Source organism: Selaginella moellendorffii, unplaced genomic scaffold (assembly GCF_000143415.4).
Source record: "Selaginella moellendorffii unplaced genomic scaffold, v1.0 SELMOscaffold_74, whole genome shotgun sequence".
Classification (NCBI taxonomy): Eukaryota; Viridiplantae; Streptophyta; class Lycopodiopsida; order Selaginellales; family Selaginellaceae; genus Selaginella; species Selaginella moellendorffii.
Genome location: NW_003314335.1, coordinates 443318 through 577061, shown reverse-complemented (window position 1 = coordinate 577061; position 133744 = coordinate 443318). Strand labels below are relative to the sequence as shown.

The following is a 133744-nucleotide window of genomic DNA, read 5'->3' as shown; positions in this document are numbered from 1 at the left end:
AACCCTAACCCTAAACATGTGGCAAATGCTGCGTGAAGAAAGATGCCCTTTCTGGGCAAATGCTGTAAGAGGCAGATTCCGAGCAGATGTATCTCAGGCCAGCGAAGGGGACAAACGAAAGCTAGCTATAAACATGACGGGATGCAAATAGATTACTAGGCTGGTCCTGCGAAAATCAAAAACCATAATTGAAAACATTGAAAATGCAAAAAGAAAGGTTTATAATATTTTTGAATTTTAAGCAACCAAATGAATGTAAGTAGGGCATGTGTTTGTAAGTTTAAAAATGCCTCAACCACTTAAATTCCCAAGTAAATAAAGCTGTTTCTATTTTTGGTACAGGTAAACTTTATAGTGTGTGGGCTCATGCAATTTTGAACCCAAAAATGCACCAAAAAATGCTCGACTAGCATTATTCTTTGAATGGCGTGTGGCCTTATATTGCCATAAATGGACGTACACACACAACATAATTATTCCTTTACACGGCGAATAATCTTGGCGCGGATCGCTGACATGGCATGGCAAAGTTCGAATCACTGACATGGCACAGCTGGATCGAGGCAAGGACATGATGTGACAAAGTTCAACCTCCGACAGCAAAGTCTAGAAGCTACTCAGTTTGAAATTTGTCAGAGGAATCATAAGATCTGGTTTGTTAGAGGATTTAATTTGACGTTTAAGCGTGTGTTATTTTTGAATTCTCGAACTCATTCCTAGGTCTATCATTTTTGTGCGCCGTGTTCTTGGTTCCGCTGAGCGCAGTGAGCGCTGCTTGTGTAAGCGGCGTTGTGAACTGTGGTTTATGTGTCTACAAGCGGTTGCGGTATTGCGAGCGCCATTGCGAGCGGCAGTTTATGCGAGTGGCAGTTTGTGCGAGCGGCGCTACGAGCAGTTGCGGTGTTGCGAGCGGCGCTATGAGTTGTTGCGGTGTTGCGAGCGGCACTGTCTTTGGTGTGGCTACCGCTTCCTCTTGATATTCGGCACTTGTGCTTCCTGGTATGTTCACCATGGAATGGTTTAGGACCACATTTAGAAATGGCATGAGGCCACATGCCATCTTGGGCCCTTGCAATTTCATGGCTAGCGTATTGTCATGTATGTTTTTACTTGCCTGCAGCTGTGTGTATATCAAGATGGCATGAGGCCTCATGCCAATTTTGTGAATGCGAAATTTCACGTGGGTGTCAATAGCATGTTTGAATAATGGCATGTGGCCTCATGCTATTTGGTATGTTATGATTTAGGCCATTCTCCAATCATTTTTTGTATGGTCTTAACTTCTTTTCTGCACTTTCAGAATGGCCTTCAGGGTTGGGGAAAAGGTTTACATTTTGAATGGTGGGAAGAGAGTTGCAAAAGGGACCCTTGTGTCTATGGATCGGAACTTTGTTATACACTGTCAAAGGCTTAGGGAAGGCAATGCTGCTGTATCAGTAGAGACTGTCTTCGATGGGAATGTGGTCGCTATTGAACGAGGAGAGATGGTCGTCGGGGTAAATGTTGTTGTTGCCTTGAAAAATCTGCAGAAGAAAGCAGATGTTGGGGACAGCGCAAGTGCGACGCATGTTCCCTCCGTGGATCTTAAGAACCGTGCTACATGGATTCAAGCAAAGGTGTTTCTAAACAACCCCGAGGGGGAGGTGGTAGCTGAGGGCTTAGCCACAGTTGTCGATCCAAGAGATGCGGTTGCTAATCAAGAATTGGGCTGGGATGATATTGGAGTTGCGATTTTAGAGGTTGTTGACACAGAAGAAAACAGTCTGACTATTGGAAGCATTGTGCGGTGGAAATTGAGGCATTTAGTGTTTGAGAATGTGAAGGATTCACAATCAAACACCACTACAACTGATGACAGAACATCTCTTCATGGGAAAAGAAAGTACACCTTCCTACAGCACAGCCAAAGGGATCTGAGCAATGAACCGAAAAGGCAGAAAATGGCGATGGAGGTTCGAATGGTCTCGACAGTTGCTTGTTGCAAGAGGAGGTGCTGTCAACATGCTGATTGGGATGCTATTGAAGAGGAGAGAGCAAGATACAAGACATTGTCCTGGAAGGCAGCTCGCAATTTTGTGTATGAGGCATTACGGTCATCTGTTGATGCTTCAGAACATCAGGTGGGGGGCATGGTCTTCCAGAGGGGTTTGGTCTGCATGAAGGCATGGAGAATCATTTATGGAGTCCCTCGAAGCACATTCTACAGAATCAAAACTGAGTTCGAGGAACAAAGGGTTCAACAGGCAGTCCATGGGAACGACGGTACGCACAAAACCAGGGGTCATGTTGTATATGGAGAGGCAATCTTCAAGAGGTTTGTCGAGACATGTAGCGAGCAGCAACCACATAAAACCCGCCTCTTGGAAGATGGAACACGAGACACCCAACGAGTTCTCCCTTCCATGTATACCAAGGGGGCCATATTGGAAGATGTGAATCAGGAACTGCAGAGTAATGGCTACAGGAAGCTGAGCCAATCTAGATTTAGTAGATTGTGGAGCAACAGGTTCAGGGATGTGAGTATAGGAAAGTACTCCAGCTTTTCAAAGTGTGACGAGTGCACTGCTATCAAAATGGCTTTGTCGAAGAATTCTTGCAGCGCTCAAGAGCGAGAGACGTTGGTTAGAAGGCGGCTCGACCACAACATCGAGCAGAGAAGCTGCAGGACTGCATATTATCATAACAGGATTCTCTCCATGGAGAGACCTGACTCTTACCTCTGCATCATCCACGACAAAATGGACCAGAAAAAGACGTGCTTACCTCGACTCAATCCTGCCCCCAAGGCAATCTCTTCATCCATGCAGCTGCCTGTGTCTCTGTTTGGCATAATCGCTCATGGGCATGGTGCCCAGAACTATGGGAACTTCTTTGTACCTCTATGGGGTGGCGGGGGTGCAAACATGATGATTGCGTCCCTAGCAAAACACTTAAGGTCTCTGCAAAGTGCGCAGACTGAGCTGAACAGCCAACCCTTGCATAAGGCCCTTGTCGATCGAACCCCATACAGGGTTCAGCTGGAGGAGGAGCAAAGGCTTGCAGTATCGCGTGGGGCCCCATGCCATCCCAGTGAATATGTTGGCCGTCAGATTGTAGGGTTATCACGTGAGGCCTCATGCCATTCCGACGAGGCTGGTCGCCCGGTGAATGCACAGCCTCATCCAAACGAAGCAGAATCTCAAGGAAGTTCTTGCGGCCGATGTGGCCTTCCACCCCATCTTCTACTCCAAACAGACAATGCTGGCAGTGAGAACAAAAACATGTATGTCTTCGCGTACTTGGCGATGCTTGTTGCCAAAGGCATATTTGAAACGGTTACACTTGGCTTTCTCATGGTTGGGCACACTCATGAAGACGTCGATGCCATGTTCAGTCACCTGGCAGAGTCCCTCCGGCGATCCAATGTCCTCACCCTCCCACAACTCTACGATGAATTCCAAAATTGCATCAAAGGCACTGTTGAAGCTGCACTTGTGACAGAGGTTCCAGACTTTAAGGGGTTTGTAAGAGGCTACATCAGGGATGGATCCGAAACGCTGATTGGCCACTCCAAGCCTCTTCAGTTTCATTTCAGCATGCGTGACGGTGCTCCAGTGATGAGGTACAAGATGAGAGAATGGGACACAGTGTGGCTGCCAGTGGATGGCATTGAACTCTTCAAGAGAGATCCCATAACTGGGGAACCTATGATTCCTCAGGGTTCCCCACGGCCGATGCACCCGGATGGACTCAAAGACCAGGAAAGTATAGTGGCTGGGATTAGACAGCATATTGCCTTCTGGAAGAGGGGGTTGGTGTTTGGTGGAGAATCCTATTTTAAGAGGTGCAAGCCTTTGCTCGAATACTGGGAGAAGATTATATCTGCTATCCAAAATGGGCCGGTTGTATATGAAGAATTGGAAGAGTCCTTTTGGCCAGAACCCAGAGCACTAGATAGTAGCGGAACAATGTCCTCTAGAAATGCAGTGACAGATAACGATGTTGAGGGTCACTATTGTGGGCCGAGGAACAAGAAGCTGGATTCAGCATTCAATCCAGTACAGGTCTGCAAAGGAATGGTCGTGCTTGTCAGACCCAGTAATAAAAAACAAATGATATGGGTGGGGCGCTGCATCACTGATGCAGAGGAGGACGCGGAAACTAACTCCTTCAATGTAACTGTGGAGTGGTTCAAGCCAAGTTCCGAATATACGAAGGATTGCCTAGAAAAGAGATGGGTGCTGAATCCAAGGGATCCCAGCATGAGCATATCGGTGGATAATGTTGTGCATGGTTGGATGCGGAAGCAGAGTGCCACCATCACCTTGCCAGACCATGCAAGAGATGCAGCAAGAGCATTCATAACCCAGGTTCAAGGTGAGATTCATTAATATTCCTTTACTAAGTTTCTAATGTATTTTATTTCAAGGTGAACAATCCGAATCTGAATCAGAGGAGGCGTGATGGCATGTGGCCCTTTGCACTAGTATATCTTAATACCGGTCTGAGAAATAGAATGGCATGTGCTCTCAGGCCTTTTACTAAATCACCTTTGAAAGAAATGCAAGCCTCTATGTCGTAAAAAAAAGGTACTAGAGAAATTCCTTAATAATATGAATGTTATTTAGTTTCATGAAAATACACTAAGGGTCAAATGAGTTAAATGACTTCTCCAGACTAGCAATGCCTCTTGCTACACCTTCACAATTAGATTCGTTAGAAAAAGATAACATTGAATAATATCTAAATGTTCTCACCATTAAGTTATATGTCTGGCTAATAGGAATGACATTCATCTTGGAAAGCTCACCACACGCTCAATGAACAAACAAATAGTGTGTGCGCGCATGCCATCGCTCTTCTTTAGCTTCAGATTCGGCTTGTTCACCTTGACAATGAGATTTATTATACAACCAGATGGACTCAGTCTGGACACAAAGTCACCGCGCTAGTCACCATGCCCCAGATATGTCTAGCCCCTGGACAAAAAACATATAATTTCACGTCATTTTCAAATACTTGAAAATTTGTACCTAGTCCCATTTTACTGAATAAATCCCACTTTAACGAAATAGAGCTTTTAGTAAGTCATCCGGCCATCATAACATAGTTCATGCATAAGCGTGAAAGTCCTTAATCATCGACTTTCATTCAAAGACCTCTCTTTGAACACTCGGGATCTACTTCCTTAACCTTGATAGCCTTGCCTCCTGGCAAGCTTCAAGACCATGCTTTTGCTGCGCCACTTTAGTTTCGCGCGTTCTGTGAACCATTTACACTTTGGCCTTTCTAGGTACTAAGCTACCTAGAATTGTCTTTGGGAACCTTGAAGGGACTCTATCCCTTAGCTTGCCTAGGCCTCCCTTTTCGCAAGCTTTTTAGTTGCCATATAGTTTAACATGGACAATTCCATATTTTAGACTCTCCATGGCATCAAGGTTGCTAGCAACAACATCCTCGAGCCCCCATTTGATTCTCCACTCCCAGCTAGCATAACTAACCTTGGTCATGCCCTTCGATTCCTACGGTTCGGTTTTATCCCCTTACTACTTGCTTTTTGGCTTCACACCTTTCCTTTGGTCATTTTCCTCCAGACTAGGAGGATAGCTTCGCACTTTCTATCATGCCTTAGCAAGTATTCTTAGGGATGAACCTACCTAATAGCCTAGGGAGTGGTTCCTCAATCCAAGTATGCTCACCTTATAATCCCATACACCGGGATTAACGTTGTTGCTCATGGGCCTTCACTAGCCTTGCCAAAGTTCCATTTTTGGCTTTGTCCAATTCGGGTAGACAGTCTTCTCCCGTCTCTGCAACCTTGGACATTTGGATAGCACTTTTTATCCATCACTTGTTAAGGACTTAGTCCCTTGGGCCTTATCTATTGCCCTCGCGACACTAAACACCACCTCTTGGTGTTCCAGAGTGTTTGGGTATCCCAATGATGGTCTCCTTGACAATGAGCATTTCCTTTTACGACATTGACTCATTATATTGTAACATAAGCAATTTATCCCCTGTAAGGGTATATCTAACTTCCTTATGCCATTAAGAAGTCTTGGGTATCTACCTTCTACCCATTTAACCAATTATCTTTGCACCTCTTATTTAGTTGCCCCATAGTTGTCAAGTTCTACAACTTATTGCTTGGTGCTTCCACACCTCTATAATTATCTGGGTCACCACACTCCAATCGCATGCATTCCAGCTTAGGCTATGCCATTCCCATTTCCGTTGGGATTCCCTTGGCAAGGGGTTCTTATGAACCCACCAACAACCTCAAGATATCACACCTTAGCACATTTGGTGTTTCCACACCATTGGCCCCATGAGCATATCCTTATGACACTACTTATTAGTGTCTAGGTCTTTGCCAAGACCAATATAATTGTTCCTCATGCTAACTATCAGTTAGCATCGCACCATAGTGTTTGCACCCAAGTCTGGGCCAAAGTTGCTTTCTTCTGGGAACATCTTTCCCACAACTTCAGTATGGCACATTCTGCCATCATTGAGATACCTATTATTCTCATACTTGGATCTTATGATCCTCCCCATACCTCATGGGGTACCATACACCTCAGTCCAAATGCTTCAACCAATCCCTTAGGACCATTCCATGACTCCACTTGAGTCATCTAGCATTTTGGACTTTGTAAATCCAACAACCTGCAAGGTCTTAGTCTTTGAGGTGCCAACTCGCTGGAATACAACTTCTTGTATTTATGTCCTACTCACAAGGACCATTTTTGCAAGTGTTACTCCAACACTTGATGATTTTCTTGGGGCTAACCTTTGCCCCTTAGGACTACTTGTCCATGTGATGAGAATAACAACTCATCTTTAAGTACACCCTCAACTCCTTGGGTTGTTCCAGCATTTATTAAAGGTAGCCCCAACCACCATTTCAAAGACTCGTGTCCTCATCCATATTTCACCTTTCACGGTCATTAATTTTGGACTCAATTTCATGAGCACCAGCCTCACTATATGAAGTTAATCTTGTGACTCCTTTATTGTTTTGGAGTTTGCATCTTTCCCGTGATCCCAACTATAGTTGTTTACCACAACTATGTTAGCCCGTTTGCTGCATCAAACGCTCATCTGGATCACATCCTCACTCAATAAGGAAAGCCTTACACTGTTTCTAAGATCCCAAAGTCGTTCCATCATTGGCCCTTTTCTATCCACCACCTTGCTTACAAGTTCACACGTGAACTATAGTGGAGAGCCATGTCTTCCCGACTTGCTACTCCTCAAGGGACAAGCCCACTCCTAGGACCTTCCAATGCCAACACTAGTGGTGATATACTTTAGCACCAATAAAAGTCGGACTAAGGAACAGCTCTGATACCAAATTGTAAGCGACTAAATTTTCCATTCTACTTTAGTCACTTAACCACACCTCTGACCACTTGGAGGAGTCTCATTCACAACCTCCTTGAGTCCAATTCAGGACTTGGGACTTGCTAGTCCCAAGAGTGGCATCCATGCCACTCATCCCTTACACTTGGTCCAAGTGCTCCACATGTCCAATCCCAAGACCGACACCCAAAGGTACCATTGACATATTGGTCTGTTACGCTAAGGCCATGCCCATTCACCTTTGCCGCACTAGTGGTCCAATACCACTTGCATCACAATCCCGTCTCTCCAAGACCGGGCCGTCCATCCACGAGTAGTCATCCCAGATCCACTCCTTAGCATCCTTAGGATGCCCACAAACATGGGGAATAGCCTTCCCCAACATGCCTTTGTCAGTTCCTACCAAGTCCCTTTTTCGTCCATGGCCATGTTCACCAACATTGCCCCTAGATTAAGGCCCGCAGGCCAGGCCATTAAGTCCTATTGTCCTCTGGGACTTCCTCACTATATGACCATATCCGTAGTCACTACACTAGAGGATTGCTCCTCCTCCTTTCCCCCATTTGGGACTTTGGGACAACATTTCGGAACACCGTGGCCCTACACGAGCCCCATAGGTACTCTCCCCACCTTCCGCCTTTAGGTGCTCTAGCCATGGGCTTAGAGCGAGGTTCCGTTGAGCCACACCAGGTATCCAAGTAAGTAGTGCCACCCACACTTGGACTGGGAGCATTAGCCAGTCAATCTCCTGGGGGAATTAGAGCCGTCTCTTGAACACTTCACTAAGTTACCCCATTTGTCGGTCCATATTCACTCTAGTTTTGGACTTCCCAGTGGTTAGTTCATCACCCAACACTAGATCTGACCTTCTTGGGCCAAATTGGACTTTCCTGGCTAAATTGGCTCCACTGCAGTCCTCCCCCTTACTATACTTTTGGAGCTCACCAAACCCCTCAGAGTCTGGGAGACGAACGCTTTGGGCTTTCACCCTCTCAGACTCGAACTCGGATTCGAACTCAGACTCAGACTCGGATTCGGACTCGGACTCGGACTTGGACTTGGGCTTGGTCTCAGCCTCGGCCTTGGTCTCGGTCTCGGTCTCGGTCTCAGTCTCGGTCCTGGTCTCAGTCTCTATTTCGGTCTCGACTTCAGACTCCATCTCGGGTCCATCTCAGACTCCACCTCGGGTCCATCTCAGACTCCATCTCGGGTCCATCTCGGACTCCATCTCAGTCCATCTCAGACTCCATCTCGGGTCCATCTCGGACTCCATCTCGGGTCCATCTCGGACTCCATCTCGGACTCCACCTCGGGTCCATCTCGGACTCCATCTTGGGTCCATCTCGGACTCCATCTCGGTCCATCTCGGACTCCATCTTAGTTCCATCTCGGACTCCATCTCGGAGTCCACCTCGGGTCCATCTCGGACTCCATCTTGGTTCCATCTCGGACTCCATCTCGGAGTCCACCTCGGGTCCATCTCAGACTCCATCTCGAGTCCATCTCGGACTCCTCCATGTGTCATATGTTGGTCCTTTTTGGGTCCCTTTTTGGAGCCTTGCTTATTAGTTGCCTTGTGCTCGCTCCTCGAGCACTTTGTTGGGAGTTCCACTCCCGCTCTCGACCTTCCAAGTCGGAGCTTTTAGTCCAAACGTGTTATGCTCGTTTGGCTTTCGCTTCGGCCACTACCACGTGGCACCTTTTCCGGCTCCACTTTGGGGCCTAGGGATTTTGTGTCTCACAATGGACTCATATCGGTACACAACCTCCTCTTAGATAAAGCTATAGTATGGGTACCAACACCTCAAACTTAAACAACTAAGTTAGACATCACCATCCTTAGCCAAGGCATAGGGCCACGAAGACCAAGTCAAGATTAGTAAGAGTTCACCACTCTCATAGAGTCTAACAAAATGCAAGGTGCAAATTACCACCAAGCACAACGCTATAAAAGAAAGGCATAAGGGTCACCTTTTTTAGAAAAGCGCAATGGCCACTTTTTTACATGAACTCCAGACTCTATCCAACTCAACTGCCTTAGCCCCAAAAGTCAGCATCCCTTTCGGGTTGCATCATACAAACTATATACTAAGGTCTAAGCTAACTGAACTCAACTCTAACCCTTTCATTAGTTTGTACTGGCTTACGAAAATAGAATGGTTTTCAAGCAAAGTGATCAAATTGGAAAAGCCTAAGAAAATTTATGGAAAATTTCCATCCTAGAGAAAAAAATGACTCTCAGTCCAAGAATGCAAACTTTCAAGACTCAACCAACTTCCTTCTACCAACAACTTCACAAAAGTTCACCTCAACTCCAATTCTCATGACCCAATAGTATGCTTAAGCATCAAACATCTTTGCCCATACTTCCAACATCTAACACCAATATCTGGAAAATGCAAAATGAACATCCAAGGCTTAATCACAAAGACCACATCTTAGGATATCCACATTGTACTAACACTTTTCTTCAATCACCTTCAAGATCCAATGTGATGCCAAAACACTAACAAGAAAAATAACATGGAAAATAAAGGTCTAAGGAGAACTCCTCATCACTCGAAATAACAATGCCACTTTCACTAACACAAGTGCTAGTGATGTCAATGCCTCAATTACACATCTTCTCCATCCAACAATTTACTCCAAGTGCTAACGGATCAACCAACAAGCCATAGCAAGTGAATGCTATAACCTTTTCCAACTCCTTAATGGGCAAACTCTCACGGAACAAGGTATCAACATAAGCTTAGCATAATGGACCACCATCGAGAATCCAGTCAAAGCTACTACAATGCTACTATATGTAAATAGACTAGCTTCACTATCAACCACTTTGGGGTTGATCATCATTTAACCAAACAACTTCGTAAATACATTGCTCACTATCACATGAACATGATATAAGAATCACAATGACTTGATCATCAATTGAGAAACACTACGAGCAATGCCTATGTCATTACTTCAAAGGTTTATGTAGTATCAAGTGTCAATTTGATTCGACAAAATGTAACATAAATGCCACACTCTACTAATAGAGATTTACAACACCCAACACCACTAACTTTTGTTCACAACACAGATAAACTCATGCCATTCTCTTTCCGACCAAACTCAAAACTAATCCAACACCAAGCTACTCAAAGAGCAATAGCAAGATTCCTCGGAAAAGAATTGAACATTATAATCCAAGTCTTCCAATAGCAAGCCTACATAAAATGATTTAGCACTTCACCACTATCCATTCCATAACTCACCATTTGTAAGACCATCATAACCAATATGCATCAAGATAAGTACTCTTGATTGCATAATGTGAATACGAGCAATGAGTCACAGCTCATTGCAAATCATCTCTCAAAGAAGAGTAAGATGATTTACGTGTTTGATCCTTCGTCCCTGACGACTCTTTTTTCGGTCTCATCTTTGACCAAACCTCAAGCTTGCATTCGCACTGTCTTCAGTACAACCCAAGAAAAGTTTATGAGAGAGCATGGCAATAATTACTTGAACCAATAGACCAATCCTCATAGTCTTGATTGATTCACCCATAATCATGCCTAGGAAGGATCCACTAGTGCAGTGCTAAATAGTTACGGACCAACCTATATGCCACTCATAGCAAACCTAGGGAGGTTTGCTTTCACCCACGGTACATGGAACAACTCATGAAACCACCAATAGGCTAACATTAATCCTGCCAACTCAAAATGTAACCTCAAGTTGCTAATGTGCCCCACTCACGAGCCCAAGCAAACACTTGTACAAACAGAACAACTCAATCCTTCTTGTGAGCCCTAGAGCAAACTCACATTATTACGGTACAAAAAGGTAACCAAATCCATACCCAAGGGACCATTACAAAGCCTTTGCACCCAAATGTGTACCCACTCGGATCATCGTTTTCATCTCTACGTATGCAACGAGACTAGTTGCCCAATCTCATTGAATAGTATTCGCCAAGACTCATGCTTTGATACCAAATGTAGCGCACGTGGTTTTAACCCTTTATTCTATGGGGATTTACCATAGGATAACACCACGAAGCGGAACCTAAACCCTTCATGTGCCATGTGACAGATGCCATGTGACAGATGCCATGTGTCATATGCCATGTGTCCAAAGGAACGTGGTGTGGAACCCGAGGTTCAAGGCCTTGGGCCACTGAACGAAGAAACAATGCCAAACTCCCAAGTATGGAGCCAAGGAGTGATGGAACCGGACCACGGAGCAACTCCCGAGCATACACCCCAAAGAGTGAAGGGATAGGAGGCCGGAGTGATTTGAAACAGTCCTAGAGTATCTAGCATCCTAATGCCAGGACCAGCACGCAAAACGGAGCCAAACGGAGTCTAGTGCTATTTCGGCATACTAGTGGCCTAACGTGAGGACATGGGTACTCCACCAACTAGCATGGAATGGAACTTAGGCTTAGACCCAAGCCGGACGCAGAACAAGGACAAGCACGCAAGCGAGAGCTAAACTATGCCTCAGGTTGGTCAGCCATACCCAACTTACCACTATCCCTACTATACTTTTGGACCCCCCCCGGCCCCCCCCAGTCTAGTCGAGAGTCAATCCGATATGTGGATCACCCCCCCCCCCATCCCCCCCCCCCCTCGGAAGAACACACGCTTTGGGCTTTCACCCCAAGCCTCCTTTAGTATCAGGAGTTAGTCTCTAGGACAAGCTCGAAACTTACTAAATATGGAATGGTGCTAGATTGCGAATTTGGATACGGGACGAACACCATTGTGTTCAAGCCGATCTTTACATTCCGTAGATATGCCAAATGAGCAAATTTGGACACCTTCCATAAATAGCATTTGGGACCGAAATGAGACTAACACAAAAAGCATGATAGTGAGGGTGTTTGGCAGACACGGTAAGCTATCATCTAGCGAATATTGAGGGACCAAGCTCAATATCGCAGGGGTTCCCAACACTAGCAAGTGTAAGTCAACAAATGAGTTTTTCTGACCAAGACTAATAGCACTTAGGAATTTCATCCTTATGCCCATTTGGTCAAGTGCACACGCGAAGACCAGTTTCTCAACTAGCTCAGGTGGAGACTAATAACGGGTCCAGCAATACTGACCTCCTGGCATCGTGGCAGTAAGGAAAGAGTGTCCATAGGGATTAGCCGACAAGTAACTTTTGATACCCGAAGTCACATTCGCGACAATGTTGATCTTCCCTAAAAGGGGGAGAGTGTCATGAATGTGACTACGGGTATCAAAAGTTATCTATTGGTTAGTCTTTTCGAATATTCTTTCGAATTTATAAGGTTCTCTTGTGGATAGGCCAGGATCTAGAGGAACATCAGGAGGAAGCATCAATGGATCTGTAGGTGGTGCTAATTGTTTCTAATCCCTTTGTACAAAATATTTCAGCTACTGTACATGCACAATTTATAGAAGATCAGCTTACTAAATGTCATGCCAAACCTTATAAACTTGTGGTCCAACTTGCCTCAACACCTAATATAGACCATTCCACTGAGCAAGGAGCCTCTTAGATAAACCACGTATCGTAAGATAGGAAAACTAACTAACACCAAATCATCCCATTTTATACTCTGTAGGTGGATGATGATGGGAGTTGAAGTGCTATTGTTGTCCCACTTGTACATGGCCCAAGTTTTCGGCAAACTCTACTTGGACAAGTGGAAGAATGTTCATCAAATACTAATCCCATGACCTAGTATCGGCAACCTGTGGCAATCATGAAGGTAAACCCAACTACATTGACAGTATTGGATCATGACCATATAGGAGTTTATATGGTGAAGCACCAACAGAACTCTGCACCCTTGTGACATACGCATACCAAAGAGACAACAAATAACCATCCTAATCCAAATGTTGAAAGTTCACATACTTCGTGATCATCCCTTTGAAGGTCTAAATGAATCATTCCACCAAACCATCTGACTATAGATGATAAGCACTTGTGAAAGTGTGACATATCCCTAATCGAGACATTAAACGTGAAATGCCTTAGCCATAAATGTAGGACCATTATCCGAAAGAATCCACTCCGGATATGAATACTAAAACATTACTTGATTGAGGAAGAAGTATCCAACAACTTTTGCAGACACGCTACAAAGAGCACCGACTTCCACCTAGCATCAAGTAGTCACAAAAATAATGACATACTCATTGCCAACCAATACTCATACTCATTGTCGATGGTGGAAAAGGTTCTATCAAATTTAACTCAAATAGACAATAAATTGCAATTGACTCTAACCGTCCTTCCATAGCACGAGGGGGAGTATTATAAGTTTGGCACCAAATGCAACTATGCACATATCAGATAATATCACATTGCATCCCTGGCCAATAAAAAAACCTATGCAACTTCTCTGTCATATGACGATGTCTTATATACCCACCTAAAATAAGAGAATCATGGTAGACGTGGAAAAAGTGTGGAATAAAGATTGAAGGCACCACCAACTGTAAATAATCATCAAGATATATCCCCAGAAAATAAAAAAGACTGTCCTTAAGGTGATATTGAGAATATAAAAGTTGAAATGGCAAATCATTAACAAATGATGTAAGATTCTCATACCCATCACGAAGTCTTCAAATCCACAGTTTAATCATTTGAGCCTCACGAACCTCATCAAAAGAAGGTAAATTTTTCTTTACACCTTATAGACACTAAACGTCAAATACAACAACTCCTTATAATACGGAATCCTCTTCCAAAAAATCCACAGATGTAAGAACAACAAATTTGCTAGAAATATGATAAGAGAGTGAAGAAGGAAGAACAACTCAAGAAAGAGCATCAACATCAACCATAAAACTCCCTAGACAATGAACAATATCAAAATTATATATCTTAAGCTTCAAAACCCACCGAGCAGTATAACCAACCAAGTTCTTCCATTTCAATAATGAAGTAACTGTAGCATGATCACCTTCTAATAACATCCGAAAACCATGTAAATATGCATGAAGTTTCTTGAAACCCCAAACTACTGCTAAACACTCCTTATCTATCGTGGAGTAGTTCACCTCTTTTGGTTGTAATGTATAGTTGATATATGCAATGGGATAGTATTGACCAGGTGTAAGCCACAAATTTTTCCTTTCCAATTTGCCAGCTTATCTCGTTTATCCGACCAACACTACCTTGGCTTTTGCTAAGTTCCCTTGCCAAGGTTCCCACCTATTGTACCAGCTCCTACTTGGTCCTACTTGGTTTCAGCTACTCACTGCACAAGCAATGGAGCGTTAGCCATCCATCCACGGATTCCCAAATCTCTCCCAATCCCCCTCCCCAGGTTAGACTGGACTTAAGGTTTGGCTACACTCCCCGCAGGCACAACCAGCCAAGCACACCAAGCCTCCAGGTTCTTAACAACCCTTGGTACAACAATACTTGATCATGGGACCTTATAAATCCCAAGCCTTGGGTGCAACACTTGCTTCGGGACACAGTGGCAAAACACCATGGCCTAACAGCCCGGTATGGGTACCTCTACCCCTCCCACCTCCATCCCAAAGGGAAGGCACAAGCCCCTAGGAAAGGTGAGGACCAATGAGCCACAAGGTACTCAAGTGGGGCACCACTCCACAAGAGCCGAGAGCACCGCAGTCAGTTTCTTTTTCGGGAGTGGGAGCTGCTCTTGAGCACTTCCTTGGGTGGCCCCTCCGGCACCACCCGAGTCCATGCTCACTCCCACCCAAAGCCCCTCGGCCCCAGTTTCAACCTCAAGTCAGTTTGGAAGCACCACTAGAGAGTTCTTTCAAGACTAGTTCCTAGACCTCACTATCCCTACTCGGACTCGGTCTCGGACCCGATTCGGATCTCAGACTCTGTCTTGAACTCGGTCTCCAATTCGGCCTTGGACTCGATCCCGGACTCTATCTCGAACTCGGTCTCAGAGTCGGTCTTGGACTCGATCTCCGACTTAGTCCCATCCAATGAACTCTTTGTCATTTTGGTCAAGCTTTCGGGGATCCTTTAGCCTACGACACCTCGAGGAGTTGGTTCCTTACAACTCCACCACCCATAGAAAAAGTTCGATGCCCACATCGAACGTCTCATTTTATCCTACGACTTGTTGATCATGTCTCCAGAGGCATCCCCCCGCCTAAGTTAGCCTCCCTAACCAAGAGCCCATGACAATGGAATATAGGTGTCTTTATACCCCTCACCCCACCATGCCCTAGTATGGGGTTGGGACTTGAACCCAGCCTTGCTTTACTAGGGGGTTGGGACTTGAACCCAACCTCCGTAGAATACGTTTACGGATTTGACATCCCTATGGGGAGTTGGCCGTAGTTCTCTACGCCTGGTCGACCTAGCTAACCCATGCTAATTAGCTTACCTTCGGCGCGCCTTCGGGTCCCAACATATGCCATTGCTCAACTTCACAAATTGATATTTTAATTGAACTTTGCATAAGTACATAGAGTTATGCCTTGCAGAAATTCCTCCACTAGATCTTGTGCGTTCGCTAGGTTCTCCTCCGGTTCCCATGTTGCTTTGCAGTGTGGAAATCCTTTCCACTTCACATGGAATTCTCTCACCTCACATCCTTGTCACTTGCTCTTGCGCGCATTGAGGATGGCCTCGACTTTGTATTCCTCTTCCCCTTGGATAACCTCAGGTAAAGGTCTTACGTGGTCCTTGTGAAGCGGATCCTCAAAGTACGGCTTGAGTAAGTTCACGTGGAACACTAGGTGCATCTTCTCCATCTCTCGAGGAAGTCAGAGACAGTAAGCCACTTTACCGATTCGTGCCTCAATCTCGTAAGGCCCCACGAACCTGCTTAAGGAACTCAAGATCAATTCATTTACAAGAATACATGCATTTTTACCTTTGGGTCAACTTTCGGCTGATCCCACTTGGTAGCCTGAAGTTTTTGGTGTTCAGCCACACCTTCTCCCCAGCTTGGAACTCTACATCCCGACGCTTCTAGTTCACGTACTTGGTTTGCCTTTGTTGAGCCCGTTCCAAGGAATCCCTCACTAGATTCCAGATATTGAGTTTTTCCACCGTGAATGCCTCCACTGCGGGTAACTCTCCATGATACTCGGCCACGCCGAGTTCCACAAGAGCTTCAATAGCTCGCCCATTGATGATTTCCTATAGACTCACCCTGATACTCGAATGTGGTAAGTTGTTATAACACATTTCCGCAAGTCTGAAATGACTTACCCAATCAGTCTGGTCTCCCGAGACAGAGCATCACAAATAATCCTTAAGCTGCCTATGCACCCTTTCCGTTTGTCTGTCTATCAAAAATTGTTAATGCCATCAAACTTGACTTCATACCCAATACCTGTCTATGGGTGATAAACACTGAGAGTAAGCACAAAAATGCTGCCTTGGTCCCTTTCGTGAGTTGTCCTCTCATGGACACTAGGTTTAAGCAGGAATCTTTGGCCTTGTATTGCCCTACCTTTTGTGAGACACAAAATCCCTAGGCCCCAAAGTGGAGCTAGAAGGGTGCCATGTGGTAGTGGCCGAAGTGAAAACCAAATGAGCGTAACATGTTTGGACTAAAAGCTCCGACTTGAAAAGTCAAGGGCGGAAGTGGAACTCCCAATGAAGTGCTCCAAGAACAAGCATGAAGCAAGCAATAAGTGAGTCTCTAGAAAAGGGACACAAGAGGACCAACACATGACACGTGGTAGAGTCCGAAATGGACCCAAGATGGAGTCCGAAATGGACCCGAGATGGAGTCCAAGATGGAGTCCAAGATGGACCAAGACGGAGTCCGAGATGAACCCGAGATGGAGTCCGAGATGGACCCGAGATGGAGTCTGAGATGGACCTGAGATGGAGTCCGAGATGGACCCAAGATGGAGTCCGAGATGGACCGAGATGGAGTCTGAGATGGAGTCCGAAAAGGACCCGAGATGGAGTCCGAGGTCGAGACCAAGACTGGGACCGAGACCGAGACCGAGGCTGAGGCCGAGACCAAGCCCGAGCCCGAGTCCGAGTCCGAGTCCGAGTCCGAGTCCAAGTCTAAGTCCGAGTCCGAGTTCGAGTCTGAGAAGGTGAAAGCCCAAAGCGTTCGTCTCCCAAACCCTGGGGGGTTTGGTAAGCTCCAAAAGTATAGTAAGAGGGAGGACTGCAGTGGAGCCAGTTTGGCCAGGAAAGGCCAATTTGGCCCAGGAAGGCCAGACCCAGTGTTGGGTGATAAACTAACCACTGGGAAGTCCAAAACTAGAGTGAATACGGACTAACAAGCGGGGTAGCTTGGTTGAGTATTCAAGAGCCGGCTATAGTTCCCCCAGGAGATCGACTGACCGATGCTCCTAGTCCAAGTGTGGGTGGCACTACCTACTTGGATATCTAGTGTGGCTCAACAGAACCTCGCTCTAAGCCCATGGCTAGAGCACCTAAAGGCGGAAGGTGGGGAGAGTACCCACGAGGCTCGCGTAGGGCCACGATGTTCTGAAATGTTGTCCCAAAGTCCCAAATGAGGGAAAGGAGGAGGAGCAGTCCTCTAATGTAATGACTATGGATACAGTCACATGGTGAGGAAGTCCTAGAGGACAATGGGACTTAGTGGCCGGGCTTATGTGTAAGCCACAAATTTTTCCTTTCCAATTTGCCAGCTTACCTCGTCTATGTAAACAACCAAAGAGAACGACTTGAGAGACGGTCCATGAGGTTCAAATATAGAGGGAAAGGGCCCATGCATAAGAGTGCACCCCCTTTTCCAATCGATTAAGGGTCTTGGGATAGTTGGAGTTAAGCGTCCTTGGGTTTGAGTAGTATTGGGCTGGGTGACCTCCCAGGAAGTCCAAACTCAGGAGCTTACATTTGGTATCAAAGGGGTCTCAGGTCCGACTTTGTTGCTTGGCTAGGGGAATCACACCACATGTTGATTGACATCTGGCTGGTCCAGTTTGCTCCTGCTGGGCTCGACTCGAGGGGTAGGGTGTCAAGAGAGCGAGGCTCTCGGGAGAGCTGCGGCTCTCAACTTCCATTCACGAGGGCGTGAACTTGCAGGGAAGCGTGGTGGATTGTAAACAACCAAAAAGAACGACTTGAGAGACAGTCCATGGGGTTCAAATATAGAGGGAAAGGGCCCATGAATAAGAGTGCACCCCTTTTTCCAATCGGTTAAGGGTCTTGGGATATTTGGGGTTAAGCGTCCTTGGGTTTGAAAGATTTAAGGTTCGGCTACACTCCCCACAGGCACAAGCAGCCAAGCACACCAAGCCTCCAGGTTCTTAACACCCCTTGGTACAACAAGACTTAATCATGGGACCCTCTAAATCCCAAGCCTTGGGTGCAACACTTGCTTCGGGACATCGGGGCGAAACACCGTGGCCTAACGGCCCGGTATAGGTACCTCTACCCCCCACTTCCATCCCGAAGGGAAGGCCCAAGCCCCTAGGAAGGGCGAGGACCAATGAGCCACATGGTACTCAAGTGGGGCACCACTCCACATAAGCCGGGAGCACCGCAGTCGGTTTCCCTTTCGGGAGTGGGAGCTGCTCTTGAGCACTTCCCTGGGTGGCCCCTCCGGCACCACCCAAGCCCATGCTCACTCCCACCCAAGGCCCCTCGGCCCCAGTCTCAACCTCAAGTCAGTTTGGAAGCACCACTGGAGAATTCCTTCAAGACTAGTTCCTGAACCTCGCTATCCCTACTATACTTTTGGAACCCCCTGCACCCCCCCCCCCCCCCCGCCAGAGGATGCACGCTTTGGGCTTTCACCCCTTGACCCGTATTAGTATTTGGACTTAGTCTAGAATTCAATCTCGGACTCGATCTCGGACTCGACTTCGGACTCGGTCTCGGACTCAATCTCGGACCCAATCTCGGACTTGACTTTGGACTCGACCTCGGACTCGGTCTCGGACCCGATTTGGATCTCGGACTCTATCTCGAACTCGGTCTCGAACTCGGTCTCCGATTTGGCCTCGGACTCGATCCCGAACTCTACCTCGGACTCGGTCTCAGAGTCGGTCTTGGACTCGATCTTCGACTCAGTCCCATCCGATGAACTCTTTGTCATTTCGGTCATGCTTTCGGGGATCCTTTAGCCTACGACACCTCGAGAAGTCGGTTCCTTACACTATGGGACTTAGTGGCCAAGCCTATGGGCCTTGATCTAGTGGCAGTGTTGGGGAACATGGCCATGGACGGAAAAAGGACTTGGTAGGAACTGACAAAGGGATGTTGGGAAGGCTATTCCCCATATCTGTGGGCATCCTAAGGATGCTAAAGAGTGGATCTGGGATGACCACTCGTGGACGGACAGCCTAGTCTTGGAGAGACGGGATTGTGATGCAAGTAGTATTGGACCACCAGTGCGGCAAAGGTGAATGGGCATGGCCTTAGCATAATGGGCCGACTAAATTTTCCATTCTACTTTAGTCACTTAACCACACCTCTGACCACTTGGAGGAGTCTCATTTGCAACCTCCATAAGTCCAATCTAGGACTTGGGACTTGCTAGCCCCAAGAATGGCATCCCTGCCACTCAACATTTGCACTTGGTCCAAGTGCTCCACGTGTCCGATCCCGTGACCGACACTCAAAGGTACCACCGACATAGCAACCCGTTACTCTAAGGCCATGCCCAATCACCTTTGCTACACTGGTAGTCCAATACCACTTGCATCACCGTCTTGGCTCTCCAAGACTAGGCAAACCTTCCGTGAGTGGTCATCTCAGATCCACTCCTTAGCATCCTTAGGATGCCCACCGACAAGGGGAATAGCCTTCCCCAATATCCCTCTGTCAGTCCCCACTAAGTCCCTTTCTGCCCCTGGCCGTGTTTGCCAACACTGCCACTGGATCGAGACCCACAGGCCCGACCACTAAGTCCCACAATCCTCTGGGACTTCCTCACCACACAACTGTGTCCTTGGTCACTACCCCAGAGGACTGCTCCTCTTCCTTTCCACAGTCTGGGCCTTTGGGACAACATTTCGGAACACCGTGGCCTTACGCGAGCCACCTGGGTACTCTCCTTGCCTTCTGCCCTTGGGTGCTCTAGCCATGGGCTTAGAGCGGGTTCCGTTGAGCCACACCAGGTATCCAAGTAGGTAGTGCCACCCACACTTGGACTGGGAGCATCGGCCAGTCGATCTCCTGGGGGAACTAGAGCCGGCTCTTGAACACTTCACCAAGCTACCCCGCTTGTCGGTCTGTGTTCACTCTAGTCTTGGACTTCCCAGTGGGCAGCTCATCACCCAACACTAGGTCCGGCCTTCCTGGGCCAAATTGGCCTTTCCTGGCCAAACTGGCTCCACTGCAGTCCTCCCCCTACTATACTTTTGGAGCTCACCAAACCCCCCAGGGTCTGGGAGACGAACGCTTTGGGCTTTCACCCTCTCAGACTCAAACTCGGACTCGGACTCGGACTCGGGCTCGGGCTCGGTCTCGGCCTCGGCCTCGGTCTCGTTCTCGGTCCCGATCTCGATCTCGGTCTGGGTCTCGGTCCCGGTCTCGGTCTCAACTTCGGACTCCATCTCGGACTCCATCTCGGACTCCATCTCGGACTCCATCTCGGGTCCATCTCAGACTCCATCTCAGGTCCATCTCGGACTCCATCTCGGACTCCATTTCGGGTCCATCTCGGGTCCACCTCGGACTCCATTTCGGGTCCATCTCGGGTCCACCTCGGACTCCATTTCGGGTCCATCTCGGACTCCATCTCAGGTCCATCTCGGACTCCATCTCGGCCTCCATTTTGGGTCCATCTCGGGTCCACCTCGGACTCCATCTCGGACTCCATTTCGGGTCCATCTCGGGTCCACCTCGGACTCCATCTCGGGTCCATCTCGGACTCCACTTTGGACTCCAACTCGGGTCCATCTCGGACTCCAACTTGAGTCCATCTCGGACTCCACTTCAGACTCCAACTCGAGTCCATCTCGGACACTTCCACGTGTCATGTGTTGGTCCTTTTGGGTCCCTTTTTGGAGCCTCGCTTTTTGCTCGCTTCGTGCTCGTTCCTCAAGCACGTCTTTGGGAGTTCCACTCCCGCTCTTGACTTTTCAAGTCAGAGCTTTTGGTCCAAACGTGTTACGCTCGTTTGGCTCTCGCTTCAGCCACTACCACATGGCACCCTTTCCGGCTCCACTTTGGGGCCTAGGGATTTTGTGTCTCACAACTCCACCACCCATAGACGAAGTTTGATGTCTTCATCGAACAGTAAACCATTTTGTAAAGTAACACTCGCATGTGTTACCATTTCCATCCTTGGCACCTAGCCAATATTTGTCAATGGTTTGACATTGAAGGCTCACCATGCCTTTTGCATATGCCTCAATGGTTTGACACCAAAGGCTCACCATGCCTTGCCTATCCTCTAAGGAGGGTAGTCTCTCCAACTTAGAGACTGATTGGACCACATGTAGTGGTTCTCTCCTTTTATTGGTTTAGTTCTCACTAAACCTCTTAGAGATCCTTCTCTAAGTCAATCCCACTACTCCTTCTCGAGTAGTCTCAATTTCCATCTATTGAATGTTTGCACCTTGGAACTTTTACTCTTTTGACTTTTGGAAGTCAATTTCCTAGGTGTCTCCAACACCTTGCATTGCACAGATTGTGCAACTCCACTTCTCTATCCTAGGAAGTTCATTACTTGAGGGCACCATCATCCTCTCTTCTATTTCGTGCCACCTTGGGCACTAAGTTCCATTTATCACACTTTGTGCTAGGGTTGTCCATCACCCTATCATTTGGCTACCTTACCGCTCCCTCCCTTGGAGCTTCCACTTTCGCCAAATCGGAGCAATTCGGAATCCATCCTTGGAAACACACTTCCTTTCCCGCAATTTGTTAGCGTCCAACACATTAGTGTTCCTCGCCTAACTTTGTCACTTGGATTCCTTCCCAGGGATTCCACGGCCCTATCTTGGCCACTCATCTTTTGCTCCTATTCGTTGATTGTTGCACCAAGCAACATCGAATCTCTACCTCCCTCCTTGAGGTTTTCTTTTGATTCCATAGCAAAGGCTCTGCTTTGCCAAGACTAGGGTGTTCACCCCTAGTAAGTCTCTTTTAGCATCTTCTGCTGTGGGCTCTATCCTCGGCCCAACTTTGTGACCCTCTCATGGGTCTCTTTAGAGACTACTTTCCTTGGACACACTATGCCATCGCAATGACATAGCTCATTTCCCTAAGGTTCTTTTCCCACTTGGTCACCTTGACCAAGCCACACCATCATCAATAGTCCAAATCAACACTTTGAACTAGGAACCTTATTCCTTAACCCAAACAAGGACCTTGTCCTTATTTAGCCACAAGATCACCTAGTGATCTCACCTCGGCACCTTAACAGGTTTGCCAATAGGTACTAGGTCTTCCAGACCTTTAACTTGTTAACTACGACCCCGGGGGCATCCCCCACACTTGGCGGTGCGCCCAAGCCAGCCCTTCCGGCCAAGGGTCCATAGCAACTGAGATTAGGTGTCCCCATCTCACTCACCACGTCCTTGGTGCCACTTGCATCAAAGCGTTCAAGTTAGATATGCCGAGCTTTCACACTAAGCAATCTAACTGTGCATCACGACTCCGAGGCATCCCTCGCTTGGTGGTGTGCCCAAACCAGTCTCCCCACTGAGAGTCCATGACCACCGAAATATGAGTGTCCTCATATTCCAAACCATCACCACGCCCTAGTGATTTGGGACTCGAACCCAAGCACTAGAGGGTCGGGACTCGAACCCAACCTCCGTATATGCATCTATGGACGGCATCACACAAGATGCCTGGCGTGACTCCCCACGCCGGTGCACCAACTTATTTTTAAAGCGCGCTACAGATCACAGCTTAGGAACCTAGTTCCTCCACACTGCCAAGTCCTCTCACTTGACATGTCTGTGATCATGCATGGACTCCTCCATGCTATGAGACACAAAATCCCTAGGCCCCAAAGTGGAGCCGGAAGGGCGCCACAATGGTAGTGGCCGAAGCGAGAGCCAAACGAGCGTAACACGTTTGGACCAAAAGCTCCGACTTGAAAAGTCAAGAGCGGGAGTGGAACTCCCAACGAAGTGCTCGAGGAACGAGCACGAAGCGAGCAAAAGGTGAGGCTCCAAAAAGGGACCCAAAAGGACCAACACATGACACGTGGGAGTGTCCGAGATGGACTCTAGTTGGAGTCCGAAATGGAGTCCGAGATGGACCCGAGATGGAGTCCGAGATGGAGTCCGAAGTGGAGTCCGAGGTGGACCCGAGATGGACCCGAGTTGGAGTCCGAAGTGGAGTCCGAGATGGACCCGAGATGGAGTCCGAGATGGAGTCCGAGATGGAGTCCGAGGTGGACCCGAGATGGACCCGAGTTGGAGTTCGAAGTGGAGTCCGAGATGGAGTCCGAGATGGAGTCCGAGGTGGACCCGAGATGGACCCGAGATGGAGTCCGAGATGGACCCGAGATGGACCCGAGATGGAGTCCGAGATGGACGCCGAGATGGACCCGAGCTGGAGTCCGAGATGGAGTCCGAGATGGAGTCCGAGATGGACCCGAGATGGAGTCCGAGATGGAGTCCGAGATGGAGTCCGAGATGGAGTCCGAAGTCGAGACCGAGACCGGGACCGAGACCGGGACCGAGACCGAGACCGAGACCGAGATCGGGACCGAGACCGAGACTGAGGCCGAGGCCGAGACCGAGCCCGAGCCCGAGTCCGAGTCCGAATCCGAGTCCGAGTCCGAGTCCGAGTCCGAGTCCGGAGCCTGAGAGGGTGAAAGCCCAAAGCGTTCGTCTCCCAGACCCTGGGGGGTTTGGTGAGCTCCAAAAGTATAGTAGGGGGAGGACTGCAGTGGAGCCAGTTTGGCCAGGAAAGGCCAGTTTGGCCCAGGAAGGCCAAACCCAGTGTTGGGTGATGAGCTGCCCACTGGGAAGTCCAAGACTAGAGTGAACACAGACCGACAAGCGGGGTAGCTTGGTGAAGTGTTCAAGAGCCGGCTCTAGTTCCCCCGGGAGATCAACTAGCCGATGCTCCCAGTCCAAGTGTGGGTGGCACTACCTACTTGGATACCTGGTGTGGCTCAATGGAACCCGCTCTAAGCCCATGGCTAGAGCACCCAAGGGCAGAAGGCGAGGAGAGTACCCAGGTGGCTCGCGTAAGGCCACGGTGTTCCGAAATGTTGTCCCAAAGGCCCAGACTGTGGAAAGGAAGAGGAGCAGTCCTCTGCGGTAGTGACCAAGGACACAGTCGTGTGGTGAGGAAGTCCCAGAGGACCGTGGGACTTGGTGGTCGGGCCTGTGGGTCTCGATCCAGTGGCAGTGTTGGCAAACACGGCCAGGGGCAGAAAGGGACTTAGTGGGGACTGACAGAGGGATATTGGGGAAGGCTATTCCCCTTGTCGGTGGGCATCCTAAGGATGCTAAGGAGTGGATCTGAGATGACCACTCACGGATGGTTTGCCTAGTCTTGGAGGGCCAAGACGGTGATGCAAGTGGTGTTGGACCACCAGTGTGACCAAGGTAAATGGGCATGGCCTTAGCGTAACGGGCCGGTACGTCGGTGATACCTTGGGGTGTCGATCATGGGATCGGACACGTGGAGCACTTGGACCAAGTGCTAAGGTTGAGTGGCATGGATGCCATTCTCGAGGCTAGCAAGCCCCAAGTCCTGAGTTGGACTTATGGAGGTTGTCAATGAGACTCCTCCAAGTGGTCAGAGGTGTGGTTAAGTGACTAAAGTAAAACAGAAAATTTAGTCGCTTACACATGCTCGGCCCCATGGCCTACCCTTTTTGAAGTTATCACCTTCAACTAGGGTATTTGTTCCCCCCACGTGCCAATCTCGCTTGGCAAGTCCTCCAACCACTGTAACATGGTTCCTGCATAAGCGTGAAAGTCCTTGACCATCGACTTTCGTTCAAAGCCCTCTCTTTGAACACTCGGGAACTACTTCCCTAACCTTGATACCCTTGCCTCATGGCAAGCTTCAAGACCACGCTTCTGCTGCGCCACTCTGATTTCGTGCGTTCCATGAACCATTTACACTTGGCCTTTCTAGGTACTAAGCTACCTAGAATCGTCTTTGGGAACCTTGAAGGAACTCTGTCCCTCAGCTTGCTAAGGCCTCCTTTTTTGCAAGCCTTCAAAATGCCACATAGTCTAACATAGACAATTCCATATTTTAGACTCTCCATGGCATCACAGTTGCTAGCGGCAACACCCTCGAGCCCCCACTTGATTCTCCACTCCCAGCTGGCATAACCAACCTTGGTTATGCCCTTTGAGTCCTATGGTTCGATTCTATCCCCTTACTTTTTGCTTTTTGGCTTCACACCTTTCCTTTGGTCATTCTCCTCCAGACGAGGAGGATAGCTTTGCACTTTCTGTCACGCTTTAGCAAGTATTCTTAGGGATGAACCTACCCAATAGCCTAGGGAGTGGTTCCTCAATCCGGGTATGCTCACCTTATAATCCCACACACTGGGATTACATTGTTGCTTATGGGCCTTTACATGCCCATCACTAGCCTTGCCAAAATTCCATTTTTGGCTTTGTCCAACTCGGGTAGACAGTCCTCTCCTGTCTCTGCAACCTTGGACATTTGGATAGCACCTTCTATCCATCATTCGCTAGGGACTTAGTCCCTTGGGCTTTATCCATTGCCCTCGCGACATCAAACACCACCTTCTGGTGTTCTAAAGTGTCCGGATGTCCCAATGATGGCTTTCTTGACAATGAGTATTTCCTTTTATGACATTGACTTACTATATCACAACACAAGCAACTTATCCCCCGTAAGGGTATATCCAACTTCCTTATGCTATTAAGAAGTCTTGGGTAGCTACCTTCTACCCGTTTAACCAGTTATTTTGCATCTCTTGCTTAGTTGCCTCATAGTTGTCAAGTCCTACAACTCATTGCTTGGTGCTTTCACACCTCCATCATTATCTGGGTCACCACACTCCAACTGCATACTCTGCAGCTTAGGCTATGCCATTCCCATTTCCATTGGGATTCCTTTGGCAAGGGGTTCTCATGAACCCACCAACATAGCCTCAAGGTATCACACCTTGGCACATTTGGTGTCTCCACACCATCGGCTCCACGAGCCTACCTCTATGACATTTCCCTTTCGTGTCTAAGTCTTTGCCAAGACCAACACCGCTCTTTCTCATGCTAACCATCCGTTAGCACTGCCCCATAGAGGTCATACACAACTTCATGTCAAAGTTTTTTCCTTCTGGGAACACCTTTCCCATAACTTTAGCATGGCACATTTTGCCATCGATGAGATACCCTTTGTTCTCATCCTTGGATCCTATGATCCCCCCCCATCCTTTGTGGGTACAACCCACCTTAGTCCAAATGCTTCCATCAGTCCTTTTAGGACCATCCCTTGACTCTACTTGAGTCATCCAGCAGTTTTGGACTTGGTTAATCCACAGTCCCGTAAGGTCCTACTTGTGAGGCACTAGCTCACTGGAATACACTTCTTGCATTCCTGTCCTACTCAAAAGGACTATTTTCACAAGTGTTACTCCGACACTTGATTTTGTTCTCTGGGGGCAACTTTTGCCACTTAGGACTACTTGTCCATGTGATGAGAATACCACTCATCTCTAAGTACACCCCCCAACTCCTTGGGTTGTTCCAGCATTTATTAAAGGTAGCCCCGGCTACCATTTCAAGGACTTGAGTCCTCTTCCGTATTTGACCTTCCACGGTCATTACCTTTAGTCTCACATTCATGAGCACCAACCTCAACTATATGAGGATAATCTTGTGACTCCTTTATTGTTTTGGAGTCTCTATCTTTCTCGTGATCCCAACTTTAGTTGTTTACCACAACAACCTTAGCCAATTTGCTGAGACAAATGCTCATCTGGATCACATCCTCAACTCAATGAGGAAAACCTTGCACTATTCCCAAGATCCCAAAGTCGTTCCATTATTGGCCCTTTTCTATCCACCACCTCGTCTACAAGTTCACACATGAACTGTAATGGAGAGCCATGTCTTCCCGACTTGCTACTCCTCAAGGATAGGCCCACTCCTCGGACCTTTCGATGCCAACACTAGTGGTGATATACTTGAGCACCAATAAAAGTCGGACTAAGGAACAGCTCCGATACCAAATTGTAAGCGACTAAATTTTCCATTCTACTTTAGTCACTTAACCACACCTCTGACCACTTGGAGGAGTCTCATTTGCAACCTCCATAAGTCCAATCTAGGACTTGGGACTTGCTAGCCCCAAGAATGGCATCCCTGCCACTCAACATTTGCACTTGGTCCAAGTGCTCCACGTGTCCGATCCCGTGACCGACACTCAAAGGTACCACCGACATAGCAGCCCGTTACGCTAAGGCCATGCCCAATCACCTTTGCTACACTGGTAGTCCAATACCACTTGCATCACCGTCTTGGCTCTCCAAGACTAGGCAAACCTTCCGTGAGTGGTCATCTCAGATCCACTCCTTAGCATCCTTAGGATGCCCACCGACAAGGGGAATAGCCTTCCCCAATATCCCTCTGTCAGTCCCCACTAAGTCCCTTTCTGCCCCTGGCCGTGTTTGCCAACACTGCCACTGGATCGAGACCCACAGGCCCGACCACTAAGTCCCACAATCCTCTGGGACTTCCTCACCACACAACTGTGTCCTTGGTCACTACCCCAGAGGACTGCTCCTCTTCCTTTCCACAGTCTGGGCCTTTGGGACAACATTTCGGAACACCGTGGCCTTACGCGAGCCACCTGGGTACTCTCCTCGCCTTCTGCCCTTGGGTGCTCTAGCCATGGGCTTAGAGCGGGTTCCGTTGAGCCACACCAGGTATCCAAGTAGGTAGTGCCACCCACACTTGGACTGGGAGCATCGGCCAGTCGATCTCCTGGGGGAACTAGAGCCGGCTCTTGAACACTTCACCAAGCTACCCCGCTTGTCGGTCTGTGTTCACTCTAGTCTTGGACTTCCCAGTGGGCAGCTCATCACCCAACACTGGGTCCGGCCTTCCTGGGCCAAATTGGCCTTTCCTAGCCAAACTGGCTCCACTGCAGTCCTCCCCCTACTATACTTTTGGAGCTCACCAAACCCCCTAGGGTCTGGGAGACGAACGCTTTGGGCTTTCACCCTCTCAGACTCGAACTCGGACTCGGACTCGGACTCGGACTCAGATTCGGACTCGGACTCGGGCTCGGGCTCGGTCTCGGCCTCGGTCTCGTTCTCGGACCCGATCTCGGGCTTGGTCTCAGTCTCGGTCTCGGTCTCGGTCTCAACTTCGGACTCCATCTCGGACTCCATCTCGGACTCCATCTCAGGTCCATCTCGGACTCCATCTCGGGTCCATCTCGGACTCCATCTCGGGTCCATCTCGGACTCCATCTCGGACTCCATTTCGGGTCCATCTCGGGTCCACCTCGGACTCCATTTCGGGTCCATCTCGGACTCCATCTCGGGTCCATCTCGGACTCCATCTCGGCCTCCATTTTGGGTCCATCTCGGGTCCACCTCGGACTCCATCTCGGATTCCATTTCGGGTCCATCTCGGGTCCACCTTGGACTCCATCTCGGGTCCATCTCGGACTCCACTTTGGACTCCAACTCGGGTCCATCTCGGACTCCACTTCGAACTCCAACTCGAGTCCATCTCGGACTCCACTTCAGACTCCAACTCGAGTCCATCTCGGACACTTCCACGTGTCATGTGTTGGTCCTTTTGGGTCCCTTTTTGGAGCCTCGCTTTTTGCTCGCTTCGTGCTCGTTCCTCAAGCACGTCTTTGGGAGTTCCACTCCCGCTCTTGACTTTTCAAGTTGGAGCTTTTGGTCCAAACGTGTTACGCTCGTTTGGCTCTCGCTTCAGCCACTACCACGTGGCACCCTTTCCGGCTCCACTTTGGGGCCTAGGGATTTTGTGTCTCACAGCATGATCACAGACTTGTCAAGTGAGAGGACTTGGCAATGTGGAGGAACTAGGTTCCTAAGCTGTGATCTATAGCGCGCTTTGAGTATAAGTTGGTGCACCGGCGTGGGGAGTCACGCCAGGCATCCTGGGTGATGCCGTCCGTAGATGCATATACGGAGGTTGGGTTCGAGTCCCGACCCTCTAGTGCTTGGGTTCGAGTCCCAAATCGCTAGGGCGTGGTGATGGTTTGGAATATGAGGACACTCATATTTCGGTGGTCATGGACTCTCAATGAGGAGATTGGCTTGGGCACACCGCCAAGCGGGGGATGCCCCGGAGTCGTGATGCACAGTTAGATTGCTTAGAGTGAAAGCTCGGCATATTTAACTTGAACACTTTGGTGCAAAAGGCACCAAGGACGTGGTGAATGAGATGGGGACACCCAGTCTCAGTTGCTATGGATCCTTGGCCGGAAGGGCTAGCTTGGGCGCACCGCCAAGTGTGGGGGATGCCCCCGGGGTCATAGTCAACAACTTAGTAAGGTCTGGAAGACCTAATTCCTATTAGTAAACCTATTAAGGGGTCAAAATGAGATCACTAGGTGATCTTATGGCTAAACAAGGACAAGGTCTTTGTTTGAGTTAAGGAATATGATTCTTAGTTCAAAGTGTTGATTTGAACTATTGATAAAGGTGTGGCTTGGTCAAGGTGACTAAATGGGAAAGACACCTAAGGGAAATGAACTACTACAATACAATGGTATTATGAGTTCAAGAAAATAGTCTCCAGAGACAGGCCCATGGGTGGGTCACAAGGTTGGGCTAGGAAGAGAACCTAGAACAGTTGGGGAGACTTACTAGGGGTGAACACCCTAGTCTGGGCAAAACAGATCCTTTGCTATGGAACCAAAAGAATACCTCAAGGAGGGAGGTAATGATCCTATGTTGCTTGGTGCAACAATCCAAGGATAGGAGCAAAAGACGAGTGCCCAAGATAGGGCCATGGAATCCATTGGAAAGAATCCAAGTGGCAAAGTTAGCCAAAGAACACTAATGTGGTTGATGCTAACGGATTGCGGAAAAAGAAGTGGACTTCCAAGGATGGATTCCCAAGTGCTCCAATTTGGCAAAGGAAAGGCTCCAAGTGAGGGAGCAACTAAGTAGCCAAAAGATAGGGCCGTGGACAACCCTAGCACAAATAATGATAAATGGAACGTAATGCCAATGGGGGCACAAAAATGGAAAAGAGGATGAGGGTGCCCTCGAGTAGAGAACTTCCTAGGAGGGGAAGTGGAGTTGCACAAAATGTGCAAGGCAAGGTGTCAGAGACACCTAGGAAATTGACTCCAAAAAGTCAAGAGTGAACGTTCCAAAGTGCAAAGGTAGATCAATGGAATCTGTGACTACTCAAGAATGAGTGGTGGAATTGAGTTAGAGAGGGTGTCTCTAACGGGTTTAGCGAGAACTGAACCAATAAAAAGGAGCAAACCACCCTAGGTGGTCAAGTGAGTCTCTAAGTTGGAGAGACTATCCTCCTTAGAGGATGGGCAAGGCATGGTGAGCCTTTGGTGTCAAACCATTGACGAATATGGAGAAGGCATGGTGAGCCTTCAATGTCAAACCATTGACAAATATTGGCTAGGTGGATGTTACCAAGGATGGAAATGGTAACACATGTGGGTGTTACTTTATAAAATGGTTTACCGTTCAATGAGGACATCGAACTTCGTCTATGGGTGGTGGAGTTGTGAGACACAAAATCCCTAGTCCCCAAAGTGGAGCTGGAAAGGGTGCCACGTGGTAGCGGCCGAAGCGAAAGCCAAACAAGCGTAACACGTTTGGACTAAAAGCTCCGACTTGGAAGGTCGAGAGCGAGAGTGGAACTCCCAACAAAGTGCTCGAGGAACAAGCACGAAGCGAGCAATAGGTGAGCCTCCAAAAAGGGACCCAAAAAGGACCAACACATGACACGTGGAAGTGTCCGAGATGGAGTCCGAGACGGACCCTAGTTGGAGTCCGAGATGGACCCAAAGTGGAGTCCGATATGGAGTCCGAAGTGGAGTCCGAGATGGAGTCCGATATGGAGCCCGAGATGGACCCGAAGTGGAGTCCGAGGTGGACAAAGATGGAGTCCGAGATGGACCCAAGATGGAGTCCGAGATGGACCCGAGATGGAGTACGAGATGGAGTCCGAGGTGGACCGAGACGGAGTCCGAGATGGACCCGAGATGGAGTCCGAGTTGGAGTCCGAGATGGACCCAAGATGGAGTCCGAGGTGGAGTCCGAGGTGGACCGAGACGGAGTCCGAGATGGACCCGAGATGGAGTCCGAGATGGAGTCCGAGATGGACCCGAGATGGAGTCCGAGGTGGAGTCCGAGGTGGACCGAGACGGAGTCCGAGATGGACTCGAGATGGAGTCCGAGATGGACCGAGACGGAGTCCGAGATGGAGTCCGAGATGGAGTCCGAGAAGGACCCGAGATGGAGTCCGAGGTCGAGACCGAGACTGGGACCGAGACCGGGACCGAGACCGGGACCGAGACCGGGACCGAGACCGAGACCGGGACCAAGACCGGGACCGAGACCGAGACCGAGGCCAAGGCTAAGACCGAGCCCGAGCCCGAGTCCGAGTCCGAGTCCGAGTCCGAGTCTGAGTCCGAGTCCGAGTTCGAGTCTGAGAGGGTGAAAGCCCAAAGCGTTCATCTCCCAGACCCTAGGGGGTTTGGTGAGCTCCAAAAGTATAGTAAGGGGGAGGACTGCAGTGGAGCCAGTTTGGTTAGGAAAGGCTAGTTTGGCCCAGGAAGGCTAGACCCAGTGTTGGGTGATGAACTGACCACTGGGAAGTCCAAGACTAGAGTGAATACGGACCGACAAGCGGGGTAGCTTGGTGAAGTGTTCAAGAGCCGGCTCTAGTTCCCTCGGGAGATCGACTGGCCGATGCTCCCAGTCCAAGTGTGGGTGGCACTACCTACTTGGATACCAGGCGTGGCTCAACGGAACCCGCTCTAAGCCCATGGCTAGAGCACCTAAAGGCGAAAGGCGGGGAGAGTACCCAGGTGGCTCGCGTAAGTCCACGGTGTTCCGAAATGTTGTCCCAAAGGCCCAGACTGTGGAAAGGAAGAGGAGCAGTCCTCTGGGGTAGTGACCAAGGACACAGTCGTGTGGTGAGGAAGTCCTAGAGGACCATGGGACTTAGTGGTCGGGCCTATGGGCCTTGATCCAGTGGCAGTGTTGGCAAATACGGCCAGGGGCAGAAAGGGACTTGGTAGGAACTGACAAAGGGACTTTGGGGAAGGTGATTCCCTAGGTCTGTGGGCATCCTAAGGATGCTAAGGAGTGGATCTAAGATGACCACTCATGGACAGATGGCCCAGTCTTGGAGAGACGGGATGGTGATGCAAGTGGTATTGGACCACTAGTGCAGCAAAGGTGAATGGGCATGGCCTTAGTGTAACAGGCCGAGATGTCAGTGGTACCTTTGGGTGTCGGTCTTGGGACCGGACACGTGGAGCACTTGGACTAGGTGCAAGTGTTGAGTGGCATGGATGCCATTCTTGGGGCTAGCAAGTCCTAAGTCTTGAATTGGACTGATGGAGGTTGCGAATGAGACTCCTCCAAGTGGTCGGAGGTGTGGTTAATTGACTAAAGTAGAATGGAAAATTTAATCGCTTACATCCGACTTTTATTGGTGCTGAAATATATCACCACTAGTGTTGGCATCGGAAGGTCCTAGAAGTGGGCCTATCCTTAAGGAGCAGCAAGTCGGGAAGACATGGCTCTCCACTACAGTCCAGGTGTGAACTTGTAGGTGAGATAATGGATAGAAAGGGGCCAATAATGGAACGACTTTGGGATCTTGGGAACAGTATAAGGTTTTCCTCGGAGAGTTGAGGATGTGATCCAAATGAGCATTTGATTTAGTAAACTGGCTAATATAGTTGTGATAAACAACTATAGTTGGGATCACGGAAAAGATAGAGACTCCAAAAACAATAAAAGAGTCACAAGATTAACCTCATATAGTGAAGCTAGTGCTCATGAAATTGAGACAAGAATTAATGATCATGAAGGTCAAATACGAATGAAGACACGTATCCTTGAAATGGCGGCTGGGGCTACCTTTAATAAATGCTGGAACAGCCCAAGGAGTTAGGGGTGTACTTAAAGATGAGTTGTTATTCTCATCACATGGACACGTAGTCATAAGGGGCAAAAGTTAGCCCTAAGAAAATCATCAAGTGTCGGAATAACACTTGCAAAGATGGTCCTTGTGAGTAGGACATGAATACAAGAAGTTGTATTCCAACGAGTTGGCACCTTGAAGACTAAGACTTCGTAGGTTGTTAAATTAGCAAAGTCCAAAATGCTAGATGACTCAAGTGGAGTCAAGGAATGGTCCTAAGGGATTGGTTGAAGCATTTGGACTGAGGTGTATGATGCCCTATGAGGTATGGGGAGGATCATAAAATTCAAGTATGAGAACAATAAGTATTTCATTGATGGTAGAATGTGCCATACTAAAGTTGTGGGAAAGATGTTCCCAGAAGAAAGCAACTTTGGCTCAGAGTTGGGTGCAAACACTATGGTGCGGTGCTAACGGATACTTAGCATGAGGAACAACTATATTGGTCTTGGCAAAGACATAAACACTAATAAATAATGTCATAAGGATAGGCTCATGGGGCCAATGGTGTGGAGACACCAAATGTGCTAAGGTGTGATATCTTGAGGTTATGTTGGTGGGTTCATAAAAACCCCTTGCCAAGGGAATCCCAACAAAAATGGGAATGACATAACCTAAGCTAGAAGGCATGTGGTAGAGTGTGGTGACCAAAACAATGATGAAGGTGTGGAAGCACCAGTAATGAGTTGTAGGACTTGACAACTATAAGGCAACTAAGCAAAAGGTGCAAGATAATTGGTTAAACTGGTAGAAGGTAGCTACCCAAGACTTCTTAATGCATAAGGAAGTTAGATATACCCTTATAGGGGATAAATTGCTTATGTTGCGATATAATAAATCAATGTCATAAAAGGAAATGCTCATTGTCAAAGAGGCCATCATTTAGGACACCCAAACACTCTAGAACACTAGGAGGTGGTGTTTAATATTGCAAGGGCAATAGATAAGGCCCAAGGGACTAAGTCCCTAGTGAATGATGGATAGAAGGTGCTATCCAAATGTCCAAGGTTGCGGAGACAGAAAAAGACTGTTTACCCGAATTGGACAAAGCCAAAAATGAAATTTTGGCAAGGCTAGTGATGGGCATGTAAGGGCCCATAAGCAACAACGTTAATCCCAGTGTGTGGGATTATAAAATGAGTATACCTGGACTAAGGAACCACTCCCTATGCTATCAGGTCGGTTCACCCCTAAGAATACTTGCTAAGGCATGATAGAAAGTGCAAAGCTATCCTCCTAATCTAGAAGAAAATGACCGAAGGAAAGTTGTGAAGCCAAAAGCAAGTAGTAAGGGGATAGAACCAAACCATAGGAATCGAAGGGCATAACCAACGGTGGTTATACAAGTTGGGAGTGGAGAATCAAGAGAGTGCTCAAGGATGTTATTACTAGGAACTGCGATGCCATAGAGAGTCTAAAATGTGGAATCGTCAATGTTAGACCATATGGTGAGTAGGGAGTTTGCAAAGAACAAGCATGAAGCAAGCAATAAGTGAGTCTCTAGAAAAGGGACACAAAAGGACCAACACATGACACGTGGCAGAGTCTGAGATGGACCCGAGATGGAGTCCAAGATGGACCGAGATGAAGTCCAAGATGGACCCGAGATGGAGTCCGAGATGGACCCGAGATGGAGTCCAAGATGGACCCAAGATGGAGTCCAAGATGGACCGAGACGGAGTCCGAGATGGACCGAGACGGAGTCCGAGATGGAGTCCAAAAAGGACCCGAGATGGAGTCCGAGGTCGAGACCGAGACCGAGACTGAGACCGAGGCCGAGGCCGAGACCGAGCCCGAGCCCGAGCCCGAGTCCGAGTCCAAGTCCGGGTCCGAGTCTGGGTCCGCGTCCGAGTCCAAGTTTGAGTCCAAGTCCGAGTCCGAGTTCGAGTTCAAGTCTGAGAGGGTGAAAGCCCAAAGCATTCGTCTCCCAAACCCTAGGGGGTTTGGTGAGCTCCAAAAGTATAGTAAGGGGGAGGACTGTAGTAGAGCCAGTTTGGCCAAGAAAGGCTAGTTTGGCCTAGGAAGACCAGACCCAGTGTTGGGTGATGAATTGACCACTGGGAAGTCCAAGACTAGAGTGAATACAGACCGACAAGCGAGGTAACTTGGTGAAGTGTTCAAGAGCCGGCTCTAGTTCCCCCGAGAGATCGATTGGCCGATACTCCCAGTCCAAGTGTGGGTGGCACTACCTACTTGGATACCTGGTGTGGCTCAACAGAACCTCGCTCTAAGCCCATGGCTAGAGCACCTAAAGGTGGAAGGTGGGGAGAGTACCCACGGGGCTCGCGTAGGGCCACGGTGTTCTGAAATGTTGTCCCGAAGTCCCAAATGGGGGAAAGGAGGAGGAGCAATCCTCTAGTGTAGTGACTATGGATATGGTCATATGGTGAGGAAGTCCCAGAGGACAATGGGAATTAGTGGCCGGACTTGTGGGCCTTGATCTAGTGGCAATGTTGGGGAATATGGCCATGGACGAAAAAGGGACTTGGTAGGAACTAATAAAGGGATGTTGGGGAAGGCTATTCCCCATGTCTGTGGGCATCCTAAGGATGCTAAGGAGTGGATCTGGGATGACCATTTGTGGACGGATGGCCTAGTCTTGGAGAGACGGGATTGTGATGCAAGTGGTATTGGACCACTAGTGCAGCAAAGGTGAATGGGCATGGCCTTAGCATAATGGGCCGATATGTCAGTAGTACCTTTGGGTGTCGGTCTTGGGACTGGACACGTGAAGCACTTGGACCAAGTGTAAGGGATGAGTGGCATGGATGCCATTCTCGGGACTAGCAAGTCCTAAGTCCTGAATTGGACTTAAGGAGGTTGTGAATGAGACTCCTCCAAGTTGTCAAAGGTGTGGTTAAATGACTAAAGTAGAATAGAAAATCTAGTCATTTACACCTTTAAATCCTAGGCCTCCACCCTAGATCTCCTTCCTTAGGCATTCATTAGTACCACAAGGTTCTTACCTTGTCCATGCAGGGCTACCATGAACTGATTGAACCAATCCATCCCAAAGATCACATCAAATCCTGCCATATCCAACACAGTGAAATCCATATCTACCTTCCATGTCCCTACTTCAACTCTCGCTTGTCAAAGTACCTCATCCGTGCTTTGGCTGCCTTAAAAAAACTCTATAGTCCTTGGTTCGCCCAGCCGCTGCACCGTTAGTCCGGCTTGCCGGACTATGTCTGCAACCATAAAATTATCCGAAGCACCCGTATTAATAAGGATTTTAACAAAGCTACCTCCGAGCTTCCGTCGAAGGGCTAATAGATATCGTGAATGACTCTCTACCAAAGTCGCTCGTGTAATAAGTAAATTTGAGCTAGGGACTGGATCACATACCTCAGTTTGGATTTCACCCGACTTAATGGCCATATTGGCTCTGGCCTTCTTCGGGTAAGGACATTCCCTCGAAAAGTGTCCCATTTCACCGCAGTTGTAGCATATGTTGTTTCCCACGCTGCTAAACGACTTGATATTTTTATCCATGGGTTTGTCTCTGTTTGCTTGACTCCCCCATGTACTCGCTCGCTAGCCACTGGATCTGCCTTTCTAAAACCCCGATGACTCATTCTTAGAGAAACTCTTCTTGAATTTCCCTTTGCTATATGTTCCTTTTGGTTTGGCCCCTTTGCTAAATGTGGACCCCAACCCCGTCATGTTCCCCTTTCGTAAGTTATCGTTGAAATGCACCTTGATAGCCACATCTAACACTTCTTTGTAATTAGTCAGGTTCCAATGCATCATCTCACCACGAGCCCAGGTTTGCAAGCCTGATATGAAGGCATGGAATGCATCCATATCACCCATATCCGTGACTAGTATCTTTTTTGCCATAAATCCATTCACATACTCTTGAATGGTTCCAATCTGCTTCAGCCTACTCAACTCATCCCTTAGGTGTAGAGTAGCATTCGAAGGAACATATGTTGCGCGGATCCTCGCCTTCATCATTTCCCAAGTGGCCACTAGTCCTTTGTTGGCCTCCGTCGTTCTCCACCAAGACTTGGCATTATCTACCAAGTATGGTTTTGCACATGGGACCTTCTCCGAGCTTGGTAACCGCAACGCTCGGAAGTAGTCCTCCATATCATAAAACCAATCCTCCACCACCTTATAGTCATTCGCTCCCTTGAACACTGGTGGGGGCTTTGGTTTGTACTTGAAAACTGCCTGAGGGGTTGATTCCACTTCGGTCTATTCGACTTTGTTTGGTTCTGCCTCAATCCCTACCGAAGGGTCTGCACCTTCTGCACTACCAGCATCTGCAGTCTTTCGCTTTTTCTTCTACTTCTCGTCACGCTTTAGCTTGCGTACGAGAGTCTCCAGCAGGGCATTGGTCTGTCCCAATTATCCATCTAGAACGTCCAATCGAGCCTTGGACAACTGAACCTCACCACCAGACTCTTGTTTGGAAGTTTCCTCACTAGAGTCCTCCTCATCCAAAAATTCCTCATCCATAGCCTTTTGTTCGACTGAAGGCTCCAGCTCTGGCGAAGGTTCTGTCTCCCCCTGGGTTCACTTGCGCCCTGCCTTTGCCATCTCCCAGCAATCCGCCTCTATCCTTCGCTAGAACTAAGGAAAAGGCTTCGATACCAAATTGTAAGCCATAAATTTTTCCTTTCCAATTTGCCAGCTTACCTCGTCTATTCGACCAACACTGCCTTGGCTTTTGCTAAGTTCCCTCGCCAAGGTTCCCACCTATTGTACCAGCTCCTACTTGGTCCTACTTGGTTTCAACTATTCACTGCACGAGCAACGGAACATTAGCCATCCATCCACAGATTCCCAAATCTCTCCTAATCCCCCTCCCCAGGTTAGACTAGACTTAAGGTTTGGCTACACTTCCCGCAGGCACAAGCAGCCAAACACACCAAGCCTCTAGGTTCCTAACACCCTTGGTACAACAAGACTTAATCATGGACCCTCTAAATCCTAAGCCTTGGGTGCAACACTTGCTTCGGGACGCTAGGGCAAAACACCGTGGCCTAACGGCCCGATATGGGTACCTCTACCCCCCCACTTCCATCCCGAAGGGAAGGCCCAAGCCCCTATGAAGGGCGAGGACCAATGAGCCACAAGGTACTCAAGTGGGGCACCACTCCACAAGAGCCGGGAGCACTGCAATCAGTTTCCCTTTCGGGAGTGGGAGCTGCTCTTGAGCACTTCCTTGGGTGGCCCCTCCGGCACCACCCGAGTCCATGCTCACTCCCACCCAAGGCCCCTCGGCCCCAGTCTCAACCTTAAATCAGTTTGGAAGCACCACTAGGAGTTCCTTCAAGATTGGTTCCTAGACCTCACTATCCCTATTATACTTTTGGAACCCCCTGCAGCCCCCCCCCCCTCCTGAGAAACACACGCTTTGGGCTTTCACCCCTTGACCCGTATTAGTACTCAGACTTGGTCTCAAACTCAATCTCGGACCCGACTTCGGACTCGGTCTCAGACTCGATCTCAGACTCGATCTCGGACCCGATTTGGATCTTAGACTCTGTCTTGAACTTGGTCTCCAATTCGGCCTCAGACTCGATCCTGAACTCTATCTCAAACTCGGTCTTAGAGTCGGTCTTGGACTCGATCTCCGACTCAGTCCCATCCGATGAACTCTTTGTCATTTTGGTCAAGCTTTCGGGGATCCTTTAGCCTACGACACCTTGGGGAGTTGGTTCCTTACACCAGGCACACTTGGGCTCTCTTGCATTAACACACCTCTAAGACTGATATTAGAAGCATTTACGTGCAAAATGAAAGGTCAAGTGTAGTCAGAATATGCCAAAATTGAAAGAGTCGTCAATAGCTCTTTGAGATCCGTAAACACCCACTCACAGTCTACAAACCAAATGAAAAATGGCATTGATGAATTCAGTAATGCTCACAATGGTGCAAAGCAATCAAAAAAAATAATCAACAAAATGACCGAGATACTACACCTTGCCCAAGAAGCGTTGCACATCATTCACACACTTCGGAGTAGGGAACTTTAGAATAGCTATAAATTTGTCAGAATCAACTTACAAATGCACTTCAACTGCTTTACCTTTAAACCAACTTCCCATAGCCAATCCAACACCTTACGAACATCATGGATTTTTTCCTCCCATATCCCATCCGAGTGGATTAAAACATCATCAATAAAGTTAGTAGTCACTTCTGGCATATCGCAAAAAACCTTGTCTATCATTTGCTAGAAAGTTGCTAGAGCATTATTCAAACTAAATGACATCACCAAGAATTTATTCAAACCAAATAGTGTACGAAAAATAGTCTTAGGAATATCTTCTTTGGCTATTGGTACTTGTTAATACCTAAAAGTAAAATCTAACTTTGTGAACTAACAATTTTTCCACAGATAATCCAAGAGATCAATAGTGTGAGGAAAAGGGTACACATCCGAGATCATCACTTTGTTTAACAAACGATATTCAACACTAGAAGATGAGCTCAACTTTTCTCAGTGAGCTAGGTTTCCCAATGGTTTAGTCGATACAGAAATGAATACTCCTATTAGACTTTGTCATAAGATGAGGTTCACACACCCAAGGGATTTAACAACTTCTGAATAACTCCCTTTTCTAACATCTCCTTGACGTTGGTATGTAAAATTTTGATATCTTTGGGTGACCGACGATAAACAAGAATTTTGATTAGACGAGCATCCCTAATTGGAATAGAATGATGTGTTGCAATTTTAACCCTAGATGATAGGTCAAATTCAAAGAGATAGGCATACTCATTCATGAATTGGTCAACTATTGCAACACAAAGATCATTGGAGGGATCAAAAAAAAAAAAAGAGGAACAAAACAAAAACTTAAAAAGAAGTAAAGGGGAGATAAAAGTGATGGAAGTAGAGGTAGAGGTAAAAAGACGAAAAGGTATAAAAATGAAAGGAATGAAAGAAATATTAAGAAGGATGAAACAAGAGGGAAAAACTTCAAAGTCACTCTTAACATGATTGTGCTACAATCAATCTATACCAAGGATGAAGTAAAAAACTTGACTTAGTGCCACCTGCAATGATTGCAACTCAAACTTGATATCACCTACATGCACAACTAGATTCACCTCATCCCATACACATGCATGTGTACAACCATTGCTATAAAGAATGAAAATTAGCTTTCTTTTGGTTTTAATTTGATTTCTTTCCTTTCTTTTGATTTTAGTTTATTTTACAAAAAAAGGCAAACCTGATTTTGAAAAGTTGTCCTGGATTTAAATTTGATCCCATGACTTCAGTTACATTTCAAAGTGCACTGCCTTCAATCAAGTAGGAGGAGCAAGCAGCTGCTTCCGCCCCGAGTAGCTCTTTCTGATTCTTTTGCCACTATGCATCTGACTTGCTTTTCCAAGTCATGATCAGGAGTGGTATCATCTGATAGCTTTTAAGTTCCAGTAGTCCTCCTCATCTTCTGGATTGAATTCTTGTTGTGGGCCTTCTTTGAGCATTGCTTCATGGCTTTCAGGTTCCATATGCTTCTTTAGAAAGTCCGGAATCTCATCAAAGTCTTAAAAAGGAAAAGGCAGACCTAGAAGCTCAAGGAATGATTGCTAGCTCACCTTTAGAATTCATTGAATTCTAAAGAGTTTTCGAGAAGAGTCTGTGCTGCTCACACCCAAAAATCCAAGTTCTCACAGAACTCCAGCAGACGCTTAGAAAGCAGCAACAAATCGTTGGGCCGAAAGTGATAGGATCGCAGGTAAACAAAGGTCAACACATCAGCTTGCATCGCACTAGGCAGTGGTTCAATCCACAGGCAGCTGCAACCATGACAAAAAATTCACCCACAAATCCAGAAAACACAAAACCCTACTTGTGAGCCTGGATGCTGTCCAGAAGCTCAACCTCCTGCGCCAGAAGATCGGGGATGAGCATCCAAAGCTGCGAAGAATGCCCCGAATCAACCGCTAGGCGCACGCCGCCATCCCGCCGGAGCAATCCTAGGAGCTCCATCCCAGCCCTAAATTCAAAACTAGCAATTAGGTCAAATAGAAAGTGCATATTCTAGGTTATATTTAACCAACGTTTGTGGTGATAAGCAATGGTTTTCTAGTGTATGGACTTTACAGATCGTAGTCCTATTACTTGTGCAATTTAGAGAGGAGGAAGAGGCAGCCCGAGGAGAAAAGAATGGAGGCCGAGAGACACACGAGATCCAAGCCTGTGTGGATGATGATCTTCTTGCTCTTGTCAAACATGCCAACCAGAAGGATCATGATGATAACATGTCCCAGTTTCGTCTTGAGCTCGTCCAGGGATCGAATTTCCAGCCACTTCGGGCACTCCTGAATGAAAGATATGATTCACAAACTCTCGAAACGAGGGGTTTTGAGCAAAGTCACCTGGAGCCTGAAAAGCCCAAACAAGTTGGAGCCGCAAACAGTAGTTCTGGGGACTCCAGCCGGGAGGTTCTCTTCTGGAATGTCGAGCGTGCTCACAAAAAACTCGTACAAGCCCATCCCAAAGATGAGCATCACAGTCCCCATCTGCAAAGATCAAATTAAGTTGAGCACTGTTTGATCTCAATCTAGATTTTAGATCTCCATCGTACCTACAGCTTCCACCAGCAAAAGTATAACTTCGGTGTCAACTCCTTGCCAGATTGCATTGAAATACTCTATAAACGACCTCAACACGAACAAAGAACCCTGTCATAAAGCAAAACCAAGCAAAAGTTTTGAGCATAGGAACCAAAACTAAGAAAAAATTCCCAATAAAAGATATGATTTACCTTGACAAAACACAGCAATGAGCCTGCTAAAGAACCGATCACTCCGAACAGTGTGAATCTAAAATTGCCTGAAAGGAATTCCAAAAGAGAGATAAACAAAACTATCAATGAAAACTAGAGTTCCTAAATATCTTTCTTACCCTTTCGATGCATTCCTCCAGGTGCTTGCTTCGGTCGCAATGCTTCACAATCTGAGCCGCGGCGACAGCAGCAGCCGGATCGATCGATACAAGCCCATTCTCGTGATGACCGATCGCGCCGGCCTCACGGAAATCCTCTTGATCGGCGGCCGCTGGCTCCAGAGACTGCTGGCAGCCAATCTTTTGGCTGCCGACCTGTGAAATATCCACGGCTTAAATGCAATAAATTTATAAGAAATCGTTTATAAGCAATAATAAATAAAACTAAAAGTAATGACAATTTAATTTATTGCATTTTACTCAAATAAAAATCAATAGCTGTAAAAGTATAAATATCAAACTGTGAGGGCCAAGTGTACGGCTACGATGCCGTATACTAATATCCATGCACTCACAAAACATACATTAATTTTTTTTGACATAAGAAATCTTCAGCTTGCATTGCCCTAGGCAGTGGTTCAATCCAAAGGCAGCTGCAAACCGGAAACCCCACAATCACCACTTCTGCCCACCATCCAAAGCTCTGAAGTTCCTTATATTTCTTTAAATTTTCCTTCTAAACTATTTAAATTTGGTCAGGACTGTCACCTCAAGTGGACAAGGTGGCACTAGCTATAGCCTCAAAGTCACTTAAAAAATCTTGTTGTTTCTATGTGATCTTTATGCTCTTGTTGAAAGGCATACCTTTGTTGAGGGACAACACCCATAACAAAGGGTTCTCTATCTTCAACATCTAGCTTCCCAAAGATCCGGATAGGATAAGAGGCTAGGGAGATGTTTGTCAAGTATCACGTGAAGTGGTGTCTAAGTTTGTGTAAAATGGAATATGCTTTTCCAAGGGTAAAGGATATTCGGTATCCTTGGGGTTAGGGTTTTCCGATTCTCATGGCGAATGCGACGCCCTCGGAGCTGAAGAAGGTCCGATTGGAGGCGCTAGATCGGCGGCAAAGTCATGGATGGTCTCCTTTCACCCCTCATTTTCCATCGATCGCAAAAAATGGGATTGCAGCGTCGCCGAAGACTCCGGCGTCTCAATCGCAGGCTTCGGGAAGGGGATTATCTGCGCCATATAGCTTGCGTAAGTCAATCTTTTCTATCTTTCTTGCTCTGCGGCGTTTACTTACGTGAATTTCGATTGCAGCAGACGATCCGATGTATATCCCACTGCCGGAGTCCTTTTTTCATGGAGAAGTAGCATCTAACTTGAAGGTAGACTGCAATGTGCCTTTTCTTCCGATGGCTCTTAACGTTTTTTTCTTCGCCCCAGCTCACAAATTCGGATGGGAAGCACGTAGTGGCTCATCTCTTAGAGAATTTATGGGGTAAAAGTTCCAAGGCTTCGAAAGAATTCGAGAACAAGCAAAACCAGATGGTGCAACTTGACAATCCTACAACGCGGAAGATGCAGAGTGACAAAGCTCGTGCAAGAGCTCAGCTCCGCAGCAAGCGTTCCATGCAGCGATGGTCTCTCAGGAAACACCGAAGGATGGAGTCATATGTCTTGAGCTCCAAGTATTTAAAGTAAGGTTGGCTTATAAGTTTTTTTTCTTTTCGGTGGTTGTTCTGATCAACTTGGCACAGGCATGGACTTTACGCACCTCTTCATGAAATGTGGAAAGAATACATGGAGGGCTTGATTAAGGGCTGCAGGTATGCATGCGTTATTCTTCTTGCGCGGTACTAAGTATCCGTTTTTTTCCTTCAGCCAGCGTATGATGCAATCAAGGATTTTGACGGCGGAATTACATGGAGCTCCAATGGAAGGTAGAAAGTTTTCTTGCTTTTTTCTCTATGGAGCCATTTATCTATTTGCTGCAGTTTTGGCTTCGAAAAGCTGTAGCTTTTCCGGTTCCAAGGGACTTATGATAAGAGAAACCGAGAACACTTTCAGCATTATCACTTTGGATAACAAGCTCAAAGGTTTGGTTTCCTTTTCTGTTTGGAGCGTCCTCACTTTTTTTTTTGGTTTTGTCAGTGGTTCCGAAAAGAGGTTCTATATTTGTGTTGCACTTTGATGTGATGAAAATCACGCTCTTTGGGAACAATCTGTCAGCCCGATCAGGGCAATCAATCGAGTGCAGTGCCAAGAAGAATGTAACCGTTGAGCTCTAGTCCTGTACAGCTTGATCTTGATCTAAGGAGTTTAGTGCTAAGAAGCTCCAAGCCTTGGAGTGAGAGATTGTTGCCAAAGAGCATGATGTCATTGTGTGAGAAGTTACAAAGGATTTCACCATTTTAGTAAAATCTACTACTGTAAGGAACAATTGCCAAACTTCACCGCTGGATCTGGATGCTGTTGGATGGGGTAAGTTGGAGACTTTGAAGTTTCAAATGAATATTCCATTTTAATCTAGGGGTGCCCATGAAGAGTTTGCAGCTTGTTTTAGGGGCAAAGTACAAGCTAAAAACAATAGTAAAAAATTTAGATATTGTTAAGCATTTTGAGTTGATTGTGATTTGATGAGAGAGGAAAAAATACATAATTTGATGTAAAAGACAAAGTTGTTCATGAAGACTCCATACTCCTCTTTCTTCACAAAGTTAAAACATTTATGCATATGGGAAACAAAAAAGCATCAATGAATTAGATTTAAAGTAGAAGTAAGTGATGAACCAAACGTGGCTGTAAAAAATTATGATTTTTGAAATATATTGAAAGTCTAAATCTTATTAAAAGGTTTGGAGAGGAAAGGAGAAAACTATCATCATATAGTGTATTTGAAGCTCTTTCATGGAAATTTGTTTGTTATAAGCAATTTAAATAGTAAAGATGATGAAAATTTTACTTTTAAAAGGTTATTTCTCTTATATAGTGTTTGTTTCATCAATTTTGTGTATGATAGTCCTTTAATCAGTCTTGATGGGATAGATTCAAGTCAAGATATCTTACATGTATAATTATAGCAACTTATATAAATGATTATAGCAATTGGTATAAATGTTGAAGGCTTATTATTCCTTTTAGCATTTGGCATGACTAATGCTAGAAGCAATAATAATTGAATTTGGCTCCTTAAGTATTTGATAATATTGACTGGAACATAGAATCCAAATGGAACACTTTACACTTTTTTAATCGGAAAAAAACATGATAAAAAGTGTTCAATAAATGTAAAATAATATGTATCACATATTTTGTATGAGAAGTTTTACTAAGAATTTTTGCAAAGTGTTTAAAAATCTTGAACTTATTCATTTGCTTCAGAAAGTATAATATGCTCTCATACCTTCAAACTTTGATACTACTATAGCAAAAACTCATGGTAAAAATCTAGATATGTCCATATTTTAAATATAGTAAAATTCAAAGGTATAAAATATAGTAGTGAGTTCAATATATTTCATAAAAAGTTTTTTTTGCATTATCCATTACCTTTGGTTGTGTTTCATATACTTTATCATATTTCAATTAGCATAAAAAAAACCAAGTAGTTATTTTACATTGAATGTGCTAAAGTATTGCAAGGATAGGTATATCTCAAACTTTAAGCAACCACACACTTAAAAACTTAAAGATATTACTTGTTAAATATATTGATAGGACATGCATCTTCAGTAAGAATATTATTGTGAGTGTGTATAATGACTTTGGTCTAATTAATAAGACCAAATAACTTTGCTAAAAGCTTCTCAGCATCATATCACACTCTGTAATAAAAGGTTTATATGCCAAAAGTGGAAGATCTTCAATCATAACCATCAAATCTAACAAAGCACAATCGATATAGATAAAGTGAGGATGTGGAAATTCTCAATACCCCACAACTAATTCACACCAAAATGATATCATAAACTTGGTTGGGCATCACATGCAATGAAAAGTTGTGTTTATACTCCCCAAGTTGCAAATATACATATGTTATACATAATAAATAAGTAAAAGATTTCTAATTAGCAAAAATCATTTGCAAAGGCCAAGAATAAGAGACCTCTTATAAGGAGATGACAAATGTATAATCCACCAAGATGGTCACTTTATTGTTATTGACAATACATAAGAAAACCATTAACTTCATATCAAAGTTGTGATAGAGTTTTTTCTTTTTTTTTTTGTCACTAAGCTCAGATTATAATGTGCCACAAAACATCCCTCCATGTGATTGTTAACCAAAATTTTAGCTCCTTCACTAATGCTGATGAATGCAAGTTCTTAGCACTATGGTATATGGTTAGAAATTTTTCTAGTCAATGAAATAGTTGATAATAGCTACCTTTAAGCAACTTGTGACCGAATTTAAGATTTATGTTGCAAGGTTTGTCCATACTTAGTGTCAATACATTAGAAACCAACTTGTTTACATTGGTTGCAAAAAAAGTCATAGCTTTTTTAACTCCTAAAGTCATTTCAGCAAAGACCTTATAGTTCACTTCATTACTATCTCAAAGGTTAAAGTATTTGATGGGCTCCTAGATGTGAAAGTCATCACCTTAATGTGCATGTTTGTGGTTTTCAAAATTCAAGATCTCATTTGAAAGGTTTAAGTTTTAATAGTCCCTATCTTCTAGTATAAAAATATAAATTATTTAGTCTATTCCCTCGTCCTCTTTAAGAAGCTTTCATGTTTTATAGAATATTTTTTTAAAAAATGCATAATCTAATGCTTTTGGTTTAAAAAGGAATATTCAGCTCAAAAGAATGTGCTTTTCATCATAGTTATAAATCCAATCTTTTACTGGACTCTAGCATATGCAGCACCAAATAATTCCACTGAAAAAAGTGAAGATCACAGTAGACCATAATCCACCACATAGTTGCAAACCATAACAAAAAACTGAACCAAGAAAAAAAAAATCTATTTGTGAGCACAAGAGCCACCTATGCTAGATGATCTGGACCTAAAATATAAAAATTGTAACCATTAAAGGATAGGTTAAAATGAATTTTAAAAATCTTTAATTCTTATGTATTTTTGGAAGCACATATAAAAGGACATAAAATATATAAATTTTTGGAAGAATAGGTCATACATTTTGGAAGGACATAATTTAAAATTGAATACCATAAATTTCTATGTAATATCATAGATATTATAAGAAAATTGAAATTAGGCATTAAGAGCAGAACTTTTCTAAAAGATATCTTTTATATTGTTAAAAAATGTTTAGAAAAACATTTCTTTTAGCTATGGTCTTAATATCTCTTCCCCAAATTCTTTTTGCAATAACAATCAACAGAGAAGGAAATCATCGTATTTTAGAAGTAACAAAAGTTTTAATATTAAGAACTATAAGAGCTGCAATAGAATCAATTAATACTTTAACTCCATATATTCCTGGAAATTCAATTATCTTTGTGCATCATGAAATTAAAATTGTGTTAACCCCTTTGCGTACTTTTGTTACACCACCATATTATGAATCACTTTGTAGTATATTCCCTCAATATTCAAATCCCTATTATGGTTCTTATCTAAAACAAATATTTGAATATATATACACTAGATATATAGAAAATGATTATGGTATTTTAAATTTTCCAATTTCTGAATACATATTTGAAAGCTTTAGTATTTTATATAAGATTGAAGAAAGTGAAGATTCTATATATTCAGAAAATGCATTTACATTTATAAATACAGCTAAAACTGATGTACAGGAGACAAACTTGTATTAGAAGTATAGATAACTTTTCATCATTTTCTAACTTATATGCTGGACAAATTCTTATATCACCAAATAGACAATACTCATTATATATGCAATTGAATTGTGTGCTTTTACTCTTTAAAGGAAAAACTATTATTTGGAAAACTAAAACAGATAATAAAGGAAAAGGTTGTTTTTTAAGATTACAAACAGATGGAAACCTTGTAATATATGATAATAAAAATATTGTGATATGGTCAATTAACATATATTGGAAAAATAAATGGAAAATAATGGCACTTTGTGTAATCAATGATGGTTACATAATCCTTTGTGATAATGTTACAAAAAGATGTATATGGAATGCACCATAATCTTTTGCATACTATTAAGTTTTAGGATTTATAACTTAGATTTATATTATTATTATATATATATTTAATCATAATTATAACTAAATGTTACTTATTAATAAGCTAAAATATATTTATAATATAAAATGCTAAGAAAGCATCTGACAGCCATATAAATGCTAAGGAGATATCTTCTACCATCCATAGCGGATTTGAGAAGATTATTCACTCATAATTGCTAATTGCAAACTCTTTGCCATCAAATCAATCCTAATCCAAAGACTAATGGGAGATAAGCACAACTTAAGTTGTGATTGGTTGGTGAAATTGTGATAGATCATGTGCTAGGGTTTAATTGTTGCCTACAAGAAAAAGTGTCACAATTCTTAAGGACAGGGCTGCTAGGTATGTTGTCTCTGGCAGCCAAGCCTCTTGATCGCTGCACACTAACAAAAATGTCACAATTCTCAAAGACATGGCTAGACTAATCGCTAAGTGTGTTGTCTCTAGCAATATGCCTCTTGATCGCCAAGTGGGTTGTATAAGCCTTGCATGGAGGCAGCCCCAAGCTCTAACAATGGCTATGGCTAGTGGGCATTGCAATTCACTGTTTGTGGTGAATTCAATACTTAGATTGTTACTTATACTTGCACTTATGTCTTTCAATATAGGTGTGGGCTTTGGATCAAATTGACAATGGCAGCACATTCAAGAGGCCAAGATCCAAGCACACAATGGAGAAATTGAGAGCAAGTGTGGGATTTTTCAATGGAGAGGATTGTTTGGGTGAGCAATGGGGCAAGTCACTCTATTTGGAAGGTGAATTCATGATGTAACTATTGAGTAATTGCAAGCTTTCCTAGAGAATTATGATCCTACTCTCCTTATATCAAAGCTACAGGTCATTAATATGTGAGAACTGAAGTAGGCACATCCCACAAATTTTTGTTTTTGCCCAACATAGCTATTTGAGCAAAGCTTTAAACTAAAAGTAGGGCAAGATAGGGTTTATGGGGTGGTAATTCATATTCAAGCTTTTCACTAGAGCCTAAAAGACTGCTATGAATAGAGGTGTTTGGATTCAAGCTTGCCTATAAAGATCCCTAAATAAAATGTCATAATGTCAAAAATCCTAAACTCAAAAAAGTAGTAATAAAATAATTATTATTATCTTATATTTATAGTTCTAATAAAACTAGTATTAGAATTGTTTCTAGTGCTAGGGTTTGAAAGACACTCAAGTTGGAGTGTAAGCAACCAAAAGAACTACTTGAGAAATAATCCATTGAGTTCAAATATAAAGAGAAAGGGTTTATGAACAAGAGTGTAAATCATTTTTCAATCGGTTAAAGGTTTGGGATATTTAAAGTTAAACGTCTTTAGATTTGAATAATAATAGGTTGGGTGACTTCTCAAAAAGTCTAAATTCAAGAAATTACATTTGATATCTAAAGGGTTTTAGGCACAACTGTGTTAGTTAGCTAGAAAAATCATACCACATACAAGTCAAGTTTGGCAAGAAAGTATAATAAATTTTAAACAACTAAAGAAAATGATTTGAGAGATAGTCAATTGAGTTCAAATATAAAGAGAAAAAGCTTGTGAATAAAAATGCAACCCTTTTTTCAATTGGTTAAGGGTTTTGGGATACTTGGAGTTAAGCCTTCTTAGTTTGAATAGTACTGAGTTAGATGACCTCCCGGAAAGTCCAAATTCAAAAGCTTCCATAGAGTTGTGTATTGTTAGTTGTTGGATACCAAAATATTACCCATTTTTTCTCTTCATTACTCTTTATTCTAGTTAATGTACAAATCTCAAGCAATCTACAAAAGCTCTTCACAATCTTGGGCCAAAGATAAAGAGTAACATGGGTAATGTCTTGGCATCTAACAATTGGTAATGCATAGCTCCATGTAAGTTCACAATGTAATCAAGGTACAAATCTCAAGCAATCTATAAAAGCTCCTCACAATCTTTAGCAACTACTAAGACATTATCCATATTTTCTTATCCTACTCAAGGTACCAAACAATCTACAAAGGCTCCTCACAATCTTGGGCTACATAATGAGCTTACATAGAGCTATGCATTGCCAGTTGTTAGATGCCAAGACATCGCCCATGTTTTCTCCTCATTACTCCTTATTCTAGTCAAGGTACAAATCTCAAAGAATCTACAAAAGCTCCTCATAATCTTGGGCTACATAGTGTACAGGAAAGACTCAAAACATGTGTAAGCTTGCCCAACTCCTCTTGCCAACTATAATTTGCACCATGTTCTACTCTATAGGCTTGGACTTAGAGATCAAGCCAAAGATGACACACAGTATTGGCATTGTAGCTCTTGCCCACAAGGAGCTTTAGAATCTAGAGCATCTTGATCATCGGCTACATCAAAGTGGAAAGCTAAAAGAAGATCTTAGTCCATCTTTTGGGAGGAGCTCCATAGATATTGGATTGGTTGATTGCACTCAACTTCTTTAGGAATTTAGCCACAGCAGGGCTGTCATGGTTTAAAAAGAGCCAAGGAGGTTCATTATTTGTGTTGAATATAATAGTTTAAGTTCATGTCACAAGTTGCAAATCAATTAAAAAAAGGAGCTTCATTAGGCTGATCAATTGTATTTATAGATCCTCAGAAGTGGGTGCACAAGGTAGGCAAGCTTTTTGTTTATTTCAAATGTAATAGCTTCAATTTTCTTGTCACACAAGCAAGGAAAGGTAGGCTTTTTTTCATTTCCTTTTGCAAAAGATAAATTTTTTTATTGAAGAGCATATATATTCAAGTTAAAATAGAAAACTTCCATTACTAAAGAAAAGGTCAAAACAATTCCAGCTTAAAACCAGTATGGAAGTGGTAATGTCCTGTTCTTTGCTATTTTTTTGTAGGCTTTCTAGAGAGTCAAAGCAAGTGGTGCCAATATAAATAGACTTGTTACTAATAGTCTTGCCTTTGTTGCAATAAAGCTTAAAATCAATTGATCAACTGTAAAAACTTTTTTTTCTGCAAAAATGTCCTATGCGAATCCCAGTCGATCTGCCACTACAGCCGTGTCGCATATCCAAATTCTGGGTATGAGCATTCAGTGGCCGGGTTGAGCAGCCAGCTATGGCGAGCGCCTTGGGGCGTCACAGATTTTCCATGCTTGCCACGCAGCCGCGGATATTTCACAGATCGGCAGCCAAAAGATTGGCTGCCAGCGGTCTCTGGAGCCAGCGGCGGATTTCCGTGAGGCCGGCGCGATCGGTCATCACGAGAATGGGCTCGTATTGATCTGCTGCCGCCGCGGCTCAGATTGTGAAGCATTACGATCGAAGCAAGCGCCTGGAGGAACGCATCGAAAGGGTAAGAAAGATATTTAGGAACTGTTTTCATTGATAGTTTTGTTTATCTCTCTTTTGGAGTTCCTTTCAGGCAATTTTAGATTGCAGATTCCTCACACTGTTCGGAGTGATTGAGGCTTGCTGTGTTTTGTCAAGGTAAATCATATCTAACTCTTCCATCGGCAAGTTTTTCTTAGTTTTGGTTCCTATGCTCAAAACTTTTGCTTTGTGACAGGGTTCTTTGTTCGTGTCGAGGTCGTTTATAGAGTATTTCAATGCAATCTGGCAAGGAGTTGACACCGAAGTTATACTTTTGCTGGTGGAAGCTGTAGGTACGATGGAGATCTAAAATCTAGATTGAGATCAAACAGTGCTCAACTTAATTTGATCTTTGCAGATGGGGACTGTGATGCTCATCTTCGGGATGGGCTTGTACGAGTTGTTTGTGAGCACGCTCGACATTCCAGAAGAGAACCTCCCGGCTAGTCCCCAGAACTACTGTTTGCGGCTCCAACTTGTTTGGGCTTTTCAGGCTCCAGGTGACTTTGCTCAAAACCCCTCGTTTCGAAAGTTTGTGAATCATATCTTTCATTCAGGAGCGCCCGAAGTGGCTGGAAATTCGATCCCTGGACGAGCTCAAGACGAAACTGGGACATGTTATCGTCATGATCCTTCTGGTTGGCATGTTTGACAAGAGCAAGAAGATCGTCATCCACACAGGCTTGGATCTCGTGTGTCTCTTGACCATTCTTTTCTCCTCGGGCTGCCTCTTCCTCCTCTGTAAATTGCACAAGTAATAGGACTACGATCTGTAAAGTCCATACTCTAGAAAACCATTGCTTATCACCACAAACGTTGGTTAAATATACCTACTTTCTATTTGACCTAATTTCTTCGCGCCTAGTTTTGAATTTAGGGCTGGGATGGAGCTCCTAGGATTGCTCCAGCGGGATGGCGGCGTGCGCCTAGCGGTTGATTCGGGGCATTCTTCGCAGCTTTGGATGCTCATCCCCGATCTTCTGGCGAGGTTGCGCTTCTGGACGGCATCCAGGCTAGCAAGTAGGGTTTTGTGTTTTCTGGATTTCTGGGTGAATTTTTTGTCATGGTTGCAGCTGCCTGTGGATTGAACCACTGCCTAGCGCGATGCAAGCTGATGTGTTGACCTTTGTTTACCTGCGATCCTATCGCTTTCGGCCCAACGATTTGTTGCTGCTTTCTAAGCGTCTGCTGGAGTCCGTTGAGAACTTGGATTTTTGGGTGCGACGAGCAGCACAGACTCTTCTCGAAAAATGCTCGCAGTCGTCGAATTCTAAGGGTGAGCTAGCAATCATTCCTTGAGCTTCTAGGTCTGACTTTTCCTTTTTAAACCAGAAGCATCAGACTTCGACGAGATTCCGGACTTTCTAAAGAAGCATATGGAACCTGAAAGCCACGAAGCAATGCTCAAAGAAGGCGCGCAACAAGAATTCAATCCAGAAGACGAGGAGGACTACTGGAACTTAAAAGTTATCAGATGATACCACTCCTGATCACGACTTGGAAAAGCAAGTCGGGTGCATCACTGGGGGCAGCGGCGAAAGAATCAGAAAGAGCTACTCGGGGCGGAAGCAGCTGCTTGCTCTTCCTCCTTGACCGAAGGCAGCGCACTTCGAAATGTAACTGAAGTCACGGGATCAAATTTAAATCCAGGAGAGGTTTGGCTTCTGTGTAAAATAAACTAAAATTAAAAGAAAGGATATAAATTATAAACATGTTTAGAATCGTATGGCTTGTTCCAAGGAATTTTGTGGACAACTCCATTCTATCTCCTTTGCGATTGTTGATCTGTTAATTTGTCTAAAGGTTCCTACAAGAAGTAAGAAGTGGGCCTTTATAATTTTACTTTCTAGTGGCATACATGTGGTAATTTAGGTATAGTTACATCATAAGGTGTATGACTGTAAGCTATTCAAGAGAGAGTTGGAACATTCTTTCTTTTTAATATATATTTTATATTTCTGATCTTTTCTTATTCTCCTCTATAAAGAAATGATCTATTATCATTTACAAGAAATACCAAGCTTAAAAGGAGTCCAGAAGACAAGGAGGCATATGGATTGGAGAAAGAGCAAGACAAAGCATCCATCCATAATACAGATTTTCTACCATCAGTAGATCATACAGTGGAGTGTTTAGCAATCTCGGTGGAGCGACTAGAGACCCTCTCTTATGCAGATTCAAACATGTACGCTCCTCTTCTACGAAGATGTAGGAGCAGCAAAGCTCGGGAACTGGGAAAGAGAATCCACAGGCACATTTGCAAGCGTGGGCACGAACGAGATACTTTGATCTTCTTGTGGACATGTACGGACAGTGTACTAGAGTTGACGATGCCCGGGGAGTTTTAGACCGCATCGTTTATTCTTTTATTTAATAAGCACCACTTGCTTTTATTTAAAAGCTAGGTGTTGTGCTTGGGAATAGACTTAAACACATGCATAAAAACAAGGGAAACCAAAAATTGATCAACCTTTGAGGCACAAGAATGCACTATAAAACACCCCATGTTCTCACACTAGCACCCATTGCTCACATCTTCTGAAAGTGAACCATGCCACATCAGCACTCAGTTACAAACTAAGGCATCACTTTAGCCCACTATATATGTAGCTATTAAAACTTGCGTGTAAACTAAAAATTTCACATTCAGAAACAAAGTTATTGAAAATTTCACAGTTATCTTGCTCAACTTTTGCACCAAACTATCACATAACTAAAATTATAAACAGCATGCTCTGTATCCTTTCTCAAAAAAAATGTACTAACCTTAGTGTCCTAGCATTTTCTTCTCTCCTACGTTTTTAGATTTGTGTCACACCCACAAAATCAAAATTCATGCTCATGGCCAAGCTAACATCATCCAAGATAGCCACATAAGTTCACACCACTCTATTTTCATCAAAATCCTTCAATTTTCCAATAACACTAAAGAGGTCTAAGAAACCACGTCCCATTGAGGCATTTGATGAAAAGAAAAACCCCTCGAGCATTTCCAATGCTACCATAGTTAGCATATATCTATGTCACATCTACTCTTCTTAGCTCGAGAGTGAACGAAAGTGAGTCTTTCTAGGAGTTGATCTTGGTTGTCTCCACCAAATTAGCACCGGCCATGAGTCTAGCCACAAAGAACTGAGGATCTCGAAATATCAAGAACAGCCACGAACATTTGTGCATCCAATAAACATCTCTATTGTGACTTTTGTATTCATGAAAACAGCTCCTCTTCACCATTCTCCACACAGCTTTGGATAAGTGCTGTTTATGAAATTAGGTTGGGACATTCAAACACTGCTCTAACACCCATCAAGGTCCCATACCGCGAGTACATGTGCATTTGAGTATTTGCCATGAACAAGTTCATTTTGCAATCAACCTTTCCAAGCCCTCTTTCCAGGACTTGTAGCTTCATCTAGTCTATACACCATGCCAAGATACCCAGCCATAAGAACCAAAGCCACCACAGCTTGCTGAGCCCAGAATAACAAGTCCTACATCCCTAGGCATTTCTCTCCCTCATTCCTCACTACACCCCCAGCTGCACTTGACTTAGTACTAGCCATTTGCCAAGAAGAAAATGCTAGCCTACTACAGCACCAGCTAAAGTTTTCTCTCCCACACAGGGTGTTTAAACAGAAAAGTAAGCAGTTGCTTACTCACTATGCCTAAAAAAGTAAGCTTTTGTCTTGATTTATTGCATCACTTTCTAACAATGATTTTAGCATTCTCATTAAAAGTCTCTGATGCCACACAAAGCCTTAAGCTCTATTTACATTGCTCAAATTAGAAACCACTCACGATGCTCAATTTAGCAAACATCAATCTTCCACACATGGTCCAGGAATGGACAGCCATGTGAGAGCATTCGGCCATATGGCTGCCCCTCACCTCCACTATAATAAGGACTAGCTCTCTATTCATGGATACATGCACAAAAACAAGGGAAACCAAAGAATGATCGACCTTTGAGGCACAAGAATGCACTACAAAACACCTTGTGTGATCACACTAACACCTTCTTCCCAATGTGAACCAAAAATTTGTCCTCACACTCAGTTTGCCACATTAGCACTCAGTTAGGGTTCACCCCACATAAACGAAATGTTTTCCTCCAGGCGGCACGGAATATCCCACCCCGGGCTCGTTGAGTTCCATCTGCCTGTGCAATGCCGCCACCAGGCTAGCGGTGAAGGGCATGCTCGTTTATTTTCTCAGATTTTTAGGGTTCTTCAATATGCTAGACCCTTTTCTTGATACTTGCAAAGGATGGATCAAAGTTAATATCAGCTGCTTGTTTAAAAGCTGTCCAAGATGTTTAAATGATCACATCAGGTATATATTTACTTGTGTTTGTAAAAAAGTATGGTAGACAACAAAAGTCTTCAAACACTTTGGAGAAGCCAAAAGATCAAGATCCTGTAAAGGTGTTCAAGGTCTATTTTGTTAGAGATTTATAAAAAGACTTTTTTACTATATTATCCATGGTTGGAGTTGCACATTAAATAAGACTAAGCTAGACAAGGATGGATATGTCCTCCAGGTGATCTGGTTGTAAATCCTTTAATGGTGTATTGTGTTAATCCCACTTCAAGGAGTTGCATCCAAATACTTGGGGTGTTTCTTATGAAATTGTGTAAGCAGTTCTTGTTTTTATGCAAATTTCACTTAAATATAGTGTTGTAATTCCTGGACGAATTTCAGCATGTTGATCTTTAGATAGATCTTATGTTGGGTCTCCAAAGTGCCATAGAACATTCACTTGAGTTTAGATATTTGTTTCAAAGTCTCTTATATATCTGGTAAGGCTTAACGAGTTAGTAAAGTTGATTAAATTGGTTAAGCAAAAATGTTGTTGATGTATAAAACCAATATTAAAGTTGATGGTATGGTTGGAAATCGCTCAAAAGTGTGAGCTAACTATCTGATTACAGAAGAGGCTAGCATATATGACTCATCTTGGTTGTGTTGATTGAGGTTTGTTATGAATATAAAGCCTAAAGGTGCTGAATAACTTGCAAGTCAAACACAAAAATAATATCTTTAAGCTGAATAGTAGTGTCTTTGAGCATAAGTTAAGCTTAAAAGGTAATGGATATGAATCCATACCTTATCAAGGTCAAGGTGAAAGGTTCACTCTTGAACTTATGGTAGGAAACAAAGTTTTAGTAAAAATATCTCAAAGTAAAGCTAATGGCCTATCAATGGATTAATCCACCATGTATACTTCCAATTGTGTTGATTTATTGAGACTAAAATATGTAGATCTTTAAGTGGAGCAGGTTGAACTCCACATGCCTCCACATATACAGTATGAACAACTTGAATAGTTGCTAGATCAAATTCTTGAAACACGGCTGAAAACTTCTATCCCAATTGATAATGTGAGTACAAATTTGATAAAAAATCCCTTTATGGGAATAAACAGGGATTTTGTCGTTGCTATTGACAATATTATCCTTCAATACCTCTCACACTTTCTTTTAGAGATTCAGATCAAGTGATCTGAAAGCTCCTGAAGTAGCCTCAAGGTATATAATAGGGATTGTACTTTCTTGTTCCAAAATAGACTAGAACTAGAATAAATCATTGCATTTCTTAAGTTTTGTCCTTTGATGGCGTTAAGAACTTGATGCTTGAAAACTCTTCAACTGCTAAATAGACATAATTTCTACATAAATCCAACCAAACCAATCCTTGGGGCCATACCAAAATTAGGGTATGCACTATGTAGATGAGGCAAGGATGGCTACAAATCAATAGGATCCCCAAGCACTGAATTGGAGTCCAATGCCTTAGCAAACAATAGACGTGGCCAGCCATAACTGCTAGCTGCCATGTGGACTACCCCAAGCTTGAGCTTATGCTTGATCTTAAGTGAATTACCTTGACCTTAGATGATGAATGGCTAACTTGCCCGATTTCGGTGTAGCGTTGCATGCGTAAATTTTCACGTCCACGTGGCGAATGCGATAGTGTATCCATAAATAACAAGTGCATTATTTATGTGGGTGTGAAGGTGTCAAATACAAGGATTGGGTAGGGAGTTTTTGTAGGCGCCACATACAGTGCCGCTGTGTCATATAATACGTGTGCTTGATGCCCCACCAATGGACGTTCACTTTCCAGAAGTCAGATTATGCTCTCCCTGCGATTTGGAGCATTGTGGCCTTAAATTGAGTATATTCGAAAGATATTCCCTTTGCTGGGCAATGTAGATCTCTCGTATATTCTTCTGTCTAATGTAGTGTCCACGCGGCAGTCTATTTTACCAAATGCGCGTCTTTCTTGGATAAACTCCAAGGGATTCCTTCGGCGCGGCACTAAATTTCTTCTCCCATCTAATTGCGCTTGGATTCGCTACCGCAATGTCCACGATCACAGTGCCGCCGATGCTTCCCCCCGTCCAGCAAGATTGCCAGGCCTTGCATCACGCTTTCAAAGGTGAGATCGATCGCTCGCGATCATCGGATGTAACTCTTCTTCTTTCCGCCAGGATTTGGATGCAATGAGAAGCACGTCATACAAATTCTGGCGCACAGGAATTACTTGCAGCGGAGAGAGCTGGTAAACGCTTACAGAAGCATGTATGGAGAGGATCTGTTGCGAAGATTGGAGAAAGAGCTCCACGGGAAGCTCGAGGTGAGTTTAGTTTTAGTGTGCGAAGATTAAAATCTTTGATATGTCTTCCAGCAAGCAGTGCTGCTGTGGATGATGGAGCCAGCTGAAAGGGACGCGGTGTTACTCAGAGATGCGATGAAAGGACTGGGTACCAAAGATAAGACGCTGATCGAGATCATCTGCTCGAGAACTCCCTCGCAGCTCTACTACATACGCCAGGCATATCAAACCAAGTATCATCGCTCCCTGGACAAAGACATTCACTCAGACACAAGTGGTGACTATAGAAAGGTGAGAAGAATACGAAAACCTCTTACGTAACGAGTTTTCACGAGCTTTGATTTTGCAGCTGCTCTTGGCCTTCGCGAGTGGACAGCGGCCGGAGGGGCCTCACGTAGACATGCATTTAGCTGACGCCGACGCGAGAGAGTTGTATAGAGCTGGAGAAGGAAGGCTTGGCACCGACGAGTCGACTTTCATTCGCATTTTCTCGACGAGGAGTGCCGCGCAGCTCCACGCCGCATTCGCAGCCTACAAACACCTGTACAAGCGCGACATTGACAAAGTAAGCATCTATCCAGTGTCTAGAAAGCTCCCTAGTCCTTAAAGTTGGAAGGAAGGAAAGTGAAAACTCACTTTTGCTGGTAGGCCATAAGGCGAGAAACTTCCGGGGACTTTGAAGATGCTCTGAGGCTGATCGTTAAGTCCGTAACAAGGCCTGGACGATACTTCGCCAAGGTTTGTCACGTTTCTTTCTTGCTTCCGTCCTTCCTTCGAAACTTACGCGTATTCTCTGCGTCCAGGTTTTGTATGGCTCGATGAAACGTATGGGAACCGACGACTCGACGCTGATTAGAGTGGTCGTCACCAGGGCCGAGCAGGATATGCAGTACATCAAGGCGGATTTCTACCAAAAGTACAAGAAGCCATTAGAATCAATGATCTCGGGTGACACTTCTGGAAACTACAGACACTTCCTGCTCAGCCTCGTCGGGGGGCACTGACAAGTCAATAGCCTGTAAATACATAGTGCGTGAATGGGATTTTTTTCTTCCAGAAAGTAACACGTAGGACAAAAAGTTCGTAGAATAGAACACAGCCAAGATTCTCGGTCACCAGACACTGTAAGATCTTTTTCCGAGAAGCTGGTGCTCGAGAGGCGTGAGCCACGCTGATGTAAGTTTCCAGATTGTGAACAGTACCATCTACAGCACAACATTCTCGTTATGTCTTTGTACCTTGTCATCGTAATCTGACACAGCAGACATTCTCCTCGATTGGAATTGGATCGATCGATCGAGTTGGAATTGGAATCCCGCTCTAGATTTTGTGTATAATGGACAACAAAAGGAATCTAATTCCGGTCGGCTAAACAAGGTTTTGGAAAAGCATATTCCATTTTACAAAAATCCTATACAGCCCATTTCCTTCACTCTACTTTCTTCACGGTTTGGTTCCTCTTGACGAGCCTTGACGTTCTCGCGACGGCGTCGTCCTTGACAAAGCTCCACCAGAGAAAAGTGAGAGGGATCGTCCCCAAATGCCACAGCGAGTGAGCATCAAACTGGCCTCCCAGCGGCGGAAAATCGTATAGCTCGAGCAGCATCGCCCCCAAAGTTCCCAGTCCCACAGTCCATACCTTTAATCTCGATGGATGCTTGGAGACGATGGCCCAAACCAGCCAGAAGAGAAGTTGGCTTAGACCCATCACCACACACACGATCATGTTCCAGCCTAGGCAAAACAAATGAAAGGAAAAACTTAATTCTCTTGGAAGTGTCAACAAAGTATCTCACCGTAGTCGAATTCGTAAAAGTTGAGGTAGCAAATGTGAGTCGCTATGAAACCAATGCACGGCGCGGAGACCATGACTCGAGCCGCCTCGGTTTTGATGCTCAGTGTTCTAGTGATGGCCAAGATGAGCGAGAAGCCAAGCGTGGCCACGGCTGAGGAGTAGTCCCAGCTCTCGTGAACTGGCGTGTCTCTGAGCAAAGGAAGCAATCTATCGAGCTTAAAGAACAAAAGAAAGAAACAAGTCCAAGTTCCACACCTTGTATGAAAGACCACGCTCCAAAACCAGGAATGTATCGAAAGCAGCCCATACACCGTCCAGAGTCCCACGAATTCGTAGTATGGTCCTTTTCTTCCTCGAGGAAGCTCGTAGTACACAGTGGAGAGGAACGATCCGAGACCCCAGACGTGAGCGAAGAGATTAAGTAGCGAGAAGAACACGGCAGCGGGTTCCTAGAAGTGGAAAAAAAAAAAAGAGAAGAAGCTCAGCACAGTGATGGAACACGAAAGGAAAGAAAGAACAACAAACTTACGTACCTGGACACCATAAATTCGATCAAACGGCCACTTTCCGTGATACTTGACAGGCTTCTCTCCGGCCAGAGCTCTTTCATCTTCTCGCCGGGTCATGCATTGGTAGCGACACTCGCTCGGACAATCCCATCGCGTGATGCTCAAATAGATCGGCTCCTCCTCTTTCTTTCCAGAGAATGTGGACGCATTGCACGATGAGAAGCACAGATCCCCGATGCAGCCGCTGCTCTGGCACGACTCCACGCAATCCCTGCGTCAAAGAAAGCATGGCGGGGACAATGAGCGCCCTTGCGGAGCGACTGGAATTTCCACGCAAAATTTCCCTATCCCAATGGCGCATACCTGTAGCTGGGATCCCGATCGCCGGCGCTCGCTCCGCAGAAGAGCGCGAGCAGCAGGATCTCCACGGCAATGACGAACAATGGCGGCCAAGCTCGATCCGCCATGCCCAGAGTAGTAAAGAAAGGAAAAATTGCCGATAACAAGGTTGACCTAAAGATCCAAATAAACAATTATTTTTACGCTCTCTGTTTTTAGGGTTCTTTGCCAAGTTTAGGGCTCTTCGCGAAATTTTAGGGTTCTTTCATCTCTCTTGGCTTACAATTTCACTTGGAAGGAGTTGGAGCTTCCAGAGAAAGGCCTCACGCTTCCAAACAAGCTCTTGCTCGCTCCAAAATGCGAGATCCGGTAAGTCCCTGCCTTTACTTCCTGGGGTATCTCCCATCTAATCGTTGCGTAGCTCCTGGAGCTCAGCGACGACGGCCTCCTCCACAGGAATCTCACGCTCCAGTCATTGTCATCGTAGAGCGATCGCCAGGAGCCATCGCTTTGCTCGATCTCCACGGAGCTAAAGCTTTTCTCCGTGAGCAAATCGTTCCTTGGGCAGCCCGTCCAGAAGACCACCTCCACAACGTCCCCAGGTCGGTAACTCGCGCCTCTCTTTACGTTGTTCTTGGCATCGCCAAAGTCGACACCGACTGGAGTGGTATCCATCACCACAGGTGGGAGAAGCTCTAGCTGCTTGCCAAGAAGGTCCGGCGGAGATGGCCCGGAGTCGACGTTACTGTTCTCGGCTAGAGCGATCGCGAGCTTCCGGAATTCTTGGAGATATCCGCTCAGAGTGTGAGGACCAAACAGCGTCGAGGCACCCTGAGCATGGAGTCAGGAACAAAGAAACAAGAGAAAAGAGACCAACCTCGTAACGCTGGATTTGATACTCCTCGAAAGTGGTCACGTACTGAGAGTAATCGTTGGAGAGGCCAGCGATGACGACGCGAGTTTTCGGACCAAATTGGCCACGACCTTTAGCGACGAGAGTTTCTTTGACGGCATCTCTCAATCGTCGTCCTGCCATGGTACTAAACTCTGGAAGACAAACGTAAATGGAACACGAACACGCAAAACAGAATAAAACAACCTACCTGCAGGCACCGAGAGGATGATAAGTTGGCCGATCTGCGAGATTTGGATCGGAAGAACTGAAGGCTGAAAAAACCAGACAGGAAGTAAAAAAACTACGAACGACATCAAGAGAAGACTTACAGCCCAGTCGTATGGAAATGTCATCTCGCCCGTGTCGATCAAAATTGGCTTTGGATACTGACAATCGACCTGTGCTTTGTTTGGCGTTTTCAGCGCCGCTCGAACTATTCGCCAAAACGCATTTCCCTGCCTCGAGTGTGAGAGAGTGAAAACTATGGAAAAGTTTTTAAGGTAATACCTTGGTATCGCCTTGTGTAAAATCGAAAGCTCCAGGACCGTCAGTCGTGCCCGCTGCGAAGCTAAAGCCAACAGCAGCCGGACAAGTCGTGACCGTTGACGTCGTTCCGTTTGCAGCGGTGAGAGTTACTTTAAGACGAGTAAAATCGACGAAAGTTTGCTTGTAATTTACTCGTCCTACCACCTGTTCTTTCGCGCTTCGGAATAGCTCTATTGCTTTCTGGAGCTGTTTTTGAGCAATGATCTTAGTGCTCGCAAAGTGGTCCGGGTATCTGCAAAGTCATCGCGTGAGAAACTTGAAAACTTCGGGAACCATGAAACCAACAAACAAACAACCACTTTACATACCCAGGACCACGACCAATGCACTGCTCGTTCCGTCCATCACAGGTGCTATGGTTGAACTCACAAGCCACGGTACTATCAGCGCAAAAGGCCCCCAGAGTGTTTGGAGAGACGTCTCCCTCGTTGCTCTGAGAGAACGCAGCGATGAAAGGCGAGCTGGAATCACCAACAAGCCTCCGCCTGTTGCGAATGGTAACACTAGCATTCATCGTCCAACCTGGTTTTCCAAGCATTTCAATGGTTGGATCTGTAATTCAGTCAAGTTTCCTGGTTCTAAGAAACGGTGAAAGAACTAGAAACGAGCAAAGGAAAAACTAAGATCTAACCTCAGTACCTTCTTGTTCTAGCTGTTTGTCAAACCAAGCTTCCATGAAATGCGCAGCAGCACCTTTGTTGTCACCACTTATAAGCTCGTTGGTCCGATTCATCGACGTACAATGGACTGGAAACCAGCTGAAAGAGCCGATCGGAGCTCGTTTGCTGTCCAAAAACTTGAGGAGCACCATGTTCTTGTCAACATTATACTTGTATCGTTTCCTTTCTTCCACGGGATTGTTGAGATACGCGCTGGGACTACGATTAATATTTGCATCCAAAAGCTCACCTGGAGAGAAGTAAACTTTAGAATCGAGAGATCACCATCTCTAACCTTCATTGAGTAAGATGGAACCAGGCCTCAAATTCTCGTGAGCCTGGACAATGCTGCTGAAAATCCCATCCACGAGAGCGTTGAAAGATTGCTTGACGAATCCGATGGAGGTGACAATGTAGAGAACGTATTGTAAGTAACCGCCAGGGCCAGAGTGCGTGTGAATGCCACTGATGATCACATTCTTCTCACTGTAGGTGTCTCCATACCTCCTCTCACACAAAAGAAAGAGTGAAGAACTCACTCACGATCGTGGAAGAGAAAGAAATATTTACCTGTCCTTGAGCTTGGAAAGAACTTTGATCGTGATCGCTTGCGATCCCATGCACGAATCCACGTTCACAAACGCTACTCGCCTCCCATCCGCGCCGGATTCCGCCACGATGAAGCTCCGCGCCCTGAGGCGCAGATGGATTCCAGCGGCATTCTGCGAGGGATCGGCGTAGCCCATCATATTTACATCTGCCGCCGGCCCTGTGACATCGTAGCTCCCCAATCCTACCAGGAAATCGCCGCTGGCGCTGGCCGCGAGCAAGGCGATCGAAATCGCGGCGGCGAAGACTGGCGCTCCCATTCCCCTGCGACGATCTAGGTCACTGTGGAGCAACCAAAATGGCGGTGGTGGAGAGCATGAATAGTTGCGCTTTCGCTGGCAGTGCAAGACAAGCGAAGAACAGGGCGCCAGAAAAGAAAGAAAGCCCTGGAGTGACGTGGACAAGTTCTCCGACGCTATGCATATTCCGGAATCTTTATATTAGGGCTTGGGAGAAATATTTCGAAGAATGCGAGGAGCTATGGATGCGAGGAAGGCGCTCGTCTACACTTCTTGCTACTGGTATGGATTGGATCCGATCGCGGCGATCATCTCACCTATCCGTGATTCTCAGTGAGGAGAATGTGTTCTTGCTTTGCAAAGCTCTGATGGAGCTCAATATCGCGCTGCCAGATGCCTCGGATCTCTTCGTTGTCTTCCTCCTCAGCGCTGATAAACAGGCTGGTGCTGATTTTCGCAGCAGTAGAGGCTTTTCATCTCAGTTCTAACTTCTTCTCATTTTCATTTGCTGTTTTTCCAGTTTCCAATTTGGTGCCAGAAGAACAGCAGCCGCGATGATGGATTTTGTGTTTGGGACTACCACGTCATTTGCATCCAGGTCTGCTAGCTCTTGGATTACAGGCTTTCTCTGACTCTTTGCGAGAAAAAAAATTCCTAGAAGAGATTTTCATCCTCCACACCCGATGAAGCCAGTGTTTGGGATTTGGATACATCCCTTGGACTTCCCGTTGCTTTTAGTTCCTACGTCAATGAAGCTCTCAAGCCACTAGTTGTGAAGAAACACTCGCTCGACCGGTAAGAAACACTCTCCTTGTTTTAATTCGGTATCGTGCTCATGTTTCTTTGTTTTTGTCACAGGCTTTTCAGAGTTGTTTCTGCTCACAATTTCTTAAGATACTTCGCATCAGATAGAAGACATATGAAAACCAGTGATGGGGGTTGGCTGGCCGCTCCGCCAGATTACGAATGCATTGTGTCGCAAGGTACTTAGTTTAAGTTCTTTCATCGTAAACAAAGACGTAACAACAATGTTGTGTTGTAGATGGTACTATACACAATCTGGAAACTTACATCAGCGTGGCTCACGCCTCTCGAGCACCAGCTTCTCGGAAAGAGATTTTACAGTGTCTGGTGACCGAGAATCTTGGCTGTGTTCTATCTGAGGATAATTTCTGCGAACTTTTTGAGGTACTCGTCCTAAGTTTTAGTCTTTCTAGAAGAAAAAAAAATCCAATTCACGCGCTGTATTTACAGGCTATTGACCCGTCAGTGCCCCCCGACGAGGCTGAGCAAGAAGTGTTTGTAGTTTCCAGAAGTGTCACCCGAGATCATTGATTCTAATGGCTTCTTGTACTTTTGGTAGAAATCCGCCTTGATGTACTGCATATCCTGCTCGGCCCTGGTGACGACCACTCTAATCAGCGTCGAATCGTCGGTTCCCATACGTTTCATCGAGTCATACAAAACCTGGACGCAGAGAATACGCGTAAGTTTCGAAGGAAGGACGGAAGCAAGAAAAAAACGTGACAAACCTTGGCGAAGTATCGTCCAGGCCTTGTTACGGACTTAACGATCAGCCTCAGAGCATCTTCGAAGTCCCCGGAAGTTTCTCGCTTTATGGCCTACCAGCAAAAGTAAGTTTTCACTTTCCTTCCTTCCAACTTTAAGAACTAGGCAGCTTTTTGGACACTGGATAGATGCTTACTTTGTCAATGTCGCGCTTGTACAGGTGTTTGTAGGCTGCGAATGCGGCGTGGAGCTGCGCGGCACTCCTCGTCGAGAAAACGCGAATGAAAGTCGACTCGTCGGTGCCAAGCCTTCCTTCTCCAGCTCTATACAACTCTCTGGCGTCGGCGTCAGCTAAATGCATGTCTACGTGAGGCCCCTCTGGCCGCTGTCCACTCGCAAAGGCCAGGAGCAACTGCAAAATCAAAGACAAAGAACAAGCTCGTGAAAACTCGTTTGATCGATCGAGGTAAGAGATTTTCGTATTCTTCTCACCTTTCTATAGTCACCACTTGTGTCTGATTGAATGTCTTTGTCCAGGGAGCGATGATACTTGGTTTGATATGCCTGGCGTATGTAGTAGAGCTGCGAGGGAGTTCTCGAGCAGATGATCTCGATCAGCGTCTTATCTTTGGTACCCAGTCCTTTCATCGCATCTCTGATTAACACCGCGTCCCTTTCAGCTGGCTCCATCATCCACAGCAGCACTGCTTGCTGGAAGATAGATTTTAATATTCGCACACGAAGTTCTTGAGAAACTAAACTCACCTCGAGATTCCCGTGGAGCTCTTTCTCCAATCTTCGCAAGAGATCCTCTCCATACATGCTTCTGTAAGCGTTTACCAGCTCTCTCCGCTGCAAGTAATTCCTGTGCGCCAGAATTTGTATGACGTGCTTCTCATCGCATCCAAATCCTGGCGGAAAGAAGAAGAGTTACATCTGTGATCTCGGTGATCGCGAGCGATCGATCTCACCTTTGAAAGCGTGATGCAAGGCCTGGCAATCTTGCTGGACGGGGGGAAGCATCGGCGGCACTGTGATCGTGGACATTGCAGTAGCGAATCCAAGCGCAATGGCGACTCTAGATGGGAGAAGAAATTTAGTGAAAGGAATCCCTAGCGGAGCAAAGAACGCGACATTGGAATTTAAGACGCGGATTTCGTAAAATAGACCGCCGCGTGGCACAATGATGACAGAAAAGAATATACGAGAGATCTTGTGTTTAGTTGAGCATGATTTATGGAAAAACTTTATATATTTTGGTTTAGATTTAATCATGAAATCAAGCAAATCGAGCTCGTACCAAGTGGTCTTTTTTTCAGTGGCTTCGACTATAAGACCCCCCTGCCCATCTAGTAGAAGTGAGGATAAGGTTTTCTCAGAGCTATGAAGATTGGGGCTTTCTTTGTTCTGTTTGTGATAGCACTTATGCTACTGCCCACTGCAATGGCATGTAATTATAGTTCGCAATGTTCTACTGGCTGCTGCTATGGGGTCCGGGGGGGGCCTGGAAGATGCCATCAGAAAACACCATCTGGTTGCTGTGGATGGGGCTGCCCTGGTGCCTCTACTCAGATTTTTGACATGGAGGGCAATGAGATTTTTGAAGATGGTGTTGACATTGCTGAATGATCATCTCGTCCATTGACTTCCAATGCTGCAATAACTGGTATCCCCTATGATCTTGTTGGAATAACACTCATGTGTTCTCACAAAGTGTTGTGGAGCATGTTCTACTGGTGTAATAGTGTATCTTGCAGTGCCCATCTTGAGGCACCAATGGGATGTGTTTAAATTCCTCGCGAATGTGTTACTCTCTTTTATTCCTCACCTGAGCTGCTTTGCATTGTTAGCACATATTTAATAAAGTTGTTAAGTTATTTAATTGTGTCGGAGGCCACAGAAGAGTTCAGGTTGGATCTTAAATGTTACAAAATTGCATAATAAATGGACTTCAAGTTTTTTATGAGTTGTGGTCAGCTTGATATTTTCTGAAAAAGGTATGCCTTAGTGCTATGTAGGGCCTTGCATCGGCATTAACATGATTTAATTTTTTTACTTATTGAAAAGAAAAACATATTCTTTCTTATGCACAAGAGGGGTCACATGCAGTGTATAATAAAGTCTGGTGCCTTTGGAAGTGGCTGGTACAATTGGAAAATTCCAATTCAATTTAAATTTACAAGGATATACCCTCGCACTGAAAAAGCTCATATAAAGATTAAGCCAGTACCATTTCATGGCTGTAGAATCTCTTGAGGATTAGGCATTAGTTAAAACAGCTTTATTTTAGCGTTAAATGTCTCAAAATATCTAAATATATTCAGATATATACCAAAAAACTTTATTATACATTAATCAGATAGAAATGTTTTGTATTAAACTTGTTTTACAAATGTTGTCCTTAAGGCCATAACTCAAGCTTTGGACACTGAGAGCTTTTAAGAGCAGTATTCTCAAGTTGTAGATTGAAGAGGTCAAGCACGAAAACTATAAAAATAGAATGCATGCTAGACAGATTGAACTCCAACATGAAGACCCTCCAGCTAAGTGTTAGTTTGAATATCATCTCTTTAAAAGGTAAATTGAATTGATCAATAACTTTCTAGACTCCAGTTTGAAAAAAATGCTTTATCATAAACGTTCGCTCAAATTCTGGAAGAGAAACTTTAGCAGTCTTAAAGTAATCTGACTCCGATGCCTCTTTAGCAGTGATTATCTCCTTCGCTCATGAGATCAAACGCAAGTGAGTCCCCAAGCCTAGACTGTAGAAGTGTGATGGAAAGTTTGACTTTTCAAGCTTGCCCCAAAGGTGAGCATGTTAGTAATTATTCCTCACACTCGGGAGCTGCAAGAGTATTATGGCCGCATAAAGAAAATGCAGTATGCTTCTAAAGATGTTAAAAAAGTAGAGTCTTTTTTTATTCTCCATCGCCCACAGTGCAAGAGAGGGTTACATATTATGCAAAGAGGTTGAGTGTTGTACAAAAGATAGAGTAAAGAAACTTAGAAACCCGAGACCATACACTAGTTTTAAAATAATCTGACTCCAATGCCTCTTTAGCAGTGATCCTCTCCCTGGGATTCAAACACAACATCTTCCTAAGCAGATCATACGCAGGTGAGTCCCCAAGCCTAGACTGTAGCAAGTTTGATGGATTCCTTGGAAAGCTTGATTTGTACGTGTTATAATTTTCAAGCTTGTTCACTCCTTTCCAAGTCGTCTCGTCCACTGGTCCAATCCATTTCACGATACTGTTCATCACGTCGAGTTCACTGTTTGGAGGGAAGTTTCCATCGTCATCGCCAAAAGGGAATCCCGTTAGTAACTCAAGGAAGATGCATCCGGCCGCCCATATATCAATCTCCCGGCCATAAATATACTTCTCACCACCCAAGAGAAGCTCTGGAGCTCTGTAATATACATTTCCCATGTTCTCACAACTGCCCGCACTCGCAAAGCATACACGAGAGAAATCAATGAGCTTGATCACAACGCTGTTGTTAAGATTCTTGTTGTGGTTGATTAAAACGTTAGAGCTCTTGACGTCTCTATGGATTAGGCCTTTAGAATGAACAAAGGCGAGGGCTTCCAGGATCTGCTTCATAATGGACCTCACCGCAACCTCTGGGATTTTCCCTTCTCTCTCTCTCACGTCCCATATGTACGAGAACAAGTCCTCGTCCATGAGCTCAAACACCATGAAAAGGCCTTGCTCGGTCACGAGCTTAGAGTGCAGATGGATGATGTTCTTGTGCTGGCATGCCCGGAGAGTTGCGCACTCCCACATCATGTCGGCTGCATCATGTTTGCTTGAGAGCTTCTTCACTGCAACCATGGCTCCAGTGACTCTGTTGCGAGCTAGACGAACTACTCCATCAGTACCTTGTCCAAGGAGAGGTGACTGTGTGCTATAGTCATATCTATCCATCCGGGAACAATGTCTAGACCTATTTCTTTCAATGGATTTTATAGGGGAGAAAGGAAAAAAGGTCAGATTTCCGTATAGGAATAAATGGAGCAATCTTAAAAGGAGGGGGAAAGGGGAGCTAAGTACACGTCACGGAATATACTTGAGCGAGCATGGTACGGCATGGGCGTGGCTCACAGGGACATAAAATCTGACAACGTTCGCTTGGGAGAAAAATATTTAACAACGTAAAGTTGGTGGTCTTTGGTGTGTGGAAGCAGGAGCATATGAGACTGTGAGGCAATATTGGGACAGATAGATACATGGTGGTGGCTTCTCTTGGAAAGTACGACGAGAGGGTGGATGTCGGGGGCATGGGCCCTGGACTGGACACATGTTAGTGGGGATGCGGAGGATCTCATTCTCCAGCTAGACCCAAACGAGAGGCTGACTATGCGTCAATACTCCCTGCTTCCAAACTTGACTCCTGTTCTGTTTTGCGTTGCCACGACCTTATGTACTGAGCTCATCCATGGGATGTGGAACACTCGTCACATGATGAACAGAAGAAGATGAGTCCGATTCTCAGTTGGTTGTATCTCGCCGCTTCCCGCAAAGTTTGGAATTTCTAGCTATTCTTCAAAAATGGGTGTTGTGAAATCTTAACTGTGTTGAAACAATAGAGAAGTAGACTTCATCCTCAGTACACGTAATTTGTATATGAAATCTATCGCCTCTGGAAGTTGATGAACTTGATGGAGAACGCAAAGACGAGCCAGAAGAGCAGCATAAACCCCAAAATCACCATCGCGCAAACTCCCACAAATCCCTCCTCAAACCCGAAGTATCGCTCCAGAAACTCCTTGACGCTCATCGTTTCCAATCCATCTCCAACTCCAATCTCGTCCTCCACATCCCCGAGCTGCGACACCGTCAGCCCATAGATCGTCCAGCTGACCGGGTTCAAGTAGTAAAACCACAGCCACCACCCGGGGATCCTCCTCTTGGGGATGAAGAACCCCGAGAACAAGTTCCAGAGCGAGTAGAAGGCCGAGGAAACCACCGAAGCCAGCTGCTGTGATGGTGTAAGCCCCACTGCCATCATCCCATATAACGTGAAGTACGCCAAGGTGACGAACATGAAGAAGAGATACCATAGGAACTTGACGAGCGAGAGCTCAAACTGGACCATGCCGTACGTGACCACGCCGTAGAGGAGCGTCTGGACGAAGATGTATGGGAGCTCGATCGCCCCCTGCGCGAATGCGTAAGGCAGCGGCGAGTACATCCCCGCTGCCCTCTCCCTGTAGAACACGGTCCTCTCCACGGACACCACCGGCTGGACGCTGGACGCGTTGTTTACTCCCAGGAACACCACCGCCGCGAACAAGACTCCCATGGCGTTGAAAACGTCCTGCTGCGTCTCACGGTGCCTCCCCACGCCCCAGAAGATTGAGCCGAAGATGAGCGCGCAGACGAGCGTGAAGAAGAGCCGGACAACGTTGTAGTATGGGTTCCTCCAGTACGTCAAGTGCTGCTTCCACAGGCAAGCCCGGCACTGGCTCCAAAAGTCCAGGGAGTACTTGGTCGGGAACTCGAGATCCTTGGATCCTGGAGCTGGAGAGCTCAGTGACTCGATCAACTTCTCGTTGTCTTGGTACTGCATGGAGTTCTGGAAGATGTCCGCGAAGGCTTGGCCTAGCCGGAGCTCCGCCGAGGGGCTCGTGACTTCGAGCATCCAGGTCGCTGGATTGTAGCCTTCTCGCAGCGGAGGAACTCCTGGAATGGACTGGAAGTAGTCGACCATGGTTTTGGAGTGGAGTCCCAGCGGGCCGACGTAGATGGCTCGGCCCCCGCGAGTCATCAGCAGGAGCTCGTCGAACGACTCGAAGATATCGATGCTCGGCTGGTGGATGGTGCAAACCACTGTTCTTCCGGTGTCCACCGTGTTTCTCACGGTTCTCATCACGATCGCAGCTGCTCGAGCGTCCAGACCCGACGTTGGCTCGTCCAAGAAGATAATCGAGGGGTTGGCAACGAGCTCCACGGCGATGGTCAGCCTTTTGCGTTGCTCGGTGGACAGCCCCGACGTTCCTGGAAGTCCCAGGAGGGCGTTTCTCAAGTTGCCAAGCTCAACCAGCTCCATGACTTTCTCCACGAACGAATAGCGGGTGGCGGCGTCCACCTCGGCCGGGAGTCGCAGCCACGCGGAGTAAACGAGCGATTCGTAGACGGTCACCTGTGGGGAATGTATGTCCGTTTGTTCCACGTAGCCGGAGATCCTCGCGAAAGTTTTCTGGAGCTTTGGAAACCCGGAGACCCTCACGTCGCCCTGGATGTATCCCCCGGTTTTCCTCCCCGCAAGAACGTCCATGAGAGTCGTCTTGCCGGCTCCACTCACGCCGACGAGCGCTGTAAGAACCCCCGGCCTGAAAGCTCCGCTCACGTCCCGGAGAAGCTGGAGCCTGTCCTCGGTCACTCCCTGGGCTCTCATCTCGGCCGGAACGTCCACGAAGTAGCAAACCTTCTGGAAAGTTAGTGCCAGCGGCTGGAACGGCAGGATCATCCCTTTCTTCGTCACTCCTCCTCCTCCATTCGATACTGGCAAAACCTCGATCGCTACTGGACTCTCACGAACTTCCGCGTCATTGTCCGCCATCTCTCGCAAACTTTCCTCCGAGACCACGGCCTGAGGCTTCCGGAGAGGATTGAGATACGAGAGAGCGAGCGTTCCCAGCAGCTGGAGCAAAACTATATACCCGACCAGCACCGCAATCCCGATCCAATACCAGTAACTCTCCACAAAGAGGCCCCTCGGCTTCAAGATCTTCACGTAGAGCTTTCCGTCGTCACCATGCACGGACTTATCCCACCGTGAAGCTCCAAACTCGTTCACGGCCAGCGCGTTCTCGGCGTACGAGAGCGGCGAGAGCCAATAAGCCCAGATCCACCACCCTGGTATGTGAGTTCTATCGATCACGAAGCCCCCGAGGAGGAAAACAATAAGAATCCCAAACGATCCAAACGTGTTGGCGACGATCATGTTCCTCCCCACGGCACCGATGAAGCGAAACATCGCAAGAGCCATCTGGTGCATGAGAACCAGCAAGAACATATAGCGGAAGAACCTCTGCGGCTGTGGATCCAGTCCGACCATGTAGTAGACAATACACGACCAGATCACTCCCTCGATCACCGAGTATGGTATCCGGAGCAGCCAGCTTGGGAGCGAAAACGCCCAGCCGGGAAAGAAGAGGTTGTCCCGCTGCTTGTAGAACACTGGCAGCCGATGAACCGTGATCGCCATCTCCGAGAAACCATTGAACATCATGTGAACCAGCGCGTAGAAGAGCGTGGCGAGGTAGAGATTTCCATCGCTCTCACTGTCCGGATGGATCCTCGTCCGCAAGAACAAGGTCCCGGCCACGAACGCCATGAACGCGACCTGCGCAGTCCGGAACGAGTAGAGGAACCGGTTGCGCTTGATGAGAAGCCACTCGCGCTCGGTGCATGCCTTGAACATCTCCCAGCGCGGGATTCCATACTTGGTCTTCGTGAGCGCGGCGGGGTGGCCGGACTCCTTCTCGAACGGGGACCCGAGGTGGAGTCCGAGGTCCTTGCCAACTTCGTAGCCTTTGAAAGCCCTGGCGATGGTGGCGACCGGGACGTAGCTGTAAGGCCGTGTTTCGTCCGCCCAGTACTGCTGCTGATCCTTCCGGGACGTCACCTCCTGGAGGAAGTCCGCGATGGCCTTGCGGGGCGGGAGCTGGAAGCCCAAGCTCGCGAAGAAGTCGAGGATGTGCTCGCGGGGGCCGAGGTAGACGATGTGACCCTCGGCGAGGAGCAGGACGTCGTCGAAGAGCTCGAATGTTTCCGGAGGTGGCTGAAGCAGCGCCATGAGCACCGTCCCCTCGAGCGAGTGCGCGAAGTTGCGGACACACCTGACGATCTGAAAGGTGGTGGAGCTGTCCAGCCCCGTGGAGATCTCGTCCATGAAGAGCGTCTTCTTGGGCCCGACGATCATCTCCCCGGTGGTGACGCGCTTCTTCTGCCCGCCCGAGACGCCGCGCAGCATGTCGCTCCCCACCACCGTGTCCGCGCAGATCTCCAGGCCCAGGACTTTCATCACGTAGTTCGTCCGGACGCTGTGGCGCGCGCCCTCCACCGCCGCCAGCTTCATGAACGCGTCGATGCATGGATCCGGCCGGATGTTCTCGCGCTTCTCCCGCCGCAGCAGCTCCATCAGTAGATCGATCGTGAATCCAACTCCCTGGCAGCGAGCAGCAAAGTCGAGCGTCTCGCGGACCGTAAGCTCGCCGATGTGATCGTCCTCCTGGCTAATGTACGAGGAAGTTCTCCGAGCTTCGAACTCGTCCAAGCTGTGACCATTGTAAGTGACGGCTCCGGTGGTCTTGAGGCTTTGATCCAGCTTCCCGGCAAGAGCTCGCAGGAGCGTCGACTTGCCGGATCCGGGAGGCCCCAGCAGCAGCATCGTCCTTCCCGGCTTCACCACCCCGCTCACGTCTTTCAGGATGTGGATCTCGCGTTTTTTCGAGGCCAGGACCCCGGACGCTGCTAGGAGGCCCTCGATAATGTTCCTCACGAAGTTAACGAGCGTTGGGAGGGCTCTGGATCCGACGTAGGCGTCGGCGGAGACGCGGAGGTTCTGGAAGCGGACCTCCACTCGCGGGATTTGCACTCCCACCGCCTGGATTCTCTCTCGCAGCCTCGCCACCAGCGTTTCGTTGTCTTGGTCCGTGGTGGCGAAGGCTCTCTCGATGATCCTCTGCCTCTCCATCCGGGTCAAGCTGCTCACGTCCATGACGTGCTTGGTCGATCCTGGAGAAAAGTTTAAGCTCTATTGGATCGTCTCGAGAGAGTAAGATCTAAAGCAACATACCTTGATCTTGATCTTGATCTCCAGCCTCGAGTTCTTCCAGGAGAGTCGTGCGAAGCCGGCGATAAGTTGGGAGCTTCTCCAGGGCGGCCCAGAGAAGATCGTCGTCGCCTCGATCGCGGTGGTGGCCATCGCCAAACGCCGAGCCGCCGAGACCATCGTCGTCCGTCCAGGATCGCTGGCCACCGTGCTTGCGCTCGAAGGTAAAGTCGCCGCCCAGCTCGCACGGCCCAAGCCCAGAGGCCTCCGCCATCGCCAAGCCCCGTGACGAAAAAAGGTGGCAAGGTATTTATAGCGCGGGAACTTTAATCTCCTCCTCCTCCATAGTAACACGAAGGAAACAAGGAAACACTACCTGATAATCACTTTGAGCCTCGGGAGTAATAGCCTCGCGAGCCAGCGAGGCAAATACTCAAAGCTTTACTGGGCATCTTGCTAAGCAGAGCACCGACGAGATAAAAATGCCGCTTGCGGGCAAATGCTGCAAGAATGGCTATCCACCACATTTCTCTCGATCTTTCCAGCATACCCAGCGTTCGATCGCCAAGCATGACTCCGGTGTAAAAACTGATCATATCAGCTCCAAAAGAGAAATCACACTCCCACCAGTCAAAATCTTCTGCCGGGACTGAAAGCCTTTGTAAATCTCTTGACTAAATTCCTTCTCAGCGAAATTTACAGTTTAGTCCCAAATCCTGAACTAGCTACACTGACGAATCTCTAGACGAACAACTCCTCCTCCCTCTCTCGATTCAAGAATCTTGCAGCACTGCCTCCTTGGTGCCTAGAATTTTTTTCCCAGATCATCAGCCAACTTTGATCGATATAGCAATGAAGAACACATACCTTGTACCACGATTCATCGCTTGCTTCCTTGTCCACTAAGATCGTCTCGACCCCAAGCAAGCTCGAGCAAGCCGCGGCCGCCGGCGCCTCACTCTTGACGTAATTGCTCACAGAGATTCCACTGCCATTGCTGCTGCTCTTCACGGATTCCATGTAGAACCTCACGGGCCTCTGGCAGAGATCCACCGGCAGGGCCCTCGTCTTGAACGGGAAGCTCAGCTCACTTCTCTCGCCATACCACCCCACGAAAGTTCTCAGCGGGAGCTCCAGGATCCTGGGAGAGATAAGTTCCTGGCTAACTTCTACGAGGTAGCCCCACGATACCTGGATCGAAAAGTTCCTGTGTCTGTCGTAGCAAATCGACTGCTGGAAGATCCCCGCCGGGTCGATCCTTGCCGCCGAGAAGAGGCGATTGATGGACTGCCGCTGCGTTGCATTGGGGAAGAGCGGATGGATGACGTTGAGATGGTGTAGAGAGAGCGCTGGAGCGATGGGATGAGCTGCTAGAAGCCCAGAAGCATCGCCCAAAACATCGAGCTGGAAGAACGAGCAGCAAAAGAACAAACTTTAGACGATCGAGGAAGAGAGAAACACGATTGAGAGAGTTTTACCTGGTGGAATCCGGGCTCTCGAGTGAGCTGCACGCCCAGCTCGGCCATGCAAGCCTGGATCCGATCATCGCTCCCGTAGAGAAAGTGGTACCTCTCGAGGCAATCGTCTTGCATCGCTGCGAGTGCCTCGGCCAGCGCGTAGCTTATCGCGAATCCCCCTCCTCCATAGGCCATGAAGGACGAGAAGCCTCTCACATTTTGGAGATGGTTCTCGGAGCTGGATCCCACGTAGAAGAACTTGGTGTGGTCATACTTGGCGAGCATGCGGGCGAGGTTGTCAACGAAGAAGACCGTGTCATCGTCGCCAAGAACGAACCATCTCACGCCGGGCAGCCCCATCCGAAACATCTCCGAGACGATCCTGGAGATCCGGATGGCGGATCGCCGCCCTCTCGGGAATGTGTACCTGAATCGCGCGGTGCTCTCCGAGATCCGGAGCTCCGGGAGCGAGGAATTGTCCCAGAAAGACTCGGCCAGCGGCGGCGGCTGATCCACGAAGACGAATCCGCGAGTCTGGCCGGGCCTCCACCACGCCTTGATGAAATCTTTCCTCCTCTCAAGAACGCTCGACGCCGCCCCGATCCCAAAGAGGATATTGCCCAGCCGCGTTTCTTGATCTTCTTGATCTTGATCTTGCCCTCGCTCGCGCCGGCGATCCATCGCTCGATCGTAGCTCGCATTGCTCGGCGGCGGACGCAGCTGCTGGATCAAGAAGCACACGGTGAAGATCGCGAGCGCGAGCTGGAAGATCGCCGGCAATCCCAGCGCTGGCCTCCATGCCCTGGATCCGGGCTCCTTGCCTTCCATCGACGAAGAAGAGATCCAAGAAATCCGGCGCAAGAACCTCGTAATCTGTGACAGCGATCGATCATCCAGCGTCGCGCAATCACGCAATACCTGTGATCGATGACTAGCTCCCGCGACAAATCCCTCATGATTGACGACGCCCGCGTGTGTAAATTCGTTCACGACTCTCCTCCTGTTTCTAGTGTAGGGCAAAAGTAATATAAAACAACGAATATTTCATTCCATCCAGTGAATATTCGTTCTCCAGATTATTTCAGTTAAAGGGATTCGATCCAAAGACCAATTTGGATAAGAAAGCGCCAGCTTCGATCCACACTGGAAGGAAGCAATGCTCCAAGGGCGCCAAGGGTTTAGATCGCTGCTCCTTAGGTTGTCAAATTTCCAGGGCTGCCGCTATGAATCCGGATCGGCAGTGGCGGCGCCAACGCTAGCGCCATCGCCTTCGCTCGATGGCCGAGAGTTCACAGCCGCCGGGACGGCGTCGACAATGAGAGCCGCGGTGCTGTGGGAGCCCGGCAAGCCGATGACGCTGGAGGATATGCAAATGCCTCGGCCGAAATTTGGAGAGGTGCTGCTCAAGACGAAAGGTATGTGGATTGTTTGGATCGATCGATCTAAATTTCCATGGATCGGGCAGCTTGTGGAGTTTGCCACTCGGATTTGCACATCATCAAGAAGGATCAGCCGTTCCCCTTGCCAGTAGTTCTCGGCCACGAAGTGACTGGAGAGATCGTGGAGCACGGTCCACACACGGATGCTGCTACACTACAAAGGTATTCTAGCGAAACTTAAAAGGGGTGACTCTTTTATTGTCAGTGATTCAGTGATTTTTAAGCTGCGAAATCCAGGCTCCCGATCGGTGCACGAGCAGTCGGAGCATTCATCATGCCTTGTGGAGGATGCTTCTACTGCGTCAAGGCAAGTGAAGAGTTTTAGCTAGAATTCCCTCAAAGTATTCTAACATGTAACTCCAGGGACAAGAAGATCTCTGCGAGACTTTCTTTAAGTATAGTAGAGGCAAAGGAGCTCTTTATGATGGACAGACTCGATTATTCATTGCGAGCAATGGTTTGAAAAAATCGCTTCTTTGCTCTCCTGATTTTCTTGGTTTTTTCTCGTGCAGGAAAGCCGATTCATATGTACAGCATGGGAGGCATGGCTGAGTATTGTGTAGTTCCCTCCAACGCATTAGCAGTCCTACCTTCTACTCTGCCTTACTCGGACGCAGCGATAATGGGATGTGCAGTTTTTACAGCTTATGGAGCCGTGAAGAATGCAGCCAACTTACGTGCTGGCGAAACCGTATCCGTGATTGGCATCGGTGGTGTTGGATCCAGGTTTGCTGCACAAAGAGAACTTATTTTTGTTCACGATGTTCTTAACAACGGTTGGAACAGCTGCTTGCAGTTAGCTCGAGCGTTTGGAGCTCGCCAAGTTATTGCAGTTGATGTCGATGACAAAAAGCTGGAGAACTCCAAGAAGTTTGGAGCAACACACACCGTGAACTCAGCCAAAGTAAATCCTGTGGAAGCTATCAAGGTAAATCAAGTTCTCAAGTATATTGTAAATGGTCGCTTACAGTCTTCCGTTCGTCCAGGAGCTCACCGGTGGAAGAGGAGTCGACGTTGCCATTGAAGCACTGGGAAAGCCAAAGACCTTCCAGCAAACAGCCATGAGCGTCCGCGATGGAGGCCGAGCTGTGATGGTCGGGCTCGCCTCGTTTGGAACTACGGCCGAATTCGACATGGTTCACGTTGTTCGTAGACAGGTATCTCAATCTCTGCGGTGGCTTGGATCCTCTTATCCAAATTTGTTTCGTTTATACAGGTGAGAATCATCGGTTCTTATGGAGCTCGAGCGAGACAAGATCTTCCAGAGCTCGTCACCCTCGCGGAGATTGGAGCCATCAATCTAAGCAGCGGGGTGACGCAGCGATGTGGTCTGGAAGAAGTGAACCAAACGTTTGATGCCTTGGACAGAGGACAAATCCTTGGCAGGGCCATAGTCGAATTTAATTAACCTTAACCTGGTACTTTGTAATAAACCATAATCTTGGAATATCCCTTTGCGCTTGAATTAAATTAATCTTAATCACTTAGTAAATAAGATTCCTGGAATATCCCTCTGTGCCCTAGTTTCTTTTTGAGCTTGTGACTGCGAGAGTGATGGCGCAGGTGCAGACGCTCGACATTTTCGGCGAGCGGCAGAGCGGCGCCGATGTGCGCACACAGAATGGTGAGATTCTTCGCGCTCTAGTGTGGGATTTCGGCCTTATGTACTGATTCTTTCTGGCGATCTTCAGTCACGGCTTGCGCGGCCGTTGCCAATATTGTGAAGAGCTCTCTGGGGCCAACCGGCCTTGACAAGGTCTGCTTCTTCTTTCTTAGTTTTCTTGAAAAAACGTTCTGTGATCTCCATCGCAGATGCTTGTAGACGATATTGGCGATGTTACAACGACGAACGATGGCGCGACCATCTTGAAAATGTTAGAAGTCGAGCATCCTGCTGCTAAGGTGGGTTCTAGTTCTTTCACTTTTATTTGCTGCAATGCTGATAGTTTAAATCATCAGGTTATGGTGGAACTAGCTGAGCTTCAAGACAAAGAAGTTGGAGATGGCACAACGTCTGTAGTTATTATTGCGGCAGAGCTCTTGAAGGTAAAAATGGCTCTCTCGTTCTTTTCTACTATGTGATAAAGCTTCTAAAATTCAGAGGGCCAACGATTTAGTTCGGAACAAAATCCATCCTACTTCTATCATTAGTGGATTCAGGGTATGTCACGATTGCGTTCTGTGCTGTGTAGATTTTCACAAGTGGAACGTGCAGCTTGCTATGCGTGAATCGTGCAAATATATCGAAGAGAGATTGTCCGTGAAGGTTAGAACTTTGCCATTCATTGCTATTGTGAGTCAGATCCTTTCAAGTTTTGGACGCAGGTCGAAAAACTTGGGAAGGAGTCGCTAATAAACTGCGCGAAAACAAGCATGTCGTCTAAGATTATTGGTACAGACAGTGACTTTTTCGCGAAAATGGTAAAGAACACTTTCATCGCGAGATCGATTAGTCAATTCTTTTCCAGGTCGTCGATGCTGTACAAGCTGTGAAGACTGTTAACGAGAAGGGGGAGACGAAATATCCCATTAAGGTTTGTCATTGCCCATTGCTGCAAATTCTGACGAATATTATTTCCAGTCTATTAACATCTTGAAAGCTCACGGAAAGAGCGGGAAGGATAGCTATCTGTTAAATGGGTATGCTCTCAATACCGGACGTGCTGCACAAGGCATGCCACAGCGGGTTTACCCGGCAAGAATTGCGTGTCTAGATGTCAACCTTCAAAAGTCCAAAATGCAAATGGGTGTGCAAGTTCTAGTCACCGATCCACGTGAGCTGGAGAAGATTCGGCAAAGGTAATAGCTCTTCTTTTTTTTTTTTTCTTTTTTGTTATCTGGTCTGACTTTTCTATCTTCTACAGGGAATCGGACATTACAAAAGAAAGGATTCAAAAGATTTTGAAGGCCGGTGCTAATGTCGTTCTCACTACGAAAGGAATAGATGATATGTCTTTAAAGGTATGGCTCAGCGATTCTCTTTTGAAACGAGACTAAGGATCTGTGATCTCAGTATTTTGTAGAAGCAGGAGCAATAGCTGTACGCCGTGTTCGGAAGGAGGACCTGCGGCATGTGGCCAAGGCAACTGGTGCTACAATGGTGGGATTGAGTATAATTTCAAGGAATTTACTGAAGCGAATCTCCATTCTATCAGGTTGTTACTCTGGCCGATATGGAAGGCGGCGAGTCATTTGACCCTTCTTACCTTGGTCATGCTGAAGAAGTAGCCGAGGAACATGTGGCCGATGATGATGTGATTATGGTTAAAGGAGCCAAGAGCACAAAAGCTGTGAGCCTTGTTATACTTCTCCTTTCGTGGTGCTAGAACTTCTGCTGTTTTGTGACAGGTCTCAATCATTCTCCGCGGTGCGAATGACTATATGCTCGATGAAATGGATCGGTCCATGCATGACGCGTTGAGTATTGTGAAGCGTACACTGGAATCTAGTGCGGTATGTGAACTTAGGACGTCTTTGTGTTTGTACTGACTACCTCGTAGGTCGTTGCTGGAGGTGGTGCTGTCGAGGCTGCATTGTCGGTGTACCTGGAAAATCTGGCCACAACTCTGGGATCGCGTGAGCAGCTGGCGATTGCGGAGTTTGCTGAAGCGCTCCTTGTGATTCCAAAGGTTTGTCTTAGAATGCGTGTTTGCTTGCCGCGATTAACGTTTCTATCTTTCCCCGTGAAGGTTTTGTCAGTGAATGCCGCCAAGGACTCAACAGAGCTGGTTGCCAAGCTCCGCGCGTACCACCACACTGCGCAGACCAAGCCCGACAAGCAGCACTACGCGGGGTAAGAAGCTTGCCATCCCAGGAACGCCGGCGATTCTTACAGCATTGTGTTCGTGCTTTTTTCCAGTTTTGGTTTGGATCTGCTGAAAGGAGCTGTGAGGAATAACCTGGAGGCGGGTGTTTTGGAGCCGGCAATGAGCAAGCTCAAGATCATACAGGTTAAATCCACTATATGTTTGTTTCTCGCTTCTGACCCCGCCGCCTCGATCCAGTTTGCCACCGAAGCCGCCATCACCATCTTGCGAATCGATGACATGGTGAAGCTCTACAAGGAAGACAACCAAGACGATGAGTGATGAGTTAGCCGACAATGGTTTTGTGTTGTGGAGGACCAAATTTTGCATTAACAGTGTAGTAGTTTTGTAATTTTAATAGTTGGACTGAAACTCTAGCTCTAAATTTTACCTTTAGCCTAACATAAATCACAAGAACTCTATTGTAATTATTGTAATTTGTTTTGTAATTAATTATTAGTCTAAGTTAACTAGCATCAGCTTAATTTAGTAAACCATGTTTCTATTACCTTTGCAAACTTAACTTTGCACGTTTAGGGTTTATGGCACCTTTAAGAGAACGAGATTCTAGGGTTTAGGAGATTTCCACGATGAGGCCGCAGCGGCAAGCGCGATCCAGCATTTCCTACGCCGAGAGCGTCTCTGACGACGACGATGAAGATTTCTCGGCGCTGCCCGTGAGAACCAGCACAAGGCGGCGGCCGGAGCGTGAGAGCAGAAGCTCGGCAGCAGCAGCAGCAGCAGCACACAAGAAGAAGAAGGTATGAGTCTGTGCGAGAGAGATTTTGGAGCTGTGGCGCTCATTCCTTTGTTCCAGGCGAGGCCAAATCCAAAGGTACTCACCCACACTCTGCTTCGTTTGGGTTTGCGTTTTCTCTTGTTTTTCCTTTTGCTTTGGAGAGAGGAAATTTATCCGCAGAATTTTATTTTTTTCCAGGAACGGGCAGAGGCAATGCAGCTTGAGCGGGCCATCAGAGAGTCACTCAATGATGTAGCGGTGGCCTCAGAGATCTCGACGGCCAATTTTGTTTCTTCGTCGCCCACAAATCCATCCATTGCGTTCCAGTGCTTGCTCGATGTTACTTACGAAGAAGGTCGCTCAAGAGCTTTTGAGCTACAAGAACCTGGCGAGGTATTCTTTCTTCGCTGATTTTGTTTCCTTCTCATTTAGAATGCTCGTTTCCAGGCAGCTGATGTAGGAGACCGCACGAAACAGTACGAGGTACTACTCTTTCGCCTTTTCTATTCTTTTGCTCCTTGACCGTGACAATTATGTGGTTTCTTGCTTGTAGCCAAGTGGTGCAGGAAATCTCACGAAACAGCCACAGGTGCCTCTCTTCGCGCTTTTTCCCTTTTATGCGTTTACTTTTGATTCTTCGTTTGCAGCCGGCTGATGTAGATGATCTTGCGAAAGTGCAAGAGGTGCCACTCGATTTTTCTATTTCTTGCACAATTTTTTAGAGTTTCTCTGCAGCCAACTATGGAAGAGGATATGGTTCACGAAGAAGATCGAGCGACGCATCAAGAAGTACGTAAGTTTTATCTGTTTTTCTTCTCGTTTCTAAATTCTGTCCTTGCTGGCGACTGGAGCCCAGGTAGAAGATATGCCAGACAGCACCAAACGTAGAGTAAGTTTTTGTGCTTTACTTCTTTGCTTTAAGGAAGTGTCTGTTTGATTGGAAAGGGCGAAAAGGAAGAGCAAGGGAACGGCACGAATGCTAGCAGACATCGCGCTTCTCCGAAGAGAATTAAAAAGCGGAGAATGAATGAAGGAGAAGATGTAAGTGCTTCTTTTGGAGTAGGCGAAACCGCAAAAGGTAAGCTCTTCTTTTTTCTTATCTTTGATCAGCGCCTCCCTGGAATGTGACAGTGAAGAAGCCTGAATGTTCCTCTGCAACTCCGGGTAAGGCATGTCGCTCGTTGATTGTTGCACAACACTCTCTTTCTTTTCTACAGACGAGCTCCTGCCTCCAGTACAATCCTCGACCACTCTATCACAGCGAAGAGTAGTGGGATTGTCCAGACGTTTCAGGCCACCGTCATTACACCCTTACTTGAACAGTTGAGCAGCGCATCCTTTTCCATCTTTAGAGGTACTCTCTCGGTTTCTACATTTTCCTTGATCTCACTGTGTCATCTATAGGATATCAAAGTGGTTCGTTGAGGATATTGGAAGTTTTCCACCAAAACTGAGACGGAGAAATTCGCCATGTTTAGTCGAGCTCATCACGAAAAGCTAAGTAGCGCTTTCCTCGAGTAATAGAATATCTTATCATAGTGCGTTTTTTTATCCCTCCTTTAAACTTGAAGATTCGTGTACCAGGGGGCTTTCTCAGTCTAGTATAGGCAATTCAGGAAATACTATTCGCATTTCACTCTGGTTACAGGTGCGTTGGCAAAGCTATAGCTCTTGCCTTAGGTGCTGTCGGTGCCAAAGTAAGGCTCTTGTTTTCAAAGACTTTTCTACAGTTCCTCTCATAACGCGTTTGTCTAGGAAGTTTGTGTTCGTGGAGGAATCGTCAACGTAACGCACGGAGCCGACGGTGAGGGGCAGCAAAGGCGTTGAGATGCGTTACAAAGTCATGTAAGAACTGGTAGATGACACGAGGAGGATCTCTTGAAGCCCATCCAGGTACATGGTTCTTTCCATTTCCATCCTCCCATCACTCAAACTTGTCTCCGGGAGGAAAATCTAATTGGAAAATCGGAGGTTCGAGCGGTTTTCACGAGTGGAAGTGGACGAGTGGCGTTATGCATGGTGACGGAAGGAAAGCTGACCAAAGGCTACAAGTGAGGGAAGAAAAGCGTGCATACTGGGAGCTTGAGCTCGCTTCGACGGGTAAAAGATGTCGCCAAAGAGGTATCTACGTTTATCTCTGCTCGCTACGTCCAATTCGATCATGGTTGCTTCTCTTGTCCAAGTTCCAGGTTTTGGAATGTTGTCGATGGGTTCAACGAGTGGCAAGAAGGCGACACCATACAGGCATGGAGAAGCAAAGAACTCGCGAGGACGCGTCCGCGACTCTCTAGCCAGCGAGAAGAAACGCTCGAAATCATAAAGGTTGGAACTTAAAGTTCCATTCTCTGCGATTGTGAGTGATATCGTTTTAAATTTTGGACACAGGTCGAAAAACTGGAGAAGACTCTAATCAACTGCTCGAAAACAAGCATGTCGTCCACAGACAGTGCCAAATCGGTAAAGAACATTCTCATTGCAAGATCGGCTATGTCGTCGATGCGGTCCAGCCTGCGAAGACTGTTAACGCGAGAGACAAAATATCCCACTAATGCGGTATGTGAGCTTTGGACGTGTGTGTGTGTGTTTTTTTTTTCTCGTGTCCCGACTGACTGCACGTTCATCATTTACCCAGCCAGCTCCCTGCCGTCTTCTCCCGCGCGCAGGCACCAAGAACAGCCACAAAGATTCTCGCGTCCTTGATCCAGCATGATGGAGAAAAGTTCCAGTGCCAAATCCTTTTCTCCACTCCGAGAACTTGGTGTCAAGGCTCCGTTGTCGGTGTAACTGGAAAATCTGGGCATGATTCCGAGAGCAGGCCACAACTCTGAGATTGCGTGAGCAGCTGGCGATTGCGGAGATTGCATTGTGATTCCACAGGTTTGTCTTGGAATGAGTCGATTAACGTTTTCCATCTTTCCTCGTGAAGGTTTTGTCAGTGAATGCCGCCAAGAACTCAACAGAGCTGGTTGCCAGGCTCACACTGCGCAGACCAAGCGCACCACACCGCGGGGAATGAAGCGCCGGCGATTCTCACAGCATTGTGTTGGTGGTTTGCTGCGAGCAATAGGATGCTCGCCGATTATTTGGAAACAAAAAGTATTTCCACCAAGTCACTAGGCACTTTGTTTAATGCTTTTATTCAGACGTATTGGATTCTTTTGAATAAGAAAGGTAAGAATTGTTTGTGGAAAAAGCGGTTTCACATTTCACAGCCCTTTTGGTATAGGAAATTATAAAAAAGGCAATTGCTACATCAAGGCTAGGGTTAAACAGACTTTCAAGGGGATGGCGCTTGACGAAGGTAAGCCTCAAGAAGAGGTGCTACTTGATGCACTTTGGAAGCTGAAGGAGCTCTACGAGCTACTCAAAATACCTCCCCCACAAGAGGAAGAAGCTGCTACACCGAGCACTGAATCGATGGAGGAGCACAGGAAATTGATGGACGAGCAGATGGCACTGGTGCGATCTATGGAGGCGATGGAGTTTAACCAGGCAAGCATGGGAGACTTGTTCTCGGTGGAAAAGGAGCTGGGTCAGGGAGGCCAATCAAGTGTCTACCAAATCAAACGCAAGAGCGACGGTCAATTGTTCGCTTGTAAATCAATTCGGGTCACTGACAATCTTGAAGACCAAGCGGAGTTAGAGATGAGAGTACTCACGAAACTCTCCAAGAGCACAGCAAAAAGTGGTGTGGTTCAACTAGTGGACGTTTTCAAAGAACAAGAATACCATCACCTTGTCATGGAGTTGTGCCAGTGCTCGCTGCGAGATGTGTTGAAGGACAAGGGGAGGCTGAGTGAGCACGAGGCAGCACTGGTGATGAAGAAAGTGGCCAGGACTGTGGGCGAAATGCACGACATGGGAATAGCTCATAGGGATATCAACACTGCCAACATCCTCCTAGGGATTAAGGAGAAATTTGACAGCATAAAGGTGGCTGACTTTGGAACGTGTTGGTTGAGCGAGGGGCCAGGCGTAAAGTTTAGGATGAGCGACCTTTCTGGGACACAGGCTTACAGCGCCCCAGAGATGGTGAATTCTGATGATGAGTATGATGAGATGGTAGATGTGTGGGGCGTGGGCATTGTCTTGTATGAGATATTGTCGGGGCAGTTTGCATTCTGGGTGGGGAGGAAGGAAGTGCCGGTGACCTCCCTTGACTGGACGGATGTGAGCGAGGAAGCCAAAGATCTCATTCTCCAGCTGCTCCACTTGGACCCGAGAAAGAGGCTGCCAATCCATGAGATTGAGAAGCATCCATGGGTCGTCAAGCATTCTGCTGTACAGCAGGAATTGTGTCTGGAGATGGATTTGAAGCCGGGCTTGAAGCGAAGGCGAGGTGATCAGGAAGAAGCAGAGGAAAGTCTTGTGGCAAAGAAGGTGCGGCTTTGGAGCATAAGTTGCCTTGACAGTTTTGGAGAATGAGAATGCCATCCGAGGAGCACTACGAGCGTCTGTTGGACATGTCTGGTCGGGCCGAAAGAAATTCTATCCCAGCCACGTTGTACGGGGGAATTTTCTTGCCTTCAAGAACGAAAAAGAGAGAAAAGAATTCCTACCATACAAAATAAATGTTACCAGAAGAATTTCTACTCTGGGTATCGCTCTAGGCTTTTTGACGAGATGCACTGGCCATGCATTTCTGTGAGCTGCATTTTTGTTTTCTTGTTTGCCCCTGATCGATCGATGCCCCAGACGATATGCTCAAGCACGGCAAGAGCGACAAAGATTAGTGCGAGACTTTTTCTAAGAAGACTTACTCGTAGGTTCGGGCACTACACCATCCACTGGGAGATCGGTGCCGGCGAAGGCACCAAATCTGGATTGTGAAATCCTGTGAGTGCCTATTGTTGGAATCAGCTCTGCGATTGTGGACATGTCTTGCAACACAAATGGCTCTTCGCTCGATCGAAGGTTGTCTTTTAGATTGCTTCTATACATTCGTGAAACCGTGACGCTATGACAGGAGCTCCACTATACATGGCTCCCTAGAGCAGACTCTTGGTGTGACATTGTAAAGTTCTGTTTGTTTTACATTGACGCGCATTGTCATGAGCAGGAATGAACTCTATGTTGGCCAGCCTCCTTTTTACTCTAACTCTGTTTACAGGAGGTAATTATTGCGATTTTGTTATAACTTTAGCTATCGCTGTCGAGCAGGATCCACCTGATGCTCTCAAAAGTTTTTTGAAAGGGCTCTTTAACAAGGTTCGCTTACCGCAGGATCCAACAAAAACGTTCATAGGTTTCTGAATGGACTGAATTGACATCTGACGAAATAGCAGCACGGGTAAGATATTGCTAAAAAGTGGCCATAATTGACAAATGTGAGGAGCTGCGACTACATTCGAAAGAGGATGTGATGCTGCCTGGAAATATTGTGCTAGCATCACGGGCTAACGGCTAACGGCTAACGTAACGATCGTGCACTACACAAGGTGGAGCCAGCTCCTACCAAAAGACCAGAATCAGTGCCGTGTCCATCTAATGTCAGTCCTAGTCAGGCGTGCACAGCTCCTCTCGATAATGCTGGTAATGCTTCCATCGCTATAACAATTTTTCGTTGTCCTTCTGCAGAAGTTTCCGTGACTTGATAAGAGCTTTCTCGCGTGCCAATGCTGTTTGCCCAGACCGATGTGCTTTTGCTCAAAATTTGAAGTAAAATAAGTGAAGGAGCTGCAGCAAAGTACTACTATCGGAGCTTTTGTTACATAGTGACCAAGCAAGTGGGGGACTACTAAACCATTGCGTGCCTTATTTGGCGCAGGAGCTGTATCACAAAGAGCGTTTCAGATTGATATGCATTTGTGGACGTCTTGACCAGCTTCCGGAGAAGCATGTAGGCAATGTGGGTGTGGCCTAAATCTTTTGACTGGTAAAGAAGCTCATCCTCAAGTTAATTCTGAGAGGCTGGACAGAAAGCTAAGAACGACAGTAACAAGTTGTCCAATTGGCATGTATACACTTGAAGGTGTTCAGGCTGGCCTCTTACATTCGCTCTACGTTGTCTTCTACACTTTAGGTGTGTTTGTTGATTTTTTTCTGTTGATAGTTGTTTGTTTCAAGATTCTTTTAACCTGGTACATACTTTAGCCAATTGTCCACTGGTATCTCAGTTAAAAAGATCGTGCTTCGAATCAAACTCCAGGTGGTGCTGACGGCACTGTGGTTGCTGCGATATTCAGCATGCTATCTGAGTATTTGGCGAGCAGTCAGGGAGGTGGCAACAAAGGTTCTGGTATTGACGGCGGTCTTTTCTTTCACACTTGCGGCTATTGCTCACGGGTTGGCAGCACAGGGAAGACTGAGCTTGTCATCGATGCTTACAACGTCAGTTCCTACAGTAGCTGAGCGACCTCGCTCAGCTGCTGTGGGCAGCGATTCTTATGCTGGAAAAGAAATGCAGACCGTTCCTCCGTGATCTCGGATGCAAGGAAGTTCGTTGCCATGGTTTGGAAAGCTCTCTGGGCCTTCTTAGCCATGGCGACGACAGGTTTGCATGGGAAAAGAACATCTCTATCTAGGAAGCACTCCAAAGACAGCGAATGACTGCTCCGAACTGAAGCCTTTGAAGGTGGTGGGATTATCTCCCTCCCGGCGTCTTATATGCAATTTCAGCTCTCGAAGCGGCATTTAACGCAGCTGCAAGTTTGGGAAGGATACAACGGGGCTTTTCACCATACTTATCAACGCCATCATGTCCCTGTACTGGCAGCTTCTGCACGAGGTCTCGGAGCTTTGGACGTGTGTGTGTGTGTGTTTTTTTTTTCTCGTGTCCCGACTGACTGCACGTTCATCATTTACCCAGCCAGCTCCCTGCCGTCTTCTCCCGCGCGCAGGCACCAAGAACAGCCACAAAGATTCTCGCGTCCTTGATCCAGCATGATGGAGAAAAGTTCCAGTGCCAAATCCTTTTCTCCACTCCGAGAACTTGGTGTCAAGGCTCCGTTGTCGGTGTAACTGGAAAATCTGGGCATGATTCCGAGAGCAGGCCACAACTCTGAGATTGCGTGAGCAGCTGGCGATTGCGGAGATTGCATTGTGATTCCACAGGTTTGTCTTGGAATGAGTCGATTAACGTTTTCCATCTTTCCTCGTGAAGGTTTTGTCAGTGAATGCCGCCAAGAACTCAACAGAGCTGGTTGCCAGGCTCACACTGCGCAGACCAAGCGCACCACACCGCGGGGAATGAAGCGCCGGCGATTTTCACAGCATTGTGTTGGTGGTTTGCTGCGAGCAATAGGATGCTCGCCGATTATTTGGAAACAGAAAGTATTTCCACCAAGTCACTAGGCACTTTGTTTAATGCTTTTATTCAGACGTATTGGATTCTTTTGAATAAGAAAGGTAAGAATTGTTTGTGGAAAAAGCGGTTTCACATTTCACAGCCCTTTTGGTATAGGAAATTATAAAAAAGGCAATTGCTACATCAAGGCTAGGGTTAAACAGACTTTCAAGGGGATGGCGCTTGACGAAGGTAAGCCTCAAGAAGAGGTGCTACTTGATGCACTTTGGAAGCTGAAGGAGCTCTACGAGCTACTCAAAATACCTCCCCCACAAGAGGAAGAAGCTGCTACACCGAGCACTGAATCGATGGAGGAGCACAGGAAATTGATGGACGAGCAGATGGCACTGGTGCGATCTATGGAGGCGATGGAGTTTAACCAGGCAAGCATGGGAGACTTGTTCTCGGTGGAAAAGGAGCTGGGTCAGGGAGGCCAATCAAGTGTCTACCAAATCAAACGCAAGAGCGACGGTCAATTGTTCGCTTGTAAATCAATTCGGGTCACTGACAATCTTGAAGACCAAGCGGAGTTAGAGATGAGAGTACTCACGAAACTCTCCAAGAGCACAGCAAAAAGTGGTGTGGTTCAACTAGTGGACGTTTTCAAAGAACAAGAATACCATCACCTTGTCATGGAGTTGTGCCAGTGCTCGCTGCGAGATGTGTTGAAGGACAAGGGGAGGCTGAGTGAGCACGAGGCAGCACTGGTGATGAAGAAAGTGGCCAGGACTGTGGGCGAAATGCACGACATGGGAATAGCTCATAGGGATATCAACACTGCCAACATCCTCCTAGGGATTAAGGAGAAATTTGACAGCATAAAGGTGGCTGACTTTGGAACGTGTTGGTTGAGCGAGGGGCCAGGCGTAAAGTTTAGGATGAGCGACCTTTCTGGGACACAGGCTTACAGCGCCCCAGAGATGGTGAATTCTGATGATGAGTATGATGAGATGGTAGATGTGTGGGGCGTGGGCATTGTCTTGTATGAGATATTGTCGGGGCAGTTTGCATTCTGGGTGGGGAGGAAGGAAGTGCCGGTGACCTCCCTTGACTGGACGGATGTGAGCGAGGAAGCCAAAGATCTCATTCTCCAGCTGCTCCACTTGGACCCGAGAAAGAGGCTGCCAATCCATGAGATTGAGAAGCATCCATGGGTCGTCAAGCATTCTGCTGTACAGCAGGAATTGTGTCTGGAGATGGATTTGAAGCCGGGCTTGAAGCGAAGGCGAGGTGATCAGGAAGAAGCAGAGGAAAGTCTTGTGGCAAAGAAGGTGCGGCTTTGGAGCATAAGTTGCCTTGACAGTTTTGGAGAATGAGAATGCCATCCGAGGAGCACTACGAGCGTCTGTTGGACATGTCTGGTCGGGCCGAAAGAAATTCTATCCCAGCCACGTTGTACGGGGGAATTTTCTTGCCTTCAAGAACGAAAAAGAGAGAAAAGAATTCCTACCATACAAAATAAATGTTACCAGAAGAATTTCTACTCTGGGTATCGCTCTAGGCTTTTTGACGAGATGCACTGGCCATGCATTTCTGTGAGCTGCATTTTTGTTTTCTTGTTTGCCCCTGATCGATCGATGCCCCAGACGATATGCTCAAGCACGGCAAGAGCGACAAAGATTAGTGCGAGACTTTTTCTAAGAAGACTTACTCGTAGGTTCGGGCACTACACCATCCACTGGGAGATCGGTGCCGGCGAAGGCACCAAATCTGGATTGTGAAATCCTGTGAGTGCCTATTGTTGGAATCAGCTCTGCGATTGTGGACATGTCTTGCAACACAAATGGCTCTTCGCTCGATCGAAGGTTGTCTTTTAGATTGCTTCTATACATTCGTGAAACCGTGACGCTATGACAGGAGCTCCACTATACATGGCTCCCTAGAGCAGACTCTTGGTGTGACATTGTAAAGTTCTGTTTGTTTTACATTGACGCGCATTGTCATGAGCAGGAATGAACTCTATGTTGGCCAGCCTCCTTTTTACTCTAACTCTGTTTACAGGAGGTAATTATTGCGATTTTGTTATAACTTTAGCTATCGCTGTCGAGCAGGATCCACCTGATGCTCTCAAAAGTTTTTTGAAAGGGCTCTTTAACAAGGTTCGCTTACCGCAGGATCCAACAAAAACGTTCATAGGTTTCTGAATGGACTGAATTGACATCTGACGAAATAGCAGCACGGGTAAGATATTGCTAAAAAGTGGCCATAATTGACAAATGTGAGGAGCTGCGACTACATTCGAAAGAGGATGTGATGCTGCCTGGAAATATTGTGCTAGCATCACGGGCTAACGGCTAACGGCTAACGTAACGATCGTGCACTACACAAGGTGGAGCCAGCTCCTACCAAAAGACCAGAATCAGTGCCGTGTCCATCTAATGTCAGTCCTAGTCAGGCGTGCACAGCTCCTCTCGATAATGCTGGTAATGCTTCCATCGCTATAACAATTTTTCGTTGTCCTTCTGCAGAAGTTTCCGTGACTTGATAAGAGCTTTCTCGCGTGCCAATGCTGTTTGCCCAGACCGATGTGCTTTTGCTCAAAATTTGAAGTAAAATAAGTGAAGGAGCTGCAGCAAAGTACTACTATCGGAGCTTTTGTTACATAGTGAGCAAGCAAGTGGGGGACTACTAAACCATTGCGTGCCTTATTTGGCGCAGGAGCTGTATCACAAAGAGCGTTTCAGATTGATATGCATTTGTGGACGTCTTGACCAGCTTCCGGAGAAGCATGTAGGCAATGTGGGTGTGGCCTAAATCTTTTGACTGGTAAAGAAGCTCATCCTCAAGTTAATTCTGAGAGGCTGGACAGAAAGCTAAGAACGACAGTAACAAGTTGTCCAATTGGCATGTATACACTTGAAGGTGTTCAGGCTGGCCTCTTACATTCGCTCTACGTTGTCTTCTACACTTTAGGTGTGTTTGTTGATTTTTTTCTGTTGATAGTTGTTTGTTTCAAGATTCTTTTAACCTGGTACATACTTTAGCCAATTGTCCACTGGTATCTCAGTTAAAAAGATCGTGCTTCGAATCAAACTCCAGGTGGTGCTGACGGCACTGTGGTTGCTGCGATATTCAGCATGCTATCTGAGTATTTGGCGAGCAGTCAGGGAGGTGGCAACAAAGGTTCTGGTATTGACGGCGGTCTTTTCTTTCACACTTGCGGCTATTGCTCACGGGTTGGCAGCACAAGGAAGACTGAGCTTGTCATCGATGCTTACAACGTCAGTTCCTACAGTAGCTGAGCGACCTCGCTCAGCTGCTGTGGGCAGCGATTCTTATGCTGGAAAAGAAATGCAGACCGTTCCTCCGTGATCTCGGATGCAAGGAAGTTCGTTGCCATGGTTTGGAAAGCTCTCTGGGCCTTCTTAGCCATGGCGACGACAGGTTTGCATGGGAAAAGAACATCTCTATCTAGGAAGCACTCCAAAGACAGCGAATGACTGCTCCGAACTGAAGCCTTTGAAGGTGGTGGGATTATCTCCCTCCCGGCGTCTTATATGCAATTTCAGCTCTCGAAGCGGCATTTAACGCAGCTGCAAGTTTGGGAAGGATACAACGGGGCTTTTCACCATACTTATCAACGCCATCATGTCCCTGTACTGGCAGCTTCTGCACGAGGTCTCGGAGCTTTGGACGTGTGTGTGTGTGTGTTTTTTTTTTCTCGTGTCCCGACTGACTGCACGTTCATCATTTACCCAGCCAGCTCCCTGCCGTCTTCTCCCGCGCGCAGGCACCAAGAACAGCCACAAAGATTCTCGCGTCCTTGATCCAGCATGATGGAGAAAAGTTCCAGTGCCAAATCCTTTTCTCCACTCCGAGAACTTGGTGTCAAGGCTCCGTTGTCGGTGTAACTGGAAAATCTGGGCATGATTCCGAGAGCAGGCCACAACTCTGAGATTGCGTGAGCAGCTGGCGATTGCGGAGATTGCATTGTGATTCCACAGGTTTGTCTTGGAATGAGTCGATTAACGTTTTCCATCTTTCCTCGTGAAGGTTTTGTCAGTGAATGCCGCCAAGAACTCAACAGAGCTGGTTGCCAGGCTCACACTGCGCAGACCAAGCGCACCACACCGCGGGGAATGAAGCGCCGGCGATTTTCACAGCATTGTGTTGGTGGTTTGCTGCGAGCAATAGGATGCTCGCCGATTATTTGGAAACAGAAAGTATTTCCACCAAGTCACTAGGCACTTTGTTTAATGCTTTTATTCAGACGTATTGGATTCTTTTGAATAAGAAAGGTAAGAATTGTTTGTGGAAAAAGCGGTTTCACATTTCACAGCCCTTTTGGTATAGGAAATTATAAAAAAGGCAATTGCTACATCAAGGCTAGGGTTAAACAGACTTTCAAGGGGATGGCGCTTGACGAAGGTAAGCCTCAAGAAGAGGTGCTACTTGATGCACTTTGGAAGCTGAAGGAGCTCTACGAGCTACTCAAAATACCTCCCCCACAAGAGGAAGAAGCTGCTACACCGAGCACTGAATCGATGGAGGAGCACAGGAAATTGATGGACGAGCAGATGGCACTGGTGCGATCTATGGAGGCGATGGAGTTTAACCAGGCAAGCATGGGAGACTTGTTCTCGGTGGAAAAGGAGCTGGGTCAGGGAGGCCAATCAAGTGTCTACCAAATCAAACGCAAGAGCGACGGTCAATTGTTCGCTTGTAAATCAATTCGGGTCACTGACAATCTTGAAGACCAAGCGGAGTTAGAGATGAGAGTACTCACGAAACTCTCCAAGAGCACAGCAAAAAGTGGTGTGGTTCAACTAGTGGACGTTTTCAAAGAACAAGAATACCATCACCTTGTCATGGAGTTGTGCCAGTGCTCGCTGCGAGATGTGTTGAAGGACAAGGGGAGGCTGAGTGAGCACGAGGCAGCACTGGTGATGAAGAAAGTGGCCAGGACTGTGGGCGAAATGCACGACATGGGAATAGCTCATAGGGATATCAACACTGCCAACATCCTCCTAGGGATTAAGGAGAAATTTGACAGCATAAAGGTGGCTGACTTTGGAACGTGTTGGTTGAGCGAGGGGCCAGGCGTAAAGTTTAGGATGAGCGACCTTTCTGGGACACAGGCTTACAGCGCCCCAGAGATGGTGAATTCTGATGATGAGTATGATGAGATGGTAGATGTGTGGGGCGTGGGCATTGTCTTGTATGAGATATTGTCGGGGCAGTTTGCATTCTGGGTGGGGAGGAAGGAAGTGCCGGTGACCTCCCTTGACTGGACGGATGTGAGCGAGGAAGCCAAAGATCTCATTCTCCAGCTGCTCCACTTGGACCCGAGAAAGAGGCTGCCAATCCATGAGATTGAGAAGCATCCATGGGTCGTCAAGCATTCTGCTGTACAGCAGGAATTGTGTCTGGAGATGGATTTGAAGCCGGGCTTGAAGCGAAGGCGAGGTGATCAGGAAGAAGCAGAGGAAAGTCTTGTGGCAAAGAAGGTGCGGCTTTGGAGCATAAGTTGCCTTGACAGTTTTGGAGAATGAGAATGCCATCCGAGGAGCACTACGAGCGTCTGTTGGACATGTCTGGTCGGGCCGAAAGAAATTCTATCCCAGCCACGTTGTACGGGGGAATTTTCTTGCCTTCAAGAACGAAAAAGAGAGAAAAGAATTCCTACCATACAAAATAAATGTTACCAGAAGAATTTCTACTCTGGGTATCGCTCTAGGCTTTTTGACGAGATGCACTGGCCATGCATTTCTGTGAGCTGCATTTTTGTTTTCTTGTTTGCCCCTGATCGATCGATGCCCCAGACGATATGCTCAAGCACGGCAAGAGCGACAAAGATTAGTGCGAGACTTTTTCTAAGAAGACTTACTCGTAGGTTCGGGCACTACACCATCCACTGGGAGATCGGTGCCGGCGAAGGCACCAAATCTGGATTGTGAAATCCTGTGAGTGCCTATTGTTGGAATCAGCTCTGCGATTGTGGACATGTCTTGCAACACAAATGGCTCTTCGCTCGATCGAAGGTTGTCTTTTAGATTGCTTCTATACATTCGTGAAACCGTGACGCTATGACAGGAGCTCCACTATACATGGCTCCCTAGAGCAGACTCTTGGTGTGACATTGTAAAGTTCTGTTTGTTTTACATTGACGCGCATTGTCATGAGCAGGAATGAACTCTATGTTGGCCAGCCTCCTTTTTACTCTAACTCTGTTTACAGGAGGTAATTGTTGCGATTTTGTTATAACTTTAGCTATCGCTGTCGAGCAGGATCCACCTGATGCTCTCAAAAGTTTTTTGAAAGGGCTCTTTAACAAGGTTCGCTTACCGCAGGATCCAACAAAAACGTTCATAGGTTTCTGAATGGACTGAATTGACATCTGACGAAATAGCAGCACGGGTAAGATATTGCTAAAAAGTGGCCATAATTGACAAATGTGAGGAGCTGCGACTACATTCGAAAGAGGATGTGATGCTGCCTGGAAATATTGTGCTAGCATCACGGGCTAACGGCTAACGGCTAACGTAACGATCGTGCACTACACAAGGTGGAGCCAGCTCCTACCAAAAGACCAGAATCAGTGCCGTGTCCATCTAATGTCAGTCCTAGTCAGGCGTGCACAGCTCCTCTCGATAATGCTGGTAATGCTTCCATCGCTATAACAATTTTTCGTTGTCCTTCTGCAGAAGTTTCCGTGACTTGATAAGAGCTTTCTCGCGTGCCAATGCTGTTTGCCCAGACCGATGTGCTTTTGCTCAAAATTTGAAGTAAAATAAGTGAAGGAGCTGCAGCAAAGTACTACTATCGGAGCTTTTGTTACATAGTGAGCAAGCAAGTGGGGGACTACTAAACCATTGCGTGCCTTATTTGGCGCAGGAGCTGTATCACAAAGAGCGTTTCAGATTGATATGCATTTGTGGACGTCTTGACCAGCTTCCGGAGAAGCATGTAGGCAATGTGGGTGTGGCCTAAATCTTTTGACTGGTAAAGAAGCTCATCCTCAAGTTAATTCTGAGAGGCTGGACAGAAAGCTAAGAACGACAGTAACAAGTTGTCCAATTGGCATGTATACACTTGAAGGTGTTCAGGCTGGCCTCTTACATTCGCTCTACGTTGTCTTCTACACTTTAGGTGTGTTTGTTGATTTTTTTCTGTTGATAGTTGTTTGTTTCAAGATTCTTTTAACCTGGTACATACTTTAGCCAATTGTCCACTGGTATCTCAGTTAAAAAGATCGTGCTTCGAATCAAACTCCAGGTGGTGCTGACGGCACTGTGGTTGCTGCGATATTCAGCATGCTATCTGAGTATTTGGCGAGCAGTCAGGGAGGTGGCAACAAAGGTTCTGGTATTGACGGCGGTCTTTTCTTTCACACTTGCGGCTATTGCTCACGGGTTGGCAGCACAAGGAAGACTGAGCTTGTCATCGATGCTTACAACGTCAGTTCCTACAGTAGCTGAGCGACCTCGCTCAGCTGCTGTGGGCAGCGATTCTTATGCTGGAAAAGAAATGCAGACCGTTCCTCCGTGATCTCGGATGCAAGGAAGTTCGTTGCCATGGTTTGGAAAGCTCTCTGGGCCTTCTTAGCCATGGCGACGACAGGTTTGCATGGGAAAAGAACATCTCTATCTAGGAAGCACTCCAAAGACAGCGAATGACTGCTCCGAACTGAAGCCTTTGAAGGTGGTGGGATTATCTCCCTCCCGGCGTCTTATATGCAATTTCAGCTCTCGAAGCGGCATTTAACGCAGCTGCAAGTTTGGGAAGGATACAACGGGGCTTTTCACCACACTTATCAACGCCATCATGTCCCTGTACTGGCAGCTTCTGCACGAGGTCTCGGAGCTTTGGACGTGTGTGTGTGTGTGTTTTTTTTTTCTCGTGTCCCGACTGACTGCACGTTCATCATTTACCCAGCCAGCTCCCTGCCGTCTTCTCCCGCGCGCAGGCACCAAGAACAGCCACAAAGATTCTCGCGTCCTTGATCCAGCATGATGGAGAAAAGTTCCAGTGCCAAATCCTTTTCTCCACTCCGAGAACTTGGTGTCAAGGCTCCGTTGTCGGTGTAACTGGAAAATCTGGGCATGATTCCGAGAGCAGGCCACAACTCTGAGATTGCGTGAGCAGCTGGCGATTGCGGAGATTGCATTGTGATTCCACAGGTTTGTCTTGGAATGAGTCGATTAACGTTTTCCATCTTTCCTCGTGAAGGTTTTGTCAGTGAATGCCGCCAAGAACTCAACAGAGCTGGTTGCCAGGCTCACACTGCGCAGACCAAGCGCACCACACCGCGGGGAATGAAGCGCCGGCGATTTTCACAGCATTGTGTTGGTGGTTTGCTGCGAGCAATAGGATGCTCGCCGATTATTTGGAAACAGAAAGTATTTCCACCAAGTCACTAGGCACTTTGTTTAATGCTTTTATTCAGACGTATTGGATTCTTTTGAATAAGAAAGGTAAGAATTGTTTGTGGAAAAAGCGGTTTCACATTTCACAGCCCTTTTGGTATAGGAAATTATAAAAAAGGCAATTGCTACATCAAGGCTAGGGTTAAACAGACTTTCAAGGGGATGGCGCTTGACGAAGGTAAGCCTCAAGAAGAGGTGCTACTTGATGCACTTTGGAAGCTGAAGGAGCTCTACGAGCTACTCAAAATACCTCCCCCACAAGACGAAGAAGCTGCTACACCGAGCACTGAATCGATGGAGGAGCACAGGAAATTGATGGACGAGCAGATGGCACTGGTGCGATCTATGGAGGCGATGGAGTTTAACCAGGCAAGCATGGGAGACTTGTTCTCGGTGGAAAAGGAGCTGGGTCAGGGAGGCCAATCAAGTGTCTGCCAAATCAAACGCAAGAGCGACGGTCAATTGTTCGCTTGTAAATCAATTCGAGTCACCGACAATCTTGAAGACCAAGCGGAGTTGGAGATGAGAGTACTCACGAAACTCTCCAAGAGCACAGCAAAAAGTGGTGTGGTTCAACTAGTGGACGTTTTCAAAGAACAAGAATACTATCACCTTGTCATGGAGTTGTGCCAGTGCTCGCTGCGAGATGTGTTGAAGGACAAGGGGAGGCTGAGTGAGCACGAGGCAGCACTGGTGATAAAGAAAGTGGCCAGGACTGTGGGCGAAATGCACGACATGGGAATAGCTCATAGGGATATCAACACTGCCAACATCCTCCTAGGGATTAAGGAGAAATTTGACAGCATAAAGGTGGCTGACTTTGGAACGTGTTGGTTGAGCGAGGGGCCAGGCGTAAAGTTTAGGATGAGCGACCTTTCTGGGACACAGGCTTACAGCGCCCCAGAGATGGTGAATTCTGATGATGAGTATGATGAGATGGTAGATGTGTGGGGCGTGGGCATTGTCTTGTATGAGATATTGTCGGGGCAGTTTGCATTCTGGGTGGGGAGGAAGGAAGTGCCGGTGACCTCCCTTGACTGGACGGATGTGAGCGAGGAAGCCAAAGATCTCATTCTCCAGCTGCTCCACTTGGACCCGAGAAAGAGGCTGCCAATCCATGAGATTGAGAAGCATCCATGGGTCGTCAAGCATTCTGCTGTACAGCAGGAATTGTGTCTGGAGATGGATTTGAAGCCGGGCTTGAAGCGAAGGCGAGGTGATCAGGAAGAAGCAGAGGAAAGTCTTGTGGCAAAGAAGGTGCGGCTTTGGAGCATAAGTTGCCTTGACAGTTTTGGAGAATGAGAATGCCATCCGAGGAGCACTACGAGCGTCTGTTGGACATGTCTGGTCGGGCCGAAAGAAATTCTATCCCAGCCACGTTGTACGGGGGAATTTTCTTGCCTTCAAGAACGAAAAAGAGAGAAAAGAATTCCTACCATACAAAATAAATGTTACCAGAAGAATTTCTACTCTGGGTATCGCTCTAGGCTTTTTGACGAGATGCACTGGCCATGCATTTCTGTGAGCTGCATTTTTGTTTTCTTGTTTGCCCCTGATCGATCGATGCCCCAGACGATATGCTCAAGCACGGCAAGAGCGACAAAGATTAGTGCGAGACTTTTTCTAAGAAGACTTACTCGTAGGTTCGGGCACTACACCATCCACTGGGAGATCGGTGCCGGTGAAGGCACCACTTCTGGATTGTGAAATGCTGTGAGTGTCTATTGTTGGAATCAGCTCTGCGATTGTGGACATGTCTTGCAACACAAATGGTTCTTCGCTCGATCGAAGGTTGTCTTTTAGATTGCTTCTATACATTCGTGAAACCGTGACGCTGTGACAGGAGCTCCACTATACATGGCTCCCTAGAGCAGACTCTTGGTGTGATATTGTAAAGTTCTGTTTGTTTTACATTGACGCGCATTGTCATGAGCAGGAATGAACTCTATGTTGGCCAGTCTCCTTTTTACTCTAACTCTGTTTACAGGAGGTAATTGTTGCGATTTTGTTATAACTTTAGCTATCGCTGTCGAGCAGGATCCACCTGATGCTCTCAAAAGTTTTTTGAAAGGGCTCTTTAACAAGGTTCGCTTACCGCAGGATCCAACAAAAACGTTCATAGGTTTCTGAATGGACTGAATTGACATCTGACGAAATAGCAGCATGGGTAAGATATTGCTAAAAAGAGGCCATAATTGACAAATGTGGGGAGCTGCGACTACATTCGAAAGAGGATGTGATGCTGCCTGGAAATATTGTGCTAGCATCACCGGGTAACGTAACGATCGTGCACTACACAAGGTGGAGCCAGCTTCTACCAAAAGACCAGAATCAGTGCCGTGTCCATCTAATGTCAGTACTAGTCAGGCGTGCACAGCTCCTCTCGATAATGCTAGTAATGCTTCTATCGCTATAACAATTTTTCATTGTCCTTCTGCAGAAGTTTCCGTGACTTGATAAGAGCTTTCTCGCGTGCCAATGCTGTTTGCCCAGACCGATGTGCTTTTGCTCAAAATTTAAAGTAAAATAAGTGAAGGAGCTGCAGCAAAGTACTACTATCAGAGCTTTTGTTACATAGTGAGCAAGCAAGTGGGGGAGTAATAAACCATTGCATGCCTTATTTGGCGCAGGAGCTGTATCACAAAGAGCATTTCAGATTGATATGCATTTGTGGACGTCTTGACCAGCTTCCGGAGAAGCATGTAGGCAATGTGGGTGTGGCCTGAATCTTTTGACTGGTAAAGAAGCTCATCCTCAAGTCAATTCTGAGAGGCTGGACAGAAAGCTAAGAACGACAGTAATAAGTTGTCCAATTGGCATCTATACACTTGAAGGTGTTCAGGCTGGCCTCTGTCATTCGCTCTACGTTGTCTTCTACACTTTAGGTGTGTTGATTTTTTTTTGTTGATAGTTGTTTGTTTCAAGATTCTTTTAACCTGGTACATACTTTAGCCAATTGTCCACTGGTATCTCAGTTAAAAAGATCGTGCTTCGAATCAAACTCCAGGTGGTGCTGACGGCACTGTGGTTGCTGCGATATTCAGCATGCTATCTGAGTATTTGGCGAGCAGTCAGGGAGGTGGCAACAAAGGTTCTGGTATTGACGGCGGTCTTTTCTTTCACACTTGCGGCTATTGCTCACGGGTTGGCAGCACAAGGAAGACTGAGCTTGTCATCGATGCTTACAACTTCAGTTCCTACAGTAGCTGAGCAACCTCGCTCAGCTGCTGTGGGCAGCCATTCTTATGCTGGAAAAAAAAATGCAGACCGTTCCTCCGTGATCTCGGATGCAAGGAAGTTCGTTGCCATGGTTGGGAAAGCTCTCTTGGCCTTCTTAGCCATGGCGACGACAGGTTTGTATGGGAAAAGAACATCTCTACCTAGGAAGCACTCCAAAGACAGCGAATGACTGCTCCGAACTGAAGCCTTTGAAGGTGGTGGGATTATCTCCCTCCCGGCGTCTTATATGCAATTTCAGCTCTCGAAGCGGCATTTAACGCAGCTGCAAGTTTGGGAAGGATACAACGGGGCGTTTCACCACACTTATCAACGCCAGCATGTCTCTGTACTGGCAGCTTCTGCACGAGGTCTCGGTTGCAGAACAGCTTGTTTTTTCTAATACGTTTCAGCTTTTGTGAGATGCTTGGAGTTTCTTGGCATGAAGGACATGTGCCATTGACACTGTGAAAGGATGTTTTCTGTCCCGCGAAGGCAATTGTCTGTCTTCTCTGCAGTGCAGTGTTTCCTTACGTGAATCTCGATTTGCAGCAGACGATCCTATGTATACCCCACTGCCGCAGTTCCTTTTTCATGGAGAAGTAGCTTCTCACTTGAAGGTAGAGTGCAATGTGCCTCTTCTTCCGATGGCTGGTAACGTTTTTTCTTCGTCCCAGCTCGCAAACTTGGATGGGAAGCAACTCTCTTAGAATTTATGGGGTAAAAGCTCAAAGGCTTTGAGAACAATCAAAAGCAGATGGTACAACTTGACAATCCTACAACGCGGAAGATGCAGAGTGACAAAGCTCGTGCAAGAGCTCAGCTCCGCATCCAGTGATGGTCTCTCAGGAAACACCGAAGTGGGATCATGTACTTCAAGTGAGCCTGGCTTGCATTTGAGGTGGGGAGCATTGTTTCACAGGTGAGATAAGCGAGCTGAAGAAATCATCGAAGCATTGCTGAGCATTGGCATTCTGAGTCCATACAGCGGTTTCATACGCTCGGTTGCGAGAGCTTTCGAAGGTGCTCGAGCTCTCGAGCACTTGTGGTGGAGTTGTAGTTAATAGATAATAGTAACGCGGAATATCCCATGACAACCGGCTGCTGTCGGTGGAGCAACCGACCGCCGTTGGATGGGGTTTCGAAATTGGAGGCTGGGATTAGCCCTACAGCCGCGCCGCGCCTTTCAAGGATCCATGGCGTCGCTGTGCTCGGCTTGCAAGGCGGCGCTGGCCCCTTGTGGTGTGAGGTGCGTCGTTTTTACATTTTTCAGGCTAACAGGCGGTGTGAATGATCTCGGAAGATTGTGCACTGACTGACCATGTTCGTGTTCCAAAGCAAGCAAACTGCTGTTCGGTTCTGAAGGTCAGACTTTGAGGATATTGCAGATCGTGAGCTTGCTCAGCGACGTTCTCGACAGCATGATGATTCCTGTTTCTCTGCACTCCCTAAGGTGCATCAGGTCCTCAACACGTTGTTCGATCTCTCCCGACGGGCAAAGGTAATAGCACAAAAGAAAGGACTTAGAAGGCTCTAGGAAGTTGCTTTGTGATTCTGAAGGTTTGCATTCGAATGCAGGTTTGCTTACCCTTTAAAGATATTAAAGATAAGTGTCTTTCTAAGGAAATGGACGCTGGCTGGTTTTCTAGGAGAGAAGAAATGGATGCTGATCAGAAATCTGGGTGCTTGAAGAGGGAAGTATGGAGTTGTGATGACGGCGGGATGGACTAGAGCGAGGTAAGGAGTCGTTAAATGTGAATTCTTTGTTGATGATCCTCTTCTCCTTCCCAAGTTGTGCAAGCTCCCCTCTCTTGCTATGCTTGCGGAAAATTGGAGGACAGTGCTCTTGGAAAATCATCAGAGGACGGTGCTCGTGGAAAATTGGAGGATGGCACTCATGGAAAAATAATTGGAGGACAGTGGTTGTGGAAAAGACTTGGAGGATAACACTTTTGTTTCTGGAAAATCATCAGAGGACAATATTCATGCTTGCAGAAAAGAATTAGGGGATGGCAACTACGGCAAAAGTGAGGTGAGTTGTGAAAGGTGAATTCTTTCTTGATTTTTTAAGCTGCAAGAGAAGAATGTTTTTCCAGCATTAACAGGGCAAGATCTAATAAGTTTGTTTCTTCATTATTAATTGATATGGTTTGTTTTTTAAGATTTTGTGCAGACTCTTAGCACTTGTCTAAAGATTCCAGACATGAATGCAAGCTTTTGGGATTCAAGATGATAACATTGAAAAATAACTTAATTATGTCATCACCATCTTGGGGGAGTCAAATGGCATATGCTAATTGGGTTGCATGGTTTGATGAGGAAAATGAGCGGCTTACAAAACTCTTGACAAGCCTTTTGTTCTCATCTTGAATCCCAAAAGTTTACATTTGTGTCTGGAATCCTTCGGTAAGTGCTAAGAGTTTTCGCAAAATCTTAAAAAACAAACAATATCAATCAACAATATATACAATGAAGAAATAGACTCACTAACTTTTGCCTTATTAATGTTGGAAAAACATTCTTTTCTTGCAGCTTCGAGAGAAAAACCAAAGAAGTCAAAAAAGAATTCACCTTTCACAATTCACTTTACTTTTGTTGTAGTTGTTGTCCCCCAATTCTTTTCTGTGAGCACGAGTGTTAATACTTCGATGATTTTCCGGGAGCAAGAGTGTTATCCTTTTATTCTTTTCCACAACTGCTATCCTTTATAATTTTCCACGAGTGCCATCCTCTGATTTTCCATGAGCGCTCTTAGAAAAAGGCTCCTCAAGACTTACTTGTAGGTTCAATTAGTCCCCCACTGGTTTGATATGTAACAAAGCTCTAATGGTAATATTAGTTTCATACCTTATTGCAGCTCCTTCACTATTTTACTTCAAATTTTTGAAAAGGATGTAAAACATAAGTTAAAGCACATCAGTCTGGGTAAATAGCATTGGTACGCAAGAAAGCTCTAAAGTAAAGACAATGAAAATCAATACTAAGCATTATCGAGAGGAGCTGTGCATGCCTGAGTAGTACTGTCATTATATGGACAGGGCACTGATTCTGGTCTTTTGGTAGGAGCTGGCTCCTATTGGTGCACGATCGAGTACATTAGTAGGTGATTCTAGCACAATATTTCCAGGCAGCGTCACATCCTCTTTCAAATGCAGTCGCAGCTCCTGCTTCCTGCACCACATTTGTCAACTATGGCCTCTTCTTACCCATGACGAGAGCTACTGGAGTGGCATTGCTCCTGGAAAGAACTGGTGCTGCTATTTCGTCAGATATCTCCTCCAACAATTCAGTCTACAATTCAGTTTAGAAATTTATGAACATCCTGTGGGGTAACCCAGTAAGCGAACCTTGTTTTCAAAAAGCTTTTGAAGTTCGAGTTGAGAGAATTAGGTGCATCCTGCTTGACAGCAATAGCTAAAGTTATAACAAAATTGCAACAATTAGCTTCACTCTATGGCGAATAAGCATGTAAACAGAGTTAGAGTAATAAGGAGGCTGGCCAACATAGAGTTCATTCCTACTTATGACAATGTGCGTTCTGTTTGTGAAACAAACAGAACCTTACAATATCACACCAAGAGTCCATACATCTACCATGTGGTTATAAAGCTGCTCTAGGGAGCCATGTATAGTGGCGCTCCTGTCATAGAGTCATGTATAGAAGCAATCTAAAAGACATCACAGGAGACTAAGATTGTAGGAGAGCTGATTGTCTTTGCTCTTGCCTCAACCTCACGGGATCAAGCCTTATATTAGTTTATGGACATCTTCACCAGCTGCCGGAGAAGTGTCAAGGCAATATGGGCTCGGCCTAAATCTTTTGACTGGTACAGAAACTCGTTCTCAAGTTTTCCGCTTGCAGTTCTGAGAGGCGATGGTGGCATCTATACACTTCAAGGTGTTCAGGCTGGCCTCTGTCATTTGCTCTACGTTGTCTTCTACACTTAAGGTGCATTGATCTTCTTGTTGGTAGTTGTTTTCTTTCAGATTCTCTTAACTTGGTGCATACTTTCACCAATTGTCTGTGAATGTCATACTGGTATCTTAGTTAAAGATTGTGCTTCAAATCAAATTCCAGGTGTTGGTGACAGCATTGTGGTTCTTGCAATATTTAGTTTTGGTATTGATTGTGATCTTCTCTTTCACACTTGTGGTTATTGCTCACTGGTTGGCAGCACAAGGAAGGCTGAGCTTGTCATCAATGCTTACAACATCAGTTCTTAAACAGCAGGCTGTAAGTGACTAATTTTTCCATTCTACTTTAGTCACTTAACCACACCTCCGACCACTTGGAGGAGTCTCATTCACAACCTCCATAAGTCCCATTCAGGACTTGGGGCTTGCTAGCCCCGAGAATGGCATCCATGCCACTCAACCTTTGCACTTGGTCCAAGTGCTCCACGTGTCCGATCCCATGACTGACACCCAAAGGTACCACTGACATCTCGGCCCGTTACGCTAAGGCCATGCCCATTCACCTTTGCTGCGCAAATGGTCCAATACCACTTGCATCACCATCCCGTCTCTCCAAGACTGGGCCATCTGTCTACGAGGGGTCATCCTGGATCCACTACTTAGCATCCTTAGGATGCCCACAGACATGGGGAATCGCCTTCCCCAAAGTCCCTTTGTCAGTTCCTACCAAGTCCCTTTCTGCCCCTAGCCATGTTTGCCAACACTGCCACTGGATCGAGGCCCACAGGCCCGACCACTAAGTCCCACGGTCCTCTGGGACTTCCTCACCACACGACTGTGTCCTTGGTCACTACCCCAGAGGACTGCTCCTCTTCCTTTCCACAGTCTGGGCCTTTGGGACGACATTTCGGAACACCGTGGCCTTACGCGAGCCACCTGGGTACTCTCCCCACCTATCGCCTTTAGGTGCTCTAGCCATGGGCTTAGAGCGAGGTTCCGTTGAGCCACGCCTGGTATCCAAGTAGGTAGTGCCACCCACACTTGGACTGGGAGCATCGGCCAGTCGATCTCCCGGGGGAACTAGAGCCGGCTCTTGAACACTTCACCAAGCTACCCCGCTTGTCGGTCCGTATTCACTCTAGTCTTGGACTTCCCAGTGGTCAATTCATCACCCAACACTGGGTCTGGCCTTCCTGGGCCAAACTGGCCTTTCCTGGCCAAACTGGCTTCACTGCAGTCCTCCCCCTACTATACTTTTGGGGCTCACCAAACCCCCCAGGGTCTGGGAGACGAACGCTTTGGGCTTTCACCCTCTCAGGCTCCGGACTCGGACTCGGACTCGGACTCAGACTCGGACTCGGACTCGGACTCGGACTCGGACTTGGGCTCGGGCTCGGTCTCGGCCTCGGCCTCGGTCTCAGTCTCGGCCCCGATCTCGGTCTCGGTCTCGGTCTCGGTCCCGGTCTCGGTCCCGGTCTCGGTCTCGACTTCGGACTCCATCTCGGACTCCATCTCGGGTCCATCTCGGACTCCATCTCGGACTCCATTTCGGGTCCATCTTGGGTCCACCTCGGACTCCATCTCGGACTCCATCTCGGACTCCATCTCGGGTCCATCTCGGACTCCACTTCGGACTCCAACTCGGGTCCATCTCGGGTCCACCTCGGACTCCAACTCGGACTCCATCTCGGACTCCATCTCGGGTCCATCTCGGACTCCATCTCGGACTCCATTTCGGGTCCATCTCGGGTCCACCTCGGACTCCAACTCGGACTCCATCTCGGGTCCATCTCGGACTCCACTTCGGACTCCAACTCGGGTCCATCTCGGACTCCACTTCGGACTCCAACTCGGGTCCATCTCGGGTCCACCTCGGACTCCAACTCGGACTCCATCTCGGACTCCATCTCGGGTCCATCTCGGACTCCATCTCGGACTCCATCTCGGGTCCATCTCGGGTCCACCTCGGGCTCCAACTCGGACTCCATCTCGGGTCCATCTCGGACTCCACTTCGGACTCCAACTCGGGTCCATCTCGGACTCCACTTCGGACTCCAACTCGGGTCCATCTCGGACTCCACTTCGGACTCCAAGTCGAGTCCATCTCGGACACTCCCACGTGTCATGTGTTGGTCCTTTTTGGGTCCCCTTTTTGGAGCCTCGCCTTTTGCTCGCTTCGTGCTCGTTCCTCGAACACTTCGTTGGGAGTTCCACTCCCGCTCTTGACTTTTCAAGTCGGAGCTTTTGGTCCAAACGTGTTACGCTCGTTTGGCTCTCGCTTCGGCCACTACCATGTGGTGCCCTTCCAGCTCCACTTTGGGGCCTAGGGATTTTGTGTCTCACACAGGCAAGCTACCAAGGTACAACAGCTGAGCGACCTCAGCTGCTGCAGTCAGTAATTTTAAGGGTAAAGGCTGGTGTAAGCCATGGAAAAAGAAACAAACTTCTGCTTTCTACTATAATAGTATAGGACATAAATGTAAATCATTAGCCACAGAAACGTTTCCAAATCCTATCTTTGTAACGTGAAACGGTTGACTGATTGGCTGTCGGTGGAAGGAGGGGGGGGGAGGGGGGGTGTGTGGGGGGCGGGGGCAGTACCTGGAGCTTCTATATGGATCCAAGTTCTGGAGGTACCTGGAGCCTAAGATGGAAGTATAGATTGCATGCATTTTATGGAGCTGTGACGAGCTCACATATGATTCAGGAGCTAGAGGAGTTGGAGCAGTGGAAGTGCGAGTTGAGGTAAATGTAAACTGACATGTTTAGAGCTTCAAGCTTATTTTATAAATACAAGTCTCAGAGCACATTAATGAGGAACTAGACCTCTCCCTTGTGGAGCCAGAGCTTACCACTAAGGAGCTGAAGTGCACCCTTGAAGTCCCACAGCCAAAGTTGGATTAGGTAAATCTAGATTGCATGCATTTCATGGAGATGTAGTGAGTTCACATGTGATTTAGGAGTTACAGGAGTTGAAATAGGAGAAGCATAAGTTGGAGGCAAATGTAAATTGAAATTCTTGGAGCTCAGAGCTTATTTTATGTATCCAAGTCTTGGAGCATATTATTAAGGTCCCGGAGCCAAAGCTAGATGAGGTAAATGGTAAATTATGTTTTATGGAGCTCTAGTGAGTTTGACATAGAATTCCAGGTCTGTGGCCAGTCTGAGCCAGAGGGCTGGAAGAGCAGCAGCAGCTCTAGCTCCAGCTCAAGTACTTACAAAGTCTTGTGGACAATTTGGGTGAGTTTTTTGTGTTATTCTACAAGGCAATCTATTTAGAATCAAAGAGTTATGCTTATATCTCTTTTGTCTTCTACACTGAAAACTCCTCATGGGAGGAAGTGCAAAAGCTACAGTCATGTATTTTCATCTGTGCCTTACGTTTACATAAAAAATGTTAAAATATGACCGAGATGGCAAATATGATAATCAACATGCATGGACAAAGCCTCTAGCACAAGGTAATAGTACAAAATTTTAAACTCTTGAATCAAAGCCATTGTGCAAAAACCTTGGTTGAGGAGCGTAAATGCAGCTTGGAAAATTAGCGGAGTTGAATCTGAAAGTTCTTAAGACACTTGAAAAGCTTATTGACTTCTTTAAGGCACAAGCAATTGACTCTGATATCTATAACCTCTTTACAAGACCTCCTTTTTTAATTAATTGTTCGCATGAACAAGAATTTCTCAAATGATTTTGGCATCGAGCAGTGTAGAACCCTTTCAGACCTTTAGTTACAGTATGGTACTCATTTTATGTAGCTAAGAAATAATATTTAGAACAACTCTTTGACAATGTAAGTAAGTCCAAATAAATTTTGAGATTTTAAATACTTTTTCTTTCCTTTGTTGTGAAGGAAAGATTAAAAGTTAAGATCTCAAATTTACTTGAGCTTATTTACATTTTCAAAGAGTTATTACAAGTGTAATACATGATGCAACATAAACTTCCTACTGCTCTTGGAACCATTTGAGTCATTTTGTGTTGATTAGAGTGTTGTTCTTTTCTGTAGTAAAGAAGTCTATAGATATCAAGTTGGTTGTCTCTGCTTAAAAAACAATATGTTTATTCATAAACTATGTATAATGTTATAATTACTTTATAATTGACATAAAAAAGTGGATATTAACCAATAAATAATCTTACTACCCAAAAACCAGTATTAATCCTCTTAAAAAGCCCATCTAGTTTAATTAATCCAATCCACAACCACTTAATTATTACAACTTCGACATAATGATAGAAACAACTATCACATCATCACTCCATCCTATCACACTTTCATCTCATTCATCCCCAAAAACATAGCTGACATAAGGTTTTAGGTGTTCAAGTTTTGGCTCATACTTCCTCTTTATTTCAATTATTTACTATTGTCAAACCTGAAAACTTTATATCATCCTTTGTCTTTTTTAAAAAATATTTTCAATTTACCAGATAAAAAATTTACACCAGACAGCATATCAGACAAAAGTTGGAGAGTTCTGGCACCCACCATGGTTTAAGTTGATTGATTGATTGACTTAGAGAGAGAGAGAGAGTATTACATTAATAGGGCAAAGCATTTTTGAGTTGCACCATACCTTTGCAACGAAGTTCAATGCGACCCAGGTTTGTGATGTGATCAAATCATTTAACTTTCTAAGTGCTCAGACATGACTGAAGACGGAATCGAGAAGCAAACTATTTCGTTGGGTAAGAGCACATGTTTACCCATTGAACACCTTACTATTGGTATACTGAACAGGAAGATATGGGCAAGAGGAAGTGGCTAGACTTGTAAAGATCATAGCCTTTGCACTTTTCTAAGAGTGCCTGATCATGCAGGTAGGCAAGCAAGTTCTCAAGAGAGAAATTTTACAATTTTGAAATAATCTTTACATCCATCTCACTCAATTCGGTGTTGCAATTTGTACTGACTTTTTGAGTGCTTGCAATAGACTCTGCATGATGGCTGGCTCACCAGGAGGGACAGAGTTTTTGAGTTTGCCACTCCTTTGCGCCAGGAAGAAAGGCTGTGTCGATTCACTACTTGGTGGCAGCACCAGCACATCAATGTAAACCAGATCCTCGACAACTCCTTCATTGATTCGTATGTATGCCAATCTTACTCCATTTTTCACTTTGTCCACCTGCATTTAACATTTCCAATTCTCCTTTTATTGGTGTAGTAGATTCAAGTTCTTGAGGGATTCTACCTTGAGAGGGAGCTCCAGAGTGAAGTTCGCGTTTTGCATGAGGCTGTTGCCCCACTGAAACAGTAGAAGGTTATCTTTCTTTCTTACAACTTCAAAGTAGAGATTCACTTACTTGAAACATCAAGTCCTCGAGGAGCTTCACATCCACATTAGCAGGAAGCTTGGCAGTCCCCAGAGAGATTGGCTCACCTTCATCTTCCTGGACAATAGAACTCCCAGCTCCACTCACAGCCAGCTCTCGACATTTCGTTGATTTGCTCGCTTGCTTGATGGAGATTGATCCAGTGTTGCTGGAAAACGCAGGCAAGCTCCTCCTGGGAGGAAAAATCCCACTGCCACAACCGGTGGTGCCGCTGCTGGAATGTGGATTGAGAGACAATGCGCTGGAGACATGGCTTGGACAACGAGCCATTCTTCTGGGAGCTTTAATATCTTCAGGGTATATGCCATTTGGCTTAAGCTTACGTGGTAGTTACGTGGAGCATGTGCACTGCACGTGGCTTACCTTTTTTGCCTATGTGTCGTCTACGTGTTAGGACACGTGTCGCATCGCATTTGTATTTCAGTCATTCTTTACGGCTATGGCAGCAGCTCTAAGCGCGGCCTTGTCTTTCCCTTGCTCCAGAGCTTTTCAGGGTTGTGGCGACTTTGAGCGCTTGGCTAGTAGACCCGGCGCCGCGAGGCCTTTGCGCACCAAGGGGCTCCGAGCTATGGCGCAGGATCGCCAGGCATCATCGCCAGCAGTGGTGGAGAAATTGGGCATCAAGGTCGAGAAGGAGCCCTCGGATGCGAGACTGAGGGAGCTGGGCGTCAAGACCTGGCCAAAGTAAGTCGATTCCTCTCGCCGTTTTGATCGATGGAGTGATTGATCGAAGGATGGAACTCCAGGTGGGGCTGCGCGCCCAGCAAATTCCCATGGACATACGATGCCAGGGAGACGTGCTATCTCCTGGAGGGCAGGGTGAAGGTGTATCCGGAGGGATCCAGCGACGAATTCGTGGAGATTGGCGCTGGGGATTTGGTGGTCTTCCCAAAAGGGATGAGCTGTACGTGGGACGTGGCTGCCACGGTGGACAAGCACTACAAATTCGATTAAAAGTAGCTTTTAATCTCGGCCGTCACAAAATAAATATTTACAAAGCATTTTCTTGGTAACCATGAACTTGATGATCTGGTGTGGTTGCCTTAACTCTAACCAATATCATGTCATGCACCAAAAGCTTAAAGGAGAGCTCGATAATCAACGAAGTATAAATTGTAACAGATTTAACACACACAGACTCGTATTCGAGCTTATCTATGCTCGGCCTTCCTGCAAGGAAAGCATGAGCAATTACAACTCTCAATCTTAGCCAGAAGCTTTAGCATTTCCGATTACTGTGAAGCGAAGAAAGTATCAAAGGCTGCTGACGAGAACCTGCTTAGGAAGAGACGACCATCCCGGGCTTAGGATAAACATCTCGGCACCATGAGGGGCCACGCTAACCACAATGCTTTCGTTGTAAACACCACTCCAGTACTCGTGCTGCAAGGCAGTAAGAAGTGGTGATACTCATCAAGCTTGAAAATTACCTTCCACAAGTCTCGTATTGTCACTCTAGTGGATGGATGCAATGAGATCTCTTGCCATGACACCTCGATATCGGCATCCTCCTCGCACCTGTTCCAGATCACTACCGCTGTTCGCTTAAGAGAGAGTGGACCGGCCCAGATCTGGCAGAAACTACGAGAATTGAGGAGTGATAATCCAAGACAAACAAAGATTACCTCGTGGCATTCTTCAGGTCCTTTCTTACAAACTTTTCTCCCTTGAATTCCCAATGAATCTAAAGACAGGGCTCTTATAAAAACAAACAGGCATCTGAATCAAAACAAACAGACTACCTTGATTTACACTTATAACCTCCTTGTTGGTAATGATCTCTAGCGTGTCATTGCTCATATCTCGGAGATCACAGCCGAGAATCAATGGTGCCTGCGAGCTAAACAATCTCAGTGACTGGAAATAAACAAGTAAGTGAAACCTTCATCAATGCCCATATGCTGAAGTGTGAGCGATATTCGTCAATGGTCATTCCGCCGTTTCCAACTTCAAGCATGTCTGGATCTGCAAGTTACGCAGAATTCGTGAAAAGAAAAGTGGGAAACGCGGGAAATGAAATCACCATTCCAGCCGCCGGGTCCAGCAAACGAAGCCCAGCGATCATTTAAATCGGCAATAGTTGTCATGCTGTGCAAAGATCAGAGCTGTGAAACAAGGAAAGAGAATACCTTTTCCAGGTATCAGTGATGTCACCGGTAGTACGCCAGCTATTTCCAACGTCAGGCGCCCATTCTGCGGGGTCGTCGACGCCCCTGCAAAAAGATAAGCGTAAACAAAACACGAAAAGAAGGAAGAGAACGAGAAAAACTTCCACCATTCGCAGATGGAGAAGAATATCTTACGACCCGTCTTGGCGAGAGCTTCCTGCATGATTGGATACCTGATACAGAAAATGAACAAGAGAAACCAAGAATTCAAAAGAGTTCTTACCTCAACTCAGGCTTACTTCCATCTGTGAAGCAGTTATCATACTTGAGATAATCGATTCCCTAAAGAAAACAAACGCTTAAAACGAAAAACTTGTGCTCAAGCTTACCCATGAGGCGAAGGTTTCAGCGTCTTGTTCCTCGTATCCAAGAGATCCAGGCTGCTTCTCACACGTAAAGTACCTTGAACAAGTAACAAAGAAAATTAATGCATCGACCAGTTCAGCAGCTTACCCGGCGTCGGAATAAATCCCAAACTTGAGACCTTTCTCGTGAACAAAATCCGCCAGGGCCTTGATGCCAGATGGGAAAGTTGCTGCTCGAGCAGTAAGTTCGCCCTGAGAAACAAAATGTCGCGTTACAATTCACTGACCATTGCCCGGCCGTGTACACTCAAAACAGATTTACTTCAGAGCCTCGCTTCATCTCGGCCCAGCAATCGTCTGCCAGAAACCAGAAAACAAGCCTGTGATCAAACAACCAAAGAAAAAAAATGGAACAAAAATAACTTACCAACATTCAAGTAATTGTATCCCAATGCAGCCAGGCCAGTCGAGACCAGCGCCTCGGCTGGATGCGTAGGAGGTGAGCTTGGAAAAATCGCAACGAAAACACATACCAGTTTCTTTGACGGTCAATTCATCGATGTTGCATCCGAAATGGTTCCAGCTATTCCATCTGTGCAAATACATCACATTCTTTGCGTCTAAAGACAATCCTGCGCTTACCCCATTGGCGGCGTCTTGCCGAGACCATTGTGGAGCGTGAGCGGCGATAGAATCAGGCGCGAGCAAACGGCGGGATGGATGAGTAAAATCACCAATGGAGCGAGCGCCCAGACCATCGCTGCCATCGCCATCGTGAGAGGGGGAAATAATTCAAAAGGAGCGAGCCCTAAAGAAGCTTCTTTATTGTCACATTCGAGCTTATCCCTCTAGAAATTTTTGGACTATGAAAGATACTTTTAGAGGATCTATTTCGCATATTCTTATCAACGTTTATACTTGAATTACAAATATTATATACTAGTATTGCCCAGCAAATGCTGGGTGATTTTATATAAAAAATTTTGCTCTTGTGAATTTGATATTATAAATATATGAGTAAGAATAAGTATTTATTAATACAAAAAATTAGATGGAAATATGAACATATTTAGAACAATACTTGACACAGAAAAAAGTAAAAATGGAATTTTTAATATTAATTAAATGATACATTAAGATTTTATCAAACAAAAGTAAGAGAATATTGACTAACAATAATCATTAATAATTTATTTCAGTTAAAAAAATAATTACTAAGAAAATGTATAAACATATATTATATATAAGTAAATTCAAATCTTATATTCCATAGTATTAATATATTTGTACTTAGAAAAAATATTTTAAAATAATACTGTTGTGAGATCCAAGTGTACGGCTACAATGCCATATAATAATATTAGCATAATGGGATTTTGGTAGCTGTTAAATTGGTTTTAATTTGGACCATTTGCTCCCATATATAAACTAACGTTTTTGGGTTAATTAATATGTACATCTTCTGTATTCCTTTTTTATATTCCATACACTCACATTGGTGGAGGTGAGAGGCATTTTTTATTGTCCCTAAGGAATGTTTAGATTTAGGATTTTAGTTTAAATCTAGCTTTTGCATTGTCTAGATTTAGCTTTTTCCGTTTTTTTTTCTTTTGTTTTTTCCTTTGTTTAAATTTAGCTTTTCCATTGTCTAGATCTCTTTTCTTTCTTTTTATTTTTTCCTTTTCATTCATCTTCATGGCAAAATAACAATCTCCTCCTCCTTTGACTCTAGAGTAGTAGTTGGTGCAATTATTTAATGCTATGCGATTGCAGTTAAACAACCAAACTCAATTGATGGCAGCATTCACGGCATATGGTATAGCTCCTCCTGCTTTTGGTGCCAATCCTTGCATTTGGTCAAAGTTCTTTCATAAGAATCCTAGGGATGATGTGTATTATTGATTCGATCATTTCATGGTGATTGCCACATATAATTCTTGGGATGATGCTGTTATAAGACGTCGTCTCTTCCACTTCTTGCTACACGTCCTTCAGCTCTACTTCATATGGGAGATGGTCCTATTCCAATAGAGGTTGATGCTGTTGCTGCTCGAGATTAAAGATAAAGGTGAGGACGTGATTGTGGCCGTGATGTTCATTGCTGAGCGTATGATAAAGTTAATCACACTTATCAGCATTATTGACGTTTTCTAAATTGGTGGCCTCCATTTCCTGGGTGGAGACCTTGGCGTCAATAATGTCTTATTAGTGTTGTTGCGAGAGATGCACCTGAGATGCATTTAGGAAATGATGAGTCATGCAAGTAACAAAGGGACCTTGCGTAAATAAGTCAGTGACCTCTCTATTTTTTTTTCGGGAGTATTATCAAGGGGTTCACTTGGCACTAGTTCATCTAGTGTTTACTTTCTAAGCTCGTTTTTATAACAAGAGGTCTCTTATTATTCTCTTTGTGTTAGTTGATACAAATTTGAGTTTATCTTCTATTACTCAACTTGATGCCATATATTGCCGTCTACATTTGTGTTGTGCAACAAAGTCAATTTTCATTCTTTATGGCAACGGCCATACACATACATATGTATGGGATGAGGTGGACTTAGTTGTATATGTAGGTGATCTTGAGCTTGGATTGCAATTATTGCGGGTGGTGCCGAATTAAGCTTTTGACTTTATTCTTGGTATAGATTAGTTGTAGCACAATGATGCCAAATGTGACCTTCAAACTTCTCCTTCTTGTCTCATACTTCTTTATATTTCATCCATTCCTTTTTTTTTTGTACCTCTTTGTCCCTCTGCTTCTACCTTTGCTTCCATTACTTTTGTTTCACCATTACTTCCTCTTATATTTCCATCTTGTTCCATTTTTCCCTTTTTTGATCCCTTTGATAGTCTTTGTGTTGCAATAGTTAACTAACTAATGAAGGAGTATGCCAATTTAACCTATCATCTGAGGTGAAGATTGCCACACGTCATTTGATTCTAACTGGGGATGTTTGTCTAATCAAGGTTCCTGTTCGTCATCAGTCACCCAAAAAGATCATATGCAAACATAAAGAAGATGTTGGAAAAGGGTGTTATTCAAAAGTTGTGGAGTCCTTAGGCATGTGAACTTTATCTTGTGACAAAGCCTAATGGGAGTATTCATTTTTGCATCGATTATAAGATCCTGGATGTGTACCTTCTTCCTCACACTTTTGATCTCTTGGATTATCCAGGGAAAAGTTGGTTCACCAAGTTAAATCTTGTTTCTAGGTACTGGCAAGTATCAATGCCTGAAAATGATATACCTAAGACTGTTTTTCATATACTATTTAGTTTGTACGAGTTCTTGGTGATGCCGTTTGGTTTGAACAATTGTCTAGTGACTTTTTCATCTGGTCTACAAACTGTGAGTAGGTGTTCATGGATTTCAAAGAGCTTTTGATGACTCCTCCGGTTTTGGCGTATCCTGACTACACTTGACCTTTTATTTTGCGTGTGGATGCTTTTGATATTGGTTTTAGAGGTGTGTTGATGCAAGAGAGCTTGAGTGTGCCTAATCAATGCCATCCTATTGTATATATAAGTTGTACATTACAACTAGCAAAGGTGAACTACTCCACGACAGAGAAAGAGTGTTTAACAGCAATCTAGGGTTTCAAGAAACTTCATGCATATCTCCATGGTTCTCAGATGTTATTGGGAGGTGATTATATTGCCGTTACTTCATCATTAAAGTGAAAGAACTTGGTTGGTCGTATTGCTTAGTGGGTTTTTAAGCTTTAGATATATGATTCTGATGTTATTCATCACCTGGAAAGTTCTATAACTAATGTTGATGCCCTTTCTGAACTCCTCTTCCTTCTTTGTTCTTTTCTCACGTTTTTAACAAACCTATTATTCCAGCAAATATGGATTTTCTATATGAGGATTCTGTATCATTAGCAGTTGTTATACTTGATTTTCAATGTCCACAAGGTGTAGAGCAGGATTTACCTTCTTTTGATGAGGTTCGCAAGGCTCAAAAGATTGAGTCGTGGATTCAAAGGCTTCAAGATGGATTTGAGAATCTTGCATCACTAACTAATGACTTACCATTCTAGCATTTACATTTTTAATATTGCCTTGAAAATAGCCTTCATTATTTTGTAAGGATAGTTTTTAATAATCATTACAGCTGGTGGTGCCTTCAATCTTTGTTCCCCGGTTTCTCTATACCTACCATGATTCTTTTGTTTTAGGTGGGTATATGGGACATTGTCATATAATTGAGAAGATGCACAGGTTTTTCTATTAGTTGAAGATGTGACATAATGTTATCCAATATGTGTATAGCTACATCTGGAGCCAAACTCGTAATACTCCCCTTTGTGCTACGGAAGGACGGTTGGAGTCAATTGTAATTTCCTATCCATTTGAGTTGGTAGCATTTGATCTTATAAGAACTTTTCTATGATTAACTATTATGTTATTATTGATTCTAATTATTTAATTTGCTAGGTGGAAGTTGGTGCTTTTGCTAGCACCTCTACAACTATTGTTAAATACTTCCTCCTCAATTGAGTGATGTTTTAACATTTTTGTCCATCAATTGAGGTGTTTTAACATTTTTGTCCAGAGCAGATTCTTTTATATAATGGTCCTGTGTTTATGGCTGAGGCACTTCTTGATTGGGGATATACCACACTTTCACAAATACTTATCATCCATAGTCAGACAGTTTGGTGGAATGGCTTATTCAAACATTCAAAGGGATGATCACAAAATACGTGCATTTGGATTATGATGGTTATTTGCTGTCTTTTCAGTATGCATATATCATAGGGGTGTAGAGTTCTATTGATGCTTCACCATATAAGCTCCTATATGGTCATGATCCAATATTACTAATGGAGTTGGGTTTACTTATGCGATTGTTACGACTTGTCGATGTTAAGTCACGGGATTAGTATTTGATGAACATTCTTTCACTTGTCCAAGTTGAATCTGCCGAACACTTAAGTTGTGTACAAGTGGGACAACAACAGTGCTACAACTCTCATCATCATCCACCTATAAAGTACAAAGTGGATGACTTGGTGTTAATTTGTTTTCCCCATCTTAAGGTATGTGGTTTATCTAAGAGGCTCCTTGCTCAGTGGAAAGGACCGTATCAGGTGTTATGGCAAGTTGGACCACAAGTTTATGAGGTTCGGCATAACATCTAACAAGCCAATCTTCCAAAAATTATACATGTGTAGTAGTTAAAACACTTCATATAAAGGGATCAAGAACAATTAGTATCACCTACAGATCCACTAATATTTCCTTTTGATGTTCCTCCAGATCCCGGGCCATTTACGAAAGAACCATAATGGTCTTCCATTATTCCAAGAGTGATGTGAGGTCCAAGTGTATGGCTATGATGCCATATATCAATATTAGCATAGTGGGATTTTGGTAGCTGTTAGATTAATTTTAATTTGGACCACTCACTCATGTATATAAGTTAGGGTTTTAAGGCTAATTGATATGCACATTTTCTATAGTCCCTTTCTATATTCCATGCACTCACACTATTAAGTTGTTTAATTTGTTTTTATTAATAATTAGAGCTTTAATCATGCTTATAGCAAATTCAAATTTAATCAATTGAGTGGTAATATCCTTAATATACCATCACCTAGTGTTGGGTTCCATATGTTTAATGATATCTAGACATAAACAAGCCATCATTAGGATGTCTCCATATAACAGACAAGTAAACATCTTCAGACTTATTGTACCTAAAACTTTTTATAACTAATTCTTTATAAACCAAGTAAAAATCTTCATTAGCAATAGCATGTTCCTAGAGCAAGAATTACATGAATCCTGGTGGTAATCTCTTGGTATTCATGGACCCAGCAAGATCTGCAACTATTGATACTGCCCAATTGGCAAAGTCTTTGAAAATATTTAAATCATATGAGTGTTATTTTTTCTCGCCCAAAAAATCACAAATAAAAATTAGTAATCCTAGCTGCTAGAGCTGTGAAGAGATTGTTGCAATCCTATTTACTATACTGCTGCTAAACAATACCAAACACACTAAAGTACAATAAGAATAACACAACATTTTTTACCATGGAAGGATGGAACCAAAGAGAGAAAGCCTAACAAAAAATAGATCCACCATTGCCAAGTGGAGGAGTCTTCCCAAACAGAACTGGAATTCCATCAACCTAGCAAATTTCTTAATCTTGTGACCTAGACAGAACTACTTAGTCTGCTTTACCTGGAACTCCAAGCCTCAAGAACTTGAATGGACCAGGATGATGCACAACTTTAAAGTCTGCTGATGCAATATGGAAGAGTTATGTGAGAAATAAAGAAAGAGTTTTTTACTTTTCTCAAGATTGCAAGATACACATTTGGAACAGCTTCAGGAAAAACGTAAGTAAAATAGGAAAAACTAACTTAGGGATCTTAGAATATGCATATATGACTACTTTGAACACCCATGCCAGTCCCTTGAACAAATCCCTTGAGCACCATTGATATTGCATGGATTGCCATGCACCATGAATGTGAGCTTGCTGCACACCCACTGCATGCCTGGAGAGAATGCCCTGGAAGATCCCATGAGAAATGCCCTGGAGACAAAGAGATTGGATGATTCAGCCACCCTACAAAATATCCACCTGATCACTGGAAAACTAGCCACATCTGGAGTAGCCCAGCCATTCATCAATCTAGGATGTGAGCTCTCTTGCAGCATGTCTTGGTTGCCATGAAGAATGATTTGTGGCCTGGAGCAATACTAACCAATTGAGCTGCGTGGAGTAGGAATTCTTGTGCGCCTAGGAGTACAGTTTGTGATGAGCACTCTGACAACTGAACTGTGAACATCCCCGTGCTCAAGCGGCACAAGCTCCTGGGCCTGTCCTTAGGGGCCGTCATCTGCTGCTTGGGGTGGTGGAAGCTTTGTGGCTGCAAAGACAAAGGAGGAGCCATGGTAAAAGGGCAATTCTGTGCAGTCTATCACCAGGAGCTTGAAATGATTTGAGCCTCTTGATTCCATACATCCAGATGTGCAAGCTCTAAATGTATCTTAGTATTGTTCAGGGCACACTGGCACGTCTCACTGAAAAACTTAACAGTTTCATCCTTTCCCAAATTGTAGAGGATGATTAGTGTGGTATTTAAATGATCTAGTAGTAGAAATCAAGTTAGCCTAGGAAAGGAAGTGTTGAGAAAGAAAGGGATCACTTACTTGTAGCCACTGTTGTTGCAAAGGTGGATGTGATAGAGTGTGCCATGAACCGTGCTGTGCAGACACCTCCATACTTTGCATCACCCACACCCGCTGCCATAGCACTAGTCAGCTCTAGAATTTAAACATAGTGCAGCACTTCATTGCTAGTGCACACGCAGCATGGGCAGAGCAAGTCATTTAAGCATAGCTTCTCCACCTGAAGGAAAGTAACTTGGCCTCATCTCCAAGCAGACACAGGTGAATACCCTAGTGACTATGACTAAGACTGAGAAATCAGAATCTCTCCACCACCTCGTAGACAGCAAATCTGCACCAACTCTTTCACTGCATCAAGAATAAGGAAATTGATTCTGTTTATCAGTGCCAAACGTGTGCAATTAACAAAACATCACTGGTGCACTCCCTCATCAGCCCTGCCTGTGGTGCTGCTCACACAACTGCAGGCAAAGCAGCCATGGAACCCTAGGAGTGCATGGTGTAACAATTATCACCACGCCCTCTTCCCTTCCTGGCCACATCTGCATACTGCCCATTAGCCACCACAACATTGAGCCAATATGCCCACAAACCATGGCTACTGGCCCTGGCCTCTTCCAGAGAACCATTGCTTCCGAGGCTGCCCCGAGCCTGGGATCGGACGGCTGCGGGGTCTGGGCCCTTCATTCTTATATATATAGATATTATATATATCCTTGTATTGTACATATTGTATATATCCTTAGGGTTTATATCTCAGATGGAAATGCTGTTGGGCACGCCCTTGCCGGTGATCCCTTTCTCTGATGCCGGGGAGAGCAGCGTGTAGGGGATGCTCACGGGCCCCAATCTGTTCTTGAGTGATGGATCGGCGTTGCGGCGCGCCACGATTCCCTCCACATTCTTCATCGCGGCGGTGAAATTCTCGAAGGCGGCGATGGCCTTGGGATTATCCGTCCAGTTCGAGATATGGCGCTGCCCCAGGTACTCCTCGTCCGACGCGTGAGAGGAGAGGATCTCGAGCGTGAGCATGACGAGGATCGCTTCCAGCTTCCTCGAGACCGTCTCGAGGAAGAATTCTTCGGGCTTTGCCAGCAGCTTCTTGTGTTCGTCCGAGTTCTCGGCCGGGATTGGCTTGTGAGTGGCGGTGGGATGGTTGGGCATGTAGCCAGCGTATGCATACTGGCCAAAGTTCACGGCTGCGTGATGGGCCGACGCTACCCAGATTATAGTGGTGAGCGCTAGAGCCAGGTTCTTCTTGCTGTCCAGCTTGATCCACCATGGCTCGTCCTTCTTGTCTGCATGGCCTTTCTTGATTACTTCGTTCCACCAGGCCTGGAGCTCTGTATCGTTTGCTACTGCTTCGTCGTCGTTGTAGCAAGCGTCGAGATAACTGGACGTCCATTTTTCCAGAGCGTCCCAGATTTCAAGACCGTCTGCGGCATATGGATAGTCCTCGATTGCAAGCTTGAGTCCGTGCTTTGCTGTGGAGTCTGGGACCGCCATCCCTCTGGAACCGAGTAGTGGTGTCAGTGCCAGAATTTGTTTTGTTTTGTTTGTGTTACCTTTTGATGAGATCTGCTGGTAGGCCTTGTTCGTCGAATCTCCAGCCTTTGTAAACCACAGCGCTCATCTCCATGCTGTATTTTCCTGGAGTGAAAGTTAGCTCGATGATTCCAGCTGCATTGATGAGGCTTTGCCGCGCTTGCGAGTTGATTGACATGGTGTACTTGAAGTGAGGCTGCAGGAACGGGTTTAGAGGGTGAAGTTTGCTCAGCTGCCTGTTAGTCGCGATGATGAATGGCTCGATGCAAGCATGTGTCCTTAGCCTTCACAACAGATACGAGAGGGTTGCTTTTTTGTTTTCTTTCTCTAAATGTTTGGCTTACCAGTGACTGACAAGCTGGTGATATCCAGAATCGTTCGTGGCGGCGTGTGCTTTCGCGAGCTCCCAGAGCCAATCGGTTTTTCCAGCTGCCGGTGGGACGAAGACTCTCTGAGAAGACGGTGTGCTGAGCTCGATGGCTACGGGCCGTAGAGTTCCATCCGACTTCAAAAACAGGAGAACTCGGGATGCGTAAGCGTAAGATGATCTCTGGGAGTTGATCTTGTCGAGGTAAGGCATGAACTCATCGTGATAGCTGAGAATAAACAGTTTCTTGTCACTCACTGCCTGCATTTCCATTTGCGTGGTTAGAGAGTCAACTTAGAACCCGTACTTCAGAAAAACGAACCTGTTGTACGGTTGAGCCTTCTAGCTGACTGCCGATGTGTTCCTCGGTAATAGCGGACTTTGATGGTCCGTATTTTTCAGGATCCAGAGTGCTCATGGGTGGAAATTCCTGAACTCAAGAGTTGGCTAATGGCTGTGAGTATCATGAACTTACCTTTAGACAGTGAATCATCATAGGATTCACTCCACACAGCATTTGTCTTGCAAATTCTTCGTCCGTCATCCATCCCTTCTCATTCACTGTAGTTGCCTGATGTTAGATGCATGTTTTTCGAGTTTGCATTTGAAGAGCATTACCTTTTAAGATTTGCGGAAGTGGGTACTTCATGTAGCTGGTGTTGCCGGTGTCTGCAGTGAACTCGTTGAAGAACTCGAGTGGCGTTTGCATCCCCCTTACTGGTGAGGTGACAAGCTCGGATATATCAAATCCTTGGTCATACAGGTCCTTTATCTCCTTGAACGAATCAAACGTCTGGTCAAACGTGATGATGCTTTCCAGAGTTGGAAGAACGCTGTGACTCAGTGCCTTGAGACCGTCGGCCAGGAAGTCACTGTTCTTCACGGCGCCGAATCTTTCGTCGCTTGGTATGTAGAATTTGTTTAACGGGGTCAAGGTGAGAGTTTCAACTGTTGCACAGGAAAATCACTAATCAGTTTTTTTTTTCTTCTTCTTCTTATTCAGACCTCCATTGATGTTAATTCGACCGGTGCGACACCTGCGGGGATAAGGAAGATCAGTCGATCCGCCCAAAGTTGGTCTTTGCAGGTTGAGGAGTGGATTTCCCAGATCGTTGTAAGTATCGTAGTCGTAAATCCGATCCCAGTCTTGTCTAATTCCCGTTCCATCGCCTTGCAGGGCTTTCAAGTCACTCTCCCGAGCATTTGTCAGGCCCGTCGGTGTCTCGTTTGGCAAGTAGAGCTGAAAGAATTCGTCAGGATACAACAGTCAGAGATCTTTACCACGCAGGGCCTACCTGATTACTGAAGAACAGACGCTCTGTTCTGTAGAGGTTCGAATTGTAAACCCAGGAATAACAAGGAAACTCAACGATCTTCCCCCCTCCAGGCATCTCGACAGTCAAAGAGACAAGGTAAAATTCACTTGGATGACTATTTGCGATGATAAATGCTCCAGGCAGTCCGAAATCCGGATCTACTGAAAACTTCACAGAGTACTTGACATCGTCCGTAGCAAATAATCCTCCAGAAAACAACCACTTCTCAAGGTTTGCGGGATCGCTCTTCTTTCCTGTCTTGGCACCTGTACAATACTCAAAGGTGAGGATGTTCTTGGCAGCGACAAACATATACTTACTGATCAATTGCAGTGTCACTCCAAGACCAAGGAGATCTGCGGTATTGTCCACCACCGAAGCTCCAACGTTGGTGACATCGAGGACATTAGTTTTCCGGACGAGGACAGCGCCTTTATAGACGATCTTAGACGAGCCTCTATCCTGGAACAAGGCTCCAGCTATGCCTCCGAGAAGCGCCATACTAGAAGAGCAAGATGCAAGAGTATACAAAAGCAGGAAGGCAAGTTGTAAGCTAATGTTTTCCTCGACTGCAAGGGGTTGCAGATTTATACGCAGCTTGAGGCATACACGTGAAGAAGGTGGGACTGATTAGTATCATGTGATTGAGGCTACAGGCAGATTTTTCTTTCTCACCGAGCAACCAAATCGTAACAGCTCATGCAAGGTGACGTGAGAATCAGTGACCTACTTTTGATCCTACTTTGGTAGCTGCATATAAAATTGTCGACGGACTAAGAAAACTACCTTAGAAGGAGCCGAAAAGAGTCTCTTTCTCGTGCTGGGTCCGTGGGGCTACGATCAGACCGACGCACGCGAATCCCATCCCACCGCTGGAGTCATTTGCTCTGCCTGAGTCCATCCCGCTAATAGGTGGTACTCTTAGGACTCTAATTCTGGAGCTTCAACCTAGCTGGCGAGAACTGGGGTCCGTTTGCAGCATGGATCACTGGCTGGTAAGCTCTTTCGTTTACTCTCTCATTCACCTTTCTTTACATTGTTGGTCAGGTGTGTCTTTCTAGCTCTCGCTCTTTTCTTCTCTTTTAGTGTGTTTTATGTTTCAAATTCAGTGGCCTGTGACGACAAGCATAGACCTTTCTCTAGCCACTCTCCTTCAAGTGATGGTACTACTGAGCACTGGTGGTGCAAATGGTCGTGGCTATTATGCCTCCAAGTGCGTCGTAATAGGATTCCATGCAGACCTTTTGTTTCTTCACGGGCTAGTAAATAGCCTGCCAATTCATATCCTCTCTTTTTTCGGTACCTTTGCCGTGTTCTGGAACTTGATTGGTTGTTTTCAAGTATTTCAACACAGTGAACAACGAAGGTATTCACAGCTATCCGTATATTTTTCTTCTTGGAATTTTGATGAGCCAATACGCACTTATTGGATACGATGCCTCTGCTCATATGGTGGCTTTCTGGTTTATATTTGTCCTCACCATCGTCCCATGCAGTCCGAGGAGACCAGATCAGCAGACAAAAACGGTGCATTTGGAATTATAAGTGCCGTTGTTATATCCGTCATCGTTGGATGGTTACATTCTCGAAATCACTTTGGCGATCAGCGACATCGGGTTCTTGCTTGATCCAAACAACGACGCCAAAGGTTATGCCGTAGCCCAACTCTTTTACACCATTTTCAAGGATAAATACGGCACTGGAACCGGAAGCATAGTTTGCCTGCCGTGCCCATTTTTTTTCTGTGGGATACTTACCGGAAGAGCCATGCAAAACGCACACACCGCGAGTGTGCCAGAAGCATCCCTTGAGAGCATAGGCCATCCTTGAAAATGATTGGAAAAAAGAGATCCAAACATGGAAGAACTTTATACCTTTTGAGTTGCTAGTCACGGAACTCATCCTCTACTATTTCTCGTTGCTTGACTCACCACCGTGGTTTTTGGTATTTCTCCAGTACTTGGGAAGCAGCGTTGCCTTTCAAGCTATGGTATCTATCGGCCTCTACATTGCACACACACTCCCGATATTTTTCCGCGCCAAGAGCTTCACTCCAGGGCCATTTAACTTGGGGCCTTCGGATTTGTTCTGGGATGGGTGTCAGTTCCATGCGTGGCGACAATCACGGTCTTGTTTTGCTTGGGGAGGGGAGTTTTGATCGTGGTGGTGACGAGCTGGCTCGGTATTGGTCCATAGGGGGAGAAAATGGATCTGTTTGATAAGTCTAGCTATGAAATCGTTTTTGGACTGAGAATCTAAAGTGATGTAGTAGTTTTCGTCTTGTAGGAATGAACCAAAATGGTATGAAGGTACTGAATCAGAAAGTTGAGGTCCACTGAATTTCTAAATTTATCAATGTTGCTCCAGAGCTGGGCTATAGAAATATTTTAAGAATATTTTATAGACTTAGGAAAGCCTAACCTTGTTTAATATCAATTCTTTTGGGGATAGATATTGATCTTGATAAGGAGTCATGACAACTCTTAAATGGGGGACCTAGGAAAATTCCAAGTCCTTTGATAGTTTATGTGAGGTCGATCTGGAAGTGCCTTTGGGCCCTAATTCCAGACTTGGGATCCTGGGTAGATAAATGTAACTGTACACTTGCCAAAGTCCCATGCAACCAGGACAAGGGATTATCATTAGGTAGAGCAATTAGGGGGCATTTTGTCCCCTGGGGGTCTCCACCTCCAGTGTATCTCCCCCCTAGAGTCCACCCCAAAACAGGGGAGCCATATGCTTCTCCAGTGGTTCATCCCTACTGGTGTCTTTCTATCCTTCAGTGCTGCCCACCAGTTTGTTACTACAGCCGACACTCGTGCTTGCTAACCATCAAAGCAGAGACTGTTCCGTGCTTCCCAGATCTCTTCAACTCCTGTGGCCCTCCATATTGCCCAACGGTCATGGCCTAAAACCCCCTGCTCCGCTCCCACCAGATCCTATTGTATGTGGATACCCCATCCATGTTGTCCCCGACACCGCACTCTTCACCAGGCCAATGCTGTTGCTGAGCCCCTTGACTCTTCAAACCAATGAAGAACATTTCCACTGCATACCTCCATATTGGCTGTGACTCCCAAGTCCTTGAACACTTTAAGGATCTATCTCCATACCTCCTTCACTAAGTCACACTCCCATAACGTGTCAAGCAGCACTGGCTGGTTTCCTCCTGAAAACGGTGTTCTACTGGAAGGCTATTATTGGCCACCAGCCATGAGGTGATCTTCACCTTCTCCTAAATTGGGAGCTTCCAGAAAGTTACCATGTTGTCTATGACATGTTCTGCTTCCATGCATTCATCAATCCACTTTCTCCAGGGATTTCGTCCCTTTCACCCTCATGTGGAGTCTGTTACAAGCCTCCTTAACATCATATGAGAAAAACCATTGTTGCCTCTCCTCCAAGCAGCTGGGTCCCAGTCAAGATCCTCCATCATCCTTCTCCCTCTGACTCGACTACATCTATTATCCTGGTTGATTGCTAGAAAACTTGGATCCTGCCTTTTACTTCATTATTCATGACTGTGGGCATGTGCTACACCTCTCCAGCCATCACCAGCATGTCTCCCCACACAATCGAAAAGGGATGGCCATCGTTTTTCTCTGGGGAGGTAATGAACCATACCTCAATGTCCACCTCTGTCCACGCCAGCATCAGTGCAGTAAATGCCCTTGATTCTAACTTGCATTCCTCACCTTTTAGTTGTGCTTCTTATTAGATCGCTATGAAGTCTCCAGTTTGTGCGCATTGTCATAGCCATTTTCTTCCTCCTTTGGCATTGTTGACAGCCTAGAGGAGTTGTAACAAGTTCTAATCCACTTTCCATCATTTCCCCATTCCAAAACTTTGGATTGCTGTTTTGAACATATCCCTGTCTACTATGTCCACCAGCTGCTACCCCCCGACATGAAATTCTCTCCAGATGGTGTAGTGGTCCTCCCTGCCTAATGTCTGATCCCCTTCCCTAAAGAGCGCATTGAAAAAAAGTGGCTGGTTGAGCCAATCCTCAATGCAGCTTAGTCTAATCTATCCTAGGGGAAAAGAGTTCCATAACCTGTGGAGTCCCTGGATAAGAGGACCCCTTTCACAACCTATATTGGGCCTTCAGCAAACAACCAACACGGGTCTTTGGCCCATGGGCAAGTCATGTTGTGCCATGGATAAATGGCTGTCTACTTGGTTGGAGTCCCATGAGAATGATCTTGTACCTTAGAGCCTTGGCCATATCACTGGGGTCAATGAAATTGAGTCCTCTCAACACTCGTGGATGGAATTGCTATGCCACCTTGCCCATCATCCTCCCTATCATCAGTGCACCCTGCCAAACGTAAGTATATACCAGATTGCAGCCAGATTGAGATATGGTACCATATGTTTGGCAAGATGACAGACTTTGCCACCACAGTCCTAGTCGAGAGGCCAAGCTTCCTGGGAGCCCATTTCTAGACCAGAGTCCACAAGATGCCATCTTACAATGTTATGTTTTACTTAACCCCTAGATCCTCAAGTATCTCATATCCTCTCAAGGTTTCAGCCACTGGAAGTCAATTGCCTGTCCACAGGATTTGAACCCAAGGTTCCCCTAGTTTATCCTGACTGACTTGTTCTAGTTGATTGCCACTCTGACAGCCAAGTTAAAAGTTTTTAGTCATTCCTTTGCTTTATCCAGGTTCTCTATAGTGGCTTATAGGAAGAGTGCCATGTCATCAGCAAAAGCTCCATCCAATTCTCATGCCACCACTTCTGTCTTTGGGAGCTACAATTAAGAACAAGTATAGAGTCAGGGGGCATCATTACCTTACCAAGTGGCCTAGTTGAAAAGAAGGTCCTGTCTCCCTATTAATCATGACTCGGCTGGTTGCTCTTTTATACAATAGTGCTATCTGTTTGATCATTACTTAAGCAATGCTAATCCTCTCGGTCATAAGCCTTCTCAAAGTCTACTATTAAATACTTAGGGATAATTTCCAAATCTTGTACAGTAAATAGGATCATTTAGTCTTTCACCAAGAGTAACCTATGACTTGAAGTTATTTGTGGCCTAAACCCTCTAATCACTTGCAAATCCTAGATATCTAGCTCTCAAGTTTAGAAAATAAGATTCATTATCAACAATAACTTATACTTGTATGTTGAATTGTTATTTGTAATCTCCTCACCTGGAAGCTCTATTTAGGTGTGTGTGCAATTGATAACTCCAATATAATTTAGGAAATTATGCAATCTTAAATCTCTTTCCTTTTTCCCACATAATATACTTCTTTACAATTGCTTTTAAAAATTTCTTTAATATCTTGATTCAAGTTGAGTAGTGATATCCAAACTTCTCTATTGTAGCTAATTGCTACAAAGAGATGGCCACTTATTTTGCCATAAAGTTATAGAATATTACAAAAACTTCATAGAGGATTTGTATTGAGATTATCATCTAATAAATCACAAAAGAAATCGATTGTGGACACAAAAACTTGAAAATAGTTTTTCTAATGACTTGAATCAACAACTTTCAAAGAAGTGTAGAATAAATGCCACCAATGCAAATTCCATTCTTTGATGTACATATCTCCAATAAACTAACCTTGAGTGGAATTTCCTGACTTAAAAACCCACTAAACACATTGTTGAATTGCCATATTCAAATAAGTGTATTATTGATAGGAGAAGAAATAACAAAACTACTCAAAGCTATAGAGGAGTGTAACTTTCCTTCATTCATCAAGGTCATTATCTCATCCTTTAATTCATATTACACCCTATTCAAATAATGGTAAGATCTAATAAAAATTCTAAGATCTTGATTAGGGACACCACATATATAACTTAGCTTTAATGATGTTGTCATGAGGAAAGGACACTACATTACTAAGATTCATAATGATATGAAGGAGGTGAAAGATTCCATCAATCTCATTAAAAAATTTCTTGCTTCATATAAAATTTCAAAGTTTGAATCAATTTCATGTCTGTAATTACTATTGGATTATAGTATTGTAAATCAAGGATTATGGTATCTTGAAATGATAGTCATCATCAAATGATTATGGCAATAAAAAGGCTGATTGCTAGTTGAAGTTGTAGAAAAGTTGGTAATCTTATAACCTTTATAAAGATAATATCAAAATTAAATTTTTTATGACTCATCAAAGTTAATCTAAAATTAAATTCTTGAAGTAATTTGATAAAGGCTTTCTGTGCTTCATTTTTAAAGAATTTTGAAGAAGTTACTCTTGTGAACTAATTCCTAGAGATTGGATAGGGGACTTTCTCTTTAGATAGTATGCTTGTAAGTTTTGTGATCTTTATATTAATCTTACAAACACCTTATTTGGAATACATTTCATATGAATTACATTCAAGAGGAGTTTTGTGATATATTTTAGATGAGTTGCTTGATAGTTTACTTCTAGAATATGGGATTTTGAGATTGACTTAATTCCTGGAGCTACAATCAACTATTGACTCATACTAGTTCCACTAAAGATGAGGAAATCAATAGATAGTTTACTAAGTACCTTTAAAAAAGGTAGTTATGGATAAATAAGTCTCCTTGGGTTGCTCCAATAGTGATAATTAATTAAAAAGATGATATATAAGATCTCTTCATAAATATAAAGGATTAAACAATAAAATTGTAAAGAATATATTATCAGTCCCTCATATCGATAATTTACTTAATTGTCTTTGTAATACTCAGTATTTATAAAGTTGAGGCAAGGGCATCATCATATTTATTTTAAGTTAGAGAATGTTTTGCAAATGGTGAAAGTGGGTTAACATAAACTTTTAGTGATGCCATTTGGTTTGATAAATGCTTTTACAACTTTTCAAAGGTTGACAAATTAAGTTTTATAACCTTACTTAAGGAAGATTGCATGATAATATCCTAATATTCAACTCTACAATGGAGGAACATAAAATATATATGCAAAGAGTTATGTATGGATAATAAATTTTATTTGAAGTTATTTAAATGCAAGTTTTTCTTAGAGATTGGATATCTTAAACATTTGATTTCAGTGTATGATGTGTGGCTTGATCCTGAAAAATTCCAAGTTATGAGTGACTAACCTTTGCCTTTGATAATACATGATCTCCATAGTTTTTTGTAATATGATTGGAGTTTTTTTGATGATTTATGAAGGATTTCTTAGAGATAATTACTCTTCTAACTGATCTTCTCTGTAATATGTTGAAACATGCTGTTATTTATGCTTGGGGTGACATTTTAGCAATTGAAGCAATATTATATCTTTACTCTCATATTGAAGATTTTTTATCATAAAAAGCTTTTTATGGTTGAAAGTAAAACTTGCAATAAAAGTGAAGTAAAAAATGTTAAGAAAAAAGCACAACTTTGGCTTTTTTTTATGGAAACAAAGGATGGTAGGTACTTGTGAATGGATGTGAATACCACTAAATAAATGGTTCTAGATGACACTTCTAAGAGTGCTTTTAGGATTTAGCTCACAAGCAAACCCCCTTTCCATAAGTACTTTTATAGTAAGACTCTCCTTAAAAGTTTTTTGCTAGTTTGAATTTTAAGTTGGATGGCAATACAACTTTGATCTTCAAAATCACAAAATAATAACAAAATTAAGGGACTAACTTAAATTATAGGCAAGTAAGAAGTTATCTTCTCAACGTGTTGCATTGCACATGTCAATAATGCCTTAGGACATCATCATTCAATGCTTTAGATATTAAGATATTATTCTAGTATGATGCTAAAAACTACATTGCTTTGAATAGAATGTTGTTTGCAGCTAACATTTCCCTAACTTCATTTTTCTCAGAGGCAAGCTTTCTTGGTTTTTTTCTTACTGCTAAGGGTGAGGTTTTTATAATTTAAAAAATAGGGAGAGACAAAAACATCAGTTCTTATGAAATCATCATCTTAAAAAATGTTATGATATATTTTTCTTGATTTTAAGGATTTGATAGCGATTTTCTTGTAAAAGCCGAAGGGTGAAAGATGTCGATTCTTGCCCAAATTGACCTCTTCTATGTTATTATAGTTTTTTTTTTCCTTCTCGGTCTTAAGAATTTTTGTTTTCTGAATTTTAGAGAGGTAGAATAAAGTTGGCAAACCAACTTTTCTCAGTGACTTTCATTATTTTTCTTTGCATTTCTTGTAGTTTACAATCGATTTTACACTTTTTTATTTACAAACTTTTCTTGTGAGAGCATATATAAATTAAGTTTGACCAAGAAGGGACTTAAACTTATAATGCCATAAGTAAATTTTGCTTTATAAGTTAGATATTTTAATATTTTGTTTTTTATTTTAGAGGAAGTGTCAAGGCGAGCCTCAATAGTCCTAGTCTCTAGGAAAAAACAACCTTAATTGAGTGGAGATTCATCTCAAGTAACCAATGAAGTTGCTATTAGTCATACTAAAGAAGGCCATAAAGAGCATAATAATGAGGTGGATGCTAAGGTAAAAGCTCATGTTAGTTTTGATGCTACTGTTGTTGAGGCTATATTTATTGGTGGCGAGGTATTTACTAATACTAGTGGTGGTGGGGAAGTTGTGTCTATTAGGATTAATTGTAGCGCATCTTATCTCTCTCCCCTTAAGCTAATTGAAAAAAGGGCAATTGCTGGATGAGAGAGCCCTTAGTAGCTATTTTATCCCTATTTATCCCCTAAGGTTCTAAGCAAATCTCATCTCATGATCACATGCATTACACTCACCCCCCCTCCTCTCAGAGATGTCAATGTCCTCATTGACTATTGAGGACATTGACATTGACATGTATTCATTTCCGCACTGAATCTATCAATCCTTCCATTGTGTAAATTAGCTATTCCATGTGAGGCAACTAGTCATCCACCTGTACTGCAGTCCCACGGTGAGGAAGGATGTATGTATGGATACCCAATATGTACAATTTTAAATTTAGGGGTAGGAATATACCTTACTCAAGGGTATATTATATTTTTAAGTAGCCACTAATCAATGGGAATCGAACTTGTGTCATTTACTTTGATACCAACTATAGTGCACCTTATCTCTCTCTCCTTAAATCAACTGGAAAAGAGGTAATTGCTCCCTTAGTGGTTATTTTATCCCCATTTATCTCCCAAAATTCCAAGAATCCATGGTGATAGTATATCCAAATCTCATCCCATGATCACATGCATTACACTGATGCTCATGAGGATATAGTGGTATTGGGGGAATTGCCCTTTTAGCTTTTGAAGCTACTTATGGCGGGATTGTTAGGATTTTATCCCTTACACCCTAATCTAATTGGCTAAAGGGGTAATCATTTGATTATGAGGCCCTTTTTTTATCCTATTATCCTGATCTAATACCTAACAATCCTTCCCTCACTAAGGAATGATCATCCGTGATCATATTTAGGCCACCATCCAGTCACCATGGTCTTTCTCTTAGGGTCTACCAAACCTTGGTTCTCCCTTTAGATCCACTACGTTCCTCTAGATCCACCATGTTGAATATTCTTGTAGAATATTCTTACCCCACTTGTTAACCACAAGAATTGAATTAAGCTTTAATACCAATGTTATGATTCAGTGCAAAAAGATAGAGAACCTTCTTAGATTATGTTATGCCTCCTCTTGAGGTTCCTCACCACCCAACTACCTTTGAGCTACCTCAAAAGCTCCACTATGCTACCACTCCACTATGAAGGTTAAGTCTTTTACCTTAACATGTTTTAATATACCCTTGAGCCTCCCTTTGACCGATGTTGACCATGTGGTCAAAGTTGGTGCCTAACAAAGGTAGATGTGCCGACTACAAAGGTTGTTAGTAGTGTGGTAACTGCATTATTGCAAAAGCTACTAGTGGTATGGTAGACACCATCTTGAATGATTGTATTTGGGACACAATCATCCAAGCTCAAGAATAGATGGTTAGTAAAATGTTATAAGAAATAGTGTGAAATGGCACTTTGTGCTAGTTGGTTTAAAGCAATTGGATGTACTCAACTTATGACCCTAACATAGCTATTTACATATCCTTTTTAGAGGTCAGTTTGAGAGTATGGTTGATACTTTCATCATTTCACTAGCCAGATAGAGCTAATGATTATTGAATTTATTTAAATGGAGAAAAAGACAACAAGTGTAGACCTAGCTGTATTAGAGAGACAATACACTCGACTTTACTAGTTTCGCTAATAGATATCAAATAAACTGAAATGGGATCTCGCAAAGTGGCAATTGAGGGACATATGCAAAGGCTTCTTTTAATACAAGACTAAACTCAGATGAGGAGTAGCTTGTACCCTAGTGCAATCCACATTTATCAAGTGAGAGTACAACATATTCACTCCCAGAACTACTTACAATGTGTGAATAAAATCTGGAAAGGTCACTAATCTACCAAGACCCAATACTTTATGTGGCCCACCCAGTAGGAGTGCCTCCTCTCACTCTTGGCAATCCACCTCTTAAACACAACTTGCAGACTTTGTGGAGCAATGAAAACACAATGCCATATCCTATGGAATGTTCAGTAGCATAAGATGTGTGGGAAGGCTTCATGGTAATTCTCAAACAATCCTCTCAAGATGGTGCAATTATAATCTATAAATCAGCATTTTGGGTTGCTTCATCCAAGGAAAGATAAAACACTTGGATGCTTAGAAATGGAGACTTAGTGAGAATCCTTTGATCAACTCAACTAAATAAGCACACACATCATGCATCTGTACCAAAAGTTATTTGATGTCTTTAAAGGATGTACTTTTGTGGAGATTTGAAAGGCTCCCTGTGCTAGGATGTTCAATAACAAAAACCCCTCAGCTCAAGCAACAATCTCAAAAGTTTGGTCTCAATTGATTATCTCATTAGCATCCTAACTTGACACACTTATAAAGAGAGGAGATGAAGGAAAGATTACCAAGGAACAAGCTTTATAGCCCTTCTTTAGCATGAAAATGAGGCTAGTGAAGATGAATGGACATTGAAACCACCACTACAGCTTTGGCAGCACTTGTCTAAGAACAATAAAATGTGTACTTCCCTAAGTCCATCAAACTCTTCATTGAAAACTTAAACCACTTGGGCTATAATGGATATTGACTTACCTCCCTGCCCATATATAATAATGCTCTTTTCTGCTTTCAATCATATAGAAACTAGACACTATAGTTTTATAAAGGCTGAATAAGAGTGATAGTAAAGAAAAAGTATTTGTAGTGATCTTCAACATTCTTTACTAATCTCAAATAATGATGAAGGCATATAAATTTATTGTTCAATACACATTTCAATAACATAAAAACCATGTTGACAAAGATGACAACACCAATTGGAAGAAATTAACCAC

The 133744-nt window shown here is 45.4% G+C and overlaps 19 protein-coding genes, 5 long non-coding RNA genes and 1 pseudogene across 30 annotated transcripts; 16 read left to right on the top strand and 9 right to left on the bottom strand.

Annotated features, from left to right (window-relative positions):
* The first annotated feature begins 43099 nt into the window (after positions 1 to 43099).
* Positions 43100 to 44483, top strand: LOC9659347 (ribonuclease P protein subunit p29). 2 transcript variants are annotated; one of them, XM_024660433.1, is made up of 7 exons: positions 43100 to 43300; positions 43367 to 43431; positions 43490 to 43743; positions 43804 to 43872; positions 43928 to 43986; positions 44041 to 44142; positions 44198 to 44483. In XM_024660433.1, the coding sequence occupies exons 1-7, from the start codon at positions 43108 to 43110 to the stop codon at positions 44332 to 44334; spliced, it is 879 nt and encodes a 292-aa protein (XP_024516201.1). In that variant the 5' UTR covers positions 43100 to 43107; the 3' UTR covers positions 44335 to 44483. The 2 variants fall into 2 exon arrangements, with proteins under 2 accessions (XP_024516201.1, XP_002986587.1); XM_002986541.2 differs by having other exon boundaries at positions 43364 to 43431.
* A 13321-nt stretch (positions 44484 to 57804) lies between these two features.
* On the top strand, positions 57805 to 59232 carry LOC9658752 (annexin D5). Its single transcript, XM_002986538.2, has 6 exons — positions 57805 to 57964; positions 58017 to 58162; positions 58214 to 58432; positions 58491 to 58706; positions 58790 to 58879; positions 58945 to 59232. Exons 1-6 carry the CDS (start codon positions 57889 to 57891, stop codon positions 59143 to 59145), a joined length of 948 nt encoding a protein of 315 aa, XP_002986584.1. The 5' UTR covers positions 57805 to 57888; the 3' UTR covers positions 59146 to 59232.
* A 287-nt stretch (positions 59233 to 59519) lies between these two features.
* LOC9658751 (post-GPI attachment to proteins factor 3) lies at positions 59520 to 60952 on the bottom strand. Its single transcript, XM_002986453.2, has 5 exons — positions 60809 to 60952; positions 60470 to 60716; positions 60192 to 60385; positions 59938 to 60125; positions 59520 to 59875 (listed from the first exon to the last, which is right to left on the bottom strand). Exons 1-5 carry the CDS (start codon positions 60910 to 60912, stop codon positions 59571 to 59573), a joined length of 1038 nt encoding a protein of 345 aa, XP_002986499.1. The 5' UTR covers positions 60913 to 60952; the 3' UTR covers positions 59520 to 59570.
* Positions 60953 to 61025: 73 nt separating this feature from the next.
* Positions 61026 to 63877, bottom strand: LOC9659344 (neutral ceramidase 2). 2 transcript variants are annotated; one of them, XM_024660409.1, is made up of 9 exons: positions 63455 to 63877; positions 63180 to 63388; positions 62865 to 63134; positions 62534 to 62777; positions 62187 to 62457; positions 62009 to 62134; positions 61888 to 61951; positions 61662 to 61831; positions 61026 to 61615 (listed from the first exon to the last, which is right to left on the bottom strand). In XM_024660409.1, exons 1-9 carry the CDS (start codon positions 63751 to 63753, stop codon positions 61064 to 61066), a joined length of 2205 nt encoding a protein of 734 aa, XP_024516177.1. In that variant the 5' UTR covers positions 63754 to 63877; the 3' UTR covers positions 61026 to 61063. The 2 variants fall into 2 exon arrangements, with proteins under 2 accessions (XP_024516177.1, XP_024516178.1); XM_024660410.1 differs by having other exon boundaries at positions 62534 to 62747.
* Positions 63878 to 63961: 84 nt separating this feature from the next.
* LOC9658750 (protein N-terminal glutamine amidohydrolase) lies at positions 63962 to 64878 on the top strand. The gene is made up of 5 exons (XM_024660481.1): positions 63962 to 64014; positions 64067 to 64172; positions 64253 to 64330; positions 64391 to 64527; positions 64591 to 64878. Exons 1-5 carry the CDS (start codon positions 63962 to 63964, stop codon positions 64721 to 64723), a joined length of 507 nt encoding a protein of 168 aa, XP_024516249.1. The 3' UTR covers positions 64724 to 64878.
* A 65-nt stretch (positions 64879 to 64943) lies between these two features.
* Positions 64944 to 66392, bottom strand: LOC9658749 (annexin A4). Of its 2 annotated transcripts, XM_002986451.2 has the most exons (6): positions 66213 to 66390; positions 66007 to 66152; positions 65734 to 65952; positions 65438 to 65653; positions 65265 to 65354; positions 64944 to 65199 (listed from the first exon to the last, which is right to left on the bottom strand). In XM_002986451.2, exons 1-6 carry the CDS (start codon positions 66286 to 66288, stop codon positions 64999 to 65001), a joined length of 948 nt encoding a protein of 315 aa, XP_002986497.1. In that variant the 5' UTR covers positions 66289 to 66390; the 3' UTR covers positions 64944 to 64998. The 2 variants fall into 2 exon arrangements, with proteins under 2 accessions (XP_002986497.1, XP_024516248.1); XM_024660480.1 differs by having other exon boundaries at positions 65734 to 66152; positions 66213 to 66392.
* LOC112341052 lies at positions 65592 to 65928 on the top strand. The gene is made up of 2 exons (XR_002990417.1): positions 65592 to 65707; positions 65779 to 65928. It is a non-coding gene; the product is annotated as an uncharacterized LOC112341052 (long non-coding RNA).
* A 1806-nt stretch (positions 66393 to 68198) lies between the features above and the next one.
* On the bottom strand, positions 68199 to 69170 carry LOC9658748 (cell division control protein 2 homolog). The gene has a single exon (XM_002986450.1). The coding sequence runs from the start codon at positions 69168 to 69170 to the stop codon at positions 68199 to 68201; it is 972 nt and encodes a 323-aa protein (XP_002986496.1).
* A 706-nt stretch (positions 69171 to 69876) lies between these two features.
* Positions 69877 to 74127, bottom strand: LOC9659343 (ABC transporter G family member 31). The gene is made up of 3 exons (XM_024660434.1): positions 74050 to 74127; positions 71784 to 73988; positions 69877 to 71729 (listed from the first exon to the last, which is right to left on the bottom strand). Exons 2-3 carry the CDS (start codon positions 73969 to 73971, stop codon positions 69877 to 69879), a joined length of 4041 nt encoding a protein of 1346 aa, XP_024516202.1. The 5' UTR covers positions 73972 to 73988; positions 74050 to 74127.
* Positions 74128 to 74683: 556 nt separating this feature from the next.
* On the bottom strand, positions 74684 to 76477 carry LOC112341042. The gene is made up of 4 exons (XM_024660432.1): positions 76401 to 76477; positions 75504 to 76355; positions 74893 to 75429; positions 74684 to 74830 (listed from the first exon to the last, which is right to left on the bottom strand). Exons 2-4 carry the CDS (start codon positions 76308 to 76310, stop codon positions 74747 to 74749), a joined length of 1428 nt encoding a protein of 475 aa, XP_024516200.1. The 5' UTR covers positions 76311 to 76355; positions 76401 to 76477; the 3' UTR covers positions 74684 to 74746.
* Positions 76478 to 76596: 119 nt separating this feature from the next.
* Positions 76597 to 78404, top strand: LOC9659342 (alcohol dehydrogenase). Its single transcript, XM_002986536.2, has 8 exons — positions 76597 to 76897; positions 76948 to 77083; positions 77159 to 77228; positions 77285 to 77378; positions 77434 to 77647; positions 77708 to 77849; positions 77908 to 78078; positions 78138 to 78404. Exons 1-8 carry the CDS (start codon positions 76639 to 76641, stop codon positions 78327 to 78329), a joined length of 1278 nt encoding a protein of 425 aa, XP_002986582.1. The 5' UTR covers positions 76597 to 76638; the 3' UTR covers positions 78330 to 78404.
* A 71-nt stretch (positions 78405 to 78475) lies between these two features.
* LOC9659341 (T-complex protein 1 subunit alpha) lies at positions 78476 to 81112 on the top strand. Its single transcript, XM_002986535.2, has 17 exons — positions 78476 to 78545; positions 78613 to 78677; positions 78734 to 78823; positions 78881 to 78967; positions 79023 to 79082; positions 79137 to 79187; positions 79247 to 79342; positions 79390 to 79455; positions 79503 to 79720; positions 79786 to 79882; positions 79935 to 80021; positions 80077 to 80211; positions 80270 to 80374; positions 80422 to 80550; positions 80611 to 80714; positions 80781 to 80871; positions 80926 to 81112. Exons 1-17 carry the CDS (start codon positions 78476 to 78478, stop codon positions 81007 to 81009), a joined length of 1635 nt encoding a protein of 544 aa, XP_002986581.1. The 3' UTR covers positions 81010 to 81112.
* A 170-nt stretch (positions 81113 to 81282) lies between these two features.
* On the top strand, positions 81283 to 86027 carry LOC9659340 (probable myosin light chain kinase DDB_G0292624). 3 transcript variants are annotated; one of them, XM_024660460.1, is made up of 16 exons: positions 81283 to 81488; positions 81545 to 81562; positions 81665 to 81859; positions 81914 to 81949; positions 82020 to 82055; positions 82114 to 82149; positions 82202 to 82255; positions 82323 to 82355; positions 82412 to 82544; positions 82598 to 82630; positions 82684 to 82820; positions 82871 to 83163; positions 83222 to 83587; positions 83656 to 83788; positions 83852 to 84019; positions 84099 to 84575. In XM_024660460.1, exons 1-11 carry the CDS (start codon positions 81318 to 81320, stop codon positions 82791 to 82793), a joined length of 855 nt encoding a protein of 284 aa, XP_024516228.1. In that variant the 5' UTR covers positions 81283 to 81317; the 3' UTR covers positions 82794 to 82820; positions 82871 to 83163; positions 83222 to 83587; positions 83656 to 83788; positions 83852 to 84019; positions 84099 to 84575. The 3 variants fall into 3 exon arrangements, with proteins under 3 accessions (XP_024516228.1, XP_024516229.1, XP_024516227.1); XM_024660461.1 differs by having other exon boundaries at positions 82598 to 82635; XM_024660459.1 differs by lacking the exons at positions 81283 to 81488; positions 81545 to 81562; positions 81665 to 81859; ... (6 more) ...; positions 82598 to 82630; positions 82684 to 82820 and adding an exon at positions 84693 to 86027 and having other exon boundaries at positions 82875 to 83114; positions 84099 to 84343; positions 84393 to 84637.
* Positions 86028 to 88247: 2220 nt separating this feature from the next.
* On the top strand, positions 88248 to 88734 carry LOC112340987. Its single transcript, XR_002990393.1, has 2 exons — positions 88248 to 88519; positions 88569 to 88734. It is a non-coding gene; the product is annotated as an uncharacterized LOC112340987 (long non-coding RNA).
* Positions 88735 to 88741: 7 nt separating this feature from the next.
* LOC9659339 (calcium-dependent protein kinase) lies at positions 88742 to 90203 on the top strand. The gene is made up of 2 exons (XM_002986533.2): positions 88742 to 88813; positions 88869 to 90203. Exon 2 carries the CDS (start codon positions 88928 to 88930, stop codon positions 90065 to 90067), a length of 1140 nt encoding a protein of 379 aa, XP_002986579.2. The 5' UTR covers positions 88742 to 88813; positions 88869 to 88927; the 3' UTR covers positions 90068 to 90203.
* A 2220-nt stretch (positions 90204 to 92423) lies between these two features.
* On the top strand, positions 92424 to 92910 carry LOC112340986. Its single transcript, XR_002990392.1, has 2 exons — positions 92424 to 92695; positions 92745 to 92910. It is a non-coding gene; the product is annotated as an uncharacterized LOC112340986 (long non-coding RNA).
* A 7-nt stretch (positions 92911 to 92917) lies between these two features.
* LOC9659338 (calcium-dependent protein kinase) lies at positions 92918 to 94379 on the top strand. Its single transcript, XM_002986532.2, has 2 exons — positions 92918 to 92989; positions 93045 to 94379. The coding sequence occupies exon 2, from the start codon at positions 93104 to 93106 to the stop codon at positions 94241 to 94243; it is 1140 nt and encodes a 379-aa protein (XP_002986578.2). The 5' UTR covers positions 92918 to 92989; positions 93045 to 93103; the 3' UTR covers positions 94244 to 94379.
* Positions 94380 to 96599: 2220 nt separating this feature from the next.
* LOC112341044 lies at positions 96600 to 97086 on the top strand. The gene is made up of 2 exons (XR_002990409.1): positions 96600 to 96871; positions 96921 to 97086. It is a non-coding gene; the product is annotated as an uncharacterized LOC112341044 (long non-coding RNA).
* A 7-nt stretch (positions 97087 to 97093) lies between these two features.
* LOC9659336 (probable myosin light chain kinase DDB_G0282429) lies at positions 97094 to 98419 on the top strand. Its single transcript, XM_002986530.2, has 2 exons — positions 97094 to 97165; positions 97221 to 98419. Exon 2 carries the CDS (start codon positions 97280 to 97282, stop codon positions 98417 to 98419), a length of 1140 nt encoding a protein of 379 aa, XP_002986576.2. The 5' UTR covers positions 97094 to 97165; positions 97221 to 97279.
* Positions 98420 to 101481: 3062 nt separating this feature from the next.
* Positions 101482 to 102494, top strand: LOC9658747. Of its 2 annotated transcripts, XR_002990420.1 has the most exons (4): positions 101482 to 101582; positions 101672 to 101834; positions 101912 to 102070; positions 102126 to 102494. It is a non-coding gene; the product is annotated as an uncharacterized LOC9658747 (long non-coding RNA). The 2 variants fall into 2 exon arrangements; XR_002990419.1 differs by having other exon boundaries at positions 101482 to 101834.
* A 6584-nt stretch (positions 102495 to 109078) lies between these two features.
* LOC9659335 lies at positions 109079 to 109858 on the bottom strand. The gene is made up of 3 exons (XM_002986448.2): positions 109559 to 109858; positions 109447 to 109500; positions 109079 to 109380 (listed from the first exon to the last, which is right to left on the bottom strand). Exons 1-3 carry the CDS (start codon positions 109856 to 109858, stop codon positions 109141 to 109143), a joined length of 594 nt encoding a protein of 197 aa, XP_002986494.1. The 3' UTR covers positions 109079 to 109140.
* Positions 109859 to 110005: 147 nt separating this feature from the next.
* LOC9658746 lies at positions 110006 to 110601 on the top strand. Its single transcript, XM_002986528.2, has 2 exons — positions 110006 to 110272; positions 110335 to 110601. The coding sequence occupies exons 1-2, from the start codon at positions 110028 to 110030 to the stop codon at positions 110540 to 110542; spliced, it is 453 nt and encodes a 150-aa protein (XP_002986574.2). The 5' UTR covers positions 110006 to 110027; the 3' UTR covers positions 110543 to 110601.
* A 76-nt stretch (positions 110602 to 110677) lies between these two features.
* On the bottom strand, positions 110678 to 112872 carry LOC9658745 (alpha-galactosidase). Its single transcript, XM_024660448.1, has 15 exons — positions 112704 to 112872; positions 112595 to 112653; positions 112489 to 112545; positions 112384 to 112418; positions 112210 to 112313; positions 112086 to 112158; positions 111980 to 112038; positions 111864 to 111929; positions 111718 to 111801; positions 111612 to 111676; positions 111471 to 111553; positions 111331 to 111421; positions 111214 to 111272; positions 111019 to 111159; positions 110678 to 110971 (listed from the first exon to the last, which is right to left on the bottom strand). The coding sequence occupies exons 1-15, from the start codon at positions 112832 to 112834 to the stop codon at positions 110843 to 110845; spliced, it is 1236 nt and encodes a 411-aa protein (XP_024516216.1). The 5' UTR covers positions 112835 to 112872; the 3' UTR covers positions 110678 to 110842.
* A 7025-nt stretch (positions 112873 to 119897) lies between these two features.
* LOC9659334 (probable linoleate 9S-lipoxygenase 5) lies at positions 119898 to 123114 on the bottom strand. Its single transcript, XM_002986445.2, has 9 exons — positions 122763 to 123114; positions 122422 to 122708; positions 122132 to 122366; positions 121745 to 122074; positions 121602 to 121687; positions 121449 to 121556; positions 121104 to 121387; positions 120780 to 121043; positions 119898 to 120724 (listed from the first exon to the last, which is right to left on the bottom strand). The coding sequence occupies exons 1-9, from the start codon at positions 122941 to 122943 to the stop codon at positions 119971 to 119973; spliced, it is 2529 nt and encodes an 842-aa protein (XP_002986491.1). The 5' UTR covers positions 122944 to 123114; the 3' UTR covers positions 119898 to 119970.
* Positions 123115 to 123141: 27 nt separating this feature from the next.
* Positions 123142 to 124272, top strand: LOC9658743 (annotated as a pseudogene).
* Positions 124273 to 133744: the final 9472 nt, after the last annotated feature.

Excerpts from the sequence above, each read along its gene's own strand:
- LOC9659347 (XM_002986541.2), top strand. The coding sequence starts at position 43,108 with ATGGCGAATGCGACGCCCTCGGAGCTGAAGAAGGTCCGATTGGAGGCG. Across the intron at positions 43,987-44,040 it reads ACATGGAGCTCCAATGGAAG|TTTTGGCTTCGAAAAGCTGT; the intron begins GTAGAAAGTTTT and ends TATTTGCTGCAG. Across the intron at positions 44,143-44,197 it reads TTTGGATAACAAGCTCAAAG|TGGTTCCGAAAAGAGGTTCT; the intron begins GTTTGGTTTCCT and ends TGGTTTTGTCAG.
- LOC9658752 (XM_002986538.2), top strand. The coding sequence starts at position 57,889 with ATGTCCACGATCACAGTGCCGCCGATGCTTCCCCCCGTCCAGCAAGAT. Across the intron at positions 58,163-58,213 it reads AGCTCCACGGGAAGCTCGAG|CAAGCAGTGCTGCTGTGGAT; the intron begins GTGAGTTTAGTT and ends TATGTCTTCCAG. Across the intron at positions 58,707-58,789 it reads ACAAGCGCGACATTGACAAA|GCCATAAGGCGAGAAACTTC; the intron begins GTAAGCATCTAT and ends TTTTGCTGGTAG.
- LOC9658751 (XM_002986453.2), bottom strand. The coding sequence starts at position 60,912 with ATGGCGGATCGAGCTTGGCCGCCATTGTTCGTCATTGCCGTGGAGATC. Across the intron at positions 60,717-60,808 it reads GATCGGGATCCCAGCTACAG|GGATTGCGTGGAGTCGTGCC; the intron begins GTATGCGCCATT and ends TCTTTGACGCAG. Across the intron at positions 60,386-60,469 it reads ATCGAATTTATGGTGTCCAG|GAACCCGCTGCCGTGTTCTT; the intron begins GTACGTAAGTTT and ends TTCCACTTCTAG.
- LOC9659344 (XM_024660409.1), bottom strand. The coding sequence starts at position 63,753 with ATGGGAGCGCCAGTCTTCGCCGCCGCGATTTCGATCGCCTTGCTCGCG. Across the intron at positions 61,952-62,008 it reads CATTTCCATACGACTGGGCT|CCTTCAGTTCTTCCGATCCA; the intron begins GTAAGTCTTCTC and ends TGGTTTTTTCAG. Across the intron at positions 61,832-61,887 it reads CATCCTCTCGGTGCCTGCAG|AGTTTAGTACCATGGCAGGA; the intron begins GTAGGTTGTTTT and ends TTTGTCTTCCAG.
- LOC9658750 (XM_024660481.1), top strand. The coding sequence starts at position 63,962 with ATGCGAGGAGCTATGGATGCGAGGAAGGCGCTCGTCTACACTTCTTGC. Across the intron at positions 64,173-64,252 it reads TCCTCAGCGCTGATAAACAG|TTTCCAATTTGGTGCCAGAA; the intron begins GCTGGTGCTGAT and ends CTGTTTTTCCAG. Across the intron at positions 64,528-64,590 it reads AAGAAACACTCGCTCGACCG|GCTTTTCAGAGTTGTTTCTG; the intron begins GTAAGAAACACT and ends TTTTTGTCACAG.
- LOC9658749 (XM_024660480.1), bottom strand. The coding sequence starts at position 66,288 with ATGTCCACGATCACAGTGCCGCCGATGCTTCCCCCCGTCCAGCAAGAT. Across the intron at positions 65,654-65,733 it reads CAAGTGGTGACTATAGAAAG|TTGCTCCTGGCCTTTGCGAG; the intron begins GTGAGAAGAATA and ends TTGATTTTGCAG. Across the intron at positions 65,355-65,437 it reads ACAAGCGCGACATTGACAAA|GCCATAAAGCGAGAAACTTC; the intron begins GTAAGCATCTAT and ends TTTTGCTGGTAG.
- LOC9658748 (XM_002986450.1), bottom strand. The coding sequence starts at position 69,170 with ATGGATAGATATGACTATAGCACACAGTCACCTCTCCTTGGACAAGGT.
- LOC9659343 (XM_024660434.1), bottom strand. The coding sequence starts at position 73,971 with ATGGACGTGAGCAGCTTGACCCGGATGGAGAGGCAGAGGATCATCGAG. Across the intron at positions 71,730-71,783 it reads GGACAATGACGCGGAAGTTC|TGACGAAGAAAGGGATGATC; the intron begins GTGAGAGTCCAG and ends GAGGAGGAGGAG.
- LOC112341042 (XM_024660432.1), bottom strand. The coding sequence starts at position 76,310 with ATGGAAGGCAAGGAGCCCGGATCCAGGGCATGGAGGCCAGCGCTGGGA. Across the intron at positions 75,430-75,503 it reads GAGAGCCCGGATTCCACCAG|CTCGATGTTTTGGGCGATGC; the intron begins GTAAAACTCTCT and ends TCGTTCTTCCAG. Across the intron at positions 74,831-74,892 it reads GCGATGAATCGTGGTACAAG|GCACCAAGGAGGCAGTGCTG; the intron begins GTATGTGTTCTT and ends AAAAAATTCTAG.
- LOC9659342 (XM_002986536.2), top strand. The coding sequence starts at position 76,639 with ATGCTCCAAGGGCGCCAAGGGTTTAGATCGCTGCTCCTTAGGTTGTCA. Across the intron at positions 77,084-77,158 it reads GATGCTGCTACACTACAAAG|GCTCCCGATCGGTGCACGAG; the intron begins GTATTCTAGCGA and ends TGCGAAATCCAG. Across the intron at positions 77,648-77,707 it reads ATCGGTGGTGTTGGATCCAG|CTGCTTGCAGTTAGCTCGAG; the intron begins GTTTGCTGCACA and ends CGGTTGGAACAG.
- LOC9659341 (XM_002986535.2), top strand. The coding sequence starts at position 78,476 with ATGGCGCAGGTGCAGACGCTCGACATTTTCGGCGAGCGGCAGAGCGGC. Across the intron at positions 79,721-79,785 it reads CTGGAGAAGATTCGGCAAAG|GGAATCGGACATTACAAAAG; the intron begins GTAATAGCTCTT and ends TATCTTCTACAG. Across the intron at positions 79,883-79,934 it reads TAGATGATATGTCTTTAAAG|TATTTTGTAGAAGCAGGAGC; the intron begins GTATGGCTCAGC and ends CTGTGATCTCAG.
- LOC9659340 (XM_024660459.1), top strand. The coding sequence starts at position 84,406 with ATGCCGCCAAGAACTCAACAGAGCTGGTTGCCAGGCTCACACTGCGCA. Across the intron at positions 84,638-84,692 it reads GATTCTTTTGAATAAGAAAG|GAAATTATAAAAAAGGCAAT; the intron begins GTAAGAATTGTT and ends CTTTTGGTATAG.
- LOC9659339 (XM_002986533.2), top strand. The coding sequence starts at position 88,928 with ATGGCGCTTGACGAAGGTAAGCCTCAAGAAGAGGTGCTACTTGATGCA.
- LOC9659338 (XM_002986532.2), top strand. The coding sequence starts at position 93,104 with ATGGCGCTTGACGAAGGTAAGCCTCAAGAAGAGGTGCTACTTGATGCA.
- LOC9659336 (XM_002986530.2), top strand. The coding sequence starts at position 97,280 with ATGGCGCTTGACGAAGGTAAGCCTCAAGAAGAGGTGCTACTTGATGCA.
- LOC9659335 (XM_002986448.2), bottom strand. The coding sequence starts at position 109,858 with ATGGCTCGTTGTCCAAGCCATGTCTCCAGCGCATTGTCTCTCAATCCA. Across the intron at positions 109,501-109,558 it reads TCGAGGACTTGATGTTTCAA|TGGGGCAACAGCCTCATGCA; the intron begins GTAAGTGAATCT and ends CTACTGTTTCAG. Across the intron at positions 109,381-109,446 it reads CTCTGGAGCTCCCTCTCAAG|GTGGACAAAGTGAAAAATGG; the intron begins GTAGAATCCCTC and ends TGTTAAATGCAG.
- LOC9658746 (XM_002986528.2), top strand. The coding sequence starts at position 110,028 with ATGGCAGCAGCTCTAAGCGCGGCCTTGTCTTTCCCTTGCTCCAGAGCT. Across the intron at positions 110,273-110,334 it reads GGCGTCAAGACCTGGCCAAA|GTGGGGCTGCGCGCCCAGCA; the intron begins GTAAGTCGATTC and ends ATGGAACTCCAG.
- LOC9658745 (XM_024660448.1), bottom strand. The coding sequence starts at position 112,834 with ATGGCGATGGCAGCGATGGTCTGGGCGCTCGCTCCATTGGTGATTTTA. Across the intron at positions 112,039-112,085 it reads CTGAAACCTTCGCCTCATGG|GGAATCGATTATCTCAAGTA; the intron begins GTAAGCTTGAGC and ends TGTTTTCTTTAG. Across the intron at positions 111,802-111,863 it reads TTCTTCTCCATCTGCGAATG|GGGCGTCGACGACCCCGCAG; the intron begins GTGGAAGTTTTT and ends ATCTTTTTGCAG.
- LOC9659334 (XM_002986445.2), bottom strand. The coding sequence starts at position 122,943 with ATGGCGCTTCTCGGAGGCATAGCTGGAGCCTTGTTCCAGGATAGAGGC. Across the intron at positions 122,367-122,421 it reads GTCTGTTCTTCAGTAATCAG|CTCTACTTGCCAAACGAGAC; the intron begins GTAGGCCCTGCG and ends GAATTCTTTCAG. Across the intron at positions 120,725-120,779 it reads CCAGCAGATCTCATCAAAAG|AGGGATGGCGGTCCCAGACT; the intron begins GTAACACAAACA and ends ACTCGGTTCCAG.